Source organism: Dermochelys coriacea, chromosome 18 (assembly GCF_009764565.3).
Source record: "Dermochelys coriacea isolate rDerCor1 chromosome 18, rDerCor1.pri.v4, whole genome shotgun sequence".
Taxonomy (NCBI): domain Eukaryota; kingdom Metazoa; phylum Chordata; order Testudines; family Dermochelyidae; genus Dermochelys; species Dermochelys coriacea.
This window is the reverse complement of record NC_050085.1, coordinates 8,806,303-8,949,925: the sequence shown is the minus strand read 5'-3', so window position 1 is coordinate 8,949,925 and position 143,623 is coordinate 8,806,303. Positions and strand designations below refer to the sequence as shown.

Sequence of the window (143,623 nt, the reverse complement as noted above, 5' to 3'; positions counted from 1 at the left end):
ATTGCGATCTGCTTTACATGGAAGGTAGCTGCCTTGGGTGCAGCAGGTGCCTCTCCAGCTCCTCATCCCTTGGTCATGCTTCGTACGTACAGTACGGCGCCTGCTTGCACAGCGACCACAGCAGCAGTGGAATTAGCAGTTTGAATAACCCACATAAAAACGAGGTCAGTATGTTGTGTTGAGACAGGAAGGCTCGTCTTTGCTGGGGCCGCACACATTCCTCTCCGCCGGGCTCAAGGAATTTGGGTAAAACCAGAAGAAAGATAAACAGGTTAATTATTCAAAACTTCCAAGATTCCAAGATTCCTCTCTGCTGAGCGCTCGAATATAGCACACTCTGAAATAAATATTCATTTCCCACTAAACTAGGACATGTTAAAGTAGGCCAGTATTTTACTGCAAAATGATTTATTTATAATACAGAGGAGAAAGGAGGTAGTAACTTTATGCGAACAGTGTGCGCTCTACTAGTTGGAAAAGCAAGAGGCACTGGTTAGTGGGAGTTGTGTGGCTCAGAGGTTGGTTATCTAGCTTATCTCACTTGTATCGGAGAGCTAGCCATATAAAATCAATAGCAAAGTCCCTAGTGAGCTTTAGAGCTTTTCTTCACTAGGCGAGCAGCAGATCCAGGGATAAAAAGTTGTGTCCATCGCTACTTAGTATCCTATATGACATGAATTTGAGGGTCTTGGTCTAATTCCTCAGTTGTTAGGCAGCCCCCAGAACCACGAGATTGGCTTAAAAATTGACTTTGAAAAAAAACACCTTCTGGATCTTTTCAGCACCAGAGGACAAATAAAGCCTTTAGGATTTGTATTTTCCAGCTTTTCTCTGCAACCACAAGGGTTAGAAATTTATATATTTAAAGAACACTTAGATTCTCACAATTCCAGAAGTTGGGGCTTTAAGAAACACCAAATATTGTGAGATTCGTGATAAAGTCTCAAGAGTTGGCCACGCTGTCAGAGTATGAATCTCTGCTATTTGATTTGAGGACTCTCACCTTGCTTTGCATTTCTTCTCCAGGAAACCTGTTCAGTACAGGGGGCTGAAAAATTTCCAGTGCACAGGTTTCTATTGGAAAATGCAGTTTCATTTAAATCAATGTTTTTTAGTGAGAACAAAAAATGTAGGTAATTTGGAATTTCCTGTGGAATGGAAACTCCATTTTCTGACCATCTCTGTTGCTCAGTTGTACTTATTTATATTTATTTTGACTGTCCAATGTATATAGACATTGCTTTCTGAGATCAGGGTTATAACAGTGTGGAAAAGGATTGGTCATTGGGATCCACAAGGCCCGGTGTTGCTCAGTCTTATCAGGGACAAAACTACCTTTTTGGCGAAGAGATCCACTGAGTCCATAATAACTTGTATCTTCCTTTATTACTTGTCTCCAGGTGCTACAGTAATACTCTGATTTGGATCAGGGCTCCTTTGTAATAGGCACTGTACTAAAAAGACAGACCCTTTCCAAAATGGCTTACATTGTAGGTAGCAGGTGGACAAAACAAATAGTGGCAGGAAGCAAGGAGGAACGGAGGATGAGGTATCAGTAACATAAGCCTATTAATAGCCAACAGCATTTCCTAAGTATCACAGCAGAGGTGAGTTTTAAAAAGGGATGTGAAGGAACATTCGTTTGTATCACTGCCCTCTCATCTTTTAAACCTACCCCTATGGCTTCCTACAACTGCCCCAGAGACACTTAATGAATAAAAAATAAATGTGCTATTCCCCTCTTGAATGCAAAGTGGATACAGTTTTGGGGTCTATTTATAGGAGAGCAGAATGAAATGGAGAATGACTGCCACACATTGGGTACACTTCCACTTTGGCTACATGATGTGGAAAGAAAAGAGAAACAGCAGTCAGTCCTTCCTAACATGGAGTCCCTTTTTCCTGCTGAAGGGACAGTCGGTCAGTTGTAGGATATGCTCCTTGTCACTAGGGCAAATGAGCCACCATGCACAATGTATATGGCCTGATTCCGCTTCCATTGAAGAGTGTGGCAAAACTTTCATCAATTTCAAAGGTAGCAGGACTGAGCCCTAGTATAAATGTCATTTGCACGGTTGTTTTCCCTAGTAGGGCTGCTTCATTATCTGAGAAGCAAAGTCCTTTCAGCTACTACATGGATCTATTGGCCATCCTCTGAGCAGTACGTGAGTATGTGATGACATTGCAGGAAAGCTAGTTATTGGGAGACAGTTAATTTGGAAATAACATTGTCTGAAAATGTACCTACTCTTACAAATAACAATTAAGGCCCTAGCTATTCTGTTTTTTTTTGTTTTGGGGGGTTTTTTGGGTGATGTTTTTGCACTAGTGTAATCACACAGGTGTAAACAACCAATATAATAACATCCTTATTGTTTTACAAAAAGGAAGTTACATGCAAAGTATAGAGTTAAGGGTTTTTTTAAAAGGAGGTTCTATTGTGGAAGGGGTGGGGTGGGAAGGAATGCTTACTCATAAGTCAATTTTAAAAATATTCATACTGGCAGTGTCCCTTTAAAACTGCAGTTAAAATGTTTCTGCTACAGTTGCACAGATAGCAAGAATATCTTTTTATAACAATCAGTCTAAAATCCTTAGTGCACAGTTGGGACGGCCATCAACTGCTTGGGCTGATTTGCTGAAATTTTAATTTGCAATGATTAACCCAAGATAAAGTATGTGTGAAATAAATGTGACACATTCCATATTCTGTACTGTATTGCTGTCTTTTTGGACAGACTTGTGAGAATATATAAAAGGCAACCTTTCAAAGGGCTTCTTTTAAAAAAAATCTGGAATTCTATGTTTGTTTGTTTTTCTTTTCCCTTTGCTTCTTTCTGCTGTACAAAAAGAGCCTGATAGGTGAGTAGTTTTGTTTTCTCATGTTTATTATGATGAAATATCTGGAATACGAATTCTGGTTTTGTTGGAAGATTTGCGGTGTCTGTGGGTGTCCGTGTAGGATATATGGTGTTAGTTCTCACCTTAATTGAGGGGAGGGGAAGGTAGATGAATCTTTGACAATGGCTTCCTTTCTCCAAAATGTTAATTGTTGAAGTTAATAAAACGTTAACAGAAAGAAAAGCTTTAAGCAGACTGACTAAATCCCCCCTCCTCCACATATTCACCTCACTTACTAAACTTTCTCTTTGCTGTTAAGACACTGTCATTTCCCTAGCCCTTCTACAGTCTTCCAGGCTAGACAGGACCTAAAGATCTTGTGCAAAAAACAGACATGAATCCCCCTTTTCCTGACACGTAGTAAAGGAAGGCATGGGACAGGTTGGCCTTCAGAACCCCACACATCACAGCATTTCTCATGCTTTCACTTAAACATTCATTTGCTAACCTTCCCACCCCCATTTCACAGATGGAGAAACAGAGATCAAGTGATTTGTCTCAGGCCACAGTGGGGAGTAAGTGGCCAAGATTAGAACTCAGGAGTCTACAGATTCCAGTCCCTTGCTCAGTCTACTAGGGAACACTGCCTATTATAGATGAACACTCATTATAAAAAGACATTGGTTATGGTCTCTCACCCTCGTTACTGGCCACTGGCCACCTTTTCCCACTACACCTCACTGTGGCTACCTCTTCCAGACCAAAGTTCACTCTCTTCCCTTCCTCCATAGGGTGGGGAGATGGGAGAGATGCAGGGTGGCTGACCTGCACAAGTGAACATATCAGGAGAAACAGTCCTATTCTTGAATCCAGTCTCTCTTAGTTGAGTCCAATCCCATCACACTATGAGGAGGGGACATTGGGTCCAGGGGTGAATGGAGAAAAATACTTGGAGCTGTGGAGAGAGATCAGAAGTGAAATGTGAAAGAGACTGTGAGGAATGGAAAGAGGTTAGAGGTTTTTATGGTCAGGCTTGACAAAGCTCTGGCTGGGATGATTTAGTAGGGGATTAGTCCCACTTTGCACTAGATGACCTCCTGAGGTCCCTTCCAACCTGATATTCTATGAGACCAACAGTGATGGGGAAAGGATACTGGAACCAATAGACAGCAATCAGGAGTGAATAGAGGGGAAATATTGGAAGCTGTGGAGATGAATGGAGAGATTCAGAATGGGAGAAATAGGGAGAGATTAGGAAGAAGGAACAATGCTGAGTGGGCACTGAAGAGGAGAGAATGCTAGTAAGATTGGGAGTGACGAGGGTTGAAGGAAGGGTGTGGTTAAGGATCCTGGACAATTGGGAAGAAATCCTCTGGCTACTGTGAGCAGGACACAGTACAGTTCATAAAGGCAATTCTCTCTAGTGGGTTTTGATTATATCTGTTTCCTCTGGATGGAATTTCTTTGTGATGATCGGTAATTGTAGGCTGCTGAGCGTGCTAATAGGCTCTGATGTGTAATGCCCAGTGGGTTGAATGATGATGTCCTGATATTGATAAATACTGTGAAACAAGACAAAAGCTTTTAGTGAAATGGAATTCTCTCTCTCTTACAACTGGACATGTTCACAACCAGGAATATTTTGGTTTGAAAACCAGGCAGATAGGAATCATTCATGAAGGGCAGTGACAAATTTGTATGGGCTCAAGGGAATCTAGCAGAGTCTTTGTGAAGCTCAGACTTACGTTAAGACTTGCATACTATCATGTTCCCCCAAACAAAAAATAGGTTATAATGAAAAGGCCGTAAATAACACCCATTTGAGTGTCATCCATTCACATTGCTGAACACCCAAAATATACTCAACTCCATATGTGCACCATGAACTCGCTTGGACTTCTAGCATAGAAACAGCAATAAGACACACAACCAATCACTAAGGCCAGTAGCACGGCAATCAAAAGCGGGAAGACTGTGGGAGAAGCTGTGGGAAGGCAGGAAACATTTACATAATGGGGGGGAGTCTGGGGGATAGGGTGTCCTGCCCCCAAGTTTTGAAATACCAGATGGAATTTCCCATAGTTTAGAGGATTTCAGGCCAAGATTTAGGCAAAATGAAACAGGAAGCCTACGGAACTATAATACTACAAAATGACCTTTCAAGGCCAAGTTCCATCCTATTAAAACACCAACTATGCACTAAAACCCTAAGCCCCAAACTAACAGATGGGACTCAGATGTTTGGACTCCCATGCCCCCAGTTCCTCTCCTTACCTGTCTGTTTCTGCCTCAGATGACTGAAGGAACATTATACCCCTCTAAGTTGTCCCTGACCTTTTAAGAACTGGCATGACATTAGCTTTTTTCCAGTCTTCTGGAACTTCCCCAGTGCTCCAAGACTTCTTGAAAATCAATACTAGTAGTACAGTGAGCTCCTCAGCCGCTCTTTTCAAACCCTTGGATGCAAGTTCTCTGGACCTGCTGATTTTAAAATGTCTAACTTTAGTAGCTGCTGTTTAACACCATCCAGAGATATTAGGAAAGGAGTGTTATCACCATATGATGAGACTATGTCATCTGTGTTTCCTCAAATACAAAACAGAAATATTTATTGAATGCTTCTACCTTATTATTGTTAATTCTACCATTTCCATCTAGTAATGAACCAATATCATTCTCAGGATTGTTTTTGTTCCTAATATATGTATAGATTTCTACTTGTGTCCTTTTGCTTCTCCTATCAGTTTTCTTCAATTCCTAACTTATGATTTATATTCATTACTATCAGTGTCCCCATTCTTCCATTCGTTATACATTATTTTTTACAGCTGCCTTCACTTCCCCTCTAAACCAGGTTAGTTTTTTAACCAGCGCAGTCTTCTTTCTTTATTGAGTGATTGTGGCTTGTTGAGCATCTAGTAAGTTCTTAAACAATTCCCAATTATCATTCACATTTTTTTCTGATTAAATTCTTCCTCCAAGGTGATTTGGCTCATAATTGTTTTCAGCTTTGTGAAATTGGCTCTTTTAAAGCACCAAGTATATATATATTTATTCGGCTTGCACATTATAAATGTGATCAAGTCACAATCATTTGTACCTAAGCTAGCATTCCTTTTTAGTTCTGTGACCAGTTTCTCTTTATCTGTTAGAACAAGGTCTAACATAGAATTGCCCCAGGTTGGCTACCGCATTTTTTGTGTTAGGAAATTGTCATCTATAATGTTTAGAAATTCCAAGGATGTTTTAGTACTGGCAACATTTGACTTCCAGCATGTCACTCAAATTTAAGTCCCCCATAGTCACATTGCTTTTTTCCCCCTTGCACATTATCGATAGGTATATAAGGAGCCAGTCATCCTGTTCCCTAATGTGATTTGGTGGTCTGTAGACTCCCAACTATCTGGTGCTTTATCTGTTAGGACATTGATCCAGAAGTGTTCAAGATAATTTTCTTCTGAGTTATCAGTGATTCTGAAAAGGGTGTGGCCATTTTTGACAGAGTTCCCCTCCCCCATGCCCTTTTGCCCACTCGATCCTTCCTAAATAGGTTATAACCATTGATTTTAACATTCCGATTGGGCGAATCATCCCATCAGGCTCCAGTAATACCAACTAGATCGAATTTTATGCACGGAAATGAGCTATTCCAATTCCTCTTGTTTATAACTCTTGTTTATAACCCAGGCTCCTAGACTTGGGGTGTAGGCAACTACAAAAATATAGTCTCTGCATGTCCTTTGGTTCTTTGATGAACTTTTTTCTTGACATCTTGATTTTGTGTTGACTGAGTGCTTATATCTTCCCTATTTTTATTCTCCCCTTTTGCTATCAGTTTAACCCCATCCTAACTATTCTAGCCAGCCTGGCTTTGTGGAGATTGGCGCCCTCCTCTACTGAGGTGGGACAGACTTACTGAGGTCATCCTGGTTCTCCTGTATCTTACTTTGTGCTCTAAATGGATTCAAACAAACCCTGGATCTTAATTCTTGTGTTAGGGTTGGGTTGGAAATATAAAGCTAGAAATGCTTTCTTATCCCAGGGCATTTTTTGCAGGTGTGTCAGCCCTTGTATCCTGGCCAACTTCCAATGTGGGTAATTACAATCTGCCTTCCTCAATTCTGTGCCTACATGCTCTGCTGATAGGTGCTCTCTAAACTCCCACAATGGGTAGAAAAAATTCTCTTTGTTGCACGAATTGTATACAGTATTTGTATTTCTGATAAAATAAGATGTCTTCCCACAAAATATCACCTGCATTTAGAAACAAATTCTCACTGAAGCCTTTAGCACCTGATACATTCTGATAACTTTATTAATTGACTTTTTTATTTTTGTTTTTGCTGTCTGCCTTTATACAAGTGCATTTTGTCGAGATGGGCACCCATGAAATGCCACAAGGAAAACTTTTCATGTTAGGGATTCCAGTTCTGGTCCCACCTAGATCTACAAAGTAGAACAAGGAAGGCAGAGTCTGGGCAAAGTTAGTTCAGTGTTTCTGGCTGGCTTTACAAATAGGACTAGAATCAGAAGTGCCAGATCTCTCACGAGAGAGCCTTAATCTCTTGAGACTTCTGCCCCGGTTTGGCAGACACTAGAGCCTTGGATAGTTCAGTGAAGCAACTGGATTATAGACTGCCCCCTGGAATCAAAGCTGAACCCTATAACTAGGCACAACCTTGTTCTAATCTGGTCAAGGCAGCAGCTGCAAGAGGTGAAAATCTCCTGTCCTGAGTCACTTACAGGGCTCATCCACACCGCAGCTGGGAGGCGTAGTTCCTATCTTGGGAAGATGTATGTATACATGTTAGGATTAGGATTAGGGTTAGGGTTAGCAGTGTGGCCATGGTGACATGGGCGTCACTCGGGCTAGGCACCCAAGTATGTACCTAGGATGTCCGATAGATACGGTTGTACTCAGGCAACTAGCCTGTGCTACTGTGGTCACATCACTAATTCTAGTGCACTAGTTCGATCTGAATTAACACGTGTACATCTACCTGAGCTGGGGATGACCACTCCCAGCTGCTGTATGGACATCACCATCGAATCTTCTGTCCCGACTCCAGCTCCAGCTTTACCAAGCTGTGATGAGTAAGGGGGCGTTTTGAGCTCACACTGAAATGCCACCTGCCTTTACAGCACTGCAGTCATCAACATATAACATTCCTGAAACGTGGGGGGTGGGGCGGTGGGAGGCTGGGCAGTCAGTCAGCACAGACTGGACACACCGTGCTCACTGTTCAGTGGCGAATGAATGGAGGAAGGGCTTATTCAGCTGGCACGCAGGGTTACAGTGAACTGGCACCTATTTCACGCTGTCGCCTTATTCTCCAGAATCTAAGTTTTTATTGAAAAAACACCCCCGACGTCTCTAGCTATCGTGGTGCTGAAAACGCCTTGAAAACATCCTACCTGTCCGCTGCTTCTGCAGACTGCAAGGATAGCTCTCAGTCTAGGTGTGAGCGGCCCCATTCATCTTACGAGGGGCTCACACAGATACAGTGATGACACTGTTGACATTTAAGCTATTAACTATTTCACTGCTCAAAGCCGGTAGAAAGAGGGATGAGGATGATATGAAATCGACAGTAAGATGTGTCATTTTGGAACCACAAGTGAGTGGGCTTGGGAAAGCCAATGTTCCACACTCCCAAATTGCGGAGCTTGGCAGAGCCCAACGGGGCATCTGAAGGGCCCAAAAGAGGAGCCAATCTCAAGAAGCCCAGTGGGGCATATCAGTCTCACCAAGGAGCAGCCAAACCCAAGGAGCCTAGACAGCATGTGCACTGTCTACTGTAAGTGACATCTCATGCAGGTGGAGCTTACTTTGTGGGCGGAGCTTATAAGAGTACCACGACCTTTCTTTTTCCAATCTGATCCCTTAAGAGAGGTGAACCCAGGCCAAATTCATCCTTGTTGTAACTCCCCTGACTACAGAGGAGTCTCCAGCACTCACCAATAAATGCTACTGCCACCATTAAACAAGAAACCAAAATTGCCCATCTTCATTGCGCTGTGGACTTTCTCCTTATCCCATCCCAAGGGCAGGGGGTGTGTTCTGTGGCAGGATCTGCTGCAGCCCGCCGGATTTTCTGGATAACGAGAATTAAACAAATCTGGAGGGTCTGAATGGAAATGCAGTGATTGTGACCTTTCCCTGTGCCGCCTATCCTATCCCCTGACCCCTTGACTCCAGAGCTGAGCCACCTGATTGAGGGCTTCTCTTTTCCAACATCTTTGCAGTGGGCTGGAGCCTTCACCCTCCTTGTCTTGGCTCTTTATTCTACAGCCACTAGAGGCCACTGAGGTTCTGTGATCCCAGCTTGATTTATTTTTACAGGACACTTATTTTCTGCACTCTAACCGGTACTGATTGTTACAACCTGGAACTGCGGTCCGCTGCTGGATCTCTGCCCCATGTTTGTTCCAGCTGCTTGGAGGAACAGGATTTAGTACTTGGTACACCTGAAACGTTTATAGCAAGGTGCTGCATGGATCTGAAAGTCTGGTGTCTCCTGCTGTTCATCAGTTTTCTGCCTTTTTTTTTTTAATGAGTTGAGAAAAACAGACCAGAAAGAGCTGCCACACAACCTGGACTTGCATGTTTGTAAGAAGTTTCCAAACACCCTTGCTCTCCAGCGGCGTTGTCCATAAACAGAACCCAAATCACTGCCCTGGCACAGAGCGGGAGCTGGAGATGAGACTGGGTCAGCTGTGCATATCTGCCAGGTGTTTGCAGTTCCAGAGTGATGAACGAATTGCACTCGGGTGTCTGGCCAAGTCTCAGTGACACTCAGCCTTAGTTTAGAGTAGACTCATATCAATATTGGCCCCTAGCACTCCTGACCACCCCCTCAAAAAGAAAAAGCTGAAAAATCACTCATTACAGCAATGTCAGTGCACACCCTGAGCCCCCAGCTGTACGCAAACTCCACCCTTGCACCATGAACTGCTCCCTTGGTCTTCCAGCATAGAAACTGCCCCAACGCACACAGCCAGTCACTCAAGCCTGTAGCTGGGCAATCAAAATCTGTGGGGAAGCAGGACATATTTACATGAGGATGAGAGCCCTGGAGAAGGGGAGGAGAGGATCTCCACTCCCACCCCCAAATTTTGAAATACCAGTTGTAATTTCCTGCCTTTTAGAGGATTTTCAGACCAACACGGAGGCAAAACAAACCAGAGAGCCTCTGTGCAGTTTATCTGGAACTATAATAAAATTCCTCCAAAAGCTACATTAAAAGAACATTATTAACATTTAAAGTCAAGCCCTCAAACATTAGGAAATACCAGCATTACAATAGCCTGTACAACCTCACTTCAGCCCCCTTGTGCATATGCATTAGGGTAATCTTTAATGACATGATCATATTATTTCTTTCCTACCGGACCCTTGCCTCATTCACTACACAGAGTGCATGGTGCTCAACAATAGAACAATTCAATATTTTATTTTATCCTTGTTCAGTGTGTGGTCCCAGGCTTTATTTACTGTACACTATTGAAACTCAGTGCTGAAGACAGAAATATTAATTTCCCCATGGGCTCGTCCATGGTGTTCATCACAACGGTGTCTGAGTGCTTCACCAGCATTAATTAATGTTAGCAGCATGCCTGTCAGGTGAGGGGCTATTCTTATACCCATTTTACAGATGGAGAGCTATGGCACAGAGAGATTAAAGTCAAAAGTATCCATTAATTTTGGATGCCCAATTTGAGAGGCCTAGCACCCGACTCTCCAAAGTATTTAGAGTTATGTAGTACTTTATATGTCCAAAGCACAGCACTCATTGACTTCATTTGCATGTGCTCAGCACTTCTGCAGATCTGACTCCAGGGTCTCAAGTGCAGAAAAGGAGGAACATCCAATTACTGGCCACCTTTGAAAATCTTGGCTTAAGTGATTTGCCCAGCATCACACAGGATCTCTATGGCAGAGGCAGAATAGAACCCAATTCTCTTAAAGCATTTGACTGCCTTAACTGTGAAACCATCCTTTCTTTTCCTGCAATTCCCTGCCTTGTTCATATGTACCTTCCAATTTTGCAAGAAATGAGGCAGGAGTCCTGCAGACAACTCTACTCCACCCCCAAAGGCGCTCCCTCCTGTGGAGTGCACAGAGCAGCAGCCATTGCTACACCCTCTAACATGGTGCAGCAAATGCTTTCTCCCCCCATCCCCTTGGCACTCGCTCTCTGTGCCCCAGATGAGGTGCCCAGGACTCGTGCATGAAAATCTCTTTTGTGCACGGGGAGTATGACAACTTGGTGTTTGCAGTGCGGCTGGGTCCTGCTCAGATGATCTTCCTTCCTCCCGCCCTTCGCTGTGCACCCACCAGAATAAGGTCAGCCCCTCTACCCCAAGCTGAACGAGTCCCAGACTTGGAAGCGCATCCCTGGCCAGAGATGGCCTGCTTCCTCGGCGTGTCTGCTGTTTAGAGTCTGACTGCAAGAGAGGCCCTGGAGCATCAGGCCTAGGTGAAGCAAGTCCTCACATGCTGCTGGCTCTCCGTGGTAGAGCGTTGTTAATAGAAGAGGAGACTGTACAAAGATCTGTCTGCTAGGGACACTTCTCCTCATCTGCAGTAGATCATTCTCCACTGACCAAAATCTCCTTGTTAACTTCTTCTAAGCTAAGGTTGTTATGAAACCAACTTTGGAGGGTGGGTGTGTTACAGTTTAAAAAAAAGCTTGACTGTCTAAAAGACTGGAAACCGTGCAGTTCAGGTTCAAACCCGAACCATAACTCAGCCCCCATCTCCCTGCCAACCAGCTGCCTAATGGGGATGCAGGCATACTGCCAATAGAGCAGAGCCCCTGCAAAACAGCCTCCTAGGGCTGGCTGGCTAGAAAGAGTGTCTGTTTTCTGTGGGGATTTTCCTCTTTGACACACAAGTTCTAGCACAAGGGGGATCCCAGGGAGGCTTCACCCCAGGCGAGAGTAGGTGGTATAACAGCAGCTTCCCTCCCCCACCCCTTTGGGTGTTTATGCTGGAGGGAGGGGCAGCTTTAGCTAACAACCAGGGCGCCACAGGATCCATATTGGGAAGCGTTTGGTCTCCCATGTCCCAAACCAGTGCCTAGCCCCATGTATGCCCCTTTTTTCCCGACTCAAAAAGTGCAGGCTTTGGTCCCAGAACGGATGTTTTGACACCATTCCATTTTTGTGACCATGTTCAAAAAGCTTTGATTTTTTGGACTGAAAACAAATTTTGAAATCTCAAAAGTGGCTTTGAAATGGGCGTGTCCTCTAGTCAGTGCCACTTGTTTCCTCCCATTATTTTCTTGACACCCCCCCACCCCCCTCTCAGCACTTCCCAGCTCTGGCTAGGACTAACGCCATAGGTGCCAGACTGCTCTGAGACAGCCTGTTCTCAAGGTAGTTCACTGGAAGCAGGCAGTACTAAAAAGAGAGGTGGTTTCAATAATTTGTCCAGCCCACTTGCCTAATCAGTGTGAACTCTTACTAGTGGGTGAAGGACTGCTATGTGCAAATGTTCCCAATGACTGCACACTGCACTTGGCTATAAAAATTTATGGGTTGGACTCTAGTTTTATAGACTCACCAAGTGTGACCAGCTGAAGTAAATACTCAGAGTTGGGAGTGCTTATGCAAACTCTACAGTTGCTGAGGCTAATCTGTCACTAATCAATTTATGTTCTGCTTTGGAGAGTGCATTTCCTATGTTTCTTGGGTTTCATGACTTCCAGATTAGAACCCAAAAAAACTTGGATTTAAGAGTCCTTTGATATAAGTCATGCAAATGTTGTGCAAGACCTTAGATTTTGTAAACAGTTATTAAAATGACTGATAGGTCTGGGACAAAGTAAGGATGAGGAAAAAGTGAGTAATAATAACAATTATAAAATCAAGACAGTCCATAAATTAAAAAGCTGCAAAGGGAGGGAGTAGTATTCCATGAAGAAACTCCATTTAAACACACACAAGTATACATTTCTCACTGCTTTGTGGAAAGCCCAAGAATGATAGATATATCTTGGTTTTACTGTATGCAGCTGCATAGTCCTGGAATGTTGGATTCCAATCAACCCAGAGTCCAAGAGAAACGCAGCTGCAATCACCGAATGTTGCATAATTTCTACAAAAAATCATAACTGGACCTCAGTCTATTTAAAGCTCCTCTCTCAGGCTTGCTGGAGTTCTGCCCTGGAGCCCGGTGAACAGTCTCATTAAACTTAGCAACCTTTTGGGGGAAGAACCTTGTTTTTTCTGAGTTTGGGGTATGTGAGGAAACCTGAAGCCAGGTGAGTTTCTTTGCATTTCTTGCATGTGCTGAACATGGTTATGACATTCCTGGGTGCAATCCAGATCAGTGAGGGGCTGTATCACCCTTGCCCTGCAGAGCTTCACAATGCTTTGCTGCTGTAGCTCCTGCCTGGGTTGCTCCAAGCAGCCTTCCAGCATGCAGGTAACACCTTGAGTGTCTGTGTAGAGCTACAGGCTACCAGCCCCACATCAGTCACACGACTCCTTCCCCCAGCCTCGGTTATCACTTGAAGGGTAACCGTAGCACACTCCAGGCCCGGATTTTCTCCCAAAACGTGTGGTCTGAACTGCCCAGCCCTCTCCTGGACGGTCCAGATAGATTAGGTCCATTGCCTAATATACGCTTTCTAGTGCTTATCCTGAATGCTGGAGGGTGCTGCTGGGGAATAGAGATTGGTGTATGGTGCTGCTGGAACTCTTGAGTTTGAACAATTTTCTTACTGATCAGTGGCCCGGGACAACTGCTAGGGAAATTTAACTGGTCCTGAAACCCTTTATGCCTTGTCATAGCAACCTTTTCCGCCCCAACAAGTTATGAAATATACTTTTTAAAAAGATGCAATTAACTTGAATTTTTTTCTTTAAAGAGAGAAATCTTTAAACAAATCACAGTTCTGACAAAGCCCCTGTTACAAAATCTGGGTTAAATTTTTATTGTACTACTTACTACTTTTTCATATTTAATGTGTTCTGCTCCCTTGTTTTGTAAGGGCCTTCCAGCAAGGCAGCAAATAACTACCTGAATATATAGGGAATCAGTGAAACTGACTACACACAAAGTTCTTGTCACATGCCAAAAGTACTTCAGCTGAGCTTGGAAACAAAAGTCTTTACCAAATTCTTTTAGTGGTAGAGATTTTGGGTGCTACATCTAACTATAGTAGATCCAAAATTTACATAGAATCATAGAAGATTAGGGTAGGAAGAGAGCTCAGGAGGTCATCTAGTCCAACCCCCTACTCAAAGCAGGATAAATCCCCAACTAAATCATCCCAGCCAGGGCTTTGTCAAACCAGGCCTTAAAAATCTCTAAGGATGGAGATTCCACCATCTCCCTAGTGTTTCCAGTGTTTCACCACCCTCCTAGTGAAATAGTTTTTCCTAATATCCAACCTATATCTCCCCCACTGCAATTTGAGACCATTGCTCCTTGTTCTGTCATCAGCCACCACTGAGAACAGCCTAGCTCCATCCTCTATGGAACCCCCTTCAGGTAGTTGAAGGCTGCTATCAAATCCCCCCTCACTCCTCTCTTCTGCAGACTATATAAGACCAGTTCCCTCAGCCTTTCCTCATAAGTCATGTTTCCCAGTACCCTAATCATTTTTGTTGCCCTCCACTGGACTCTCTCCAATTTGTCCACATCCTTTCTGTAGTGGGGGGCCCAAACCTGGATGCAATACTCCAGATGTGGCCTCACCAGTGCTGAATAGAGGGGAATAATCACTTCCCTCGATCTGCTGGCAGTGCTCCTACTAATACAGCCCAATATGCCATTGGCCTTCTTGGCAACAAGGGCACACTGCTGGCTCATATCCAGCATCTCATCCACTGTAATCCCTAGGTCCTTTTCTGCAGAGCTGCCACTTAGCCAGTCAGTCCCCAGCCTGTAGCAGTGCATGGGATTCTTCCGTCCTGAGTGCAGGACTCTGCACTTGTCCTTGTTGAACCTCATCAGATTTCTTTTGGCCCAATATGTCTAGGTCACTCTGGACCCTATCCCTACCCTCCAGCATCTCTACCACTCCCCCCAGCTTAGTGTCATCCATGAACTTGCTGAGGGTGCAATCCATCACATCATCCAGATCATTAATGAAGATGTTGAACAAAACCGGCCCAATGACTGAATCCTAGGGCACTCCGCTTGATACTGGCTACCAACCAGACATTGAGCCTTTGATCACTACCCATTGAGCCTGACAATCTAGCCAGTTTTCTATCCACCTTATTGTCCTTTCATCCAATCCATACTTCTTTAACTTGCTGGCAACAGTACTGTGGGAGACCATACCAACAGCTTTGCTAAAGTCAAGGTATGATCTTACCCCACCAAGTCTCTGTTATTCCAATCATATCACAGTTCCTTGACTGTGCCAGGACTTCCAATTCTTCCTGCTTGTTTCCCAGGCTTCTTGCGTTCATGTACAGGCATCTAAGATAACTAGCCGATTGCAGTACTTTCTGAGTATGAATCAGGAGGCCTCCCCTATTGCACCCTCCTCCTTGTGTTTCCTCCTGGTATCCCACTTCTTCACATACCTCAGGGCTTAGGTCTCCATCCCCTGGCAAACCTAGTTTAAAGCCCTCCTCACTAGGTTAACAAGCCTGCCTGGGAAGATGTTCTTCCCCCTCTTTGTTAGGTGGATCCCATCTCTTCCTAGCAATCCTTCTTCCTGGAACAACATTGCATGGTCAAAGAATCTAAAGCCCTCTCTCCAACACCACCTGTGCAACCATGCATTTAATTCCATAATTCAATAATCCCTATCTGGGCCTTTTTCTTCAACAGGGAGGATGGATGAGAACACGACTTGCGCCTCAAACTCCTTTTTCATTCTTCCCAGAGCCACATAATTTTCAGTGACCTGCTCAAGGTCATTCTTGGCAGTATCATTGATGCCCACATTGAGAAGTTGGAAGGGGCTTGATCTGTCTTGGAAGACACTCTGTCACATCCTGAATTCTAATTCCAGGCAAACAGCACATGTCTCGAGTTTCCCGGTTTGGATGGCAGATGGATGATTCCATCCCCCTTATGAGCGTTGGTGTTTGAGGATTCCCTCCTAAGGTGGTTTTCACACAGATGTAATTCTTTACAAGCTGATGGTGTCCCTCTAAAGTCAGCATATCACCTAAATTGTTAATGGTAGATGAAAAAAATTGAAGAAAAATTAAACACGGAAAACTTCAATAAACACTCATATTTTCTCCTCAGATGTGATTCCATCTCCCAGCAAAGTCTGAATGGCCATTTGAATCCCATGTGTCTGCCACTTGTATCTGAAATGGCTCCTACACCCACATTCAAAATGCGTTACAAAAGCTCCATGAAGTTAACTGAATATCTTCTCCACTTAACTTCACTGAGCAGCTGTAGCTCCTCTTATTACAGCTGACTTAAGCATTTGCATATTATTGGAAATTGCCTGTTAGTGTTATTGCATATAGTCTTGCAAGTTCAGTTTAGCTGATTGTATGGGCAGTTGCATCTTGGAGAAATGCTTGTTAGTTGTGGTGCAGTTTGTTGGAAGATGAGTGTATATGAGTAAGTTTGTTCACTGTATCATTCACTCTGACTGGAATAATTTCTCACCTGTAGACCTACTGCCTGTAAGATATACCTATGCAAGAAAATATTACAACAGCAACAGTGTGGACCTCAAATAGAACAAATTAGGTAGCATCTTCTGTTAAATCAGGCTATCTTGCTTTTTTCCTCCTCTTAATTCCTCTGTGATTTTTAGCAGCCTGCACTCTTGCAAACTTCTAGAACTGAAATGCAATTCTTCATAGGATTTGATTTGTAAAATCTTTTACCATTTGAAATCTGAAGATGACTATGAAATTCAGGTCTGAAATGAGAGATGTAAGAGAAGAGAGATATAATCAGAATAGTGATTTCTCCCACACCCTATCTGCTCCTTCCTCTCAGGGATGGGTACCTATCCACCAAGGCTAGACAAGATTCCCAGTTTTCTATTAGTCCATTGTATTAGTTGGTTCCCTCGGTACCTTTTAAGATGACCAATGGTTCATTAGAAAAAGCAAAAAGACAGATCAATTTACCAGTCAGATCAATGTGGTCTCAGCAGGCCAAGCACCCAGCTTCATCCCAGCCCTGATCCTTACCATGGAATCAGTTTTGGCCCCAGAAATATTAGGCTGGGCCATCATTGAATAAGTCAGAAAAATACAAGCGGGCAGATTAGAGGAGACAGCTTCTATTTATATAAAAATACCTCTAGTAATCATCAGTGATGGGAAGGGAAAATACAAAAGAAATATGTGTCTGTTTAGCAAGATTTTGATAAAATATTATACAATACATTGCATTTGTATGTATTAGAGTCTTAGAGCCACAGACCACACCGAAAATAAAGGTTTCTAGGTGAGAGCTGAAGAGAAAATGTACGGGATGGGGGACTCTATCCTGAGAAGCAGTGACTGAAAAAGATGTGAGGGTTGTGGCCGAACATTAACTCCCAGTGTGACCCTGTGACCAAAAGAGCTAATGTGATCCTGGGGTGCATAAGCAGGGGAATCTCGAGTAGGAGTCAAGAGATTATTTTACTTCTGTGTTTTGCACTGGTGCGACTGCGGCTGGATACTGTCTCCAGTTCTGGTGCCCACAATTCAAGAAGGATGTTGATAAATGGGAGAGGGTTCAGAGAAGAGCCCTGAGAATGATTAAAGGATTAGAAAACCTGCCTTCTAGTGCTAGACTCAAAGAGTGCAATCTATTTCACTTAGCAAAGAGAACGCTAAGGGGTGTCTTGATTACAGTCTATAAGTAGCTACATGCAGAACAAATATTTAATGGGCTCTTCAGAGAAAGGCATATCGTGATCCAAAGGCTGGAAGTTGAAGGTAGACGAATTTAGACAGGACGTAAGATGTAAATTTTTGACACTGAGGGTAATTTATTGGAACAATTTACCAAGAGTTGTGGTGGATTCTCCATCAGTAATAACTTTCAAATCAATTGGGTGTTTTTCTAAAAGACCTGCTCTAGGAATTATTGTGGGGGAGTTCTCTGGCCTGGGTTATACAGGAGGTCAGACTAGATGATCACAATGGTCCTTTCTGGCCTGTGACTCAACATGTTAGAAGGAGAGAGAGATTTCCAGACAGAGGGAGAAGCACTCATGAGAAATGCACCAATCATGGTGTATCATAGGGAGGGAATAGAGAGCAAGCCAAGGTTCTGGGAGATCCTGCTTGATCTCACTACCCTGAGGAGCCCTATTGACTCCAGTGGCATTAATTGCATGAGCAAGACTGCTCCTGTGACGGAGGTTTTGCAGGATTGAGACCCCACACGGGAGCAGTGAAGTGATGCATGTAATAATGTGACCAGTCATTGAAAGCCTTTAAAGGAGTCCACTGTGAGTGCAGTAGAAACTGTTGGAAGGCGACCCAGAGGACAAATTGGCATGAGAGACTGCAGTGACCCATATGCAGCTCCTCCTAGTCCATGGTGTGAAAGTGGTTCCAGCATCCACCTAGACCTGTGTAAGGAAGTATGGACACTGAGGGGAGAGAACAGCACCTGCGAACAACCTTCTCTTGAGACTTGGGCCTCCCGGTAAAGTCAGTGGGATTTGCAGATGTGCAGCACCTCCATGGAAGAAAGCAGCTGAAAAGCCTCAAAAGGCCCTGGAGGGAATGTCATTTGTCTGACCCATCCATCCTTACTCTTGTCTCCTCATGTGATGTGCTGAATGCATAGATACCAAGGAGGTGGTTGCTATAGCAACAGTAACTAGGAACTGGATCCGCTCATGGAACTTACCCTGAGCTGTGTGACATTTTAGTAAGTTAAGAATTGCAATTTGTACCCAAGTGCCTCATCCAAAGATACACCTGCCAATGGACTCAGCTGTGTGGACAAACTTCTCCTGTTTTCCATCTCTTCCCCACACCTCTGCCCTGCCCAGTCTGTATAGTGACTTCAGCTTATACCAATAGATCTTGGGAGACTATATTATGCAGTTGATTTTTTAGTCAAGCTTCCCATTGACTTGAATGGAGATTTCTGTTTTAGAAAAAATTAATGTACAGCATGACCATAGGTCTCGCAGACTTCCTGTTCCATTAGGGCTGGATGATCAGTCTCTTCTTTGATCACAAGCCCAGAAGGACTGAGCGCATTTTATTGTTGTCACTCTTTTCTTTGACACCATTTATCTGCCAAGTACAATTTTCACTCATGTCACTGGGTGATGTTTTTTTGACAGTTAGCACCGAAATGTACCATTGTCGGTCCTCAGCCCCATGGCCCCACTCAGCTTCCAATCTCCTGCAGCCATCAGCCCTCTGCGCCGACATTCTTGATGTCCCTGTGATGGATTTAGGCCCTTTGGGGTGTCAACTGATGTGCTGGGGTACCACTGAGTCAGCCTATTCTGCCAACCTGGGTCCACTTTACCTGGCCTTGCTGGGGTAGGCTCACAAGCCTCTTCCAGCCAAGCATACAGGCAGAGCTGCACAGAGAGATGGAGATCCGGTCTGGAAAGATTCACCCTTATGGCCTCACCCCAGCACTCTGATGCCCACTCCCTTTAAGGGGTACAAACCCAAAGCTTTTATGAAATTCACCCCCTCCCTCAATGTGGAGGAAGATATGCACAACTTCTTGCCTCACCCCCCAGTTAGAAATTACATAAACTGGATTATATTATAAACAAGAAATAAGTTTATTAATTACAAAAGGGTGAATTTTAAGTGAATATAAGCAATAACAGATAGAACAAAGCAGACTGCTGAGCAAATAAAACAAAGTACGCAAACTAAGTTCAATATACTTGAGAAACAGGTTACAAAATGACAGGTTTCAGAGTAGCAGCCGTGTTAGTCTGTATTCGCAAAAAGAAAAGGAGTACTTGTGGCACCCTAGAGACTAACAAATTTATTAGAGCATAAGCATCCGATGAAGTGAGCTGTAGCTCACGAAAGCTTATGCTCTAATAAATTTGTTAGTCTCTAAGGTGCCACAAGTACTCCTTTTCTTTTTGAGGTTACAAAATGTAATTTCTTACCCTAAATGTCATTTTAGGCAGGTTGCAAAGTTTCTGTCGTTCAGAGTTCCAGTTATATTTCTTTTCAGACTGGACCCCTGTATCAGTCTGGACTCCCTCTCCCCCCCCCCCCCCCGCCTTCCCTTCAGGTGGCTTTAGCAGTCTTTCTTTTTCGGCAGACAGGCCATGGAGAGGAGGAGTCCTGTTTGCCTTCCTCCCCACCCTTAAATAGGATTTACATAAGATGGGAATCCTTTGTTTCCCAAACTCCACCCCCCCTTCCAGTGGAAAGTTACAAGAAGTCCCAGGTAATGTTTAGTATCAGGTGGTGACCAGACCACCTGACCTAGTAGTGTCACAGTTATGTCCCCGGACGCCTCCTAGGAGGGAGAGAGATTAGTATCTTCTTGGTCTTGTTCTTCCTTCCTCAGGGCTCATCAAATTTGATGGCCTGTCATCTGGTGGGTGTCTTCCCAATACACACCCAGTTGTAATTGTTACCTAGTCCCTGTTTCTAACTTTAGATACAGAAATGATACATGCTGAATTGGATAATCACATTCAGTAAATCAGAACCTTTCCAATGGTCTCTTACAAGACCCATCTTGCATAGAGTATATCTCAGTTATGTCATTGATAAGAATTGCAATCTTTTCATCTTCCTTAGACGTATTGTGGTAGGAGTTATTCTGCAAACTGTAATGGGTAATCAATTGCAATGATGCACTTACAGAATTCTATCCCTTTTTCTGGCACAGACTTTATTTTCATAAAGAATATGGAGTGAAATGTCACAGCCCCATCCCTCTGCACCCATCTTCTCATCATTGCAGCCCCATCCATCAATCCCATGCTACACCCAATCTCCTCACCATTGTCCAGCGGTTCCATGCTCCTCCCAGTTCGTGAACCCTTCTGTTAGCCATGTTGTTGCTCCCAGTCCCCATCACTCTATGCATCGATCCCAAGCATTTCACAGTCTATATGTGCACCAGGAAGCTGATGTCTAGAGGAGTAGGCCATTCTCTTAGGGCTTTGGTGGCTCAAGATACCTGCGTGGACGAGGAGCCCTTTAGAAATTCCCCATTAACAATTGTCTTTCAATTTTCTTTTCAAAATCTATCAAAGCACAGTCCAAGCTGCTTTCAAATGAGAATGATCTGGCTCTCTGTGGAGCCTGTCTTCCATTTGCTTTCAGGATTAATCGGTAGCGTGTTCAATGAAGCCAGGGGGCTGTAGCACGTTGATGTGGTATTTTTTTCAAAAGGCCAAATGCTTCTTACAAACATGTTCCTTTTTGGTAAAATGGGAAAGGATTTAGTGAGGTTTCACTCACCCAGCAGCTTTGCTCTGCAAGTCTTAATCTTAGTGCTGTTCCTCTCCAGCGATCTATTAGTTTAACACTCACCAGGGAATTGTGGCTGGAATTTTAGCCCTTTAAGCACCCTCTTTTTCTGCTAATTGATCTTTTCTGATCTTGAATCTAATTACTTAAGAGCAGCTCAATGACCGAGAATCCTTCAGCACCCACTGTGGGCTTGCCTCTTGGGATCTCAGCTCTCAGCAAAAGGGTAGAGAGCAAGCCTGGGCTTGCCGTTACCACCTCTCCATCCAGACAAGCATAGGGTCGGAACCAGCTAGTCCTCAGAGCCTTTGTTCACACCTGATAGCCTATAAATTCATTTTGGGGGTGGAGTTGTTGAATTTCACTCTTTTTAAGGTGACTGTATGCCTGGTGCTGCACTGGCCGCCCTGCATGCTGTTCCATCCACCTCTCTTAGGGGTTTGTATGCCACCCATCGCTGGTGTATCTGAACACCTTCCATATTTAAATGGCAATAACAAAGCCCCTAGTGCACTTCAGGAGTCTCTGGCTCTTCTCCTACGTTGTGTTCTAGAAAATGTTGGTGTCTTGTCTTTATCAACAACGTGGGCAGAGGCAATGCAAATGGAACCGACGAGTCAGTGTGTGATGTGTCTTCTCCTTCCCCGCCTTCCGAGCCTGACCTCCAGAGGCTGAGTTGGTAACAATCTCTGAGATAAAGCTCCACCCTACCTAGCTAAACCACAGCAAGTGAGGGCTTAGCCCTTCCTTCATCCCGACATGGGAAAGGTCAGTGGCTTCAAGTCTTCAGCCTCCAGAGAGTCCAACATCTCCAAACTGTTCCTATTCACATGATTTCCATGACTCCCAAAGAGACCTTCTAAGGAAATGCAGGCACAGCACCCCCCATTCCTGCCTGTGGCATATACGGTGAAGCAAATAGTGGTGCCTTGAGAAGACTGCTTCTGGAAGAAACAGTGCAGGGTTGTAGGGAATCCCAGTCCACATCCAACCTCATCCAGAGATGGTGCTTTGGGAGCTGGAGACTTGGGGGCAAGTTCAACCCAGAGGTCAGTGGAGTTGCACCCACTTATCCCAGGGTTGAGTTTGGCTCTGTCTCTTTCTTTTGGCCCCACTTTCATTAGTTAGTCTTTAAGGTGTCACAAGTACTCCTTTTCTTTTTGCGGATACAGACTAACACGGCTGCTACTCTGAAACCTGTCATTAGTTAACCTAGTTACTTTCATTCACCATTAAACTGCTGCCCATGAGTTAGCACTGTATCCAGCCCCTTGGTCTTCTCTGAGCTGGAGTGTAGTGCAGTGGCCAGAAATTAGTTCCAAGAAGCTACTCTCCCTAAATGCTGGTAGATGAGTGGGAAGCTGCTCAGGTTCCCAAGCCAAGCAATTCCCTACTCAGGATCTCCCGAGTGTTACTCATCTCAGGTTTGCAGATAGTGGTTACAACTGCCTCTGTGCTCTTCCTGCTACAGCCTCTTCCCTTAGTCTGCACTGAGACCATGGTAGAGGAATGTGCAATTAATCTTCACTTTGTCTAACATGTCAAGTGACTGATTTTCTCAATAATAACCGACAGTTTCTTTTCTTTACCTTTAAGTGATTTGGAAGGGAATTGTTGGTCGTTTACATCAAGGGGCTGCAGGTTGTCCCTTGTATTTTTAATGCCAGTCATCTTAGGGTGGGAGCTGCTGATTCCAAGTGTGATCAAATATTTTCCTTTTAAGTAGAGCTCTGGGTGTCTTGTCCAAGCAGAGGGTTGAATCGGAAGGAATTGTGTAAATCTCCTCCCTTATACTGTGCCCATCACCATGGCATCTGAGAACAGTAAAAGAACCTGAACAGGAGGGAGCCAGGAGCTGTTCTGCTAAACTATGTAAAGGGGCCTGCAACCAGATTGAGTGTGTCATAGGCGCAGGAGCTGTCGGTTGTGTGTGCCAGCTGAGCCAGGCACACCCTGGGCATAGCTTATATATGCCAAATCGGCCCCTAGAAAAGTGTCTCCATTGTGCACCCAAACATATTTTACATCTTCCACGATCCATACGCTACACATGTAAAATGGGCCATGGACACTAGAAACTTCAGAGATGAAAGCAACCCAGATTGGAGGTGTCTGGGCTATCTCTCTAACACCTTTCCCCACTCCTAGGATTCTGGCATCCTCCCTCTTGGGAGTAGACCTCAAAGCTCAAATGGGCAGGCTAGCCTCCTGTTCCAGTTCCCAGGAACTGCAGCAGTGCTGTTTCAGTCACCGGCATGCGAATCATAAGGATTAGGATAGGAAAATAAAGGGAATGTTACAATTAATGAATGCTCTCATGGCTCACATCAGCTGTCCCTGCCCCATGGTCCCCAGACACAGCTGGCATCTCTCTTCCTTTCTCATGACAGTAAGCTACACTCTGCCCTCAGTTCCATGTGTGCCAGCACATCCCGCTGCAGTCCAGGGATTCACGACTGTATGCGAGGACACAGCTGAACCCACTGGTTTCAATGTGAACAGAGACTGCCCGGTGGGAAAACTGATTTTTTCCAATGATTGGCAAGGCCACCTTCCCCAGAAAAAAACATATACAACAGCTACATCTAAGCATGGTATCAACACCTCCGCCCCTCCGCTGCGCCCCCCCCCCCCCCCGAGTGGAGAGCTACCCATACAAGTATACATGAGACTTGTACTCAACTTCTAGCTCTGCACACTTTGACAAATGTAGCCAGGGAAGGCTGGTCAAGTGCAAAAGTGTGCTGGCCCCGAGAGAGATTCTTAAAGAGGCAACAGCGTCAGTGCTGTATGGTCCCAGCTCTGAGGAGCTTTACCTGCCGCTAAGACAAGATGCACTGGGAGACTTGAAGGAAATGGGCTGCGTTACAACCTGGCCCCATACCTAGCTGGTTGCAAGTGAACCTGATCGCTGGGTCCCTCGTACATCAAAACCAACTGGACATCCAGCTCTGGGACTCTAGGGGCTATGCCCAGGCTCAGACCTCTTGTCTGACGCCCTCCTTAGGGACGCGGGACACTGCTGCCCTCGACCCTAAACCAATGTCTGAGCTCTCCCGAGCTCCCCAGTCACTTACACGTGCTGCCCCAGAGCTTCACCTTTGCTATGGGCCCTCTGGGCTTCAGCACACTTTTCAGGGAACACATGGCAGGACAGTAAGGAACACAGGCATAGCAAAGGGCTTTCTTAACCACAGCGACTGGACTCTTAAAAGCATTTGATAGTTTCAGAACTCTGACAACAAAAAAAGTCCTGAGATGCCCCTTCCCCTCCCCTTCTGCAAGTCTGAAGTAGGTCAGCAGCTCCAGCTGGGCAGAGTCCTTCCTGTGCTCTCTCTCCTACAAGACCTTGCGCTTGCCGCTGCCCGGCCCTCCTGCACCGAGCAGATTCCTGCTCTTAAGTAGAGTCCGTCTCTTTGCCATGTGCTCCAGCGGGATGCTCCCGTCCCCTCCCCCGCATCATGCATGCCCCTGTGTAGAAAGCCCATTGTTCCATGGGGCTGGGCCAGTAGTAGGGTCATTCAAAGTCAAGGGTTGATTGGATTCAAGAGGTTTTCTCAGTGCTAGTCCTTCGGCGAGGTGTCAGGCCCTTTTCCTGGGCAAGGTGTTGTCTGGAATACAATACAGCATGCTGCCCTCAGGCCTGTGTGGGTTCAACACACGCAAAGTGGAGTTCCTAGACAGGTCCCCCTCTGTCACGGGGTGCAGAGAGCAGTTGGCTGGTGTGAGCTGGGGGCTTTGTGAAAAAAGCAGGCCAATAGGCAGGTGGAAGGGGGCATGGGCCTGGCAGACTGTGATCAGGAGGTGCAGAGGGAGTGGCCTGGGAGAAGCCGAGAGTGGGGGCAGCCAGGCTGGCATCATTGCTACAGGGAAGATGTGGAGGGGAGCGAGGAACAAGCCGAGACATAGAGCAGGACCGCGTTGTTTGTTCAGGGCCCATTGACAGCAGCAGGAAAATTCTGTATCGTAGGTGATTGCAAGCAGGTTCGCTACTTGGGGCATCAGAGCTGAACCCCCCACATGCTGTACATGAGGGCACACAGCATGCACACACAAACAGATGCTTGCTAAGACACAGTGCAGATTGCCTCTGGTTGTCTCTAGGGCTGGAAGTACTCATGAAAAGGGAGGGGGGTATTCCACCCCAGTGAGAGGGTGGCAGTGGGGATGCATAGCCAAAGGAACGTCCCCATCCCTTAGATTTCAGAATAGCAGCCATGTTAGTCTGTATTCGCAAAAAAGAAAAGGAGTACTTGTGGCACCTTAGAGACTAACACATTTATTTGAGCATAAGCTTTCGGGAGCTACGGCTCACTTTATCAGATGCATTCGGTGGAAAATACAGTATTTTCCACCGAATGCATCTGATGAAGTGAGCCGTAGCTCACAAAAGCTTATGCTCAAATAAATTTGTTAGTCTCTAAGGTGCCACAAGTACTCCTTTTCTTTTTTATCCCTTAGATTAAATCCCAACCCAGGTATTTCCCTTATTACCCAGAGCTGTAGCTCCCAGCCTTGTGAATGCTAGAGTAATGCAAAATGCATGAGAGAGAATTTCCACTTCCCACACTCTTCTCTACTTAATTAAAAGTCATTAACAATGATTTGTACTTGGGACGATCCCCCCTAGGGCTCCATTACTGAAGGGAAACAGGCAGTTGAATCCCAGACACTTAGCATTGGTAAGTTACAGGCGATTCACCAGCCTCGCTCATCCCCTTCCAGTGCACGGAGCTGCTTTTGGTTTTAACCCTGGTTTATCTGAAAGGTCCCTACACACACAGCCCCTGGGGCTCAGAGCCTGCTCTGGAGCGAGCTCTGCAGGCTGGGTTCCTGCTTGACTAGGGCGATTCTCTTCCTTTCCCTCCAAGGGGAGAGTGACTTATGCAGGAACCTGCTTACAAGCCTGGCCCATCTATTAGAGCCTAGATTTCCAAGGGGCATTGACTTCTCTGAGACTAGAGCTGCCAAGGAAACTCCTCACCCCTCTTGTGCCCTTGCCACCAGCTCCCTACCCTCCACTTTCTTCCCAGGCCCCGCAGTTGCTTCTCCTACAGCCCCTGCGGGAGCTAAGCTGCCCTCCTTTCTGGCTGGCTGGAAAGCATCTAGCTCCATTCCAGCCTGTTCTTCCACCCAGAATCATGTATGAGCTCGAGGGCAGGGAGTCCCCACTCCTGGCACCCTCTGTCTCTCTCAGCCTCTTGTCCCACTGAGATCACTGGGCTTCCATTGGTGTCACTGTGGACAGAATTTGGCCCTTTGTTCGCTCTGGACTCTCTCAGTGCTGTTTTGATTGACACCCTGTGTAATCCTATTGACTTTCCTGGGTATAAATCTATGCAGAATTTGGCCTAGACTGATCGATCTAGAATCAAACCCACTTAATAGTTAACGCACCTCCCCCCCCCCCAACACACACGCATTACACATCTCTTCTGTGTTTGCCACCAGTTTTCTGAAACGTGGATTCCTGCTGGATGAGCTCCAGATTGGAAACACAGACCCTGATACCTTTTACATTGAAACCGGGTGGCTCAGCACGGTCCCTGAGACGAGCGCGGCCTGGGGAGGGAGGGGATTTGAGGAGAGAGCAGCTATAATGCATTAGACATATATTACCTTTGTCATTCTAACTCAGCAGATGGTGGGCTGGCTGGGCAAGGGATGCAACCGTACATGAGGCGTGTGCCTGGAGATTTGCAGTCACAGCGGTGGATCCTTGTCTTGTCTGAAGCCTGCCCCTGCACATGGAGGTCTCTCTGTTTCACTTGCAATCCCAGGGCACATAGATGCACGGATTGTACCTGTTGCCCTAAAGTGGGCCTGTAGTCTCAGCAGTGCTTTCAGCTTCATTGGAAACCATGGCTGATTGGGCCACTGCATGGCAAAGAGGAATTCTCTGGGTTCCCCCACTCGTTGTTCTGTTTATTTCTATCTACTTGTTTGACAGGACTCCACTTGCAGGGAAGGATGGGGCTGCAGGTCAGAGTCCTGGGAAACATAGTGTATGGAACCTCAGTGGGCTTCTTGATTTGTTGGCATTCCCTCCTAGCATGTACCTACAGTCTATCCCACCTGCTGGGTACGGGGATCCCTTCTGGACATGGTGGACGTGGTCGCCTGGGTCCACCGAGACAGTGGTCACTGGCAACCCAGTGTTGACACACAGAGGGGCCGGTGTAGCAAAGCTGTGATGAGGCAGAGAAATGGAGGGTGTTGATGTTCAGGTCTCGGGTAGGATAGCTGGACACTGTCCATCCACAGGCCTTCATAAAGCTCACCAGCAAAGGACTGGGGGGAGAGAGGCCAAGGATGCTCTCCCTTCAGAAGCAGTTGGGAGAATCTAGCTAGCCAGAAGACCGTTTCTTTCCTCTTGCACCGGAGACATGGAAAAGTCACCGGCCACAGTTCCACTCATGTTAACATCTCCAGTACTCTATGGTACTCCACTCAGTACTCCACACACTCCAGTACTCTGTAATACTTGTCCAAGTCACTGCAGTTACTGATGGGGTGGTTGCTGCAGGATTTGTTTGCTGTAGAATACTCCAGTATGTTTGTTTTTTCATCACTAGCTGGCACTAAATTCTCCCCGGCTCCCTAAGGATGCCAGATGGTTTCTGCTTCTATTAACTCATAACCAGAACCTTACCAGACATGTGTGCTGTGCCCAGAGGGCAATTAGATCTCCAGGCTGGCTTGCCAAGAGCCTGAGCAATGGTAATGACTCGATTTCCATGCATTTTCAATTAGCGGGATATATTCTCTCCATGCTGCCTGCATCCTGCGTCCCCTCACCGTGAATGCACCACTCCTAGCAGGTTATGTAATCTGTAGGAGAGTTACATAATAATGCAGCAGCAGAGCCAGCAAATTGTTGCCAGAGTGTGGGAGGCGCACCAACTGCCACCCGCCTGGGATGCAAATACCACAGAAGAGAAGCAGACGGGCGCCCACTTCTACCACAGTGCGGGTGCACAGTCGGTCCAGCAGCGATTCCTTCTTTGGAATGGTTCTGTCAGGGAGGTGCTTGGGCTGCAGAAACCCGCAGGCTGCTCTACTCCCTGGGCCAGTCTGGTTCACGTTGTTAAAATGACTGGGATTATTTCTCTTGATTGGTTGTTGTCTTTTTGTGATGCACCATGGTCTAGTGGTACAGCAGGGGACTGAAAATCAAGACTCCTGGGTTCTCCTCCAGACCCTGCCACTGACTTGTTGTGGGACCTTGGCCAAGACTCTTCCCCTCTTTTTGCCCTCAGTTTCCCCATCTGTAAAGTGAGAGTGATACTGACCCCTTTGTAAGGTGCTTAGTGATCTCTGGATGAAAGCGTTTGCTATTATTTCTAATTGTCATGGCGGCCCTTTCCTGAGACTTGTGAGAGTTAACCCACAATCCTTACAAAATGTAGCTGTCCAATCAGGATACTGTACTTTCCTTCCGGACTAGCACTGTAATTTAAACTGGTCTGGTAACATTACTATCCATCAAATTTGCCACTTGAAAGAAAAACAAATGGCATATATGACCATATTCATGTAGACCTCACAGAGCAAGTGGGCCAGTTCTGCTCTCCCTTGCACAGAAGCAGCACCCATGGCAATAAGAGCAGATTTTTGCCCTCTAGTGACTTTAGAACAGGAGGAAATGTGTAGGGAGTTTGGAAATTTTGTCCCATTTTCCATGAGGATGGGACACACCAGGGCCAACATGTTCAGTTTTGGGTATCTCCATTTTTGGGTGCCCAACTTGACACACTTCGGACCTCTTTTTTCAGAGGTGCCAAATATCTGCAGCTGCAATCAAAGTCAAGGGGCAGCTCATCGCCTCAACAAAAGCAGGCCCATAGTATCTCAATCAAAATCAGAGGCCGCTTTTGAGAATTTGGCTGTAGACTGTGAACGTTAATTCCTGGAACCTTCTTTTCTTCAAGAAACACATTTGGAACAAACATTGCAATGAACTGCATTTCTTGCTGGACAGTTTGGGGGTTTTAATTATGGGCTTGGCCATCCTGGAGATTTCCAGAGATTTAGTCTAGGCCATTAAATAAAGCAGGAAAAGAGAAGACTTCCCTCCAGCCCCTGGGTCCAAGTAAACACTATTCCCACTGAGTTAGTGTCTCTGGGGCTGGAAGGGGGCAGGCTGCTAATCACTGCGATCCTTGGAAGCCCAATTCTTCCCTCAGTCAATGGGCCAGATCCCCAGCACAGCACCTCTGAAGTCAGTGGAATTAAGCTGATTTACACCAGCTGGGGAGCTGGCCAAGTGAGTTAGCACAGGTGTAACCAAGGGCCAAATTTGGCCCAGTTAGTTTCATCACAAGGTCAATTCACGGCACAAAGTGAGCTGAAGGAGGTGCTAAAGCGTGTCGTTACCCGCAGGCACTGGTGCTCTGCTTTGAACCCTGCCGTCTCCAGGGCCCCTTTCTGGGGCTGGATGGCAAAAGAATTCTCATCCGCTTCTGAGGTCTGGTTAGGGACCATGTAACTAAAGTACAGCGGAGGGCAAAGCACTGCTGGAGGTGTTGTCCTTCCAAAAGGACACAGAGCCCCCCCAGGCACTCGTCATTAAACCCTCAGTCCTTCTGGCAACCACGGGGGTGTTTAAGTCTCACACCCGAGTCATATGCTAACTTAGGTCATTACATTCTGCATCCCTCACTTTGCTTTGCTGCTCCAAGTAGGTAGAACAGATATTATTCACCCCATGGCCTGTTGGCTGTTCAGCGGCTGCTGCTTTCCACCGCAGATGCGTCTGCATATTGCTAGTGTGTGAAATGATTCTTGTGTATGTTTTGGAGCTCGTCCGGCTGCAACGGAAAGTTCAGCCCACAGGACCAGGCCCATCATTTATAATGGGCATGGGAGGGCGCTGCGTACGTGTAAGACTATGAATTAGTATTCGATTATTAGCAATAACAGCTGGCATCTCAATCCCCTTCCATCCTAGCCGGACTAATAGATGTCAGCAAAGCTTGCTGCTTTCACTCCCCATTATTTGTTCACTGTGGAGCACTGCTTGGGGTAAGGCTCCTGAGGACAGAGGAGGGAAGAAATGAGACAGCGCCCACCGCTAGGAATTGAGATCAGGAGCAGTTTGGATCAATGCCCTCTGAGCACAGAGTGGGAGGAGGAGGAGGCAGTACTGCCACACCTTATTATGCCAAAACACGGCAAGGTGCATGACAGAAAACATATGACAGGTAGAGTTTGCAGTCCCGAGCTAATGGCTGACAGCAAAGGACGTGGGAGTTTTTAGATTCTGTTTAAAGATAGATGAAGAGGCAGAGGCCCTGGTCTGCAGAGGTATTTAGATTCCTAACCACCATTGATTTCAGTGGGAGTCAGGCACCTACATACCTTTGAGGATCTGGGCCAGAGTCCTCTCATGTTCAAGAGAGAAGATGGTGGCTCAGTGCCCAAATCAGTGGCCACCGAGTGCTGTATCTTTAGGTCCAAGTGATAAAAATTGGGCAAATTGGAGAGAGTCCAGCGGAGGGCAATGAAAATGCTCAGGGGGCTGGGGCACATGACTTACGAGGAGAGGCTGAGGAAACTGTAGTTATTTAGTCTACAGAAAAGGGGGGGATTTGATAGCAGCCTTCAACTACCTGAAGAGGGGTTTCAAAGAGGATGGAGCTCAGCTGTTCTCAGTGGTGGCAGATGACAGAACAAAGAGCAATGGTCTCAAGTTGCAGTGGGGGAGGTCTAGGCTGTATATTGGGAAAAACTATTTCACTAGAAGGGTGTTGAAGCACTGAATGGGTTACCTAGGGAGGTGGTGGAATCTCCATCCTTAGAGGTTTTTAAGGCCCAGCTTGACAAAGCCCTGGCTGGGATGATTTAGTTGGGGTTGGTCCTGCTTTGAGCAGGGGATTGGACTAGATCACCTCCTGAGTCTCTTCCAACCCTGCACTTCTATAATTCTATTCTATGATTCTAAAAGCTGACAAGCATCAGATGATCTTCAAGTCTAAGGAGCGATCAAACGAGAAAGAGAGTTCCCAACAGAATGACCATTCCTTTGAACGGGGCGTGAGGATAAACCAAGCACATGTGGTGGAGGAGCATATATATAGCCACGCCATGCACTTGGATTAGCATCAGACACCTTAACTGGGATAGCCCTTATCTGAAAATGGGTCAAATGGATTGCTCGCCCCACCAACTGCACTGACTCCAGCCCTGTTCTCCTTTTACAAATATTCTTCCAAAGCAACCAAAGTCTACCCCGGCTGCATCAGAGATTCCAATAACATGGCCATAGTTCCACCAGCACCTAACTAGAAATATAGGATTTTGAGTCAGCTCTCACCTTAAATTCCAGGTTTCAGAGTAGCAGCCGTGTTAGTCCGTATTCACAAAAAGAAAAGGAGTACTTGTGGCACCTTAGAGTGCAGAGTCTGCCTGGTCAGCCAGTGTGACACTGTCCATTAGGGCAGTGCAGAGCTTTTCATTGCAACCTATCAGTTGGACGCATTGTACAAATAGAAAATAACACTACTATCTGGGTGCCATATTCCATAGTGGACTCTCAGTGTGCTCGCTCCCTGGTGCCTGGGTGTATCAGAAGTAGAAATATCTGAATTTCTCAGCTCAGTCTCTTGCATAACTCCTAACAGGGAGTTTTAGTGCTTAGAGCAGGGCACAGGGTCCATGGAGTCCTGGATTCTCATTCCCATTTTGCCAATGGCTCACAGCATCACCTTGGGCAACAGACTTCGGTCAACGTTTTCAGAATCGGCCTCTGATTTCAGGTGTCCAGTCTGAGGCACGCTGGACCTAATTTTTTCCAGAGGTTCCAAAGTCAGTGGGAGCAGTGTCTGTGAAGTCAGGCACTCAAAATCAGAAGCCACTTGAACCACTCTGTGCCTCAGTTTCCCCTCTGTAATGGGGGACCGAGGATACCTGCCTTTTGCACAGCACCTTGGCTCCCTTGATGAAAGGCAAAGTATTATTTTTACTAAAGAGCATCATTTTGCTGCACGACCAGGTGCGGACACAGCCCAAAGATTCCATCTATTTATGCCTCCTTGATGTTTCATTTCTAGCCCTTTATTCAGTTCTTCCTCCCCCCGCCCCCAACTGCCTTTCATCCTCATCCCCGAGGCGGCCTGCAGCCAATTTGGCACTGAACCCGTCGCTATGGAAACCAGTGAGGATTATGAAGCTGCCATAGATCTAATCACACTCCCTCCAAGACTTTAAGGAACAATTCACTTTCTGGATTTCGTTAACCTGCATTACAATGACAACGCTTTAAACGGCGCGACCAAAATGTGGAATTAACTTAACCAACAGAATCACTGAAGGCTAAGCCCTGTGCTCCGTTCTGCCCCCTGTAGCCTTATTCGCCTCAGCTGAATGGGTATAAATGAGGGCAGGCTTTGGCAAACAGGAATGTGAAATGGCAACATCTTGCCAATCCCCCGGGGGGGCCTGCAGGGTTGCTCCCGACGGTGGATAGTGAGTGGCTTGTCTAGTTCAGTTTTAACTAACCCAAGTGATGAGGTTTTCACCACTTCCCCTGGGAGCCTATTCCACTTTCTAACAGGTCTCATGATGAGGAAATTCATTCTGCTCTTCAATTTCCCTTCTCAGTTACAACCCAGCTATTCCCAACTAGCTTCCTCTTGCTGTTCTCTCCTGACCTGGTTTAAAGCTCACCTAATGAGCCCTGCCACTTTTGAATGTGGAAGGTTGGCTGCTTTAGTGCAAACCATTTCAAACCAGCCACCCAGTATTCCCGGAGATTTGTCAGTGCTTTGTGAATCGCAGACCTTCCTCTCTGCACCTCCAGTTCAGCCAGCGGTTGGTCTCCAGCATGTCTTCTCATTCCCACTTGGTGAAGGAAGGGCCCAGGGAGAAGGTCATCCACATTGACCTCTGTCTCCAGTTATCTTTCCCAGGTTTGATGTTGTTCCTGATTCCTCCAACTGTACCATCACTCAGATTTTTTGTTCCCATGTGAACAGCAATAAACAGAAATTCTTCAGGACAGAATAATAATAATAAACAATCGTTTCCAGTCACCTAGGGCTTTTCATCCAGGGATCTCAGATGTGGGCAATCATTACTAGCCCCATTTCACAGATGAGGAAACAGCCATACAGACAAGCTCTGACCAACATTTTCAAAAGTGGCCACTAATTTTTGGGTGGCTTTGCCTTCCACTCTTTCCACACAAGTCAAAGGCATCTGTGGATGCTCAGCACCTCTATAAAATTAGACACTGGGTGTTCCAAGTGGGGCTCCCAAAAACGGAGATGCACAAAAATTTCTATCTCGGAGATTTTTCAATGACCTAAACCACAATTCCCAGCCCAGTCCACTCACTGTCTGCAGCTTTTCATTTCACTAGCCCCTTCTTTCCATAATATGAGTTCATCTGCCTGCCGATGTCAATGTCTTGGATGGTCCTGATAAGCTCTGGTAATGTCAGAAAATTCATTCTCCCATCTCTATCCTGTCCATGTGATGAAGAGAGGATTGTTCTTCCTTTAATTAATAAATGTCCCATAAAACGGTTGGGTTTCATTCCTAGCCATTGACTCATCCCGCTGCTGCCTGGCTTAGGGATTCCTATTCTAGAACATAAACATTTCGCTTCCATGGAGTTTTGTTGTGAAACGTATGAGTCACCTGAGGAGTCTTGTCTTGCATCTCTCCATCGGGAGAGAGTGGTGTTCCCCAGACAAAGGAAGGGGAAATAAAAGAAAGACCAGAGTAAAGGCAGAGATGTCTTCCCCTGCACTCACCCAAAGTGTTATCATCCCCTTAAGAGATGGTGTTAGTCACGCTTTTATATTTATTCTGAGATAATAGACTGAGAAACATACGAGGTCAGCACTGCAGCTTCTTCCCCTGCAGGCTTTTGTGGAAATAAAATTATGAAAAGATCATTACAGGCTCATTTCCAGTATTTGCTGGCAACAGAGGAGGGAAGCGAAGGAGCGTTTGTAGATGAAATAACTTCAAATGCATCTAGCGCCCCGCTCTGAACTCAGAACTCAAGAGCGCTCATTGAATCTGATTGTTCTGGGACAGGCTTGCTGGCTTCAGTATCTTTTTTTTTTTTTTTTTTGGAAGGGATGGGGGTGGGTTGCAGTAGTGGCTTGTCATTGTCAGATCTGCCTTTCTTACTGTTCTCAGTACTGCTGGAGGCAGATACCTCAGCCAGATGGTGGTTGGGTGGATAGGGAGCTAGCCTGTGCTGTGGGAGACCTGGGTTTAATTCTTTGCTTGGCCACAGACAGCCTGTGTGACTTTGGTCAAGTCACTGAGACCCAGATCCACACAGGTATTTAGGCTCTTAATTTCTATTGATTTCAGTTGAAGTTAGGAGTCTAAATAACTTTGTGGAGCTGGGCCCGAGGCTCTCTGTTTCCCCTCTGTAAAGTGGGAATAACACCTTTGCCTACCACAGCAGGGTGTTGTGAAAGTAGGGTTGCCAACTTTCTAATCGCACAAACTAGAACACCCTCTCCCTGCCCCCATCCCACCCCTTCCCTGAGGCCCCGGCCCCACTCACTCAATCCCCCTTGCTCTCCCAACCCTCACTCACTTTCACTGGGCTGGGGCAGGGGGTTGGGAAGCGGGAGGGGGTGAGGGCTCCCCTCGGGCTGGGGGTGTGGGCTTTGGGGTGGGCTGGGGATAAGGGGTTTGGGATTCAGGAGGGGGCTCTGGGCTGGGGTGGGAGTTTGGGGTGCAGATTGCTGGAGGGAGTTTGGATGTGGGAGGGGGCTCAGGGCTGAGGCAGGGAGTTGGGTGTAGAAGGGGGTGAGGGGTGCAGGCTCTGGGAGGGAGTTAGGGTGTGGAGGGGCTCAGGACTGGGGCAGGGGGTTGGGGTGAGGGAGGAGGTGAGGGGTGTGGGCTCTGACAAGGTGGTGCTTACCTTGAGGGGCTCCCAGAAGCAACCTGCATGCCCCTCCAGCTCCTAGGCTCAGGGGCAGCCAGGTGGCTCCATGCACTGCCCCGCTGCAGGCACTGCCCCCACAGCGCCCATTGGCCATGGTTTATGGCCAATGGGAGCTGCAGAGAAGGTGCTTGGGGCAGGGGTGGTGCGCAAAGACCCCCTGGACACCCCTGCACCTAGGAACCAGATATGCCGGCCGCTTCCGGAAGCCATATGGAGCCAGGGCAGGTAGGGAGCCTGCCTTAAGCCCGCTGAGCCACCGATCAGACTTTTAGCAGCCTATTCAAATCTCCCGGATTGCTTTCAGTAGTCCCTCAGAGATCTATGACAATTCCGGTAGACTCCCGACCAATCCGGGAGGGTTGGCAACTTGGTGAAAGTAAAATGTTAAAGACTGCGAGGCACTTAGATACCAGGTAATAGGGGCCACATAAGCACCCAAGATATCTAGATAAAGGTTTGTCATGTAGCCCAACTATGTGCTACTATCCTGGTCTGAAATATCAGAGCAGGGGGTGCAAACCGTCCAAAGAATATGATTACATCATGCCAGCAAGTAGCACTCCGCTCCAATTAGATCTCCAAGACAGCAAAAGCCTTTAGGCTTTATTGTGCCTGGTTTGATGCCATTCAATAAGACTTTAGTGGTGTGACAAGCTTTGCCAAAGTATATGAAAAAAGTCAGGCCCCTGAGTCAGGGCCACACAGGACCGATCCATTTGTCATTACTCTCCATGCGTGATCGGGAGCTAAGAAGCTACCTAATGCAATGCCATCGCGTGGGTATGTGTGCACGCAAGAGGAAGGGGCCAGGAGTCTGTCCCTTAAAGTTCAGTTGCTCTCCTGAGCCCAGGGACTGCTCTTTGTTAGCTGCCCCAAGGTACAAGCTTCCCCACTTTTGGAACTACCTTGCCCCTTTCAGCTCCGGTCAAGCCAGGGCAGCTCCAGAGGGGAGCGTATGCTGCACCCTCCGCAGGGGTTATGTAGTGGGTGCTCTTCCCCGATGCGGCAGGGGGAAGAGGCTCTGGGGTCTCCTCACAATCCCCACAGCAGTCTGCCTCTGTCTGTCATCTTTGCCCCTAGATGGCTCTCTTCAGCCAACTCCTTTGGATTGAACTGACAATTTTATTACAAGGCAGTGAGGCTCAGACCATCTTTTCCCAGCCAAAAATGTCGCTTTTTGTAGCCGGGGAACTCCCTCTTCTGAGGAGAAAATGGGGGCTGGCTCCCGGAAGTAGTTAGTTTTTTTCGGGAGGAGTGAGACAGAGGGAGGGAGGCAGTCTGTGGTCACACATTTAATGTGACAGCACACTCGAAGGCGATTGACTAGGACCTTTAGAATACATTTAATGTGCGTGCAGTGTGTTTTTTCAAAAATCACTGCTTCTTGGGCTGGGGCTGGGAGCCCGAGGGCAGCAGGCCATGGGTCTCTGGAAGGGCCCCAGCAGGTGGTGGAACTGACCTGGCAGGAAGCAGCTGTTAATGCTCTGGCTGCAGATCAGTGGGCACCTGGAACAAGAGAGTCTCATGTTGCTCTCAAGCCACCTCCCCTCCTGATGCCAAATGAACCCCAGGGGGAGCTGTGGCGACCTGCCTCCCCCCACCCCCAGATAGAGGGAGAGGAGGAGGAACAAAGGAGACTATGGGGGTATCCTGGAAGATTCTTCCACCCCCTCATGTCCCATAGCACAGTGGGATTTGCTGCAATGAAATCTAGCTGACCACTAACTGTGAAATGAGAGTGGAGACCACAGAGCATATGGCACGTGGCTGGGGGGTGGATGTGCATGGTAGGTGTTTTTTGTGGTACCTACACAAAGTCTTTAAGGTTTCTCAGCCACAGAATGCTGCACAACCCCATCTCCTTTTGTCTTGAGCTGCCCTCCTGGTGTCATGGCCAGGAGCCCCATGATGACAGGAGCGTTCCCAGTTTGTTCTATTCAACCGCATCCTGCCATGCAGCTGAGCACATGGCTGGGGGGAGGGATAGGGAGACAACAGACAGGTATAATGAGGCTGGAGGTGGGGGGGGTGTCAGGGGATTAACTGAGCAGACCAGGCCAATTAGCACCAATGTTAATTAGCAGTTTAGGTCAGAGCCTCCCACGGTAACCATTTATGAGGAAGTGCAGCTTATTAAGCTCAAAGATCCATCCAACTGCTTTGAGATCATCTATGGGCTCCCCCAGGCAGCAGCTGCTGGAAGCCAAGAATAAATGAGGAAACTCTCTGTCTAAATGATCAAAAGGAGAAAGAGAAAAAAAACACCATTCAAACCTATCAAAATACAATTTATTTTAAATCAAACATATCCGTGTTACAAACAAATCAGCCCTCCAAGACAGCCGTTCACTGAAAGGAAGGTCTGATTATCCCCCCTTCCTTCTCCTGCTTATTCTTGTTTTGCAAACGTGAGTGGAATGGCAAGCTGTCTGGTAATTGAAATCTCAGCAATGTTCTGTTCTAGCAAAGGAAGAAAGGTTGGGATTGTATCCAAAACAAACTCTCTTCCTCACTGGGTGAGTCACTCCAGAAAGGATGCATAGCTTTCCTTGCTCTGGATTCATGACCTGCTCTGAGGCCCTTTCTACAGCAGGGATCCTCACCCAAGAGGCCCTTCTACTGCTAAACTTTCAACCCGAGGCCCCCTGTAAGCACTAATCCCCACCCAAGAGGTCCCCTCTCAAGTGCACATTTTGCTGGGTTGGGGCACATTTTGCTGGGTTGGATAGGACCAAATCATGTGAGAACCTTGCTGTAAGCATGTCCATCCCTGCAGATTTCAGAGTGGCAGCCTTGTTAGTCTGTATCAGCAAAAACAATGAGGAGTCCTTGTGGCACCTTAGAGACCAACAAATTCGTTTGGGCATAAGCTTTTGTGGGCTAGAACCCACTTCATCAGATGCATGGAGTGGAAAATACAGTAGCAGGTATAAATACACAGCTCATGAAAAGATGGGAGTTGCCTTACCAAGTGGGAGGTCAGTCTAACGAGACAATTCAATTAACAGTAGGATATCAAGGGAGGAAAAATCACTTTTGTGGTGGTAATGAGAGTGGCCCATTTTAAACAGTTGACAAGAAGGTCTGAGTAACAGTAGGGGGAAATTAGTATGGGGGAAATTAGATTTTGTAATGACACATCCACTCCCAGTCTTTATTCAGGCCTAATTTGATGGTGTCCAGTTTGCAAATTAATTCCAGTTCTGCAATTTCTCATTGGAGTCTGTTTTTGAAGCTTTTTGTTGAAGAATTGCCACTTTTAGGTCTGTTATTGAGTGACCAGGGAGACTGAAGTGTTCTCCTACTGGTTTTTGAATGTTATAATTCCTGATGTCAGATTTGTGTCCATTTATTCTTTTGCATAGAGACTGTCCGGTTTGGCCAATGTACAGGGCAGAGGGGCATTGCTGGCACATGATGGCATATATCACACTGGTAGATGTGCAGGTGAACAAGCCCCTGATGGTGTGGCTGATATGATTAGGTCCTATGATGGTGTCCCTTGAATAGATATTGGACAGAGTTGGCACCGGGGTTTGTTGCAGGGTTTGGTTCCTGGGTTGGTGTTTTTGTTGTGTGGTGTGTAGTTTCTGGTGAGTATTTGCTTCAGGTTGGGGGACTGTCTGTAAGCAAGGACTGGCCTGTCTCCCAAGGTCTGTGAGAGTGAGGGATCATCCTTTAGAATAGGTTGTAGATCCTTGAAGATGCACTGGAAAGGCAAATGAGCTGTAACATCATACCACAACACAGTGGCACTTGTGCTCTAGTCTGGTGCTGGCTAAAGGAAGGCACACAGCCTTGTAACAGTTTTCACTGAGCTGCATATTATACCCTGAAGACCCCGGGTGGTGCACCCAGACAGCTGGGAAGCTTGCAGAGTGAGAGACCAGAGTATTCACCAGTAGCAACATAATAGGGACCCTCCTCTGATATAGATTCTGAAAGAAAGGACCTCGGGAAATATATTACTGTAGATTCCGTTGGGAGGTCATGAAGGATTTCCATCCCCAGCGAGAGCAGACTGGAGCGAACACAATGTTTGCAAGCCAGCATCCTAACAGTCTGCTAGTGCTCTGTATCGCTATCTCCCTCCCACTCTTTGCCTGCCCTCTCTATTAGGGCAGGGACCATTTCTGTGCTGCACCTAGCACAACAGGGTCCCGATCTCAATTGGAGCCTTTTGTCACTCCTGTAATACAAATAATAATTAGTGAGTTTAATGGCCTAAACTGAGCATCTTGGACCCCCAGGAACTATCTGGTTCTAATCCTGGCTCTGACACTACCTCCTCTGTATGGCCAGAGACAAACCACTTAACCTGGCTGTGACTGGCTTCTACGGCGATTCGCACCAGCTGAAGAGCTGATGCTGTATGTGACAGAGGCAAAGCCACCATAACAGATCACTTTCCCGAGCAGGTTCAGCAGATGGAGGGATCAGCAAGAAGAGCTACCTTATTGAGGTCAGAATATGTAGGGATAAAGTGAGAAAGGCCAAAAGCCTTGCAAAGGGAATTAAAACAAATAGTAAAAGGTTCTATAGCCACATAAATAAGAAGAAAACAAAGAAAGAAGAAGTGGGACCGCTAAACACTGAGGATGGAGTGGAGGTTAAGGATAATTTAGGCATGACCCAATATCTAAACAAATACTTTGCCTCAGTCTTTAATGAGGCTAATGAAGAGCTTAGGGATAATGGTAGGATGACAAATGGGAATGAGGATATGGAGGTAGATATTACCACATCCGAGGTAGAAGCCAGACTCGAACAGCTTAATGGGACTACATTGGGGGGCCCAGATAATCTTCATCCAAGAATATTAAAGGAACTGGCACATGAAATTGCAAGTCCATTAGCAAGAATTTTTAATGAATCTGTAAACTCAGGGGTTGTACTGTATGACCGGAGAATTGCTAACATAGTTCCTGTTTTTAAGAAAGGGGGAAAAAAGTGATCCAGGTAACTACAGGCCTGTTAGTTTGACATCTGTAGTATGCAAGGTCTTGGAAAATTTTTTGAAGGAGAAAGTAGTTAAGGACATTGAGGTCAATAGTAATTAGGACAAAATACAACATGGTTTTACAAAAGGTAGATCATACCAAACCAACCTGATTTCCTCCTTTGAGAAAGTAATAGATTTTTTAGACAAAGGAAACGCAGTGGATCTAATTTACCTTGATTTCAGTAAGACATTTGATACGGTTCTTCCACATGGGGAATTATTAGCTCAATTGGAAAAGATGGGGATCAATATGAAAATTGAAAGGCATATAAGGAACTGGTTAAAGGGGAGACTTTCATACTGAAAGGTGAACTGTCAGGCTAGAAAGAGGTTACCAGTGGAGTTCCTCAGGGATCAGTTTTGGGACCAGTCTTATTTAATCTTTTTATTACTGAGCTTGGCACAAAAAGTGGGAACATGCTAATAAAGTTTGCAGATGACACAAAGCTGGGAGGTATTGCTAATACAGAGAGGGACCAGGATATCCTACAGGAAGATCTGGATGACCTTGTAAACTGGAGTAATAGTAATAGGATGAAATTTAATAGTGAAAAGTGCAAGGTCATGCATTTAGGAATTAATAACAAGAATTTTTATTATAAGCTGGGGACGCATCACTTGGAAGTAACAGAGGAGGAGAAGGACCTCAGAGTATTGGTTGATCACAGGATGACTATGAGCTGTCAATGTGATATGGCCGTGAAAAAAGCTAATGCGGCCTTGGGATGCATCAGGCGAGGTATTTCCAGTAGAGATAAGGAGGTGTTAGTACCATTATACAAGGCACTGGTGAGACCTGTTCGGGAATACTGTGTGCAGTTCTGGTCTCCCATGTTTAAGAAAATTGAATTCAAACTGGAACAGGTACAGAGAAGGGCTACTAAGATGATCCAAGGAATGGAAAACCTGTCTTATGAAAGGAGACTCAAGGAGCTTGGCTTGTTTAGCCTAAGTAAAAGAAGGTTGAGGGGAGATATGATTGCTCTATATAAATATATCAGAGGGATAAATACCAGAGAGGGAGAGGAATTATTTAAGCTCAGTACCAATGTGGACACAAGAACAAATGGTTATAAACTGGCCATTGGGAAGTTTAGACTTGAAAGTAGATGAAGGTTTCTAACCATCAGAGGAGTGAACTTCTGGAGCAGCCTTCCAAGGGAAGCAGTGGAGGCAAAAGACATATCTGGCTTCAAGACTAAGCTTGATAAGTTTATGGAGGGGATGGTATGATGGGATAGCCTAATTTTGGCAATTAATTGATCTTTGACTATTAGCTGTAAATATGCCTAATGGCTTGTGATCGGACACTAGATAGGGTGGGATCTGAGTTACTACAGAGAATTCTTCCTGGGTGTCTGGCTGGTGAGTCTTGCCCACATGCTCAGAGTTTAGCTGATCACCATATTTGGGGTCAGGAAGGAATTTTCCTCCAGGGCAGATTGGAGAGGCCCTGGGGTTTTTTGCCTTCCTCTGTAGCATGGGGCACAGGTCAGTTGCTGGAGGATTCTCTGCGCCTTAAAGTCTTTAAACCGTGATTTGAGGACTTCAGTAGCTCAGACATAGGTTAGGGGTTTGTTACAGGAGTGGGTGGGTGAGATTCTGTGGCCTGCGTTGCGCAGGAGGTCAGACTAGATGATCATAATGGTCCCTTCTGACCTTAAAGTCTATGAGTCTATGAGACAGGATCTGCTTTCCGTGCAGCTCACACCCTCAAGGTCCCAAGTCACTTCGTGAGACTTGGTGTATTTGTTTTTATTTTTATGAGTTTAGCACAGAAATGGAAAACATAGAGCTGTGGGGGGGACAACACAGCTCCCTCCAGCTAACACAGATCACCAGGCTGAGTCAGAGACAGCAGCAGATTCTAAATCCAGACCTGGATCAGAATTAGTTGTGCATATGGTGCCATGACTAATCGCACGTTGTTTTCAGGTGTTAGATCATGTGGTCCAGGTTTGTTTATTTATTTATTTTTATCTGCCCAGATTGCCGTGGGTGGTAGCTATGGCAACAGAAATAAGGTGAAACTCATCCATGTACTGAGCATTCACTGGGAACGCTTCCCTGCTACTTAGGGGGTTGGGACTGCCACGTGCATGTTCCTGAAAATAGTGATGGAAGAACCTCAGCGGATTTGTGGCTCAGTTCAGAGAAGCACTCAGATGGTTAGAGTCTCAGCCAGAGCTTACTGGAAATAACCATAGCTCTTCCGACTTCAAAACTGGGGCTGGAAGCCTTGTGGTAACGTGTTTGCTCACAAGACTCCTGGGCTCGTGGGCCAGAAATACCATGCTAAGAGCATGCCTGGAAGTATTTTGACCCTTCTGCTTTTGGTTCTGGGTGGAAGCAGGAGATAGTCACACAAGGAAAAACAGCTGGGAACATTAAGGGAACTTTTTCAAACCTCAGAACCTCCTGGGAGTGACACATTGAACCCCCAATGCCCTCCTGAACTGAAAACTCCTAGCCCAGGTCATCCAGTACACTGCACCTTCCCCCCTCCCCTGCTAAATGATCTGTCACAGGGTGGCTGGCCCCTTTCAATGAAGCAGATCCAGCGCCCATATGCTAGAACAGATGCTCCCAGTTTTGCCATTTAAGGGGCGGGGCAGCAATGTCCTGGAAAGAACCCAATTGCCCGTAAGGGGAAACAGAAACAGCAAGGAGCATCTGGGGGGAAAGGCTGATAAAATCCTGTGGCGAGGCGAGGCAGTGAGGGAACTATGGGAGAAGGGTTTTTAGGGAGAAAGCTCTGAGAGCTGGTGCTCAGTTAAAAGAGCAAGGAAGAATCCTGCAATAGGCCCTGAAGCAGGAGGACAGAGAGTCAAAGGGAAACATCCCCTGAGAGCTGTAGCCCAGGGTGCTCTGAGGGACTCTGTTGGTTTTGCCTCTGTTTGGAAAATAAGCGAGTCTGACTGCAACCAGGTGTCCTTCACGGGCTGGGGACAAGCCATGACCTGACCTGGCTCTTTCTCCCAGTCCTGTTCAATAAACCTGACAAGTGAGCACTGGGATTGAGCAGCCTAGCACTGTGCAGTGGGTGAAAAGCCACCCCGGCTGCTGCATCATTAGCAATTGTAGCTCAGCTGTTACTCCATTATTATGCTTCAGGAGGAGAGTGACACACACACAGCCAGCGGCAGAAGGAGAAGGAAGGGTGGATTGTTGTGAAATGAGCTGCTCTCCCAGGCTCAGATTTAATTAAGATGTGGGGGTGATTTCACTGGAGCAAGGGAAGAAAATGAAAAGTTTGTTATTAAAAAACTTTTCAAATCACAGGAGAGGACAGAGGCCTTTATAGTAAGCATAGCAGGTGGTTGTGTGCACACATGGTACCAGCTCTGCCTATAATCTGTCTATCGGAATTATTACAAAATGTGAAAGGGCAGAAGAGATTCTTATGGAAAAAATAAAATCTCTCAAGCAGGTATTTTATGAGCCAAGCTTTAGCCCAGTGAAACGTTTAACTCCATCATTAAAATATTATTGCCCTTCATCACTTGTAACATCAATTAACAGGACACTGAACTTCCCCACGTAACTAATTCCCTTGTGTATCCAGTTTATGGGGTTCCAAAAATAGCCACTGTTGGGGATCGGGATATTGAGCCTCAACAACCTTAACTGTGGCCCAAATGTTACTGCTTCTGATGTCCTTTTTCTTTGGACCTCTACCCATGTTGGGGAGAATCAACAGATAGTACGAGCCAGTGAGAAGAATCACTCAGGCGCATTAGTAGCATATGCAGAGTGGGAGGGGGTGTAATATTCCCAGATAACTTAACTGCTATAAAAAACTTATTCAGCCCTCTCCCCAGCCCTTACGGGCTCTTGCTAGACATATTTTACCACTGTTAATAGCATCATTATTGGCACCGAGGCGACAGCAGGAGGCGGAGCAGAAACTGCTAACAGAATTACCAAGTGTGGTTTGAGGTGTTTTTTTCTCTTTGGGATCTGGAGGCAGTTGAATTGTAATCCTGGCTCACTGCCCACACAAAAGCCTCAGTGAGTAATTCAGAGCCCCCAACACAGGGCAGGTTGTTGGAGCTGTGGGGTGAGGTTGGGAAAAAGCACTGGTCAGCAAGATGCTCCTTCTCCCTCCGGCTCCCTTCCCCCACCTCTTTCCTTCTCTCTGGGTAAAATCCTGACCCCGTTGAGGTCAATGGCAAAACTCCCATTTCAACTAAGATTTCATCGGTGCCTTTTTCATCCTCCTCCTCCCCTCTTTTTTTCTCCCTCCCTCCATATCTGCTTTCTTTCCTTTTGTATTCCAGCGTTCTTCTCTCCATCTCTCTGCACAGGGGCCCAGACCGGCACTGCGAACCTCTTTTAAGAGCAATGTCTCACTTGCCCTGATAAGCATCTTTTGAAACCAGCTGTACTGCCTGGTAGCTTAGTTCACACCCAAGGCACATCTAAACTGTAATCAGAGGTGTGACTTCAGCACTCATAGGCATACGGGGCCTAGTTTCGATCTAGCTAGTTCCAATAACAAGAGCCGTGAAACCACAACAGCACAAGCTAGTCGCTCAAGTATGTACCCAGGATCCTGGGTGGGTTGGTACAGCCCCTGCTGCTATTGTGATTGGAGCTAGCTAGATCAAAGCTAGCTTGGATCTGTCTACACCTGCTGCAGTCACACCTCTGATTGCAGTATAGACACTCCCTCCCAAGTGTTTGCATCAGAAAGAGAAATATCTCTGTAAGCCAATAGCTTCCCAGCTGTGGCCTGTAGCTCTTTGATGGTCTGTAGGAGCCTGCAGACAGGTGACATAGTACTGGTTCTTCCTCCTTATTCCCAGTTTCTAAAGTATATTCATAGGCAGGAAAAATACTGTAATGACTTTCCTACAGGTAATGGCATTGCTTGACACTGGGATGTGATAGGATCATTAATGGAAGTGGGATGGTCCACAGGAGGCATGTTTGTAGGCAATCTCTCTGAGAAAATGGGAGCTGCTGGAAAAGTTTGAGAAATCTTCACACAGTTAGAGGCAGGGGAGAAGAAGTACTTGCTGTATGTGCTAGATTTCATGCATCATGAACCACTGCAATTCATGGTGTGTGAATAGTCAGTTCAGCTGCAACCTCTCATGCATTTCCCACAGGTTATCCCTTATGGTTATCCTTGTATTTTAGGGATTGATCTCTAATGTGTAAGGTCTCAGGGCAGGGATTGTCTGTCCGTTCTGTGTGTGTACAGCCTCACACACAACAGAATCCTGGTCTGTGACTGGGTCTCCTCGGGCCTCCACTGGTACTAATAACAATGTGGTGATCCCATGCCATTGGGCTACAACTCCAGTGGTTGTTCAGAGACACTGGGTTAAACTCAAGCCACTCCTGGTTTAACCGCAAGGCCCAGTGGTTTGTACAAATGGGGCTTGAGATGGACAAACCAGTTTGGATCTGATTAGACCAGGCTCAGTCTTGATTCTGAAACTCAAAGGGCCTGAACCAAAGGCCACAGGAGCCTTCCCATTGACTTCAATGGGCTTTGGATCAAGACCAAAGTGACCACAAAATGAGCCATTTTCGTGGATTCAATTGTTTGGGTGAATGTTTGAAAATGCTGTAATTATTTTCCTTTGCTGTCTCTGTGCTTCCTCCCTCCAGAGGGGTTGGGGAGTGACAGCATCCAACCACCATGACCCTCCAGCCTAAATGCTCGCTCTGGGGAGAGTTCCAGTCAAGGTTTACAGAGCCGAGAGGTCCCGGTAGCTGGGACAGACCCCTAGCATGCATGGCACCCCTTGTAGCGGAGCCATTCATTATCTGATGGGAAGCTGTTTGGGCTGCTCAAGGTCTCTCTCATTTCCTCACATTTCAGCGCACACAGTGTTCGCCAGCCGTCAAACGCCAGAGAACAAAGCTGCATGGATGAAAAGATGAGAGCATGAGAGAAGGTGTGGGGCTTATAAAACAAGTGTGCAAGGTATTTTGCTTGAGTGGCCCTGGGGTCTGGGCTTCTGAGGCGCATCCTGCTACCCGGGAGGTGGTGTCGGATCTGGCCCTGTCACTGAAGTGATGGCAAGGAGATTGCAAAAGCCTTCCCAAAGGGACCAATTAGAAATGTAAAACTTCACTTCAGCCATCTCGGCATTGTTTTTATCATTTTCCTTTCTCTGCGTTACTAGACCATGCTGTTGGTTTGAATGTAAACAGGCACATCTGGGTTCAGCCTCATGCCAGTCGTTGGGGCCTGAGCCAGAATCATTTAACTGCACCCCTAAATATGGGATCCCAGATCCAAGTGTAACCCACACTGTGTGTGCGTGTGTGTATGTGTGTGCGTGCTTGCGCTCTACAGCCTTAGCTTGTAACTCAGGCGGTAGAGGCTCATGCACTAATCTCCAGGTTCGATCCTGCCCAACGACAACCATGATCTGTCAGCATTACACAAGCATCTTATTTTGCAAAAGCAAAATTCAGTTCAGGAGATTTTGCAAAGCAGAATCTCCCTTGATTTTCTCCTTCTCTAATCTCTCTGCCTCTGAAAGCCCATCTGGTGCATTTGGGGAATATGTTCTCAGCTGCTGCTTCTCCTACTACCTCTACAAAACATTCCAGAAGAACAGAGCTGGGTGATTACTAAGAGAAACCTGGATTGGTGAATACTGTTGAGACTAATTTACCAAGCTCAGTGCAGCATGATCTGTGGAGTTGTATTATTAGTTATTCTGCTGCTTTCTAACGATCCCTGGGCATTGCTGAAACATTCACAAATCACCAAAGTCTCATGAATTTGAGTGCAAATTATTATTGGTCTGAAAATCCAAACTAAACAGTGTCTCCATTGCCATTTGCCATTGGCTAGTCACCACTCTAATGTAAAAACTTTGTCATCCAATGAAAGGGCAGACTCAGTACCACGTGACTTAGGTAACACACCCCAAGTAGTGACTAGATGAAGTAAACACTTTGCAAAGGGCCAATAGGCTGGAAATTGTTTGTCCAAACTGGCCAGTGAATGAGCTCTTTTGGTTATGGATTATCTTTTACTCAGTTTGTGCAGGGCCTAGCACAAAGGGGGCCATATCCTGACTGGGACCTATCGGCTCTTCTGGAATACAACTACAATAATAACAATAATAATAAATTCAAAGACAAATTGGATTGAGTCACAAACAGAAAGTAGGGGGAGGAGACTGACGTCACAAGGAATGTTATTCTCAGTACATAATTCAACCCAGTCCTAATTCCACACATGACTTGTCCTCTGCATGAAGATGCTGTAGGTCACAGGAACATCTTCAAACCCCTCTCCTTTCCTGAATCTTACATTCTAAGATGTTGCCTCCATCTTTCGTTCTATGCTTAGGAATCACATACCCCTGAAACTTGTCCCCTTAGTTGCCTCTATTCTAATGCCCAGCACCTGCCTGCTGCAGGCACAGAGTTAGGTGCTGGCTTTTGGTTTCTGCGATCAGTCCCTGAATTGTTTCTTGGTCATGGTGTTGCCGTTTGGAAGGCCATTGTTCAGCCCTTTCTTTATTTCTTTCCTTTATTCCTTGTTCAATCCTCTATGTCAGCCCCTACTTCCAGGCTTTCCATTGGGTCTCTGGTCTTTTGAGTTCTCATTGCAACTAGAACCAGACATGCCAGAGGACCATGAAAGAAGCAGTTCTCATGAGCTCAGTTTTGCAGCATCACTTCTGGTTAGCTCAGATGAGTATGCAAACTTCTTGGTGTTTTTCGGACCGCAACTGAACTTCTCAGGAGTTCACCCATCACCTGCCCACTCCAAAAATTCAGTCAAGCCCATAGGATGCTTGGTTCCCATCCTGACTAGTAGCCACCTGCCGGACACTGATGGAACTGGAGATAGGACGGTAATTCATGTTTCTTGTCTCAGTGCTTACATCCAAGCACTGAGACAAGATGGTGAAGGACACAATGATGAGCTCTACTGGCCATGTTCGCACTGCATGGGTAGTCAAACAGCACTAGCTAATCTTCCAAAGTCCTGGTCCAGCATCCACTAGGCTCAGAGTAAAAGCTGGGGTGGGCTCTCTGGTTTTCCATAGTTCTGGCCCGGGAGCTGGAGAGGATGCCCCCAGGACGTTACAGAGGGCAACATAGCATTCTAGAGAGTGCACTATAGAGCCTCTCTGCTCCTTCCACATTAAGTTCAAGCGGCTGAGCCTCTGCCCTTGTCTGTGCCACTGCTCTGTTCTCCTCCTCCATCGCTGGCAGCTCCTGAGGAGCCTTTGCCCATTTCAGACTTCATGCCTTCTCTCAGGCTACCCTGTGAGCTCAGAACAGCTTCCCAATGAACAGCCACCAAAGGCCTGATTGGCTTCCCCCTGCAGGCAATGGGAGGCTTTGCACTGACGTTAGTGGGAGCTGGATGGGATTCCTCACCTGTAGCTTTAAAAAGCTAGCAAAGGCCCATTCAGGCTGCTGCATAAGACCAGACTCCAGCCTGTCTTTGATCTCCTCTGAATTGTCCCTGCTCATGCATCTGGGCTGTGAACTCTTCAGGGCAGGGACACTTACTTTTCAGCAGACCTGCCTTCTGCGCAGCACTGTGGCCGACCCTGGACACACTAAATACTGCTCTTGCTAAAGGGCATGTTTTCAGCATGCTGCTGCCTCAGGACTGGGAATGCCTGTGCTTAACCTTAGAGACTAACAAATTTATTAGAGCATATGCTTTCGTGAGCTACAGCTCACTATGCTCTAATAAATTTGTTAGTCTCTAAGGTGCCACAAGTACTCCTTTTCTTTTTGCGAATACAGACTAACACGGCTGCTACTCTGAAACCTGTGCTTAACCTGTGAGCGTACAGCGGCCTCCCCCTATGCCAGCCTGTGTTTTCTTTGACATCACTGTGCAGAGAGCTCAGCACATGTCATTGCTTTCAAGACTTCTCTGCTCTCTGTAGGTTTTTATACTCCCTCCTCCCCCCAACCCCCGGCCCTGCATTATCTGCCCACCATTCTGGCTGGCTTCCTTCAGCACTGCTCCTGGTTGTGCTTTTCATAACTGCATGTGGTTGGGTTTTATAGCCTGGGAGTCCTCGGTGTTACAGGAATGCTCTCTGTCTGTAGAGGGTTTCTTAATAGATCCACAGTAGAGGGTGCTCATGAATCTGCAGTGAAGCTGCTGATTTTGTAGGACCAAAATCTCTGGTTGTTGCAGACTGCAACTGGCTTCTTTTGTACAGCTCTTACCACTGGGCACTGTTCAGATACTGAGTTCACTAACATGTGGGAGCTGGAGGTAGAATTCCCAGCTCGAGGAGACACCTGATGGAGCTCACACACCAAATATAGAAGAGTAGCCATGGCGGTGCAGACCTAGGGTCTTGGACGGGATCGTACTGAGGGCAGCTAGCCACACACACAGCTGCGGCTATACTTCTGTCTGAGCTTGTGTGTGTCGCATTGTTTTATATTTGAGTAATCCATTGGTCTTAATAACTATTCATTGTTAGTAACTTAACAACAGTCTTCATTAGATACATAGTTAACATCTAGACAGAGCATTTTAACTCTGGTCAATCTCTGTCTACCCTAAACCCACCCACCTCCTCCCACTGTCAGCTCCCACATGCTGGAGAGTCTGATTAGCCTCTTAAAGCCACAGTAAGATCACAACGCTGTGCCTCTTTGAGCCGGAAATGACCCCTCCTGCTGCAGAGTATACATCTCTGGAGTTACACAAGGCTGAATTCAACCCATTGTATTTTGCAGCACTGCCAGTGGCTGTAAGGAGACGGAATCTGGGTGTAATGCATGTAAAGGGGATTCTTCACTGTTGCTCCTGCTGGCTCCTTAGCTCCCAGACTCACTAATGTTGCCAGAAAGGGACTCTCTAAGTCATGGATGGGACTGTTTGTGAAATCCCTTTATGTGGCTCATCCTGGAAGGCACTGCAGAGGGAACCTGTGCTGCCCCTTGCTGCCTTTCCCCCTTGGGATGCCAGCGCTGGAGAAACCATACTGTGCTTTTAACACACATAGCAGCAACTGGTGCCACTCTCCAGCCCCTCCCTAGCACAAGCTGGCTGTCCTTTTTGGGCATCCACTTTAGCGCCCTGACAGCAAGCGGCATCCCTTTGATTCAGGCAGACAGTGCAGGTTTAATTATTCTAATTTCCTTTGTCTCTTCCACACTGCATCGTTCACAGGGCAGGGATGAAAAGCCTGCAATGTGGTAATTGCTATTGCAGACACATCCCACTAAAACGCTGGGGAGAAACCTTTGCAGAAAATCTCTAGCATTAAATATTCTGCCAAGACTAATGAGACCAGTAACTAGGACAGAGAAAGACCAGCCACAGTGGGTGGGGCCCAGTGTGCTGCTCTTAAAGCACAGAGAACACAGCAATGATATTTTTCTGGCCACTGAAGGTATTAAAACACATCTCCTGCCTCTGCATTCCACTCCTTAGGATTCATTCCCTTCCCTGGGTAAATTTTTAGGCCACCCACCCACCAGCTCTGCATGGATTTAACTCCTTCCCCTTCTCCTCCTAACCCTGCATAAACCCAGGGGAAATTCCTCCCAGTCAGCCCCCTTCCTACCTGGATTGAGTTCATTTCCATCTAACCCGTTCCACCATAATCTCTGCATGAAACAGAATGAATGTTTCCCCCTAGCCCAATAGACTGGGGTGAATCCCCACCCCCAGTCCAGCTGCCTCCGTGTCTCTAAGAGAAGCTGGGAGCAGTCTGGGTCCTTGAGTTACAAATCTGAGCTGCGGGGTGAGCAATTACCATGCCCTGGCTCCCTCTCTGGACATAAAGATAACATACGCTTGTTCTCTTCTCAGTTGCACCGATCCAACCCAATTCACAGCCGGATCTGGCCCATTCCCCCACTGAAAATAAACTGGACACCTTGTGCAAACCTCACACCTCTCATTGACCAGCTCGTTCCCTCCCTTGACATTTGATAATCCAGCCGCTACGCAGAGACCTTGGGTTATGGACAACCCAGTGCAGCCAGCATTTGGCTCAGGTCCATTCATAGTCAAAGAGATGGGATGGGCTTGAAACAAAGTCTCATAGCAGAGCTGGTTGAAACATGGAATTCCCTTTTGGGGGAAATTCTGATATTTCAGATTTTTTTTCTGTTCCAGTTCCAGGCTCACTGACTCCTGAGGCTTCCAGGGACCCAAGGAGCCTGGAAACCCCAGGACCTCTGGTTGCGTGGCAGCCTCCAAATGGGCTGCTGTGGAAGTAATGGCCTGAGAAGCCTGGTGGAGCCCCCCAGGAGGGCTGCTGGGGACTTTGAGCTTTTGTTTAGATTTTCTCAGTGGAAAAATCAAAATTGTCTGGCACAACTGAAATTTTCCTGCAGAAAATGTCAATCTTGCCCAAGGTGCATTTTCTGTCGGAAAAGTCTTCTGATGGAAAATTCCCAGCCAGCTCTTCTCCACTGGCTTGGCCCAAGGAGAGCAGGAGCTCAGACAGCACAGGAGGGGGACGAAGCTTGGCCTGTTTGTTTTTCTCTCTTCAGAGATCACAAACTCAGTTTTGTGGTCTCCCACTCCCACAGCAGTGGTCTTTGGGTTTGGGAAGCCAATGAATTCCATCTCAGCTGGCAGATTCAGCTCCCTGACCAGCCTCCTTTAAGGTGTCTCAGATTGGTAATAAAATCACTAGTGACGTGGCCAGATTTTATCAGATCAAATTGCTTCTTAGTAGCAAATGTTACGATACCATTTGCAGGAGCTTAGGCACCAAATAAGGGACTTGCTTTAACACATCAGACAGGTAGTCACCCTATCCTATAGCAGTACTCAGACCCATCCCCTAGTACGATTGTTATCCAGGGCCCAGAGCAAAGGACAGTCTGCATGGTAATTACTTCTAGGTTTGTTAAGTGGCATTACCAAGTAAGCTAAAGGAACTTGTCATTTTGTGCTAGTTGCAAGGTGCCCCTTGTATCCTATCAAACATTACAGAGCCAGATCTTCAGCTACTGTAAATCGGTGCAGCTTCCTTGGCTGTGGTAGTGCTACACAGGTTTACTCCAGCTGAGAATCTGGCTCCCAGTGGTCCTGTTCCCTCCGACATTTAGCTTTACAAGGGCACATGTGAAACATTTCTTCATATGAAACCATGCTGAGAGACTGATTGAGACTTAAATCTTTTAAAGAAAAGCTGACATTTTGGAGCAAGCATTAGAATATATCAAGTTGAAGGCAAATCCACTTACACCAAGAAGTTGTTCTTATCTCAGGCCTTACTACTGTGTGTGTATGCATGTCTGTCTGTCTGTCCCACTGTCCCCTGCTGGATGGAATCAGACCTGCTCAACTGTGTGTCATCAGCCCTGTACTGCTACCAGTGGATGGAGATACTCCTTCAGCTGACATAGTAACAGTCTATGCTTTTGAAGCAGAGGATCTGGGTTCTATCATGACAGTTGCAGTGTAATTCTGAGTGGCCAAAGCAAATAGGACAAGTCTTTCCCATCTGATATTTCTTCACATTTTGGCACAAATCTGCCTTTGTATTCATGCCCCCGTTGTGTTCTCTTCCTGCCAAGATCCCCCTGATTGAGTTTTCATGCATGAATGTTCACAGAGATGGATTTTAAGCTCTGATACTCGTGGAAAGCAAATTTTAAATTAGCTTTCCACAAGCATTTGCACTGGGAATGTGATCATAAGAGTTACACAAACCCATTTGGGGCCCAAACACAGTGAGTGCTCTGTGTCCTCTGCAGCCATGCACTAGGAATGCGATCATAAGAGTTAGATTGGTCCAGTGGGATGCACAAGCCGTACCCCATGACAATATCTCTGGCCATTCACCACTGAACAGAAGAATGCAAATTCTAAATATTAAAACAAAAAATTCCAGTAAACTGGATTGATTTGAAAACAAATGTGGTTGGGGAAATCCATCAAACCAGTTATTTGTTACCTATTATTTGTTCAGCTCCAGTGACAAGCTAGAAGTCATAGATTCATTACACCCTGTTTGCTAATTACCAAAGCTCCATGGGCTTCCTCCCTCCCAGCCCAGTCTCCCTTCCCCCCACATGCTCCAGTCTTTATTTATTTATTAAGCACACAGCTGGTGCTTAATAAATACATTAATAAATAAGGACATAAATTGGGAAATAATAGCTTGTGCCCCTGCAGCGAGGTCATTAACAAGCTGACTCCATTTCATCCCAGCCCCTTCCCTAGCAGGACAGGTGGTGGGTTCTAAACTGAGGATTACAACTTCTCTGCAGGAAGGAGCAGCCCGGAGAGTTGAGCTGGGGATGTGGAAACCGACATTAAAACGACTCTGCCATCATTGCCAAGTATGTACTGGGAAAATATCGACCCTCTGCATTTTGCAGGGGAGGGGGAAGAAGAAACGATCCTTCAGCTTGAGCTTGCTGCAGTCAGCATGAAAATCCCTCTCTAAAGAAGATAACAGGTAACATTTTCAAAAGCACCTAAATGACTGTGCTATAGTGGCACAGCCAAAAGGGGTTTTCTGGGCAATGTAGTTAATCCTTCTCTCCGAGAGGCGGAAGCTAGGGCAACAGACAAATTCCCCCATTGACCTAGCTGCATCTATAGGGGTTAGATCAACCAAACTACAGCACTCAGAGTGCCAAATTTTTCTCATCCCTGAGCAAGGTAGCTCAGTTGATCTAATTTTTAAGTGTAGACCAGGCCTAAGTCCCATTTACAAAGTGACTTAGGGCCAGATCCTCAAAGATATTTAGGCATCTGTAGGTGGGATTTTAAAAAGAACCTAAACCGCTTTGGAAAATCCCACTCAGTGCCTATCTGCCTCTTTAGGCACCTAAATACCTTTGAAAATCTCCCTCTTAGGAGCCTAAGACCTGGTCCATAATTAAAATTTAGCTCGATATAGCTACATCACTCAGGGATGTGAAAAATCCACACCATAACCCCATAGTTAAGTCAACCTAACCCGCAGCTTAGATGCAGCTACGTCATCAGAAGTAATTCTTCCATTGACCTAGCTACTGCTGCTCAGGGTTTTGTTTTAACTATCTTGATGGAAAACCCCCTTCCATCACTGTAGCAAGGGTCTACACGGCAGTGCTACAGTGCTATCACTGCAGGGCTGTAGCTGTAGCATCTGTAGTATAGACATGGCCTTAGTCTCATTGAGATACAGTGGGACTTGGCCCCCTAAGAGCCTAAATTCCTGTTGAAAATGGGATTTACGCAGGGCCAGATTTTTATATTTGGGCACCTAGTGGGATTTTTCCAGTCTAAATGCCTTTGAGAATCTGGCTCTGAAGTCACTTAGGGTATGTCTACACAGTATTTTGGAGCCTGCAGGAGTGAACCTCCCAGCCCGGGTCGACAGCACTAGCTCTCTAAAAATAGCCATATAGCCAGTGCTTTGAAGCTGTGGTTCTGGCTGGAGCTCGGGGGGTCTGCAGGCTAAGCAGGTGAACGAGCATCGGAGTCTGCAGGCCAAACAGCCATTGCGTGGGAAGGTTTGGTGATGACTATGGCCCTGAGGCAGACTGCAAGCTAGAGGTGAAAGACTCCATTGGCATCCAATCCCCTATTACATCAGTCACAGCGCGCCCCCAGGATTCCCTCCATCCTAAATCTGTAGTTCCTTGCTCAGAGAAATCAGGATTGGTTTGTTTTGCTTCAGTCTCAGTTGTTTGTTGGCCTCCAAATAAACTACACAGGATAAGAATCCGGAAAACAAGTCTGAACCTTCTTGTCTCTGATGGGCTGATCCTGCATGGTGCTGAGAGCCCTCCTTCCTCACTGACTTCAGTGGGATCCCTCCACCCCATGCAAAGATTGTCTCTCTCTCTCCGTGCAGACAATAGACGGTAATATTTATTTACACAGTGTGAATAGGTTATTTATTAAGATACGCCTGACAACTGGATCCAAACTAATTTTTCTTAATAAAGGCACTTGTGGTCTCCATGGCAACAGCATTGTAGTTTCCATGTTAATGTGATTTCTCATCTGAAAACAAATTAACCACCCCAAAAATCCCCTCTGGCGCAGGGAGAATAGAGATGGAGCAAGCCCCTCGTACGCAGCTGTCTGTACCAGGCTGACAGCATCATGGCCTCCAAAAAGGCTGTAGACGGACAGGACAGGCAGACGGTTCACCCGCCCCGTTACTGGGAGACACACGTCCCCCACACAGTCTCATCGAGATGCATTTCATCGTCCTCTAGACAGCTTGATCACAGGTTTGTAGCTGCGGGAAAGGCTTAATTGGCAGGACTCAAGTAGCAGGTGAATGTGGCTGAGGATTTGTGAGGATGAAAGGAAGGCAGGGAGCTGGGGAGAAAAAGAAAGACGGTGCTTGCAATCTGTCTGCACTGATACCAAAGACGCGGAAAGCACCAGAGTGGCAATGCATGGCAGCCCGTCCTGTGAGAGGCTGAACCCACTTCCCCGGGAGTCCCACGGACAACAGGGTCCAGCATCTGGCACTCCACTAACGGGTCCCTTTATTGCAAGACACACATGATAACCCTGTGCCCTACATTCCCCTGCTCCCTGGGAGGGGGAATCCCCCCAAAGATCTGCTGAGTGGGCAGGCTCAGCACAAAGCAGGAGGGGCTGGGGCCACAGCCTCCAGGATGCTCGCTGGGCTGACATGGAGACCCTGCAGCTCTCAGCCCAACCAGGGAATGCCCCTCCCTTGACTTCACCGTGCTTCCCAGTCTTCTTTGCAGCCCCAAGCCAACTGCCTGGATCCCTCCTATAACCTGCACAGGGGGCTGGGCTGGAGTCTGGTGAGTTACTTGGTTATTAGGCATGAAGGTCAGGTATTAAATCAGCTGGTAGAGCAACATGCTGCCTAGTGGTTAGAGCAGCATATCCACCCCTGAGAACACCCCACCCCCTCAGCACGGGCTCTATTAAATGCACAGCAGGAACACGCCCTCGGGCTGACACCATCTCTGCTGAGTTGCTGAACGATTAATGGGATCCCAGGAGCCCTCATGTAACAGGGCAGCCTGCCCCTTTAAAGGCCAGGAGGCTTGGGCTAGCCAGCCCTGGTCAGTTAGCCCCATCAGTGCCAGAATTAGTTGCCTCAGCCTGAAGAGGTGGGAGGAGTGGGGGCAGAGGTCAGTATGGTGAACAACACCCAGGCCTCAGATAAAGGCTTGAGGGAGAGGAAGCTGTGGTCAAGGTTGTAGAGAGTAGGATCTAGGCCCAGTCTAGCTGTGGGAGGCCTTGAGGTGAGGGCTGTGGTTGGTAGGAGCTTGGAAGAAGTCACCTATGGAGGCAGCAGCTAGGGGTCTGGTAGAGCAAACTATTGCTGCTTGTTATCGGGTCCCCGCACTGGAACCCTGTGAGGTGGGAACACCTGGGTTCCCTGACCACCCACTGGGAAGCTGGTACCAAGCCCCCGAGGAGGAGCTTAGGACAGTTGAAAGCCCTGAGAGGAAGCGTGTGAGGACCATAGGCAGAAGACTGGATGTCAGGATTGGGACTATTATTAGTTGGCCTTTTGTTACCCCAGCAGGGGATAGAGCTTGGCCAGTGACCTGGCTGGAAGGCTGAGCCCCGGAAACGCAGGTCACAGCAGAAGCAGATTGTCAGAGGTGCTAGAGTGGGAGAACCCCAGCTGGGCTATATCCTGGAGTGAGCGGATGCTCTGGCGGTGAGTGCTCCCCCACACCCACTCCATTATACAGCCCCTTGGCAAGACCAGGACCTCCACCTTGGTCAGAACATGGCCTCCATCCACCGGTCCTGAGCTGCCCAAGGCCTCTGCCCACCTCAAAACCCACTCACACTATCGCAGCCTGCAGAGCTACAGGTGCTCGGCGGCACCAATGTTACAGTGCCCTCCGTATGGTTTTTCTGGGGGGAACCTGCAAGGATGTCTTTCCTGACAGGTGCATGTCTGAAGCCCCCTCTCCCCCATCTCTGGGTCAGGGTCATGATCACAGCCTCCCTGTGGCCCCATTAGTTCATTGGTTGCTGCTCTTTGTAAATGGGCAGCCACCCCCTCACCCAGCTGGTGAGAAGACACAAAGCAGCCACCAGGAGCTACCCTAGTCGGTGCTATAAAAGCCTCTCCAGTCACCTGATAGAGGAGAAGATCTGGGTCAGCTGCACTTCAGAGGTTCCTGGATAAAGGCAGGAAGGGCGGAGTGGGATTTGTCCAGGGAGAACTAGGGAATGGGATGGGGGGGGGACTGGTCTGGCTGGTGCTCCCCCAGCCCCTCTGGCTACCACTCTGCTAGAAAGGCGGTGTTCTTGTTCCAGTGGCAAAGGCCCCAGTTTATCATTTCCCTGTGGTCCTTGGGTGCCAGCTGTGTGTATGTTGGCGGGTTCAGATGGATCCTATGGCCGGGTGCACACCCCACTCTACCAGCTCAATGCTGCCTCTGCAGTATGCCCCACACACACACAGACACTGAATGCCTTGTGGGGCTGGCTGGAGCCCAGGTGTGTGGGCTGGAAGGGGAGGGGAGGAGATTGGGGCAGGTCTGCCCCGTGATGATCCTACACCCCCGTGGAGCCCCAGAGGGCTCGATGAAGCAGATAAGGTAGGACAGCCCTCCAAGCAGCTGTATGCTGCACCAGCCCTGGCAAGCCCCGAAGAGCAGAGGCACACACTGCATCCCCTCTGTCCCTGCCTGCACTGGGGGCTGTGCCAGAGCAGGGGTGAACCTGGCCCAGGTGTCTCTCTGTTATACCACTGCACCTCCATTGACATCAGTGGGGTTGCTGAGAGTAGAGTGTAGTCCCCACAGAGCGAGGTCTCCTGCCCTCGCTCAGGGCTAAAAGCCAACGGTGGCAGCCTCCGGGAGTGGTTTGCAGCCAGGCCACTTCACCCGGCCTCAGCCTCCGTGTGCAGATTCTCTGGTTCCTGACACACAGCTGGCTAGGCCCTTTGGGTCTGAAATCATTCCCGGTCCAGGGAGGAAGAACAACCACAAAAAGGAACAGAAGGAAAGTCCCTTGTCGGGCTGGGCATGTGGGTGTGGCTCACCGCATGGCTAAGCCCCAAGAATCTGGCTGCTTCTCCTGCTCCCTCTGCAGATTGTAGTCTGAAAGTGTGCCCTCCCCCCAGGTCGTTCTTGCTTGGCCCCAGTACACGCAGGGTTTGGCACCAGTTCTTAACAGACAGAGCCAGTTCTAATGTTATCCAAATTGATTGTCCCTTCCCTGCCCCAAAGCGCCTATAACTCGCCTCTATTCCCCACGGTGGTGTATACGCAAATCACCCCGACAGCAATCGCCAGAGGGGAAATCACTGTGATCAGCAAGGGCAAAGCAATGTAAAGCCACATGGGAGAGGCATGTCTGTATGTGTACAAATACACACACCCCTACATAAACACACAGTTGCCTCTTGTCAACCAATTACCAGGAACTGTTTTTTACACCTGCTGCTAAGTTGCACTCTTGACCCTGACCCAATTAACTGCAGCTGGCCTGGGTGCCCCTTCCCCTCAGTCAGCAAATGCTCCCCGCTGCTAGCACACATCTGTGCTGTACCTGCTCCCTTCTCCCCTCTACCCCCAGGGCTTTATGTACCTGCCCTGCTGCCCCTGAGCCAGCTCCCCTCCCCAGTCCAAGGCTTCTGCCCCTGCAGCCAGTCTCACACCCTGCCTCGCCATCGACTTTCTCCCTCTGCTCCTCAGTCCCAGGGCTTTCCAGCCTTCCCTTGAACACTCCCTCTTGCCAATTCTCATCTGCTCCAGCCTCAGCTCTTTCAGGGCTCTCTGGGCTCACCGCTAGCTGCCCATTAGCAGGGTCCCATCACTCCTCTCCAGGCCTGTTCTTTTAGCTCCTTCTCTGCAGCCTCAGAGCACCCTCTCCATCCCACTCAGCACCCTGTCTGCCCCAGAGGCCTTCCCTGCCACTCCTTGCACTCCTGTCTCTGCTCCCCAAGCCCCTGGCAGCAAGTGTTCACCCTGGACTGTTTCGTAGGGATGATGGCGGGTGGCTTGTCCCTGTTTAGTTGTGGTGAAAGGAGACCTACGCAGAGCTGAGCTTTGCTGGGAGCAAAGTCCAATGTGGGGTGTGTAAAATGGAAGAGCAGATCGTAGCTTTGTTCTGGTCCATGGGTCCCAGCTGAGGATCTGGTCTCAGCTACTTTCAGCATCCCATTGCAGAACTGATTTTTTGTATCCTCTCAGAGCCAGGGCTTGGACAAGTTGACATGCACCCCTGGTTGCATTGGCATTGCTTGTTGCATCCTGCTGCTTGGTTCATGGCCCTGGGCATGACAGGAATGGTGGGAGAAGCCAGGTCCCTCACTTGTCTGATTCTTTTTGCCCCTCTGCAAAAATACGGAGCACCCTGGGCCATGTGGGAAACTGCCTCAGGGCAGGAGCACTGGTGAGAATGTGGGTGTCAGCTGAACTCAGGGATTTACACTGTGGGGCTTGGATTTGGAACCAGGTTTGAATCAGCTTGATAATGCAGCTCTCGTGGTCAGCTCTGAACTTTCTCCCAGGAAACGGGCAGCTCAGAAAACATCAGGTTTAGCTCTTGTCGCCCATCTGCGAGCCAGCCCCAGATTGGCGCACACCGAGGGTCTGGGGGGAGGAGAGCAGCCCCTCCTTGCTGAGAAGACACTCATTATAGCAGTGGCTATCAAGGGCCACTTAAAAAAAAAATTGCCACTCTTTCCCGATGGCTCTTGTCACCCTAGAGACAAACAACTTATGATTAGCCCTGGCTGATGATTGCTGCAGCTTAGACTAGCAGCAGAGCACCCCCTGGTGACTTGTTTGGGGATGGAGAGCATAGACTGGGCTCCTGATAGGACAGGATAGCTGATCTCTCACAGCCTCAGCCACTGCTGTTTGCCCAGCAGCTCTGTGCTGATCCTAGCTATGCTCAGGCTAGAGCCTGGCCCTGTGGCATGGGCCCATCGCTCTCTGTTATCCCCTTGGTGCACCTGTGTGGCTCCTGGTGGGGAGAGAGGAAATCAGTAATAAAATTCAGACAGGGGCACTAAACAAAGTAGTTCCTTAAAAGGGATCATCCCTCCCTGCTCCTGCTCCTGCCCCCCAGCTGGGGTTGCTGCCAGGGGTAGTGCTGGGACCATGCCTCTCATGCCCCTGAGACAGGCTGAAGGAGAAGGTGTCTCCCAAGCTCCCAGTGGAAGTTTTCCCCATCACAAGGAGCTGTTAAAAGTGGAGTGGCGCAGGAGGTGTGCTGCAGAGGGCTGACGCCCCCTGAGATGAAGGAAGCCGTGTTGTCTCGGTGGGACAGGGCATTGCCAAGCATGTATCTGAGTTGTGTTGCAACTGGGAGTATCAAAAATCAGATGAGGTTCATGACAGGCAGGTGCTGCAGATGTGTAAATCCCAGTGCCACGTGGCAACACTCAGCCTGATTCTCCTCTCAGCAGCACTGGTGTAAATCGGCAGTGAAGTTGGTGATGTTACGCCAGCATAACCTGGTGCAAGTGAGAGGGGAATCGGGCCTCCTGACTGGCTTGGTGAAGACCTCTGGAAAATAAGTCAGAATACTCCATTCCTACCTAGTGATTGGAGTTTTCAAAGCACTTTGCAAACATTAACAGGCACCATGGAGATGGGTGCTTTATAAATACCTATAATAATTGCCAGGCTAAGAAAAGAAGGAAAGTGTAGGCTGAAGGCAGATCTCCAGCATGCTTCGAAAGCTGACAGCTAGAACTGGGGCAAACTTTGCTGGGTAGTTCTAAGCATTGAGGTGCTGGAGCTGGCAATGGGTGAATCTCTAAAGGCTCAAATCCACTCCCCAAAGTTCAGGGGCTGATCCCTGCTGCAGTTAGAACTCCAGTCCTTTGGGGCTTGCAAACTAGACCAGGGTCTAGTTCAGTGGGAGCTCAGCACCTCTGCAAATCGGCTCATTGTTTTTCATTAGGTAACTGTGCATTTAGGAGCTTAATTATAGGTCCTTGGCCTCAGTTGATAATGCTTGGGATGAAAGGTCCCATGCTCATAGAGTCAGGAAGTGAGGAGCACTGGGTGAGGGGAGCTACAGTTTCCCCTCCCTGACCTGCTGTAAACTCACTTAGTGGATTCTCTGAAATGGTGCTTTCAGCCATTAGCAGAGAGCAGCGGGAGCTGCTAGAGGAGGCGGGAGGTCTATTTACACCTGGCGCAGGGAGGCCGAGGTGAACCTGAACTTTTAAAGGAGACTGCAGCATTTCAAACTGCAAGTGAAACAATCAAAACTGTTTGACTCCAATTTCAGAGAGGTAAAAAAGCAGCCTCAGAACAGGCTGCTCTGAAGCTAACTGCAAGCCTTGGCAAATGACACCTGGACTAAGCAAACCGGGCATTAAGCAGAGTCCAAAACTACCCGGCTCCACATCCCAGTCTCTTCTGAAATGCTTCGATCACAGGCCTCCTCTGACCCAACCTTGAAGATGGCCCATATTTATTGGGTCCCACTGGCTCTGCCTGATGGGTCTGAGCTTTCTGGCCACAAGCAGCCATGGTAGGAATATGCAGTGTGGGAGATGGAATCCGATAGGGTCCGAAAGCTGTTCAGGTGGCCCACGAGGGGAAGGCGCTCTGCACGCCAGCAGCTTTGCTTTCAAACGAAAGGTGACTGCTGTTTCTCCGTTAAAGCACCCAAGCACGTGGTGGAAGGGCACACCCTCTGCAGTCCACCCCTGCATTTTCTGGCTGAGCAAATTAATTCATTTGGGGCCTGACCCAAAGCCCATTGGAGCCCACTCATTTCAGCAGGCTCTGGATCCCCTAGCAAAGCACCTGGACCTCAGTTCAGCAACATGCTTAGACAAGTGCTTAATTTTTAAGCTTGTGCTCAAGTCCCATCAACATTAAGTTAAGCCATGTGCTTGAAGGCTTTGGTGAGCAGCAGCCAGGGAGCTCCAGGAGGACCCTCCATTCTCGCATCACAATCACATCCCTTTTCAGGGAGGAGGGAGAGGGGCTGGGGATTGCAGCCGCTCCTCTGAGCATTTTTCAGAGTAGCAGCCGTGTTAGTCTGTATTCGCAAAAAGAAAAGGAGTACTTGTGGCACCTTAGAGACTAACACATTTATTTGAGCATAAGCTTTCGTGAGCTACAGCTCACTTCATCAGATGCATTTGGTGGAAAAAACAGAGGAGAGATTTATATATACACACACAGAGAGAACATGAAACGTGATATATGCCATCATGTGCCAGCAATGCCCCTCTGCCATGTACATTGGCCAAACTGGACAATCTCTACGTAAAAGAATGAATGGACACAAATCAGACGTCAAGAATTATAACATTCAAAAACCAGTTGGAGAACACTTCAATCTCTCTGGTCACTCGATCACAGACCTGAGAGTGGCTATCCTTCAACAAAAAAGCTTCAGAAACAGACTCCAACGAGAGACTGCTGAATTGGAATTAATTTGCAAACTGGATACAATTAACTTAGGCTTGAATAGAGACTGGGAATGGATGAGTCATTACACAAAGTAAAACTATTTCCCCATGTTATTTCTCCCCCCCACCCCACCCCCCACTGTTCCTCAGATATTCTTGTTAACTGCTGGAATTAGCCTACCTTGCTTGTCACCATGAAAGGTTTTCCTCCCCCCCCCTCCCCCCCCGCTGCTGGTGATCGCTTATCTTAAGATGATAAACCCATTGTTTCATGTTCTCTGTATGTGTGTATATATAAATCTCTCCTCTGTTTTTTCCACCAAATGCATCCGATGAAGTGAGCTGTAGCTCACGAAAGCTTATGCTCTAATAAATTTGTTAGTCTCTAAGGTGCCACAAGTACTCCTTTTCTTTTTCCTCTGAGCATGAATCCCTTACAGGGAGCTGACTGCACATGCACTGAGCCCTCTCTGCTGCTATAAATCACTTGATGATCACCTGTTCTGTTCATTCCCTTTGGGGCACCTGGCATTGGCCACTGTTGGAAGACAGGACACTGGGCTAGATGGACCTTTGGTCTGACCCAATAAGGCCGTTCTTCATTTCTTGCAAAGCGAGCCTGGCTGGCAGTGGGGAAGTGCTGACCCGGTGCAGGCAAAGTCTGATTTCACTTTTCAATGTGGGTTGTGTTGTAAAAAGCCCCCAGGAAGTGTCTGAATGAAATGACAAGGTTCATTTCCTTGGCAAATCCATTTTTCATTCAACCCTCCCTCCCTTTTCAATGATAACCATTCAAACAGCTCTAAATGAGAGGCTTTGGGGACAGAATGGTATCCCGTAGAACTGGGAGAGGGGGGCAAGCACAGCGAAACAAAGCACTCAGGAGGGCACTTGTCTGTTCAAACAAACCTTGATTTACTGAAATAACCATGCTTCTGTAACAGAGAATGCAACCGCCATGAGGAACCAGCCAACAGATGTTCGCTGTCTCACCCAAAGACATTTTGAACACTGCAGAACGACAGACCCAATCAATGAGATTACACCAGTGACAAACGAACTGGAACCTGAACCACAGGCCGGAAGCAGAAACACTGCATTCCCCCCCCCCCCACACACACACACACACATGAAACTCAAAGCTCACTGAACGAGGTGATGTTGCTATATATCAGGAAAGTGAGCGCAAGGTAACAGGTCTTCAATGAGCGGGACAATGTCACGGGCACGACAGTCACTTTGTATGCAAGAGCGTGAGGTCACGTCCATAGGCACTTGAGGATCCAGAGGACAATCGCCAGCCATGTCACTCGAACCACAGCAGACTGCATAAAGCCACCCAGTTAAATTGACAGCTAAATTACACCACACACTTCACCAGCAGCAATACAGCTATAGAGAACTCTGACTTGAGCACAGGTGTGGGGTCAATGCATCCCTGGCAACAGGGACTGAAGCCAAGATCAGATGACAACAGGGTGGTTGGAGAACTGCAACCTTGTCTTACAGTACATGAAGCAGTGTTTAGAGCAGGGAGGCTGGGAGTCAGGACTCCCAGATTCTATTCCTGGCTCTGCCACAGGCTTTTCAGGTGACCATAGGCAAGTCACTTAACCTCTGTGCCTCAGTTTCTCCACCTGTAAAATGGAGATCATCATCCTTACCCCTCTTACAGGGGACTGAGAGGCTGAGATAGTGTTTGTACAAGGTTCTGGTGCCCTTGGCATTGGCTAAATGTGAAGTATTTCAGCATGGTCATGGGTTTTTACACTGGATAAAAGGATTTGCAACATGGGAAGTAGAAATCAGCCAGCTAGCTGTATGCCAAGGGTCAGGTAAAAGATTCAGGGAAAGCACGAATCATCCTACTAACCCCCTGTCATCCAGAGACAGTCCATCCAGGATGATCTTTTACTGCTGAACAGATGTCAGGGTAGAGGGAGCTGGCTTATCTACAGAGCTGGGCCTTGGTGCTGCAGGGGAGAGCATGATGTATACTGCTCTAAGGTTCTGACCTGCAGAGCCGCCCAGACGCTAAGGATGAGAGTCATGCCTTTAATACTTTACCTTGTTATTAACAGCCAAATAGAAAGCGGTATCTTGGTGATTGTGAAATGAAGTCACCCTCTGGTGGCCAGCCCAGGCAACCTATATCAAAACCTGGAGGCTATGCTATGGGACTTCATGGCAGCAGTCAGTGAGGGATTAAGTGATGCAGGGTTTAAACATTCGCTTGAGCGTCCACGAGAAGTGCTATCCTTAACATACCCAACATGTACAGTCAACAGCTAGGGCCCCAGCATATCCTGTCCATGCTAAAGCTGTTGTGTTGGTACCTTGGTATGAAGGTTTGATACCAAAATTAGACATTAGATGGCCAAATTGTGAGCCTTTTGCCTTAAGGAACCTGTAAAAGGGGAACATTCAAATGTCTGCAGGTCGTTTCAAGTCACCAGAACTGAGTCTTAAAGCTGTAGGAAGCTGCATAAGGGCAGTGGTTCAAATCTCCACTGATTCAGTATCTTTTTTTCGGAGAACTGATTGGAACCGGCTTGGTTAATTGTCAATCAGTGAAGGTGAGGTCTGAGTCAAGTCCCTCATACATGGCCCAATGGTAAAGCTGATTCAAGGCTTTGCTAATATCTTTGTAGTGACAGCCCAGAAGTGGGTGTGTGGGCCGGTGTGTGTGGTGAGTGGGGGGGTTGGAAAAAAGGCAAGAGAGAGGTAGGTTTTGTGGGTAGGTTTAAAAAAAACCCACCTAATTACACCCCAAATAATATCTTATCTGAGTGCTCAATTCAAGGTCCCCTTCCCTTGGGGTTAATGACATCTGAATGATGGCATATGGATTGAAAATTGCTGAGCTGACAGTTCGAGACTGCTAGCATCTCTGAGAACAGAGCAGTGGGAGTGCCTGTGACTTTTGGCCCCACATAACTTGATGTTTATTGGCAGCCCTGATAGGATAACATCAAGTTATGTGGGGCCAAAAGTCACAGGCATGATGCATTGGTTCCCAGAACTGCTGCGAAGCAAAGCCAAGACACACTAACCACGCTTATCAAGGCTGTTCCTATGTTACTGTAAGCCACTGCTGTTACATAACATGCTCCAGAAGGTGCATGTTTCACTGTTTTGTTCTGAACAGGCCATGGTTCTTCCTACGCTGTAGCAAACACACCCTGTGCAATAGGATACGTCAGCCATGTTTCTAGCTGCCTTTAGCAAGGCTTGCATTCTCTTGGGAGATTCTGAATGCTATGTCCCAGGCCATAGTTTTGCATCAAGAGGATTCTGGTGATTGGCGAGGTTACACCTCCAAGGTTTGTATGTGCTGTGGAATTCTTGAGCTGTGTAAAATGAGCAATTAGAATGTGACTCATGTATTAAGTACCTGCAAAGTCTCTAACTGCAAAGCTGATTTAAAGGATCATGAAAAGCCCATAACCTGGAAGCATCTAAAGTGACCTGAATGCATAGAAATAAGCTCCTGCAGCATTGTAGACAGAGCTGTCATGACACCACCCAGGACCTGTGCATCAGGTCTATGCATCTCTTAAGTGTCTTTGCATTTCACATGTGCACAGCCTGTGTGGCTGTACCGCTCTGGGCCTCTAGTTTGGGCCTCAATTACCCACTAGCTTCACTAGGTCTACTGAGAGAGCCAGGTCTCCCCTATAGGACAAAGGAGACACGGTGGGGTGTTTTGCATTGATTTATGCTTCTGGTATTTACAAAGCAGAGCCTTGGGGCTGCCAATGGGGAATAGGGGCATGAGGTGAGAGGACAGGACATTGCAAAAACACTTCACAAACAGGTCAGGTCATGCCACCTACCAAAAGACATTCAGACTCATCTCACATGGCCTGGAACCGGGCCCTTGCACACTGATACCACATCACAGGGCCAGATGGTTAAGGAACAGGCTAACACTTACACATACAGCTAAGCTTCAGTTCACTGTCTTCCATGATATGGTATTTGAGACAAGATGAGCAGCTGACCTGCCTGGAAGGGAATGTGACACTCCCATTTGATGAAGTAGGAACATCACCCAATGTCACAGCAGTGGTTGCTGTAATGCTTGGGCTGGTGGTACCCTTCTCATCATGCGTGGAATTCCAGCAGGTTCAAAGACTTGTTTGAAACATGACTAGGAAAGATCCTGGAAAGGTTTGGAACTGGAACACACTCCCACTGCCTGAGTGGACAAGACATAATTGTCCTGGATTTGACAGCAACAGGGATGGGGAGTTTCTTGTAACCTGCTCTAGTGACAAAAGCATCTTAAACCCCCTGCAAGCTGTTCTCACAAGAGCTGGTCAGAAACCAGCAGCTTTCTTGCAACAAATGCCCACTGAGTATGTCTGGGTTGAAAAATGTCCATTTTCCATGGGAAATTTCCAAATGAAAGGTTTGATTTCAACAGGAAGTGGGGGAAAGCCCCACTTTCTGCTTTCTAATTATTTCCAGCTGCAAAACAAACCATTTTCTCACATTCTTTTTACCTCTTCTGCCTTCTTCCAATGGGAAAAAAGGGGGAGGGATAAAAATAGGGGGGGGGGGGGCAGAAAAACTAAAAACTGAAAAGGGAAAGCGAAATTGGTCAGTTTCCTGGGACCAAAAACAAAACAAAATTTGAAGCTGAAACAAAATAAATTTTTAGAATTTTCCTGTCAGGAAAAAAAAAAAAATCACCCAAATTCATTGAAATCAACATTTTCCCTCCAAAATGTCAACTTCAACTAAACCAGGTTTTCCAGCGGAAAGTGTTTGGGTTGACAAATTTTGACCAGTTCCATTCCTCTCCTATCAGCCTCAAATCTTTAGCTTTCTTTCACCCAAGACCTCCAACTCTCTGTAGCCAGGGAGCAGCTAATTGCTATGGGCCAGATATAGAGAAGTAGGTGCTTATGTTCTGTTGACTTCAGTGGGACCTAAACACATGCTTAAGCGTTGTCCTGAATAGGGATGTTTTCCTGAATGGCAGCCTAAAATTTGAATGCAGGAGACGCCCTGATGTTAGGGCATCACCCGCTTCCCTGAATGGGAATGAGGATGCATTCACCATCTGTCCCCACCGATGAGACAGCCACAGTTGTTTGCACATTTATTAGGACAAGCTAGTTGCGCTGATTGGTTTGTCATGGAAGGGTCACATTCTGCCCTTGGATATGTGTGTCCAAACGCCTATTGATTTCAGTGAGTCGTATCGCTGGGCCTGCAGACAGAATCCGGTCTTTAATTTTCAATCTATTCTGAACTAAGGAGGTTGTAATGCATTTCATTTAATTAATATGCTTCTGACAATTGTCAACCAAAGTGCCATTAACAGGAGTTAATGGGACCGGTTCTGGTGACGCTGCTGAGAACTGAAGTCTCTGGATTAAAGTTGCCTTCCACTATGAATAACTGATTCGGAACGGTTCCTGCTGAGTAATTACTCTCAAAAAAGGGTCTGTCAATACAATTTGCTATCAGCTGTCACAGATGCTGCCTGTCATATGCTGTGCTGGGGTATGGCAGTCAAGTCAAAACACAGCACTGTGAGAATGGAAACAAATTCAGCAGCAAGGCTCAAGGAAGGAGGATGGAATCCAAGCAGTTCAAAAGACAGGCAAGAGACGAATGCTGGGCAGCGCTTAGCTTTGCCCATACGCTCAAGAGGGGCGTTGTGAGAGGGGAGCTATGATGAAAGGTCATGCAACAAGTCTGCAGTGGGCACAAGAAAGTGGTACTCGGCCTGCCTGGGAAAGGGGGGGAAAAAAGTCAACGGCAAGTGAACTCCACCAAACCCCTGAGCCACAAGCATGGCTAGCAGACACTTTCAGTGGGACAGCAGACTGTTTTGCATGAGGGTCAGAAAAATCTAAGTGTAAGAACACAAGCTTCAAAACCACTGGGCAAAGGGGCACGGGTTTGAAAACGTAGATATAACGCAGTTCCGTTGGCCAGACCTTCTGGTTCAGATCAAATGCAATAGTCTAAAAAGCTGATACAGCCTCTCCCTCTAGAAGGACACCCTCCTGGAAATAGAAAAGGAGTACTTGTGGCACCTTAGAGACTAACAAATTTATTAGAGCATAAGCTTTCGTGAGCTACAGCTCACTTCATCGGATGCATATAAATTTGTTAGTCTCTACGGTGCCACAAGTACTCCTTTTCTTTTTGCGAATACAGACTAACACGGCTGCTACTCTGAAACCTCCTGGAAATGTACTCCATGCACTGATGGGGACTGAAAAGCTTTAACTGCTCTAATCCAAGGTGCATTCTACTAGCTCTGCTACACTGGGCCTGAAAGTGCCTGGGGAATAGATTAGCTTTAATCCATCTCCTGCATTCCTCCAGCTGCTCGCTGGCTGTGCAGTCTGGCCCCGGCCTACCCCTGCTCTGCATGCAAAAGATTCTAGGGCACATTGTCAGCTGTGAACCAACCTGTAAGACTGTCCTGGAACCAAGGCCAGAATATCCAAAGATGCCTAAGGGAGGTATACACCCACTTGGGATTACAATAGGATCTGGATGTTTATATCCTGTAGGCTCCTTTTGAAAATCCCAGTCCAAATCCACAGCTGTAGAGAATGAGTGATCTGGGAGGACCTGGCAATTCATTTCATTGTTTTTCCCCATCCCCAGTGTTGCTGTTCCATCTTAAGCTGCTTGGCCGCAGTCTGGATTTCCAATAACCTTGACCCATGAGGCAGAGTGGCTGCTCGAACACGAATTCCTGAGACAAGAGACACATGTTAATCTTCACGATAACGCAGTCTAGATGGAGGCTGGGGAACGATGAATCACAGCTGGAAATACTTGTGTGAAAAGATGTAGGATTGATGGTGACTGGGAGAAAGGTGAATGGCTTGGCTGGATGGTGAAGCGTGGGACGGTTGAATGAAGATTTGGGATTCTCTTTCTGGAACTGGTGCTGGGGATCAGATGAAGCCCAGCCTGAAGGGAAGGTGCCCAGTATCTTGTGTAACTGGAGATGCTATTCCTAGTCACAGAATTGAATAATCCTTTCGTTTAGACATTGGCCTTAATAACATCCTGCAGCAGTGAGTGCTACAGGTGAATCAGACCCTGCTTATACAAGAATGATTGTTTAGTGCTGGGGTTTGAATGACCTTGGTTATTTTCTGGCCTGCAGAAAGGCTTGTTCTAATAAAGGTACATAGTATGGCACTGTAGTGGTAGAGCTTAGCCATTAGACTGTGTTTCTTTAAGGACCAGTCCCTGTACCCCAGAGGCTCTCTCAGACGACTGCCTGACTCCCCCCTTTCACACTCCCCCTTCCTACACGTTGTTGGGGTTGTAGCACAACAAGTTGAACTCAAGGTTCTCGTCCCAGTGCCTGAGCAAAACAAACAGCTGCCGGGCTGCGGCCTTGACGGTCCCCGGGCTACGGCCCTCCGGGAACTCCTGCTCATTCAGCCACATGCTGGCCTTGGCAGCCACCAGCTCCCACTCGATGAAATAGGAGGCTGAGCTGTGCTCCAGCCAGGCCAGGGCGACCGCTGTGGCCCAGAGCATCCCCTCTGGCTCAGCCCACTGATGCAGCTCAATGTCAAAGAGCAGGGACTGCAACTCAGAGCTGTCCGACTCGGAGCCTCTGCCGCTGTCGCTCTGCGGCTCCCGAGGGGACTGGGTGCTCTCAGGGGAGGAGAAGCGGCGGATGGTGATGGCAGGGGGTGAGAGTTCGTTCTCAGCTTTCAGGGCCTTTGACAGGCTTTCCACTGCGCTGCCAGAGAAGTGGCGAGGCCGGCCTGCGTCTCCCGTACTCTCGCCATAGCCGTTCAGTGCTGCACCGGGAGTGAAGTCTCTGTCTGAGAAGCTCTCTTTGGGAACGTCATTCGGTGCCAGCCGCTGCCAGCTACCTCCAGGGCTCTTGGGTTCTCGAGGCGGGCCTGACTTCTTAGCGTTGTAGGAGCTGGCGGAGGGGCTCAGAGCCATCCGGTGGCAGGTGAATGGAGACGTCCACTTCAGCTTCTCCATGGGAATGCTGATCGCGTGGCAGAACGCTGGGTTCAGCAGGAAGGCACCGCAGGCCAACTGCAGAGACACCTGTGGAGAGGGATAACAACACTTCCTTAGGGAGGCGCTGAGGTAAGGCCCTGGGGAAGAGCGCCTTCTCTGTGCACAGCCAGGGCATTGGAGTGACCTGCCCACCAAGAATCCACCCCATGTGCACCCAGGGCTCCAGGTTGACAGGAGAGGCACCACCTGGGCCCTCGTGCCCCCAAAGTTGGGGGGGGTTCCTCTCCACAGTTCGGGATCCAAAAGATTGCTGGGTGAGGGAGAGGTGGCCCCAGCTGGGCCACATTTTACCCCTTTCTACCCAGTGCAGTGGTCTCTGCTTTGGCCTCTTCTGCCCCTACCAGTTTTGGGAAGTTTTCCAGCTTGACCAACTGGGGGATTTGGGGATGAGAGTTGGGTGCCTGCTGATCAGAACTCAAGCTAACCCATGTGTGTGGGGTGTGTGGGTGTGCATGGTGATATGCCAGAAGAGAGAAGAGCTTGAGCAAATGCTTTCAGAGCCCCCGCCACCTCCCGTCATCCCAGTTATATGAGCCCAAGGTCTGGTTTGGTTGCTTACCAGGGGTAGGTAGTCAATGTTTTCATTGCTGCTGTCAGAGCTGGGTTCATTCACCCGACTTGGGGATTTACTCATGAAACCTTTAGCTGCTCGAGTCAGCAGTCTTGTTTTATGAAGGGTTAATCTGCGTCAGGACAAACGTAACAAAGAAGGCATTTACATACTTGCCTCAGACTCATTGCCTCCCACTAACCAATCTTTCAGCATTCCGAGTAACTGACACACAGCACCCTACACCAAGGCATGTGGTAACGCAGCTGTCAGATGTATATGCTCGGTCTGGCTGCGAGACATCAATTCAACTGGCTTCCCATACAATAGACACAACCACCTCTCCCCTTTCTCTTCTGCACTAGACTGTCAGGCAGCCTGGCCTCTGGTATTGGAAATTCTCCCCACTCCTCACAGATAAGTCTCCTCAAGCTAGCATATGCCCATAGGAATGCAAATTCCATCCAGGAACATCTCCTGTTAGACTATCCAAAAGATCAGACTGGGAGGGGACGTTCTGAGGACCATCATTTCTGAGTGGCCCAGAAGCTAATGCTTCAGCTTGTCAAACACATGGGAACCCTGAGTCCTGATCCTTTTCTTGTCACTTTCCGGATGACCCATGTGACTCAGGGACTCTGACGGGTTTCCAAGGCCCAGAGTCAAGGAGGTAGCCAGAAGAGAGTGTGAGGAGTCTGTAGGTAGGTGGGGAAGGAAGGGGGTATTTTGCCTTGAGCCCTCTTGAAGTCATTAGAAGAGGGAAAAAATTAGAAGGACGGGGGGGTCAAAAATGCCTAAGTGACTTAGGAGCCTCTGTCCCCTTGGATTTCAATAGGCCTAGACTTGCACAATTTCTCCATACCAGATGATGTGGCGCTATACCCACCTTCCCCTCCCTGGATGGCTAAGGGGCATGTTAGTAGTCTAGAGTCTTATCACTAAGTCCCTGGTCCAAATCCAGCCTAGCTAAACAGCGACTGCAAAATGTTCCTATCTTTTGGCTGGTCACGGGCCAATATGACATGAATTTGGGGATCTATGGGCAGGTGTCCACCCCACGCTTGGCACTACTCACCCCTCTCAGCAGAGAGACCCAGGCCACTGACCAAGCCTGAACTCCCCTCGCTGGTGGTCCTTCCAAGTCAGATGTAGGGAGCCCTGGTGGGGCAATCTGAAGAAGCTAGTCTTGCTGCTGCCATGTGATGGCAGTGTCTAGACTAGAACCTACACAGACCAAATCCTCCTCGCGGTGACACCACTGATTTCAAAAGGCTGAATCGGTGGCACAGAGAGACTCTGGCCCAGCACTTCCCTTTAAAAGCACCAAATTTGCACAATACATTTAAAATAAAGAATAAAAAAGAGGCAGTTTGGTTGGCTGTTTGCTGATCATCAGGCTCAATGTGTTGGCTGATTGTCACTAAGCCTGGCTCACAAGCTGTCTGCCTGGACCAGTACACCAGCCAACGAGTGTCATGGTATCAAAGCAAGAGTGGGCTGCAGAGCAAAATTCCCATTACCAAACCCCCTTTCTACAGTGTAACCAGCTGCCCATCTGCCTGATGTGGACACACCCCCAAACAGCCTATAGGCTTTCCCTCGTGTGGGCCCCTTTTGTCAAACCCACAGCCAGGAGAAAACACTGAGCAGTGGAATTCTCCACCCTGGAGTCAGGAGGGCTCATTGAGTCAGAGAATGCTCTGCTGCACCTTACCTGGCAGAAAAAAGGGTATCGATGGACTTCTGGGAGTGAGTAGAGGAAGCAGACGGACTCTGCAGTGAAGCTGGGGAGAAATACAGAGCCAAGGTTGAAGTGAGGAAACATCTGGCATCAAGGAAGAGTTAATCAGAGAGTTCAGGGACCACTGGCTGGAGGCTGGGCTCCTGGCTTGGATACTAAATTGCTTTGTGACCTTGGACAAGTTACTTCATCTCTCTCTGCCTCTATGTCCCCACGTGTCTAATGCAGATAATGATACTTATCCACCATTCCAAAAAGGCTGTTTGGGAGATGCTGAGTGCTTAGCACCTCTAGAAACCAGAGTACTGATTTAGCTGCCTAAATATGGCTTTAGGTCTCTAATTTTAGGCACCAGTGTTTAAAAAATATGTTGGCCAAAGTACTTCTAAATAATTCAGTTAAGAGCCCAAATCACCAGCCAAAGTCATGGGCAGGCATCAGATTTACCAGCTAATACATTTTAAAACACAATAGCTGAAAATCGTTTCCTCAGGCACGGAGCTGCCCACACCTGAGCTCTCTCTAACAACTGGAGGTTCACAGCCCCGGCTCAGCACAGAAAGAGGTTGCCCTGCCATTGGCTGTGACCAGCTGTGGCAGGAGAAGCACAGAACCCTGAACTCAGATCCGACAGGTTTAAAAACTTTTCAGCTCAACTTGAAACCTCAGTCGGAGGAAGCGGGTGCCCTGGCGACCTGAGAAATCTGTGCATGTCTTGCTCTTACCTTCCGGGACACTGTAGCGCTCCCAGCCGGAAGAGGCAGGTGTGCTGCCGGGAGACAGGCTGTTCTCATCTGCAACAGAAGAAGCACAATGGCCACATCACCCTTCTCCACATCATTACCATGTGTCAGCATCACCCTGGCCTCAGAGTGAGGGTCACAACCGGCCCCCTCGCCCTAGGCGTGACCATCCTCCTCCATAACCGCCAGCACTGCCTGTCTGCTAGCTTGTTTGTCACCCTGGGCACCACGACACACTGTACCATCTCCCTCCTCCTCCTGGTTGCCATGGCTTGGCCAGACCTTCCGCTGGCATACACTGGGTAGCTGCATTGGTTTCACCAGTCTCCAAATCAAAACCAGCGCCATGGCTACACTGAGCTTTGGAGAGGGAAAGCGCCATGTCAGAATTACACAGTGTGACCATTCTATTGACCAGTGTAATGGTTCCACCATGGCACCTCCTGCTGGTTGTTCTGGAAATTAGCTCAGTCTTTTCGCAGCGCGCTCTCCTCCGGTGGTGTCTCACCTGCCGTCGCTTCTGCTCTGGACCTATGTCGCCTCAAGATCAGGACACAGCCCTCCAGCTGTGCCCCATTCCTTCTGGGGGAGCAGCAGTCCTCTGTCTAGCCACTCGCCTCTGTGGCCAGCTGCAGCCCAAGATTCTAGTCACTCCCCTCAGTGGCAAACTGCAGCCCTTCACTGGCCACTCTCAGTAGCAAGTGTGGGGGGGGAGACCTGAGCCCACCCATTACTCCGGGTCCTGACCCAGGGACCCTCTAAGCTGCAGCCACGCTCTGTCCGTTTCCCTGGGCCACTTCCTCATAGCCCTAGCACTTTCTCTGCCCCCGTATCCAGGCTTCAGGCTTTCAGCAAGTCAGGCTGGAGCTCCCTCTCGCTTGGCTTGCCCGTGCCGTGCCGTGCCGTGCCGTGCCGTGCCGTGCCGTGCCGTGCCGTGCCGTGCCGTGCCGTGCCGTGCCGATTCCCTCAGCTCTTCAGATGAGTTCTTTTTCCCTGGGCTCCCAGAGGGAACTGACTCCTCTGCCCTGCAGCTCTCTTTATATTTGGGCCTGCTCTGCCCTGATTGGCTGCTTCTTGAAGCCCCTCATTGATTGGCTGTCTTCTGCGCAGCTTCCCCAGGGCTGCGCTTAACCCTTTCTCCACCAGTTTGGGGCAGACGCATCCTTGGGCCCCTCGTCCGCCTTTACCAAACCCTAATCCTGAACAGAGATCACTGCTTCCCAACCCATCAACCCCGCAACCTCCAGCTCATCCATTACCACTGCGTCGCCATCACTATTTGTTTCATCATCCACGGTCCTTCTGCACCTCCGCCACATCTACTTTCTCTTCATGACACCTGATGGGTTCCTTCAATTGACCTCAGCTCTGCTTAGGACAACCAGAGCTCTAGAGGTGAAGGGGAGAAAATTCCAACCCCAGAAGGTGCATTCTAACGTGTCTCGGTGGAGCTGGCTGTACCGTCTTACTGAACTGAAAGGTGTGAGCACTTGAGGCTATTTAGCCTTTTAAAAGGGGTCTCCTGAAGGGTCAGACATTGTTGTGTCCCTCTGCAGATCTGAATCCATCAATCAGGCTCTCGTGACCTTTATTCTAGTCTACTCTAATCCAGGAAGAGAGTGTGGCCTAGAACCTGGAGCAGAGCAGGAGTCATTCCTACTCCCATATCTACCAATGAGTCACTATTTGACCTTGGGCAAGTCATAAACATCAGTTTCCTCTTCTGTAAAATGGGGACAATCCCATTTTCCAGAATGCTGTGTGGTTTAAGGTTTGGAAACTGCTCAGGAATGCTGGAATGGAAGGTGCTACAGGAATGTGCATTCCAAGACAGTCTGTATTTTATTCATTCCAGGAAAAAATCTAGAATTTATAAGCCTCAAACTCTGAAATAAAGCCAGTGGGTTTTGAGAAATGTGATTTATCTGTGCACGTAAAGAAAACGGGAAGCAAGTTACAGCATCATCAGACATATTATTGGCTGCACCTGGTTGACTTTTTTAATTTCCTTTAACGGCGTTTTTCTCTCTTTTAGCCAGAGATTTCTCCTCTCTCTCTTGCTCTCGGTGATGGAAAACTTTCAGTGTCTCAGAAGTGTTTAGTAGCCACGCTGTTGTGCTCATCCTCCCAGTGCAACCTGTATCTCCCCTATGCTGCCAGGGAACCTGAAGTACACACTGGGAAAGCACTAATGATCAAGTGCTGATCACTGAGTTTTTCAGGTCAAATTACCCCTGAGAAGCTGGGTAGCTTGGAAAGAAGCTGTCATGCCCACTGGATTATTTAGCAAGTCTGACAATATGAGTGGTGCCAAGGTCTAATCTTTAGGGAGTGCAGGGGGCATGGAGCTGAACCTAGAGCAAACAAGGGCTGGTGTGGCAGATTTCTGAAGCCTTTATGGAGGGGCCAAAACCTGGTCAAATGACAACTCTGAACACTGGGCATACTTGGATACTGAGGCATCCAGTCTCAAGGCACTGGGCAAGGGGATAGGCCGGACTCAGCTACAGTCATTATGAAAGGGTCTTTCACTGATAAGGTGTGGGGATGCGAGCTAGGAAAGGTGACAACACAATTTTAAAGACCATCGACCTCAGACAGTGGAACTCACTACCACAGGAAATTGTGGAACCAAATACGGCAGTAACATTCAGCAAGAATTAGGGGTTTAATTGTACAATTCCGAACAGCATCTATGGGTCCCTCTAGCTAGGGCAAAAATGACTAGAGATGACAATCCTCACAGTTCAGAGAATAAATAGATCATTAGTAGGTGTCAGGGAGAATCCATCTCCTCCACAGTGGTAGAGGATTGCACAATTTGGTGCATTGTGGGGAGGTTTTACCCTCTTCTGGACCATCTGGTACTACCCAGGGGCACAGAGAGGATACAGGATTAGATGGACCATTGGTCTGTTCCAGCTTGGCAGATCCAACGTACCTGTGTATACACGTGTAAATCAGTGGAGTGTAATTGATGCGAATAACTTGAACTGTTTTCTCCATTGACTTCAATAAAGCTAAGCCTGTTTCCACAGCTAAGAATCCAGCCTGCCTGTTGTTTGTATTTATTGTTATGTTTCAATACATATAAGAGAAGCTGGCAAATGGCCACTCTTCCCTTTCAGGGGCTGATTATAGAAACACCTGCATTACAGTATAACAACAGCTGGATGTATAGCTAGTTCAAAACACTACTGTACGACCCCCTGGACAAGCCCTCTGCAGAGACCTAGTTCAGCTGATTCTAGATGTATTCTGAGAGATAAAACGTATTTTTCAGCACAGTTACTTTCCATACAACCATGAATTCCAGCTCTCTCCTTGTCCCTGAATGAGAAGATCATTTTAATTCAGCAGCAGTCATGACTGCATGAGACAAAGTCCAACCTAACTTATCTTCATTAGTAGGAGATTTACAGAGACAGTCAAGTATCTGAAGTCCCCTAGTCTCTAATTACAACAGGCTCAGACCCTCGTGTCCCCTGTGTTGTGGCTGCCAGTTAACCTCAGAGCATCAGCAAGAGTTACTTCTTATGATCTGAGAGTTTCAGAATAAGTTATTTTCTAGTTATTTTCTGTTTCAAGAGAGAGATTCCAGCCAGAAACATGGTTAGCTGTCCAGACCACATGTTTTGTTCCTCATCAGACCTTTCATATGACAGTAGCTGAGTATATTCCTCTCCAAAGAGCGGTCATCTTGGCCATAGGAAAGACAGAGACAATTCTATAGCAGGCGGGGTTTAGCCTAGATGGACTGCCTTCATCTACTCTGGAGCTAGCCAGGGCATCGTAATTCACGATTTGTGTTGGTCTGGTGCTGCTCTGATTACAGATTCCTGGGGTGAAATCTTGGCCCAATTGCAGTAAATGGCAAAACTCCCACTGGCTTCACTAGGGCAGGATTTCATCCTGAAAATGCAGTCATTGCTTACAGGAGTTAAACTCTCTGCTGCTACTGCCCTTCAAGAAACAGGCATCAGTTCTAAAGAAAGGGCCAGAAGAAGAAAACTGACCAGAGGCAAAAAATGGAGAGGGCTGATAGCATGTGTCAGTGGCCATCCTATATAAGATCAGACCCACGGGTTCTACTCAATGATTACAGTACTGTGCCCCAGAAGGGCTGCAATCTTACGCATGCTGTAAAATCCATCGTCTGCTCCATCCTGGCCACAAGTTGACTGGGTGCGTCCGAGTCCGACGGAGAAGACTCGGTGCCTTCTGCTTCCTGAGCCTGAGCTCCTCTGGCCACCTTGTTTGGACGCTGGCCCTTGACATGAACAAAGGGAATTCCCAGCATTACCGTTCCCAAGGGACAGACAAACACAATGACAATAAAGCGAATTGGGTAATCAGTCACTTCATGGCATCCAGGCCTAGCAATGGCACCCTCCTTCGCCCTGGGACTGGCTGCTGTACTCCTCTCTGGCCTAGGAACTCCTTCCTCATCAGTAGGCCGCTTCTGTGGCACTCACTCTGTGGTTAAGAGCCTGGAGCCCTCTGAGAGCCCACCACTCCCCTAACTGGCCACAGGCTCTCAAGAGAAGTACATTCGTCACACTCCTGCTCATAGGGTAACCAGATGTCCCGATATTTGGGGCTTTATCTTAAATAGGTCCCTATTATCCCCCACCCCCTGTGCCGATTTTTCACGGTTGCTGTCTGGTCACCCTACCTGCTCACCAACCAAGCACACCCCCTTTCCAGCTGCAAGGACCCCTTTGTCATAGGCTGTGGGCCTTCAGAACAGCCCAGGCTGAGAGACCCTTTCACCTCCAGGCCCCAAGCTGGCTGTGGTCAGTCAGGACTGCGTGGTGGAGAGGAAAGCCCCTGGCCTCCAAGTTGGGCAGACATACGCTTGGGCTCCAATGCTGGAGAGCTCAACCATAGCCCAAGACTAAGAACCTCTTGGTTCTACGGACACATGAAGACCATGGAGACCTGCACTGAAGGAGTAGCTGGAGATCCAGGGCCCAGCTGCCCTGAACCTCACAGAAGAGAATGGATTTGTTGTTGTTACCTACATTGGCAGGCCTGATTTTTTTTCCCCTGCCCAAGCTCTGAGGTGCTGTCTGAACCACGTTTCCCATGTGACACCCCCAGGCTGGCCCCTCACAATCCTATGCAATGGGAAATTAGCAGGGAGTGTGGGATGCATGCCAGCCCCAGCCTAGTAACTATGCTATGTTGGTGTCCTGTTACCTGCATTGACATATTCAACCACGGTTGGCAGGTAGCCACTGGTGCTCAGGTCCACCGGGATAAAGGCCGTGTACTTGCTGATGACATTGCAGACTTTGCTGGTTTGGACAGCGTTTATCTGGTACCGCCTCCCAGACCCTGTTGGGTGAGAGATGTCAGGTTACGATTCATGAGTTTTGTGGGCTTAGTCCCTCTCCCAGGGCCTAGATCACAAAAGCCACCTACACTCCTTGACCTCCTCACTGGCACTCTCAGCAAAGAGACCCAGGACTGAACTGACCGTGGGGACTAGCATATCCCTTTGCCTAGAGCTGTGGTCTCTCTGGAGCAGGATCAAGGCACAGTGGCATGGGGAAGCATGGGGAAATTTCTGTGGCTGCTGCAAGCCATAGTCCTATTCGATGGCTGACTAGATAGTGTCATTCTCCAGGGCCAGACGCTGCATACTCCAGGGCCATTATCCAGCCCCCAAGCGCTGAAGTCAAGCAAAAAAGAAAGTAAGCCCAATATTACAGCCCAGAGAGAAGCACTCCAGGTACTCGGCCAGTTTGGGGCTTCCTCCCGGGTGGGACAGAGCTGAGAACAGGGCAATGGCCTAGGGAAAGAAGGAGAGAGATTGCTTCGGTGCGAGGGGCCATCCATTAGATTCCCTTACGCTGTTCATTCTCCCTCCTTCCTCTGGTTTAGTGTCCTAGAAAGCTCTTCTCACTGTATGCCCTCAAAAACCCCATCCCAGCTTGTATTCAAGAAGCAGGGCAGGCTGTCTGGGAATGCTGAGTCAGCTTTAGGGGGACAGCCAGCTCTGACCGATGTGCTCAATCAAGCTGCCAGCTCTGCTGTACCTTAATGTTGAGCCGTTGCATCTTAACTCAAGGATCCCAGTGATCTGAGGCACTGGGACCCTTTGGATTGCCCGATGTTTCTTTGCCACCATAGCACAGATGGGATCACAGTCAGCGCTTGCTGGGGCTGGCACCAGTTGGTACCAGTGCCTTTCGAAAGCCCTTGAATGTTTTCATATCCATCCGTACCACACCACTGGAAAGTGATGTGCCACAATGCATTGCCGTAAAACACCTCTCAGCCCACCAACAAACCAAGCCACCGTGAAACAAACCATCCCCACTTGAATCAACAGGTCAAGCCTCAAGATGTCGAGCCTCACATGCTTCCAATTAGCAGCCCAACCCAGCTTCAGCTCTGTTCCTCTTATGGGGTGTGTACCCCACACAGGCAATGAAAAGGTTAATGTGGATCTGAGAGGCTAATACGCTACCTGGATGCAGTGGAGGGAAAGGGATGGCCCAGGCTTAATTAAAGATGAAGCCCAGCTGGGGAAGGAGCTGGGTGGTGACTATAAAGAAGGGAAGTTAAGCTTAGAAGGGGGCTGCAGGGAGGAACTCTGCAATCACTCTTTGGGACTAGAGCAGCAATACTCAGACCATGGCGGGTTCAGGAGTCAAATTAGTGATGAGCCCAAAAGAGCCCCAGTCATGTGAGTTCATTGTTTCATTTACTATACGTTCTAGTCAGATTTAAACAGTATGACGGGAAATATTTTGCTTTTTATATACATGTATATTATTCTCACAGCAAATAAGTTAATAACTTAGTGCAAGTTGATAACTTAATTGCTTAATAACATAGTAAAAGCACCCGGTGTTTTAATATCATGTGCTGCAAAGAGCCACAGGAGACACATTAAAGAGCGGTGTGTGGCCTGCAAGCCGCCATCTTGAGTATCACTGGACTAGACCATGGAGAGGCTGGGAGGGTCAAGGAGGAAGCCCGGGGGGAGTTGACACTGGGATCCTCTTGTGAGTAGACAAGTCTGGCAGGAAGCCAGGAGAGAGCAGGAGCAAGCTCTGGTGATGAGTCTTGATACCAGGGCAGGATCTGGATGTCTAGGAAGAGAGCCCTGGGAGGCATTTAACTGAGGAGGGGTGGAAGGTTAAGCCCAAGGATAACAGAAGTTGGGTTAAGTTGTACTTTTGGTTTGGGATTTCTGGGGGGATTCCAGGGGACAGCTGTGTGACTCCTGGCCCTGAAAGAAGGGTGAACTTCGGGGGGCAATGGGAGAGACCAGCTGCAGTCAGTACAAGCCTAGGGAGGCAGCAGCATGGTGTCTGACAGAGCAGCCTTTGACAGCTGATTATAGGGTCCCTGGACTGGAACCCAGTGTAATGGGGGGGGGGTCTGGGTTCCCCTACTCATCACTGGGAAGGTGGTGTGCAGCCCTGGATGACACAGGATAAGGCGTTTTGAGACAAAAACGGGTTTGAGGACCACCGGGCCTCCAGTCGAGGCAGAAAATCTTTTGTAAGCACCCTGAAGTTTTATTTGTTGGACTTTCTGATACCCAGCAGGGATGGGACTAAAGTATGACCTGGTTGGGGGATGGAGTCACGAAAGGAGGCAGAGCATCACGGGACCAAAGTGGCCAACAATAGGGGGTGCTAGAGAGAGAGGAGCGACTATGCCACCCCCCGCCGCAACCCAGCGCACCCGCAGAGAATCAACTCTGCAGTAGCTGCCCATGTATACCCAGCTTCCATCTAAATAATAGCATCTTGTCCTCCTTTCCTCGTCAGCATATGTGTCCCTTTCAAGGCTGGCTAGTAATTCTCTCTTTGTTTCTTAATGCATGCCTTTGATTTTACTTCTCCATGACATTTTCATCCCTGGGTTACTTCAAGAAAGGGATGAAGAGCGGAGAGATGCTACCAGCCTGCAGTAGAGGACATTGCTAGCTGGCAGAGCTCAGTATTGTAAACTGGCTCCTAATCCTGTGTCCCCCCCGGCCCTCTCTCCCATCTCACTGTCTCTTGTTCCGCAGTGCCAAAGGCCACCTCCTTATTAACTCCTGAGGGCTAAATTCATCTCTGGTGTGAGTCCTTTGAAATCACTGGAAGTTACCCCAGTGATGCCTTTTTGATTCATATCTTTGGGAGAGTGTGTTTTCAGACCAATTCTGTGCTGAGTTACCGCCCATGCACGTCTCCAGAGTTCAATGGGTTTGAATTGGAGCAGAATTTGGCTCTCTAACTCCCACCGATGAATAGGCAAAGAAAAAATAATCCTCCCCAGCCACTGAAGCAACATCCGAAAATCAATCCGCAGCCAAACAGGCTCAAACCTGTCCGTTTCCTTTCCCAGCTCAGTTTTCCTTTCCCAGCCCATTCTTTTTCATGTCAGAGGCCTTTGCACTTCTGGGCCAGGACTGGAGGCAGAAGCAATGGCATTCAAAGAGGGGAACAAACAGTTCTCTGCACTTCTGTCTGTGCCAGAACTGGGAAATAGCAGAAATATCACAAGGGGACTTGTGATCAAGAGATCCCCAGCCCAGGAGGTTTGGCTAATTCACAGACTTGTTCAGAGACGTGTCCAAACAGCTCCGCTAGGAGTGATAATCAGGGCTAGATTTCCTAGTAGAGTCTAAACTTCTGGATCCTTTTTTGAACAGAACCGTTTGATGTTCCATTCAAAGCCAGGCCCTGAGAATTGGGACTCTATGGCGGAGGGGGCTGAACAGCAGGTGTTATGTTATGGTTCTCAAAAGGCCTAAAAAGCGTTTGATTTGGGCTCACGACTCAACGTGACTAACCCTCTAAAAATATAACTAGCAGCCCTATGTGGGAAGTAGGGGAGTGTGCGAGACGGTGAGAGGGAGAGGAGAAGGAGTGTGCTAACATGCAGCAGGGATATTTAATGAGCAATTAGGTGAGCTGGAAAAAAGCACAGAGGGCATGAGGCCAGCTTTGGGGGACTCTCCTCAGATCATCACATGGAGCATCAACACGTGGCCACAGTGCATCTTCACCATGTGATCTTGCGTTAACATGTGATAACACTGAGGGCCACATCCCCAGCTGCCGTAAATTGACATGGTATAATTGAGGCTACTGCAGCTGTAATGGTTTACACCAGCTCTGGGAATCTGGCCCTCCATTCTCACTGAGGCTGGCTGGCAAGGATGCCGGCATTACCGTGTTCAATTTCACATTCCTTCTCGGCCAGCTGCTCGAAATCCCGGATGATGGACTTGGCCGCCAAGTGGTGGAAGGTCTCATTCCACAGATCCCCTTTGCCGTTCTCACAGCTCTCTCTGTCTTGGATCAGGGGCCGGATGTCAAAGGTGATTTCCCACTGGACAGGCTCATTACTCCTTAACCCCTTCACCACCGCCTTGCAGATGGCCCTGGGGGAGCGCGGGGACCCCATGGCGGAGCTGAGAGCAAGCTCTTGGGGATCGCAGTCTGAAGAAGTCTCTGTTTCAAAGGCAAAGGAAGGGTGGTGGGCAGATTCTGCAAGCAAGCAATGGGCACATAATGAATTAGCATCACAGTGAAGGGCAAGGCGACCTCCCATCCTCTGCTGTCACTGGTGTGCCAAGGAGCTTCCCAAATGAGGGCTGCTTTGACAACATGCCAAAGTAGGAGTTAGAACCCAGGATTGACTGTCAGGACACTTTGGGTCAAATTCTGCTCCCAGTTACACCACTGATGTCAGTGGGTTCCTGTATTCTGTATCTGACAGCAAATGACTCACAATGTGACATTGAGCAAGTGACCTAACTGCTTGGTGCCTCAGTTTCCCCCATGTTAAATGGGGATTATACCAATTTCCTGGGTCTTTATGAGTCTTCATTCGTGTTTGTAAAGCACTTTGTGATCCTTGGATGAAAGACACAATAGCAGTGCAAATAGGGTTGCCAGGTGTCCGGTTTTTGACCAGCACGCCCGGTAGAAAATGGACTCTGGTGGCTACAGTCAGCACCACTGACTGTGCCATTAAAAGTTCGGTCGTGCTACACCCCGGAAGCAGCCAGCAGGTCCGGCTCCTAGGCGGGAGGGTTGAGGGGCTCCACACACTGCCCCCGTCCCAAGCACCAGCTCTGCACTCCCATTGGCCGGGAACCCCGGCCAGTGGGAGCTGGGGGGGGGATGCAGTGCCTGCAGGCAAAAGCAGCGCGCAGAGCCTCCTGGGTCCCCCGCCTAGGAGCCGGATTTGCTGCTGGCCACTTCCGTGGCGCAGCGCGGTGCTATGACAGGCAGGGAGCCTGCCTTACTCCTGTATCGCTACTGACCGGGAGCCACCTGAGGTAAGCCCGCGCCCTGACCCCGAGCCCCAACACCCTGCCCCAGCACTGAGCCCCCCCAACCCGGAGCCTCCTCCTGCACCCAAAACCATGCATGCCCACACCCCCAGCCCAGAGCCCGTACCTCCTCCTGCACCCAAACCCCCTGCCTCAATCTGCAGCCCCCTTCCGCACTCCGAATCCCTCAGTCCCACCCCCCAGCCTGGAGCCCCCTCTTGCACCCCAAACCCCTCATCCTGCACCCCAAACCCCCAGCCTCAATCTGCAGCCCCCTTCCACACTCCGAATCCCTCAGTCCCACCCCCCAGCCTGGAGCCCCCTCTTGCACTCCAAACCCCTCATCCAGAGCCCTCACCCCCTCCTGCACCCCAAACCTCTGCCCCCACCCAGTAAAAGTGAGGGACGGTGCGGGAGAGCGAGCCACCAAGGGAGGGGGAACATAGTGAGTGGGGGGCAGGGACTCATGGAAGGGGTGGGGCGAGGGTGTTTGGTTTTGTGCTGTTAGAAAGTTGGCCACCCTAAGTGCAAAATAATAAGTAATAATTAACAACATGAAGGAGGGGGATGTCTCTCCTGGAAACTACCTATCCCAGCATGCAATGGTCCATCTTCATACAAGTGACCGGGCGTCTTTGCAGACTGCAGAAGAGGGGAGTGGTTGAGGGTTGCAGTGTACAGCCCTACGGGGCTGCATCAGGCCAAGTGCAGTCATAGGCCTGGCCGTTCATGGGGGAGTATTAGCTGCTTTGCAATGCATGCTGGGATACTTGGAGCTGCAGAAAGGGGCCAGAACATTGCCAAGGGTGATTGACGCTCGTCGGGTGCTTTAAAATAAACTTCTGTTCCGGGAGAACAAATGTAAAAGGCATCACCAACCTTTCATGGGAAACAGTGACACACCTTTCATCCACTTCCCTGGTGTCAGAGTTGCCAGTTTTGGTTGGACATATTCCTGGAGCTTTCATCGCACAACAGGATCTTTAATTAAAGATTACTCCCATTCCTGGAGCCTCCCCAGGACAACCCTACCCTGGAGATCACTGCCAACAAACACATCCTGGGAGTCTACGACACCCCTGATAGAATGGCCACGCCACGGACGGCCTCCCACGCTGTCATCCCCTTTCTCGGGCCATCTCTCTGGAACCTACACAATGCTGGGCTCCCAAGAACAGGGTCACAACGGGAATGGGTGGGCTGGCTGGGGTACATTGGCATGGCTCCATCAATGGTCAGTAGAATTAGGCTGATTTATTACAGCTGCGGATCTGGTCCATTGAATGAAACAATGTTTGGTTTACCCCACACATGCTGTGAAAGGGGTAATATGGGCTTGAGAAGCCAGTTAACCAGGCTGGAGGCACCAGGAGGAGGCGCCAGGCCTGATTAGGGATAAAGCCCAGCTGGAGGGGAGCTGGGGTTGTTTTTGTTGGGATTTCGTTTTCCCTCATAAAGCACTGGAGCCTGGGAGTGTCCAGCAAGAGAGTGGAGACCCTCTCTCGGGGAAGCAGCCTGGGGAAACAGAGCGGAGCAGCTACTCCAGGGGTGAGCTGGAAGCCTAATTGGAGACCAGGGCCTTAAGCAACTGGAACCTGCCCGAAGCCCAGAGTGAGGAAAGGAGTTTGTCAGCCCAGACAGTGGGGTTGTTGAATGCCCAGGAGCCTGGACAAGGCATAGGGGCAAACGAGAGAGGATGAGACGTACTTGTGAAGAGGAGAAGGCCAGCTGAGCCGAGCCGGGCTGAAGGTTTGTTTTGTTTACATTTCTGCTGGACTTTAGTCAAGGATACTATGGTCCCAAAAGGGGCGAGACTCTGTAAAGTGGTCTGGCTGAAGGGCTGGGACCCTCTTCTGGTTGGAATAGGCCAAAACAAAGGGAGGGGGAACTGAGGCAAGAAGTGGTGCAATTCCATATTCAGCCAGGAGGGGGCGTGTTGGGGCAGTTTTGCCACTGGCTTCTTTACGATTTGCCTAATTTACCGATACAGGCTGCAAGGTGCCATGGTGGGAGGTGCACAGACAGACTGGTTAGAGTGCTCTTCATAGCAACCTGCTGGATGTCACTTACCCTGATCCCCAGGGCTCCGGCTGCCCGAGGAGGATCTCAGGACAGAGCTGGTCTCCGGCTGACCCAGGCACCTTCCTGGAGCCATGTGCTGGAGGCCATCCTGTGGCTGGGGAGCGTCCACATCCTGACAAAACGACATGCAGCTCTGCTGCAGCAGAGAGGGCCTCCTGGCGCCAGTGCCTCGTATCTGTGTGGTGGCGACGTAGGGGCTGGCGGTGAAAGGCTGTGAACAGGGAAAGGTCAGAGTGGGATAGATGGGCATGGGTGGGAGGAAAGACACAGGCACAACAACTGTTAGAGGGGTGTGTATGGCGAAGGACCGCTGGAAAGAAGAGGTTTGTGTAGGAAATGGATGAATCGATAGGAAGGCGAGATCCTACCACCTACCAACCTGTGTTTGACCCATTCCCTTCCTGACCCAGCTATCTTATTGGTTTGTCAGACATGCAAAATCCTGACATGGGAAACGGCATCTTTTACTGAACACAAGTGTTTCACCACCAGCCCGCAAAGTTCCCCTGACAACCGACTGGGATTTATTTCTCAGTGCATGCCCCAGATGCATTCCCTTTGAGGCTGGAATGAGTCATCGAGGGAGCACCTTCCCCTGACCAGGGGAAGGATCAATGTGAATTTGCGCAGTCCGGCTCTTTTAATGACTTCCATGGAAACTAAGAGAAGGACAAAATAGGCAGGCTGGGGCCCAGCTACTTAGTTACAAAGGGAAAACTGAGCAGCGTGTTCCTCCTCCTTAAAATAGTCCCTTGGGGGTGGGCAGAAAGGAGCAAAACAGATCCCTGTGTCGGCACTTCAGTGTAGACTCTACCTACGCAGATGGGAGGGGTTCTCCTCCCAGGGTAGATGCTCCACCTCCCCGAGAGGCAGTAGCTAGGTAGGCAGAAGAATTCTTCATTCGACCTAGCACTGTCTACGCTGGGGGGTTAGGTCGGTTTAACTATGCCCCTCCCGGGGGAGGGGGATTTTTCACGCCTCTGAGCAACATGGGTAAGCTGATTTAATTTTCTAATAATTCTAAGACCAGGCTTAGACAGCAGCATTCATACCTTTGTCCAGCATCTCTAAGGCTGGTCTCTGTACAGACACTCTGTCCCTGGGAGCAGGAGAGACACAGAAATCCTAGCGTTGCAGAAAGATGCCCTGAAGTCCGATATCCTCTGATTACTCACAGACCAAGCTCAGCACGGCAGTGGCAAGCTTTGCCCTGGCCGCTGGTGCAAATACCTCTGTCCTGACCTGGCGAGACCCTCTCTAGGGGTTGGGTGGGGCATTCAGTTTCCATAACCCATTCAACCCTTGGCCTTTCTTCTAAAACTGCCCACAAGAATGGAGGGGAGTGAGGGCAGAGCATTTTGGAGGGTGGATTTTGGATGATCGGCCTGTCTCCTGTGGATTGGATGCAGATCACCAAACTCATTTCCAGCTCCCCACCGCTCCTCGATTGTCCAGAGCCCACTCTGTCTGGGTTGGAGGGAATTCCCTTTCCCCCACACTGGGCGTCCTGAGTCCCTGCCCACTACTTGCTTCTTTCCCATAAATATCCCACTAGTACTGCCCCAGCCCTTGGAGGAGGGCTCACTGACTTGTCTAAGCCATGCCAGCCCCATGTAGGGAGACCTGCGATGAAGGGACACCCTTCCCCCTTGTTCTCAGCTGAGTTTGGCGTCTCTTGATCCCTGAAAATGCCCCTAAGGTGGTAGAGCCTAAGCAAGGAGGCATCTGAGGTGAGCTCAGTGGAAAGTCTCTCTGTGGAAGCTACTGCCGGCACATTTCTGCATCCCCAGGCCCATGTTTCCGCTCGCTCTTTCCCCTCCTGAGCCTTTCTCCTTGGAGATCAGGGAAGCGTCTGGGAGTTTAAACCATCCATCCTGGCGCACTGACCTTTCCTTTCCAGTTGTGGCATGGGTATGGGCAGGAGGGGGGAAGAGCTCTGCGTCCACGTCTCTGAAAATGTCAAGCTTCCCCCCACCACCCGCCCCCCCATGTCCAATCTGCAGCCCTAGGCGGCTCTCACAGTGCGAGAGATGCCACAGAACAGGCAGCAATTTAAACCAAGCAGAACACACATGTCTAACCCCCGGCTGTGTTCTGACGAGGGCTGGTTTCTCCTGGTCGTCTTCTAAACACCATCATCCCCCACAATGCACAGAGACTGGGGCCTGGCCGACCCTAACGGTGCAGACACCGAATGGGGGAAGGACACAAATTCCTCTCCAGCCCTGCAGCACAGAAGGAATGAAGCATCCACCCTGGCATGTCTGTAATTAACCATCCCTTAGAAACCCCTGGACTTTGTGATGTTCCACAACCCAGCACCCAACATCTCCCCCTACCCCTGAGGGATTAATTCCTCTCCCCTGTGTTCTACTCGTCTGTTCCCTCCACTCTCTTATTGTCTCTCTTTCACAGCCTCCATCACCCCGTTTTTCCTTCCCCGCTCCCTTCCCTGCCAATCTCTGTAACCTGTGGCAGATAAGAAACACATCGAAGACCTCGGATACCCCGTTCAAGGTTGTCATGGAAACGGTGATGCAGCAGCAGCAGCTGTTCTTGTTCTGGTCTGCCCAGGCTTGCGGCAGACACTGATCTCGAAGGAGACCATCTCAGTCATGTCAAACAGCAGAGTAAGCCATTCCAGCCCTTTGCCTGAAAATCACCATGCTGATATCAGGTTCAAAGGGGGCTGAATGCCTCTGATTCACCGCAAACCACGGAAATCACCCTGTCAGCTAACCTCACCTTTTCATTTCAGTTTATAATGACCTCAGAAGGGAAGCGAGCAGCTTTCTTGTGGGCTGAATTTTGGAATCTTCCCACTCAGCATTCCCAGCATATTCCTGGTCTTCTCTTGTAAAAAGTCACTATCCCTGGAGCATGGGTGGCCCTAGGGCCCACAAGCACTAGGAAGCTGTTCCAGCTGGCACAAGTTAGAGCAGCTTGGAGGCTGCTCTAGCTTGCACCAGGGGCTGAATTATCTTCTAGCTGTCTCTGGGATGGTGGGGGAGCAAAAATTTGACAAAGCCAGCTCTGTCCCCTGCCTCAGGTGCAGTGGGTAGAGTTCAGGCACGCCTGAATCTCTCTGGCCCAATGAAGTACCACCAGGGAATGAATTGGACTCATGGTTCTTAAGGTGTGGGAGTGGTCAGAATTACTGGGACATTCTGGGAATAATGTTGCCTGTTGTGTCTATGTGAAAAGAAAGAGCTGTGAATTAAAGCAAAATCTCTCTGGAAACTTGCTTGGGCAGACTTTCCTCTCCAGCTCCTTTTGTACCCTATCTTTCATTTCCTTGGACCCGGTGTTGTATTAACAGGGGGTTTGCATCAAGATTAACTTTGTGTTCTGCTGTGAGGCACGCAGGCACTGCTACAGAGCTGAAGGGTTTAGATCATTTGGCCAAACTCTAGTGAAATATGAACCCAAGAAGAATTCAAAGGTATAACTAGGATCAAACAAACAACAGAACAAAGTTCAGGCCCCTCTGATGAAGGAGACAGTAGAGATGCCGACACAACATGTGAGCCCAGGCTATGAAAAGAAGTGGTGGACCAATCGTGCGCCCCCGCTGGAAATCTGGACAGGCTTTTTCTACCTGCTGGCCTTTATTTCTGGCGGAAAAGTTTTCTCCTTGGCACCACGGTGCAGCACAAAATGCGCATGCGCGCACAAGCGCGCCTCAGGTTTGAGCCCCTAGAACCTGGGAGCTTTACCTGCCACCGCAAGGCTGCCCCTGCACCTGATTTTATGGGCATAGTCACCTGAGTGTGTTTTTTAAGGGGGGCAGGAGACCATTGTGTGACTATAGGGTTGGTTTGGAGACCAGGCCTTGGGAGAGGAGGCATTGGACATGGGGCACTGAAGAGCATCCTACACCCCAGAGGTTGCACTGGGGCCTTAGAGCAATGTTGGAAGCCCTGGCTCTGGAGTGGTGTGTCATAAATATAAAGGGAAAGGTAACCACCTTTCTGTATACAGAGCTATAAAATCCCTCCCGGCCAAAGGCAAAACCCTTTCACCTGTAAAGGGTTAAGAAGCTAAGGTAACCTCGCTGGCACCTGACCCAAAATGACCAATGAGGGGACAAGATACTTTCAGATCTGGAGGGGGGGGGAGAACAAGGGTTCTGTCTGTCTGTGTGTTGCTTTTGCCGGGAACAGATCAGAAATGCAAGCCTTCCAACTCCTGTTAAATTAGTAAGTAATCTAGATAGAAAATGCGTTAGATTTTCTTTTGTTTAATGGCTGGTAAAATAAGCTCTGCTGGAGGGAATGTATATTCCTGTTTTTGTGTCTTTTTGTAACTTAAGGTTTTGCCTAGAGGGATTCTCTATGTTTTGAATCTGATTACCCTGTAAGGTATTTACCATCCTGATTTTACAGAGGTGATTCTTTTACCTTTTCTTTAATTAAAATGCTTCTTTTAAGAACCTGATTGATTTTTTCATTGTTCTTAAGATCCAAGGGTTTGGGTCTGTGTTCACCTGTACCAATTGGTGAGGATTATTATCAAGCCTTCCCCAGGAAAGGGGATGTAGGGCTTGGGGGGATATTTTGGGGGAAAACGTCTCCAAGTGGTCTCTTTACCTGTTCTTTGATTAAAACGCTTGGTGGTGGCAGCATACAGTTCAAGGACAAGGCAAAGTTTGTACCTTGGGGAAGTTTTTAATCTAAGCTGGTAAGAATAAGTTTAGGGGGTCTTTCATGCAGGTCCCCACATCTGTACCCTAGAGTTCAGAGGGGGGAAGGAACCTTGACATGTCATGCAGGAGAGGGAGGAGGAGACGGCGAAGCTGTTGCATTGGAAAGGCAGGAGAGCACCCTGCAAACCAGCCACTGGGGTCTGGAAGCAACACTGGAATCCTCCACCATGGGCCAGATTTTCAGAAGAGCCCAGGGCCAGATGTTTAGTTGCTCAGCACTTGCACCTGGCACCAGATTTTCAGGAGAGCTCTGCTCCTTCCACTCACCATGTGCCCAGCACGCTGAGATCATTCAAAAATCGGGCTACTGGTTCCCAGCCGATCTGAGTGCATTTGAAAACCTGGCCCTATGTGGCCACAGTACAGGGAGGCCAGAGTGTCCAAGGGAATTGAGGTGGCCCTGAAACTGCTCCGCTAGGTCCAGGGGGGAGAAGAGTAGGAAAGGCTCTTACCCTGCAGCTTCTGTGCTGGAGACTGGGGATGGGGAGTCACATTGTAACTCCTGGATCTCCAGGCTCCGGTGCAAGAAAATGGCACATCAGGCAGGAGTTACGCCATGTAACAGGACCTGCGAGCAGTGACGCTGCCATGTGCTCCTGAAAGATCTTCTCCGAGCTAGAAAGCGAGGCCCTCGCTGCGCTGGCATAAGGGGCAGCAGTGCGAGGATACCCTGGTGAGGCCCCTGCTGGTATATCCCACCGTCGAGGCCCAGCACCGGCCCTTACCTGGAAATCCGCTAACCATGGCTGTGGCTCTGGGCTGAGCTGGCGCAGATCCTGTATGTGGGCTTTGCGAAGGGGATTCTTCCCCAGGGCTGCACTCGGATCGCTGGCTGTGGGGACCCTCTTGAAAGGCTCGTGGCTGGCAATCTGATTGGTGCTGTACACCCTTCGCCTGGAGGAGGATTTAGGGTCCAGCCCTGTTCGAAGGAAGAGCTGATCAGCAGCAGGACCAGCCAATGCCAGTGAGGTCTTTAACATCACTTGTCTTGGGCAGCAGAGAGTGGGAGGCCCCTTCCTCTAGAAGGCAGAGAGCCCCGCTCAATCACTCTTACCGACTCCACAGAGAATCGCCCTGACTCTGCTGGGAAGATGGACTTTGGATGGGAGAGAGATAAACCAGGCAGGGGGAAGGACAATGAGAGACTTGTGCTTGAGAGCCCCCAGGGAAAAGAACCCTCCACACTGCTCATACGCAGGGGTAGCCCAGGCATGAAGGGGCCAAGCTTTGGAATACAGTACATGGACTTACGTTCATAGAGTGGCTTTCGTCCTGAAGGATCCCTATTTAAATCAGGGATCCCTGCACCCAGGACTGACATGCAGCCCTTCCTGGGATGGAACACAGCTGTGACACTGTTGGAATTTGACTGAGCCAACAGGATTAATACCCTTAGCCTTGAGAAAAGTGCCAGGGACTTGTTAATGTCCAAGAGGTCAGGACCTGGGGTTTACATCTGCCCCAGACTCCTCTCTCCTCACTGAGTGTGATTTTGATACTTGGTAAGTGCTGGGACTGTTTTGCAAGTCTGAGGAATGTCTAGCCAAAGACTTGAACACCTCTGTCCTCTCCCATGTTTGGCAGGTAGGTAATCATTCGCCCCATTCTGCTGATGGGGAACGTGAGGCAGGGAAAGGCAAAGTGACTTGGCACGATATCTCCAGCAGAGTCAGTGGCAGATCCAGGAATAGAGAACCAAAGAGTCCTGATTCCCAGTCCCCTAATCTAACCCCTCTCTCTCCTTTTGTGGAAGCAACAGGGCGTGGCATGTCCCCAGAGGAATACACTATTCAGGCTGCCTAGTAGTGGGGTGGGATTCAGTAAGATCCTACATCTGGAATTGGAATTTGGCCTGATCCAAACCTTGCAGAGGGTTACCAAGAGCCCGGGAAGCCATTCAGTGCAGATGGTTTTGACTATGAGAGGGAGCGTAAACATTGCAATAATAATCCCAGGGCCAAAGCCCAGGATGTGTTGCAAATCTCGGGGGATGCCTATCCTCAGTGGGTTCCCACTTCGATTCCCAGACGTCTTTGAATAAAGCAGCCAAGCCAAGTGGAGTCTCTGAGCTTTGTGTGATTTGTTGCCACTTCTCCAGAAACCCCTGTCACTTCAGAGATACAGCTGAAGGGATGTTATCTGAAAGCGACAAACCAGTGGCTAAAGGCAACGATCAGGAAGAGGAGTGGGTGATGCTAGTGGGTTTACAACAAGGAGAAACTGACCAGTATCTGGGTCAGATTCTCTCCTCGGTTCTTCGCCAACCACCAAGAAATCAGGGGTCCGCTCTGAAGGGAGCCCCCCCGCAGAGTCCTTGGGATAGCTCCAGCTCTCCGAGCCAGCTCCCTCTTCCTGGGAGTGAAAGAAAACGGAACTGCCTGACTCCTGGGAATGCATCATGCTGTAACGCCGTCTCTTGTCCTGGGAAAGAAAGGGAAAGAGAGGAATTGGGCTGAAATGCTGCATCCACTCTGGCCTGCTGGGTCTGGAAAGGGCTCAGGATGTGCATGGAATTGATAGTCTTAGCAATTCGTACATTACCCCCACCCCTCTTGATGAAGTTCTGGGATACCCTATGTCTAAGTGCCCCTTCTCCCTATATCCTGTTGACCCCTACCCCTTTTCCCCTCCCCCGCTGTCCCTGATCATAGAACTGGAAGGGACCTCAAGAGGTCATCTAGTCCAGTCCACTGCATTCAAGGCAGGACTAATTATCTAGACCATCCCTGACAGGTGTTTGTCCCACCTGCTCTTAAAAATCCCCAATGATGGAGATTCCACAACCTCCCTAGGCGATTTACTCCAGTGCTTAACCATCCTGACAGTTAGGACGCTTTTCCTAATGTCCAACCTAAACTGCCCTTGCTGCAATTTAAGCCCGTTGCTCCTTGTCCTAGCCTCCGAGGTTAAGAAGAACAATCCTTCTCCCTCCTCCTTGTAGCAACCTTTTATGTACTTGAAAACTATTATCATGTCCCCTCTCAGTCTTCTCTTTTCCAGATTAAACAAACCCAATTTTTTCAATCTTCTCTCAGAGGTCATGTTTTCTAGACCTTTAATCATTTTTGTTGCTCTTCTCTGGACTTTCTCCAATTTGTCCACATCCTTCCTGAAATGTGGCACCCAGAACTGGATACAATGCTCCAGTTGAGGCCTAATCAGCGCGGAGTAGAGTGGAAGAATTACTTCTCGTGTCTTGCTTGCAACACTCCTGCCTCATCCCTTCACATCCTTATGCCTCAGGCAATTACAGCTGGTGCTTTTCAAGATTGTTGGCTCTTCTGTTGGCTTGTGTTATGTTTGGGAAGGAGAGGAAAAGAACAAAGCACAGTGGGATCAAACAACTGCCCCACCTTCCTCCTGCACCTCAGTGGTGCACAGTTGATCCATGAATGGAAGTGGGGCAAGCCACTCAGCAAGACACCCTGTCTGGTGGCAAAGTTTTCTGTGCATGTGACGAGCATAATATCCAAAGAAAGATTCAAGTTAGGGCCATCGTGGCCTTGGTAGAGCAGCCCTGCAACAGTATGTGGCTACCAAGCTAGGAACTCCTGCTGATCGAACTCTCCGCCATGGTTCCCTCTTCCCCATACAGCCACATTCACATGCATGACTCATATCTGAGAGATAAGTCTCCATGCCAGGGAGGAGTGAGAGAGTGTGTAACTGGCTCCCCCACCACACCCGCATACACGCACGCCATGCACACCCCCACACTTCATGCACACATACACATGGATTCACACACACCATGCACATGCACACCCAAACACATATGAATACACAAACATACACAGGCATATGCATACCCACCTAGGGTGCATGCACACTGCCCATGGGGCTGGGAAATGTGGTATAGGTTACTTACAGCTCTGGGGTTGGAGATGTACAGAGACGTGTCACAGACAATGCTGTACCCAACCAGCCGGTCACCAGGGAAGAGGCAGCTGGCACTGACTGGGGAGATCAAGACCTCAGTGGTTTCAGGAAAGACCCACTCCACGGTTACATCACTCAGGACAGGTGCCATAGCTTTCTTCAGAGACTTGATCATCTGGCAGGACAGAGCACAAACCCACATGGTCTGTCAAACGGCAGAGGGGAGGGTGTTGTGAACGAGTGTGCGGGCATGTCTTGTGAGCATGGGCATGCATAGATGCCTGAGTGTGTCGGCATGCACCTGTGGGTGAGTATGTGAGTGTGTGAACATGCCAGCGTGTCTCAGTGTGTTGCACAGTGAAGATAAACAGACCTGCCGACCTGGCCTTCAGAGTCGCCGATTGTCCTCTCCAGAGCCCATCACAATGTCATGTCTTGAGTCCAGCTGATAGAACAGGCTGAGCTCACAGGGCGAGGCTGATAGCCCAGCTGCTCTTGTCTCCTGCCTGCATCTTACACATGATGCTTCAGGGGAAGGTGGAAAAAATCCACCCTGTACACATCTGGCCGATTGGGCAAACTGACCTGCCCCATGGGAGTGAGAGACACCAGCATGGAGTGAGAGGGCCCTGTGATCCCTGGGAACTCACCTGCTACATGCCACCTGTCTCCAGTATTCCAACCCCCTCAGCGGAGCATGCAGGTGGTTTATGCCACCTGATCCTTCAGCTGCCAGCTACCAGTCTGGTCCAAGAAAGCAACTTAGAGCATCCCTGAGGCTGCTCCAAATTGTGCCATCTACCACCAGCCCTCTGCACTCCAGCCAATTTCCTTTTTGCCCTGCCAAGCCCCCTGCATCAGGGGCAACGAAACCAACCATGGGTGCATTTCAGAAAATCCTCAGTATGAATTTCAGCAGATGCCTTTGCTGCAGGATAATACTCTGGTACCTTGGATGGCAGGCAGGTCCCTGCTCTGCATAGGCATTAATCACACACACAGTGTCGAGAGGGCTCTAACTCTGCGCCATTCCTTCCCAGCCACGAGACACGCTTGCCTTTCTGTAGAGAATTCCCTGGGGCTTTCCAAACAAGCCTCCAGTGCAGACTCCGAGAGATCTCTGCGCTCTGAATCAACGTGACTCCGCATCCTCGCAAGGACAGCGAGCCCTTCTCGCAAGCGCACAAAGAGGCTACTGGAAGCTCAGCACTGGGCCAGCTGGGGTCAATTGGCAACACTCTAGTAAATCAACGTAGTCCCACTGACCTCTATGGAGTTATGCCAGTTTACGCTAGCTGGAGATCTAGGCCAATATCAATGTATATATTACAGGCAAATCCATTGGTCACTGCTTTCCCACTAGGGACTGTTTTCCAGAGTGCAGAGAGAAGTTAAAAAGAGATTTACCTACAGGGCATTTTAAACTTTCTATATGGTTCAATGTCCACAATACAGGATCTGTAAGACACACCAGGATGTGTTTGATGGGGCCATTAATTGATGCCTCAGATGGCTGAACCCCATCTGTATAACAAGTGAAGCCTGTATTAACAGCCCTGTAAAAACGCCCTTTCCTGTCTTGGGGCTTAATTTATAACACAGACGCTTGTGCTTCTCTATCTCTGAAAGTGCTTCCTGGGCTATAGGGGGAACAGGATCGAGCCTTTTCCGTGAAACAGTCATTACAGCTGGCATTTCCGACGCTGGTGCTAGGCTGGACTGAACCAATGGGAGCCTGTCAAGTTAATGCACAAAGAAGGGTGAATCTCAGCCTCCCACTGAAGTCAGTAAATCATATGAACCCAATGACTGTTGCTGGGGAGAGATGAGCGTTCTATCCCAGAGGGGCCAGGTGGGGAAATGCATAAGGTTTAGGGTATGTCTACACTGCAGTCATGGCTAGACGGACCTGAGCTAGCTTTAATCTAGCTAGCTCAGGTACCAGAGCAGCGAAGCTGCAGCAGCATGGCCTACAGCATGCCCTAGTCTCCCAAGTAATTGCACAGCCCTCCTGGGCTTCATGGCTTGATCCAAGCTAGTTCAGGTGTGTTTAAACTAGCAGCAATCACCGCCCATGATTTCAGTGTAGACAAACCCCTAGAGAACGGAAATGGAAGTGGAGGGGAGGCAGATGATAAAGGAACCATAACTCCAAGTTTGGAGTATAAATGCTGTAGAAGAGAGACGGGTGTAGAGTCTCAAACATTGCCAGTGAGACAGGATGTAACCAGGAGAGGTGGGAATAGTGAGGCTGTGAATAATGAACCTTGCAATGCAACTCTGAGGAGTGAAAGTGACAGGTGCAGGGAGCCCCGTTATTTATGGCATTGGCAGCATGGGAGCCAGACATCAAAACCTCAAAACTGCTTCCCAATCTGCATTAAAGTCAGTTTAACCAGCAAAACTACTGCACGGTTATTTCTCTTCCGTGTCCCCCATGAACCTCCAGGTGGCTGAGCTCAGCAAAACGGGGGATTTTGACTTCACTTCACAGCTATTAGCTGCCTGGATGCCAAGCCCTCTGTTTTGGTCTGTGTCTACCATTGCAGCTATGTTTGCAACCAGGAGCGTGTCACGCCTGCCGCTTCCATTCCTCCCTGCGCACAAGCTCTGCCTCTCCAATGAGTCTGACATGAAGGCTCTTTTTCATCCAGCTCTTCCCACCCACACGCTGTGTAGGAGTTGGCGAGCCAGTCCCAGAGCAGCTTGTGACCACCCCCATCCGCAATGAGATGAGAAGTTCACTAAAACACAACATGTCTGTTCCCCTGGGAAACTGTTGTTGTTTGAGTCCAGAGAGGCCTACAGGAATTTCAGCTCAGGAGAGGAAGAGGTTGGGGGGGTGGTAATTCGGTCCAACACCACTGTGCTGGTGTGTTCAGGATCATCCTGATCCTGCTTCCCATGAGCCACGTTTGTGGGATGTTAACTGGTCCTGCCGTCAAAGTCAGGGCCTGAGAAACATCCCTGCAAGGCAGTTCTTGGTCACAGTGATCCCCCAGCTTCGGGGAGTGGTGTCTGGGCCTGCGAAATCCACACCGGGCTTGCTGCCCTGCAATGGAATTGGGGGTGTGTGTGAAAATCAGGCTTTGCACTGGCAGTTCATTCTGTGAGTGCAAAAATGGTGGTACAAAATAGCAGGCGGGGCCTCTGGTTTTTAGGAACCGTCCCGTCAGTTCGATGTGAGCCCATTGCGCTGCAGTGTTGCCATGCCATGGCGCACTGATGGACAGCAACATGGAGACACCCAGCTTTGTCCTGTTGGATAAACCTGGGAAAGTGGCAATTCTAAATTCCCCTCCTAGGATTCACCTAGTCAGCCAAAACCTCTCCAATGGGGAGCAGGGCCTGGCATCGCTGGTCTCATACTGGGACATATATCAGCAGGCTGGAGATGCCCTCAGCCACACAGGGCAGCTCTCCTCTGGCATATCCTAACAGCCCACTGTGGTGTAAAACTCTAGTGCTAAACCCAGTGGATTGGAGTCCTTTCTCCTTCAAATTCACCATCTAAAATCCTGGTAAAAATGATCCATCCCTCAGCACGAAAAAACACCCATCACACCTCCGCCCCTTCCCTCCCGGTGCGCTGCCCTGACCCATTATACAGAAAGAGGGCAGGGTGCCTGGGGCTGGATTGGAAGGTCCCTGGCTAGCTGGGGAACAAATCTCTGGTCTCACCAGCCCAGCCCCTTTGCAGGACGGACTTCGATGGGGCAGCTACTCCCTTGCCCCAGCCCAGCTTTGTCGGGGTGCCGAGAAGCCTCCAGTCTTCGGGGCAGCTATCCAGACCTACCTAAGCTCTGAGTCCTGCCTGGTTTGCCCCCCCCCCAAGGAAAAGCCAGCGATGAGAAGAGGGGAGGGATCCTGAGTAGCAGTACCTTTGGCTGCAGCCTCTCACCCTCCGCCAGGAATTCTGCACTCCCCTTGGACACGGCAGCCAGCCCACGCACCAACCTCCTGCAGGCATTCTGCCCAATGCCAAAGCTATAGCACCTGGGGAAAAATGGAAATTCAGGATATAGGTCGGAGCGAGGAGCGGGGGCCATTAGAGCAGGAGGCCGGATGTAGAATCAGTCTCCTACCCCCCCACTAATGCTGGGCAATGTAATAGCATTGAACAGTCCTGGCTCCCCTTGATTTCAATGGGAGCTGCAGGCGGTCACCCCTCTGAAATCAGCCTCCAGTGAGGTACCTAAGCATGCAGCAAGTCAGCCAGATGTTTAGCCTCCACTGCTCAGCCCTGGTCAAAAGGGGATGAAATGATAGAGGGGGATGCCTCCCTGGTGGCACCCGAGGGGATGCAGGCTTGCTGGGACTGGCCATGGGGCACTTTCCGCCCCCACCTCCGCTTGCCAGCTTTTGCAGCAGCTTGCTCCCTCTCTGAATACAAACAGCCTGCTTTGGTACAGGGTCAGCTGTTTTCCCCAGCTGAGTCCTGCGGTCGATACCATTAAAGACCTGCTGATTATCTCTGCTCAGGATTCAAATAAACTTTCTCAAGGAAAGAGCAGCCAAGTGCTTTCTTGACCTTCCCAGCCCTTCTGTTAAAGTAACCTTTTTGTTGTTACTGCTTCTGGCTGAAGCCCACAATCAAGAATTGGCATCAGGCAGGAAAAACCATAGGTGTGTACAAGCCCCTCTGCAGGCAGGGGCTTGGGCCTAGCTGGCTAGTGAAGGGCAGGCAAGCACTGATCTCACTTCATAGACTAAGGGATCAGCTCTGCTCCCACTGATGACCGTGGGAACTGTGCCACTGAGCACAGGGAAATGACCAGCTGTTATAAGGGAGGGAGGGACGGACAGAATTCAATGGAAGTTGCAGGTGCTCAACACCTTTCAGGATTCATCCCTGTCTCTTTAAGATACACTCCTGCCTTGGAGCAGGGGTTTCCACCTCCCCTAGGAAAGGACTGTCTAAGGACTGGTGAAGAGGAAACACAAACACCTCGTTCCTCTCTGCTTTTCTCCAGCCCTGCCTGTCTGGAACACCCTGAGCAATTACCTCTCTGGGCCTGAGAGCCTGGCAACTAGGGCTGCTGCTGCTAGTCTGAGCAGAACCTTCCTCCCTCAGTGAGGGGTCTGGAGGTCCCGATGGCCCCACAGAAGCGGAGAGCGGTGGGGTGGGGGGGTGATGGACACAAGAAGGGAAGGAGAATCTTCAAGGATGAGAGGGAAACTTATCATTTGTTTTTTCTGTTCTGTTTCTCTGGTTTCTGAAACTGTGTAGCAGCCTGTCCAGTGGGAAAGGTATGCAGCCTGGTGCTCCAGCTAATCTGGGATCCTGTCTCTGATGGGGGCCAGGACCAGCTGTTTCAGGGGAAAGCACAAACCCCTCCAGAACACACCTGACTTTGCCATATGGGACCCTGTAGGGTGGGGAATTCCTTCCCTGCTCCCAGCTGATGCCCCTCATCTCATGGAAAGGCCTCGTGGTTTCATTCTGTGGACAGAACTGCAGATCCTGTTATTCATGCCCCTTCCGAATGGATTTAGGGCTTGTCTATACTTGGAAGTTAATTGGGATTAAGGTAGGGTGTGATTTTTAAAATGCAGTTGCTATTCCCCTGATAACTTTACATGTGGACAAGACCTTAGTAAATTTATAGGGAAAGTTGCTTGATTGCATTTCCCATCAATGCAAGGAAATCACCAGGAAAGGCAACATTAACATTCGGTGCCTGCTCAGTTCACATCTTACTCCTCACACACCACATCCCTCAAATGCTCACTGGCCCAGGAGCAAGTGTGGGAAGTTGGGTGCTGATACTTATGCTTTTTCATGCATACAAGAGGGACTCAATCCCCACAATAGCTGCAAATCTCAACACAGCCCCCCCTTAATAAATGTCTGATCTTTTTCTAAAACTATCTCAGGACATGGGACTCAATGATTTATTGTGGCAATGAGTTCCACAAGTTCTCTTTATGTCACATAAATACCATGCATTTCCTTTAAGCTGCTTTTCGCGTTTGCTTTTCAGAATATTTGATTTTTATGCTGCCCCGCACTGGACCCAGCTGGGACTTAGAACCAGATATATTAAAAGACTGCAAGGAAGACTGTTCTCTGGTCAATCCTGCAAGCAGAAGACATCAGTGAAGAGGCTGCTCTAGTGAAACTGCCAGTCCAATTTCCCTGGCTCAGATTGTCTGGATGACCTTCCAGAAAAGCACCTGAACTTCTGGGATTCATTCCAAACCCTGGTACTACAAGCTACCATCCTGCCTTTCATTCTGAGTGTAGGATGACTGTGAAATGTAAGATGGAGTCCTGCTCCTGGCATTGCACTCCGAGTCCCCTACATGCTGGATTTTTTGCCCATATGCCAGAGGATCCCAGAGTTATCCATACCTGGTGGAGAAAGAGTGGTTCCGCAGCAGCTCAATGACCTTCCCGGTGTTGCTAACAGCTCCGTCGGTCAGCAGGAAGAGCAGGCGCGGGTGGCCCCTGTGGATGGGCTGCCGGATGATCCACTTCAAAGGGGATAAGATGTTGGTGCCGCCCATATCCGCCCGGATCTTCTTGATGCTCTCACACGCAATAGCCAGACTCTCCTGCAAAGGGAGCAGAAGCGCCCACTAGCTAGAGTCATTGTGGTAAATATTGTGATTGATGCTGAGCGCTGATATAACACTTTTTGTCTGGGGATCCCGAAGCACATTATGACATTGCTACCCCCCCTTTTAGTGGATGGGGGAAACAGGGGCCTGGTGAGGAGAAGTGACTTGCTGTGGGTCAGACAGCAAGTCAGTGGGAGAGCTGGGAATGCAACCCACATCTTCTCAACTTTTGGTCACCTGCTCTAACCACCAAGCCACGCTGCCTCTGTAAAAGGCACGCACCCAATGCATCTGCAGCTATTTTCTGTAGGAGAAATTCGTGGAGGGCAGCACAAGGCATATGCAACACAGAAATCCCACTTAATCTTGATTCTTTAGGGCTTAAACAGGGCTAGTGCCCGGGCAGGGTGCCATTGCTGTCCCTCTGCAAGGGAGTAATTTCACTCTGTGTGCAAGGGCAGTTGCGATTGTGTAGACCTGTGTGTTTGTCCTTAGACAGTGAGCTCTCTTGAGCAAGGTCTCTGCTTCTTCCGTGCTTGGAAGGTGCTTCCGTAAATAAACAATAGCACATAGCAGGTGCTTCTGTAAATAAACAATAATAGTGATGAAGACAATTGCAGGGTACATACATGACAGCGGTACATGTGAGTACATGGACCCAGCAGTGAAGGTCCTGCACTGTATGTATGAATGGGAGAAAAGTGGAAGTCAGTGCATGGGATCTTTTGTGATAGCAGGGCACATGTCTAGGGCTGCACAAAGTATACACAGAACTTTGTGTGCATTTTTGTGTGGCTGGCTATCCAGTGCCTGTTAATCCACACCCTAAGGAACTCTTCGCGCTGTTCAGCCCAAAGCTATGGATTTGTTTTAGGTGAGGGTGATCTGTGCCATCGACCCAGACATCAGGAGGTAATAGCCTCATGCCTGTAACATTCTAGGCATGAATGACTGGCACATACAGTAGCCTTTTTATGGAAAGGCTAGATCCCATTTGTCAATGTCTGATGCTATGTGGGGTGCAAACCCCGACCCTGCAGTATGCTGGGCTGCAAGAGGACATGTGGGTCTTTTCTAGTGACATGGTGATGGCTCAGAGGCATAAAGGCCTGGCCCCTGCTGGAGAAGGGGGCTGGGTTGATGAAATCTGCAGGGTTAGCTCTTTTCTGTTTCAGGAGGTTTCTGATCATTCTGGCTCTTGCTCATTAGCTCATTCAGGAAGAGCTCAGCATGGCCAGTGCAGAGAGAGTCCAGGAAAGGTGGGTTCCTAAAAGCCATGTGATGGAAAGTCAGAACCTCCAAACCTAGGTCGCTATCTTGGCCACAACGAAAGGGGTTCTGGTGTCTCAGAGGTTCTGTCCTCTCAGAAAAAGTCCCTGGAATTCATGTACCCAGTGTGGAAGATCTGGGATATTAGCACCCCTCTGTTAATACCTTTCAACGGGAGCATACCAGCCCAAGTGAAGAAACCTGGACTCCAGAACAAGAGGATTGTGGCTAATGGTGTGTACAGCTGCTTCACACAGAGAGGCAGAGCCCTGAGTGAGCTACACAACCAGCTCCCTGGACCTGATGACCCCAGGGCAGGGCAGGGCAGGGCACGGGGTTGGTATCAGCTGCAGCACGTTCCCTGCTACCATCTTGCAAAGGCAGCATGTGCCAGTCCCCGCAGCAGTGTCTGAGCTGCAAGGCCCTTGACCTCTTCCGTGAAGGCCAAGGAGTTCAGAAATGTCTTCACCCACCTCACAGTAAGCGTGACTGGAAGGAAAGAGGGTCTTAAAGGTCGACCCAAATCCGATGACGTTGAAGAGGCATGCCGGTGCCAGGCTCTTGAGTATGACCAGCAGGGCATCCTGTGAGGGTGAAGGAAATAAAAGTGAACACATGTCAGGAAGCCTGATATTTGATTGGTTTCAGAGTAGCAGCCGTGTTAGTCTGTATTCGCAAAAAGAAAAGGAGTACTCGTGGCACCTTAGAGACTAACAAATTTATTAGAGCATAAGCTTTCGTGAGCTACAGCTCACTTCATCGGATGCATTCCGATGAATGCATCCGATGAAGTGAGCTGTAGCTCACGAAAGCTTATGCTCTAATAAATTTGTTAGTCTCTAAGGTGCCACGGGTACTCCTTTTCTTTTTGATATTTGATTGGAAGCCTTGGCTTTACCAGCAACATTACCCTCCTGGTTTTCCTTCTCCACGTTAACTTCACCACTACTCTGCATTTGGCTGCATGCAGTTCAATAACACAACAGAATAACACTGCTTGTTTCACAGAATCATAGAAATGCAGGGCAGGAAGGGACCTCAAAAGGTCATCAAATCCAGCCTGCAGCACTGAGGCATGGCCAAGTAAATCTAGACTGTCCCTGAAAGCTGTTTGTCCAGCCTGTTCATAAAAACCTCCAGTGATGTGAATTCCACACCCGCCCTTGGAAGCCTGTTCCAGAACTTAGCTACCCTTAGAGTTAGAAAGTTTTTCCTAATCGCTAACCTAAATCTCCCTTGCTACAGATTAAGTGCATAACTTCTTGTCCTACCTTCAGTGGACATGGAGAACAATTGATCATCGTCCTTTTTGTGACAGCCCTTAACATATTGGAAGACTGTTAACAGGTCCCACCTCAGTCTTCTTTTCTCAAGTTTGGGTTTTTTTAACCTTTCCTCATCGGTCAGGTTCTTTAACCCGCTTATCATTTTTGTTGTTCTCCTCTGGATTCTCCTAATTTGTCCACATTTTTCCTAAAGTGTGGCACCCAGAATTGGACAGAGAACTCCAGCTGAGGCCTCACCAGTGCTGAGTAGAGTGGGACAATTAGCTCATGAACTTAAATACAACATTCCTGCTAATACACCCCAGAATGATATCAGCCTCGTTCACAACTGCATCACATTGTTGACTCACCTTCAATTTGTGATCCACTATCACCCCCAGATCCTTTTCAGCCATACTACCACCTAGCTAGTTACTCCCCATTATGTAGTCATGTATTTGAGTTTTCCTTCCCAAGTGAAGTACTTTGCACTTATCTTTGTTAAATTTCATTTTGTTGATTTCAGATCATTTTTCTAATTTGTCAAGGTTATTTCAAATTCTAATCTAATTCTATTCTTCAAAGTGCTAGCCTCCCCTCCCAACTTGGTGTCATCCTCAAATTTTATACGCATACTCTCCATTCCATTATCCAAATAATTAAGGAAAATATTGACTAGTACCAGACCCAGGACTGAGCCCTGCAGGACCTCACTACAGATGCCCTCCCAGTTGGACAGCGAACCATTGATAACGACTTTTTGAGTATGGTCTTTCAGCCAGATGCACACCCACCTCATAGTAATTTCATCTAGACCACAATTTCCTAGTTTGCTTTTAAGTGATTCACACATTAAGAAAACACTGCATGCATTTGATTGATATTCTCCACCAATAAAGCTCCTCGGGACAGAGATGGGTAGTATGCACCCCAAAATGTAAGATTTTGGGGGATGGGTTTTAATAAGAGGCTTTACAGAACTTTAATAGAATTGTTTTCATGAACTTAAAAAAAATCAATGTAAATAATTTTTGGATAGAAATCTTCTTTGTGAATGTAGCCATGTGTATTGTGAGAGAAACTGTCTGCTGTGTTTTTTTCTTGACCAAAGTGCACAAAACAAACAAAACAGCATAAATACCGAAAAAAAATCAACTTTTTTAAACAAATTTTAAACTGCTTTCTCTCCGAATGAATGATTTTTCACCTGAAAAATTCTCTGTAACTTTCCCTTCTGAATTGGTTCTTTTTATTAGAGAAAAGAAATGTAATCGATCTCACATCATGCATGGTGGGAATGGAATGCTCCAGGATGAAGGGTGCTGCTCGTTTTGACAACGAACAGGAGACCGTGGATATGGAGTTCGCTTGTGAAGAAGAGGATGGTTAAAGGCCAAGTGCAGGTCAGTGATTTGTGTTGTTCCAGAGTGGTTTAGTGTTGTGTGTTTACATGAGGATGAGATCAAACAGTTGTCAGTTTGCCTTGGGCAGGAGAAACCCAAGAGCCAGCCCTGAGAGAATAGCTGCTAAGGTCAAAGGAAGTGGGAGAGCCTCCTTACTTTCTCATTGATAGAGGCATGGATTAGGTGACCCAAAAAGCCAGGAAGTTAAAAATATACCATTTCCAATTGAAGGGGAATTTTAGATTATCAGACTGTAACTTCCCAGTTGGAACTTGGCCATAGCACCAGAGCTAAACACTTCAGCTCTTAGGGCTTGTTCCAAAGCCCAGTGAAGTTCATGGAAAAATGCCATGAGGCTTTGGATCAGATCCTTAAAGTCTTATAGAAACTTTATTGGCACAAGTTGATAGCACCTCTCTAGCTTCATGGCCACCCCAAATTCATTCCTACAAACAGTGCATCACATCTGCAAAGCATCCAGGTCTGGAGCTCCCAGTGACTTCAGTGGGGGGGGGTTATGCCTGAGCCCTGTACCGTTTTACACACACACACACACACACACACACACACACACACACACACACACACACACACACACACACACCCTGGCTCATGACTGGCTGAAAACAGTCATGTGACAAGTCCGTAAGTTTGTATTGGAGACTCTCTGAGAGGTAAACAATACAGAGATCTGGAGCAATGTTAACCGATATACATGTATGTGTTTTGACTGGCTGCAGATGAGTTAGGGAAAACTGAGTTAGTGAGAGAACATATTCATATTGCTGCTTCCTGAAAGGTTCAGCAGAGGTGATTTTTCCCCCCCCAGGATCTTGAAGTTGGTATTTTTAGAAGTAGTTTTCAAAAACAGATTTCCAGATATTTCTAATGAAGCAATTCAAATGTATGTTACGAATACGGACTTCACATTTCAGTGAGCAGGAAGATTTATCACTCCTTAAGGTAAATATTGATCTCAGTTCTGCTGCACTCGATATTTATCTCACAGATCCATAAACCTAGATGGTCACCTCAAGAGAAGTCAATATCTGCTTCTTATTCCCTGTTTGCTAATATATATGCTTGATACAGTCACACTTACCACCCTGTATATAGTGGTTTTGAAATGGTGAGCTGCATTAGAGCAGGATTGTCAGAATGAAATCAGCCGCAGGAAATTAAAAGCATTAAACTTTCCCCCTTAACATTTTAGTCTTGGATTCCCTTCCCCCTCCCCTTCCCCCCCCCCCCCGATTACACACACACAGAAAACAAGCACCAAATTACTTCCTATCTATTCATTTTAGATTCATTTTAATCTACAGATAGCACTGTTGTCACATAGCACAGTTTTCATACCACACAGCTCCATTTCCTCCTTCTAACATATCCAAGTTCATCCTATGCAATTTATAGTCCAAGCTGATGACTATGCAAATGTTATTCAATCAAGTTCAATCCATCCAAAATACATTAAAAGCAGCAACTGCATTCAGACTTTTACAAATGACAGAAGCCAGGAGAAAACAGGAGAGTGGTTTTTTTTTTCATCTCAAGATACATTGCCTTGAAAGGTGGACTCTCCTTTTCCTTAGAAGTAGAAGCGAAAGGGTGGGCTGGCAAGCATCCTTCTTCCATTCAGGATGGCCACACAACTGGAAATCTTCAAGCACATTTCTTACCATACTAGTTAAACTGCCAGGCAGAACCCAAAGCCTTCCTGAGCAGTTCCATTTCAGTACCAGAGACAGTTCCCTCTGTGCTGCCAGGGTGAATTTCACCCCCAGAAAGTAGCTATTGTAGGCTAGGATTTTCAAAGGAGTTTAAGGGAGTTAGGTACATAAAGCCAGGGTGCCTAATTCCCTTCAGTCCCTTTAAAAATCCCAGCCATAAAGAATAATGAGTTAAATTCAGCATTGATGTAACTGGTAGGGTAGGGTTACACATACAGGGTGCACTGTATGTCAGAAAATAGGTGAAAGTGACAAAATAGTGTAAGTTCCACAGACCTGGCACTCACTGGGTTTGTAACAGGAGTGTAATTTACACAGCTTCCTGCATCAGCCTGAAATTATTTTTGATGTCTCCCATGCAAATAATGACCAGGCTTGACCTGCTTAGCTTGTAAGAATTAATGAACCCATAGCTCAAGGTTATACATTAAATAACATTACACAGCACTAATCCCTGATAAAGCACATCTCATCCATAGATCTTGCCATGCTACACAAAGATGAGCACAGATTATTTTAGTTACTAAATAACAATAATCTTTCATATTTATCTAGGGCAGTGGTTCTCAAGGGTAAGGATCAGGACCTGGTCTCAGGCAATAATAGGTATGTCCTTAGGTGAGTCACTGAATCACTCTGTGTTTCAGTTCCCCAACTGTAAGATGGGGATAATAGCCCTTCCTTTCTCCAACCCTTTGTCTGTCCTGCCTATTTAGATTGTAAGCTCTTTGTGTACCAGCACCTGGCACAATGGGGCCCTGAATTCAGTTGGAGATTCTAGGTGCTACTCTCCAAAATGTAAAATAAATTATAACAACTAACTTTGCCTAAAACACCCCTGTGAAGAAGATATCATCCCCCTTTGCAAGTGGGTAAACTGAGGCCCAGGGAGATAAGTGACTTGCCCTAGTCCACGCAGTGAATCAGTAGCCGAGCTAGGAATAGAATCTAGATTTTCTGACCCTCGATACTGCTCCTCTGAGTGGGAAGGAATGCACACAAAGAAGAACAGAAGCTCCTAATGACTATCAGGTTGTAAAATGTGGGGGGGAGGAGCAGTGTTTCCTTGCACATCAGTGAAGTAATCTTTCATCTCCAGTGGCTTTGACATCTCAGTGTAGCCCTTTGGCGATACCATCACAGGGACCAGTAAGCTCTGCAGTCAGCTCTGTTCCATAAGTGGCCCGCGGGTCTCACACTTGCAAGGGTAAGAGAAGTGGGATCTGAGTTACTATAGAAAATTCTTTCCTGGGGATCTGGCTGCTGAATCTTGCCCATATGCTCAGGGTTTAGCTGATTGCCATATTTGGGGTCGGGAAGGAATTTTCCTCCAGGGCAGATTGGAGAGGCCCTGGAGGTTTTTCGCCTTCCTCTGTAGCATGGGGCATGGTTGACTTGAGGGAGGCTTCTCTGCTCCTTGAAGTCTTTGAACCATGATTTAAGGACTTCAATAGCTCAGACATGGGTGAGGTTTTTCATAGGAGTGGGTGGGTGAGATTCTGTGGCCTGCGCTGTGCAGGAGGTCGGACTAGATGATCAGAATGGTCCCTTCTGCCCTTAGTATCTATGAATCTATGAATCTATAAGTGCTTTTGCCTGGCAAGACGGGACTGCATGCTTTTCAAAGAATGATAAAGGGGATTTTGAATGCGGTGATACTTAAATCTATTTCTTTTAAATTCACGTGTGCACACACAAACATGCATGTATGCACCCAGGCACGCACACAAACATACGTGTGCATACATAAGATTTAGGATACTAGGCTTTAGTGGCCCCCAGGCAGGCTCTGGGTCTCTGCAGGTGGCCTGTACAAACTAGCCCTTCCAGAACTCTGCCAACAGCCAGCACACAGCAGGCAGTGCTCTCGTTCTCTGCTGGTGGGGGCCTTCCGAATCCTGTTCCCATGGAAACAAGAGCCAGCTTGGCAATGATAAGACTTTGAACAGGGCTCCTGCTGGAGGGCCTCCGGTGCAAGTCCCAGAGGCAGAGACTATGCCCAGAAGGGGATGCACCAATGCCCAGGGGTGAGCTCCTGCAGCAGTAGGGGTTCTCCATCCACCTAGCTCAGCCCCAGACATGGGTGGCACTGTGAGAAGAGAGGGTGTGACTGCACACCTGGGACTGAGCTAATTCAATGGCTCTCCCAGGTATTTGCTGCCTGTAGGGCATTCACCTGCAACTTAGAGCTGCCCTTTCCTGGCAGAAATTCCAGGGGAAGGGTGGCTTTACAAACCCCACCTGTCCTCCCCAGGGCTAGGGGTTGTAACAGCCCCTACTGGCTCAGGAAAATGTAAAATGCAGGGGTGAACTAAACCCTGAGAGTCCAGAAGGAAATCTTTTCAGGGCTGCCCCTCCCCAAACTGCAGCTGCTTACTGAGACCTGCCAGGGCCAGCTGGCAAACAAAGACCTGGCCTGTGAAGTGCAATAGGCATAGACAAGAATCATTAAATAGTGACTAGAGAGATTTCTCCGTCGATGGCTGTAGGAGTTTCAAGGAGGGAAATTTGGCTAAGTCCAGGCCTGTACAGTTATACCAGGCAGTGGTGCACAGCCAGACTCTGTCCTGATTTACATCCTTTTCAGGGTATGTCTGCATTGCAGCTAGGGTGGGTGAATGGCAGTTTGTGCGGACATACCCGTACTAGCTGTACTCCAGCTAGCTTGCTAAAGATAGAAACCTCAGGCTTCAGCGTGGGCTGTACCAACCATCTGACCCCCCCAACCCTCACCCCCAGGTCTGTACTTGCTTGTACAGCTGGTGCTGAAACCTGCAGTGTGGCATTCTCACTTCTATTGTTATCAATTAACTAGAGTACATCTAGCACAGGTTTGTCTATCCAAACTGCCATTCCCACAGGGTAGATGTCCCTGAAGTCACTGGGGGAAGCTGACACTGAATCCATCCCACAGGAAGAATATTTGCCAGCCATACCCAAGCCCCCTGTCTTACTGCCCATCTTCTATTATTTCACTCCTGAGTGGGTCATCTCTAAGACCCCCATTCAGCAAAGCACTTAATGGGACCTCCAAGAACTAAATAGTCACCTTGGCTCTCATAGGGCCCAATCCTGTGAGCTGTATTCATATAAATAGCCCCACTGAACTCACTGAGTCTCCTCATGTGAGTAAGGTTTGCAGGACTGAGCCTATAGGACTGATCCAAAACGCACCGAAAACAATGGAAAGGCTCCCACTGACTTCTAGGGGCCTTGGCCAAAGCCCAGTTACCATAATGTCATCAAAACAATATGACATGTTTATATAGGGTTATAGTTCATATGTAGGGCCCTACCAAATTCACAGCCATGAAAAACTCATCACAGACCATGAAATCTGGTCTCCCCCCATGAAATCTGGTCATTTGTATGCTTTTATCCTATACTATATAGATTTCAAGAGGGAGAACCGCATTCTCAAATTGGGGGTCCTGGCTCAGAAGGGAGTTGCAGGGGGGGTCGCAAGGTTATTTTGGGGGGGGTGCAGTATTGCCACCCTTACTTCTCCACTGCCTTCAGAGCGGAGAGCGCCCCACCAGCAGCACTGCAGAAGTAAGGGTGGCAATACCAGACTGTGCCACCCTTACTCTGTGCTGCTGCTGGCAATGGCCCTGCCTTCAGAGCTGGGCTCCCGGCCAGCAGCCGCCACTCTCCAGCTGCCCAGCGCTGAAGGCAGCGACACCACCATCAGCAGTGCAGAAATAAGGGTAGCAGTACCGTAACCCGCCCCCTACAATAACCTTGCAACACCCCCCCAACTCCTTTTTGGGTCAGGACTCCTACAATTACAACACCGTGACATTTCAGATTTAAATAGCTGAAATCATGACATTTCTGATTTTTAAAATCCTGTGACAGTGAAATTGACCAAAATGGACTGTGTATTTGGTAAGCCCCTATTCCTTTGTACCTACGGATTATAGCGCATACGGCACATCCTCTGGCATATGCACTTATACCTATCTACCTCGACAGCTCAATGTCACCCACTGCTGATATAGTCATTGTGCAATGCAGCAGCTCTTTAACACTGCACAGCAAAACCACAAGACAGTTTAGCACAGGCCACAAAGAATTCCTTTACCAGTCAAAGCTGCAAAGGAAATTTAAACAGGTACATTATTGACTATTATTTATAATGGCACCTTCTATCCAAAGAGCTCAACGTCCTTCACACATTCCACAGAGGTAGGTAAATGTTATTATTTTGCTTTTACAACTAGGAAAACAGAGGCACTGACTGGTGAAATAACTTGCCCAGGGTCACAGAGCAGGTCAGTGGCAGAATGCCACCTACAGAGTGACTGGCACCAACCACTTCCTGCGGTGTTTTGAGTTTCTTTGGGGGTCTTCCATCAAAGTACTGACCTGTCCCAACCCTCTGTCTAGGCTGTGAAATTTGACCAGACAAAGGTTAGAATGACTTAAGAACACATTATATGCAAACCAGTGAGATGCTGAAAACAAAACTGCTTTGGATTTGTTCCATCCACAGAAAGAACACCCCATGACCCCCAAAGAGCCGAGAAAGATGGGCAGAGATGCTTCATCAACACTTAAAGAAACTTTTTTGCTAGCTAATATTTAACCAGAGTTTAATGTTCAGCCAATTCTCCGCAACTGCAGATCCCTAGGAGTCGCGTTTTACCCTCTGTGGTACCTTGACGCGGTTGATGTTTGTGCCGCTCATGCTTCCACTGCGGTCTATCAGAAATATAAACTCTCCCTGGGTTTCCCTGAGGTCTGGCTGGCTGGTTCTCAGGTCAGGGCAGAAGTTCAGCATGATCACGGGGTGGTGAGGGATGTCCTTGTTCAGGCGTTTCCTGATGATTTCCGTCTGCAACAAGCAAGAAATGAACTTGAGAGGAAGAGCACCAGTGTGGCTGCTTATCTGTAAAACCCCTCCATGTATTGTCCCTTTCCCCCCACCCCACCTTTTAACTCTAGGCATGAATCAGAGCAGTGTAAAAAACACAGTGGTAAAAACACCTGAGCCCTGTCTATGCTACAGCTTCCCCATTCCTACCCCCTGTGGAGTGGCTCCAGTGCTCAATTACATGTCTGATTTTAGGGAAGATGCATTCTGGAGGGCAAATGCTGCATGAGACCCCCAATCCGAGAATATCTACATATTGACTGCCTGCATGAATGCACAGTGAGAACACAACCAATCTACATCTTGGGATAACCGCCTTATGGCAGAGGATCTTCAAATGCTTTATTAAATTAGCCTCTCTGTATGAAGTCGGTACATATTATTAGCATGTGCATTTTACTTATGGGGAAACTGAGGCCCCATGCCATTAAGTGACTTGCTCAAGGTCATACAGGAATTAAATGGCAGAGCTAGGAACAGAACACATGACAGCCTCAAGCTTTGTTCCACATCTAAATGGGGCACAATGTCCGGCTCTGTTATTTCCTGCTGATTCTGATTTTTTCTACATGTTCTTTTTATCATATTTTATCACATACATTAAAATACCGGGCCTACCACTCCAGATATAATTGCAGTAGAAAACTGCATGATACATAGTTTCTTCACTACACATCAGACCTCCGACCTATTGGCTTTTTGCATTTTTGCATTTTACTCTACGTATCAATCGTCATTTTAAAAAATCAATAACATTGAACTTTAAAAAAAAAAAGAGGGCCCATGATGCTTTTAGACTCCTCTTTGTTATGTGTATTAGGATTATTTATTTATATTACCATAACGCCCAGAGCCCCATTCATGGACTTATACCCCACAGTGTTAGGCGCTGTACAATAACAGAACAAAAAGCCGACAAAGCCTAAGCTGACGTGAATCAACAGAGCTCCATTGACATATGGAGCAACACCGATTTATACCAGCTGCACATCTGGCCCCTTGTCCCAGCTCAGCAGTACTGAAACACACTCTTAAGTCAACAATTTGTCTGAAAAAAAGAAAAAAAAAACCCAAAGCTGCCGATTCTCTCTGATTTCATGGGAAGTTTACAAACCTTCTGCCTGAATGATTGGTCTTATTTTATACAGCCAGTGAGGCTTCCATCCCCAGAGCCCTCTATAACATCATTACAAACCCTTCCTTTTCTGTATTGGTCTGAACATACCGCTGATCTCTCCCCAGCTCAGCCCCATTGGGTTGATCTGCACACAGAGGCTTTATTTGTCAGCAACACAGCCAGAATTTCTCTTCCCCCTGCCCCCTGTGGAAATGTATATCACATTTATAGGAATAAGTACAGAACCCTGTAGTTACATTAGCCTGGCTACAAATGACAAGGACTATCGACTCGCATGCTTCAGCATCTAAATTGCTCACCAGTTGCAGGGGTTGGGAAGTCATTTCGCTCCCCCCTCCCCATATAACGTCACATTGTTTCACCCCTTCCTCAGAAGCATTCAGCATTGGCCTCTGTCAGAAAGCAGATTAAAGGGGCCATTGGTGTCTTCCAGCATCGTAATTACTATTCAGCTGTATACAGACTGTAATAACACCTTTGGATTCACAAGGGAAGCCTGGTGTCAGCCAAGAGATGGAGACAGCTTGCTGCCTGGATGAGTCCCCTGTGGATGGGATGACCTGCCCTAGGAAAATTGAATAGAAGGACGGGCTGCATGAAGACAAGCCCTGAGCAGAAGGGTGGGGCCTGCTGAAGATGTTTTTGAGTTCATTGTATGCATAGAACCATAGGCTTAAATGGGACTGCAAGGGTCATCTTGCCTAACCCCTCCTAAGATGCAAGATTTGTTGTGGCTGAATCCATTCATGACAGATTCCCTTGTCTTTGGACTTTAATACCCTGAAAGGGGTGGGACTGAGGGGGCCAGAGAGCTAAAGCACCACTGCACTGGACCCACAACCAAGCGTCCCAGACTCCAGGACAGGGTGAGTAGTGCCCCGTTGGGCCACTGTAAAAGCAGATCCTGTCACACTTCTCTTCACAGCACCCTGTTCCATACGCAAGCATCACTCCTATTCTGCAGATGGGGAAATCAGGCAGGGGGTAGGGTAAGTGACTTGCCCATGGTCACATAAAAGCCTAGGTTTGAATGGGGGGACTGAACCAGGGTCCCCTGAGTCTAAATCCAGTGCCTGGTGCACTAGGCTGTTCTGCAGGTGAGGATGCTAGGAGGCATTCAGAACCTCACAAAGTTAAAGGAGCCTCAGCCGAGCAGAGCCCAATCCTGGCAGCCCAATAAGCATGGGACTCCCAATGACTTCAGAGGGAGTTTTGCAAGGAAAGTCTTGGTAAACAGGACACTGAGAGTAGATCTACATTTCAATGCAAGGCCAGGGTTAATGGCACTCGAGACAGCAGACGCTGGGTTTGAGACCCCAGGGCTTGAGCATATAAACTGATTGCCAACCCCAGGTAAAGAATATTTTAACGTGGGCCCAAACTCGGGGTTCTGGGGCCTACACTGCAGTAGGCAGACCCGAGTCCTACCAATTGTATCCCAGATTTCCTAGCACCCTCCCAAAATGTGACCACTATCACTCTTTGTGGGTGGCACAGTGTGGGAAAGCTTGACTGCCAACGGTGCATGTTACAGGAAGTTTGAGCTGTCCGCCAAGACAGCCTGCCGAGCCGTCGTTTTGGTCTGTGCACTTCTGGCAGCCAGAGCCAGCAACATGGAGAAGGTGCTATTTCAAGCACTTCTCTTGCTTGGGCTTTCACTCCCATTTCACGATGCAGGCAGAGCTTCCATGAGACACTGGTGGGCATTTCGGCAGCGTTTTCTGACCCACGGAAGCCACCGGACAGATCTAATGATGGAGCAGGAGCGGAAGGATGCAGACATGTCAGACTTGAACTTGCTGATGCTGGTCACTTGGTACAGCCATTCACGCCCCCTATGTAGACCGGCGCTTCTGGAGCAGGGCCGTAAGAACAGGCTGATGGGATCACATCATCCTGCAGACCTGCAGTGACCAGCTGTGGGTCCAGAACTATTGCCTGAAGAAAGCTGTATTTCTGCAGCTCTGTGAACAGATCCAACCCTCCAGCATAAAGACACTCACATGAGGGTGGCCTGGCTGGTCCAGAAGGGTGTTGCTATCACCATCTGGAAGCTGGCTATCCCACGCTGCTACAGGTCCATTGCCAACCAGTTTGAGCTTGAAAAGTCGATGGTGGGTAAAATGGTGGCAGAGATTTCTGAGGCAGTTAGGGGTGTGGTTGACTCCAAGATGGCAGGCATAAAAGATACTCTTGAAGTAATTGCTGGCTTGTTTCCAGACTGCGCCGGGGCCATTGATGGGATCCAAGTGCCCATACTTTTCCCTTCTCAAGGAGCACAAGTACAGAAACCACAAACGGTGCTTCTCCATTGTTATGCAAGCCCTCGTGGACAACAGAGGGCGATTTATGAATGTAAGGGTTGGCTGCACTGGAAAAGTTCATGATGCCAGGGTTTGGGGGTATTTTGGCAATTGGGAGTCTACATTCATGGACACACTGAGCCATGATTCCTGCCACGTGACATTGTCATAAACAGCGTCACTGTCCCCACTGCTATTCTGGAGGACCCCATGTGCCCCCTTCTGTGTTGGCTTTTGAAACCAGCCCCTGATCTCGGAGGCAAAAGAGGGTTTAATTCCACTCCCAGCAGATGGAGAATGGTGGTTGAATGAGTTTGGCAGGCTGAAATCTCGTTGGAGATGTCTACGGAACCATTTGGATTCCGGTCACACCAGTGCTGTCCGCCTCACTGTGGCTTGTTTTGCTCGTCACAGTCTTTGTGAAGCCAGAGGTGAACCATTTCCCCCTGAATGGGCCTATGGCAGCGAGGGGCCACTGACCCATTACACTCAGCCAGAAAGTGCACCTGCCACAGCTGCAGCTGGATGCACCCAGGAAACAGAAGTCAGGGATGCTTTGTGCTCCCACCTTATGGACTTGCATGGGCCAATGGAAGAGAGAGAACAGTACCTTTATGAATGTGCTTGTGGCGGGGAGTGGGGGGGGTGTTGATTGCTTGTGTAGGCTGTGGGGTGAGACAGGGTGTACCAAGCCTTCTTGGCTCCCCGCTGGAGGCGCAATGCTCCTACTACACCCCATCCCAGGAAGGAGCAGTGGAGGTGGGCCCTCCAGGTCTGCCTAGAAAGGCTGCATGGAAGCAGCCAATCAGAGCCCAGCAGGCTCAGCTAAAAGGAGCTGCAGGGCCTTCGGGGGTCAGTTCTTGGCTGAGACCAGAGGGAGGAAGGAAAGAAGGGGGCTCCCCTCTGGCCACAGACACGCAACTGGCTGTTATTGGACCTGGGAGAGCGAGTGCCTAAGAACTCTAACCCAAAGATAGCAGGTGGAGGTCAAGGGAGCAGGCGGGAAGAGGTCCAGGGAATGCAGCAGCATCTAACTGAAGGGCGCCATACGTTGCTGCTGTTTATAGGGTCCCAAGGTTGGAACCCGGAGTAGTGGGCGGGACAAGGCGTTAGAAGCCAGAATGAACGGCTGGATTTAAAGGACCCAGACATGGGGCTGAAGACCCTGCTGAGGGCAGGCAGCCAGTTTGTTGACTCATCGATAGCTGGGAAGGGGTTCATTTTTGAGTGTGTGACTTGGCCAGAGGACTGAGTCACTGAAGACCCGCCTAGCAAGGTCAGCCACCTACAAGGGGTGTCAGGAGTGGGGGAAAGGATCACAGTACTTCTCCCAGCCACTAGGAGGCACTCAGGAGATGAGTGTCACCTGTTACAGGGGGGTTGATTGTCATGCATTATATTCTTAAATGACGTGACCACTCATGAAAGGGGATGGGGGGACAGTATGGATTGATGTAAATAACCGATGTAAGGATTGATGTACATAGCTGGATTGAGACATGGGTTTTGCATGCCACTTCCCTGTTGTCCCTGATCATGTGTTTGTCTTTATTATTTGAAATACACATTACATGCTGGGTTGCAGTGGTGGCAATAAGATTTCTTTATGAAATCAAAACTTTTATTTTGACACATTTATTGGACAAGTACAATATGAAACCGTTGCGGGGCAGGCCAGTTGCCCTTAACACCCCAAAGCAACAGCAACACCCAAACCTTTAAAAGTTACCAAGAATAAAGTGCATAAACACATGCAAACAATGCAACTAGGTACAAGACAACCCCACCTGCTACTGCAGCTCCCGAGAGCCTCCTATTCTCCTTTCCCTGTTTGCCATGCAGTGGGGGAAGCATCCACAGGAGAGGGGTTCAGCAGTGAGGACTGCATGGGGCACATTTGCCCTATTCAGCCACTCATAGGGCCCTACTGCGTGGGCCACCTAGCCATGGAGTTGTCCAAGCTGCTCCTGGAGTGCAGGGCAGGGTACCACAGAGGGGATGCAGCCCATGGTATAGGCACAGCAGTAGCTGGCAACCTTGAAGCCATTAGAGACAGTAGCTGCTCAAACAATTCTCTCTGTCCAGAACTCCAACCATAAATTAATCCCGGAAAAGCTTCCTCTTGGAACAATCCGCGAAGGTCCAGTGAGCCAGGCTTCTGCATGGGGGCGAGCTGTGGAGATATTGCAAGCTGGAGATGACAAGGAGCCTAGAATAAGACAAGACACACGCGGTTATTGTCCTGAATAGCTCTGTGCAGGAGCAGAGAAAAAAATCAGTTTGGAATTTCCAGAACAGAAAATGATACTTTTTGAGACTGAACTTCATTACCTTGGCAGAGGGCTGCTCAGACCACAAAAGCTTCCAGCACCCAGCCGGATTCATTGCAGTGAAAGCAGTGCTGAGAGAATGGGAAATTCGAAACCACAATTTTTAAAAAAAAATGGAATTTGGGGGAGATTGGTGACAGCGCTTCTCTAACATTTCAGATATTACATATTTTGGAGGACAGAACAGTCCTTGTGGTGCCCGACTGGCAAAGTCAGATGTTCTTCAAAGCTGATGGTGGAACACTGAGCACAGATGCCACTGAAATAGTCACACACAGGGTGAATGAACTGCACAGCTATGAGTGGAGTGGGCCAGTGAGCTACCAAGGCGACCCTGAAAAATACATCCATGAAATGGGACTGCTTCTCTGGAGTCCTGCTTTGGGAAAAGTTTGCGGCTATCAGCATCCCGGACTGGGTCAGAATTCACGGGGGAATCAACAGGATGCTGCATTTGTATCCACATGGTTTAGTGCTTCCCCACAACCTCCAGTGCAGCCTGATAGAACTGCGTGCAAACACACAGACAGCTCTTCTGCCATCCCCTTTCCACTTGGCTGAATTCCACCCCCCCCCCGCCCTCCGCAGGCAGATTTGGAACGAATGGTTTTGTCACCCAGGGACTGCATGGACTCCATTTTATAGAACTGGACTACATTTGAACCTCTGCCCATCCCCCTCGCCACTTGTTCAGTTCCCTCTCTTCAGGTGGCTCGTCATCTCGTGGGTTGGGCCAAGCGGCGTACATACAGGGGAGGTAATACAAGGTTCTTATTTTAACAAACCAGAATGAACTAGCAAAAATGTGCACCTTCCCAGGAAAACATCACTTCTATGTGCTTGTTTTACTGTTTGCATTTCCCGGTCTCCAGTTTGAATTCCATGTAGCGGTGGGGGCGGGAGGGGAAGGATGCCAGGGCACTGGCATGCAATCCAACATTAGTGGATGCACGTTGCTACCCCGGGGCGTATAATGTCTTTTGCATTGGTTCACAGAAGGGAAATCCCTCCCATTCCTATATTAGTAAACACAAAAATGGAGCCAGAAACTTACCAGACTCTGGGGCAGTTTCTCGCTCTCTCCCATTTGGGCTGCCGGTTCTGCGGCGGGCTGTTCCTCTCGGGGGGGAGGGGGGGCAGGTATGACAAAGCTCCACTGAGAATGGCCCCGGGATGTGCTGCAGCTGCTCCTGTGGCAAAGCCTCCTCTGGGATCAGTTTCATCAGCAGAGTCACTTCATTTGCCTCATTCAACACCTGCTGCTGGCGCCCATCAATTTCCATGCTGACTTCTGGGGCTCGCAGGTGCCATCCCAACTGACCAGGTGATCATGCCCCACCAGTGGCTTTGGTGCTCGACGCAGTCCACAGCATTTGGTCAAACTCATCACAAAACAGGCACAGGGTCAGCGAGCTGCCAGAGGTGCAGTTGTGGTCCCTGGTTTTCAGGTACTTCGTCTTCAGCCAGTTACTCCATTCCCTGCACTGGTCACTGATCCAGTAAATTTCCAGCCTTGTCAGCTTCTTCGCTCTTTGGGGGTATGAACGGTCATTCCTGGTATTTTGACTAAAATCAGTTGTTTTGCTGGCCTCACTCCAGAGACTAACCGAAATCTGGCGGTGTTCCCGCGACAACGGGTGCAGTGCGCTTTGTGAAGGACTTCTGGTCGGGATCCATTGCAAATGCCCAAGGATCTCCTAAGGTGTGTTTGCAGCTCAGAGGTCAGAATAAAATGGAAGGGTTAAATGCCGAGCTGCTGTACTAGAGCAAGGGTGGGGAGCTTCCATTTCCCTGGAGTTGACTGGCAAGTCATGGGACAGAGAGGACAAAGGAAGTCGGCCCACTGAATTGTGGGATACTTTTGGCAGACTCCAGGGACCCGAGCCTAGAGGGGGGACTGTATCTACACTGCAAAACAATAGGGCTTGAAACCTGGATCCCACCTTGACTTGACTCAAACCTTCCACCCTTGAGGGGTCATAGGACCCTGGGTCTGAGCCCAAGTCCAAGAGATTTGTGTGTAGACAGAAGGGGGGTTAGGACTTGAGCCTGAGACAGAGCCCAGGTTTACGTTGCAGTATAGACACCCCCTCAGTCAGAGTTGCTCTGCCTCAGCTGGGGAAGATATTTCATCTGTCCCATACCTTCTCCCCACTCCCTTCACCCTTATCCAATTACAATAAACTCATCAGATCTCCTCAGCTGCCAGTTAATTCCAGAGCAGTTGTCTCATAATCCTGCTAGCTAATGAGCATTCAAACCATTTGCATAACAAAATGAAGAAGGGAAATTAATTACCATTTACTGCTGAAGTATCCATGTTAATTCATTTAAGCAAAGAGGTGCTCAAAGTCATGCTCTCAGGAGCGGCAAGTCTAGCCTGTAATCTACCAGGACACTCGACTCAATGGCTCCTCTGTTAGAGTCATGTATACAGGGGATGGAAAGCCCTGTGTAGCCATAATTTTGCCATGGCACCATCCATACTTAGCTGCTCTGTTCCCAGTGTGATCACGCCTCCAGTCCCCCCAGGCATGCAGGTGGGATTCATATTGGAAAATGGTTCTGGAGTCAGACACCCGCCGGATAATTTGACAAGCTTAAGACACAGAATAATCAGGCAGGCATCTGAGCAGCAGCATGGGAAGTTCGTATCTTTCCACTTGCCGCACTCAGAACGGAATTACAGGAGAAGCCTGCAGCGTAACACAGACAAGGCTCTAATCATTGCATCTAATTGCACAGGAAAGAAAAGAACTACAAGAAAACTGTCAACATGTCTCACCTGTAATGAACAATCACAACAACAACCCAGAAACCTGTCGTTGTGACAGCCTGAGGAGACACAGGGCACGTGGAACTGGGCGCTAGGATAGATTACATCGCTAGTGCTGATAGTGTCTCCCTGTGTGACCTTGGGCTGCAATTTTTAAAAGTGGCCACTGGATTTTTGAACGCCTCCGAGTTAGGTGTCTGACTTGAGGCACCTGGAAGCTGATTTTCAGAAGCACTGAGTACCCCCAGTTCCAATGGACACCCCCTGCACAGCTCCATTGCATGTCAATGTGCCACCACTGTGTATGCAAATCAAGTAATTGCATTAAGTAGCCCTTTGTGCATGCTGTTACCCATTCTGCATGAGTCCGCACTGGAACCGACCACCTATGCAGATACAGTGAATATTTATTTAGCAATCTAAGGTGTTTGTCATATAACTAAATTGTTATGATAATTATTGTAAGTAATGGAATTAATACTATAATAATATAACACTAACTATAATATATTATAATACTATACTAATGATTAAAAACACTAATTCTGTGACTGAGTTTTACCCCATGTTCAGTTAAGCAGCAATACTACAGAACTTTTCTGCCTTCATCAGCCTTAAGCCCCTGTTAGGATATGTCTTCACAACAGAGTTAAACCAAGCACTTACCTGGTTTTTATCCCGGGCGAAAGCTCTCTACAGTCCAAACACAAAAAGCTTCTACCCAGGTTAGGAGGTGCTTTAACCCCTGGCTAGCTGATCTGGCTTGAGAGTCCTCCGGTGCCTTCCCACAGTTCCCCCCACGAAGGGTAAAGTTCCCCGCAATTGACACAACTGTCTGGGAAAAAATCCTAGAGCATCTCAGCACAAGGCGCCATGGGCTCTGTCCCCAGACATGCATGCTGAGTGCAGAAACTGGGAGAACATAGTCACTTGGGCAGGGCTTTACTGTGGGGCTGCTCACACCCGGGCTAGGCTAACCCAGACACTGAGACCCACTGGGCTAACTCTGCACCCTCGGAGGCAGGTTACTGGACTGCAGGGATTGCTGATCCCATGTGATATGTGTTGGGATGAACATATGTAAGCAGAGCTCTGTGGTCCATTCCCAGAGGAACCCCATGCTGCTGCTGTCTCTTCTAACCCCACATGGCAAGGTCCCCTCCAGTCCTGGATAAAACCGCAGCTACTGGCAAACCCCTTTTCCTTCTCACCTTTTTCTCGGCACTCGGGTCCTTCTTGGTCCCTTTAATGAAATCATTTCTCCCCTTCAGGTGTTGCTCATACGCTGTAGGGGTCATGTCGCCCTCTTCCATCAAGACGTGAGGCATATGGGGCTCTGGAAGATCAGAAGGACAAGCAGAGAACAGCCTTAGAGTGCTTGCAAGAGACGCCGAGGGGCAGAAGTGGGAGACTGCAGCATTCGAGCTGGTGTAACGCCGACAGACCACAGTGGGCAGCAGGCGGGATCAAATCTGGGGCCTTTGGAGCTTAGTGCATGAGCCTTTACTGCATGAGCTAAAAGCCACATGGCTGCTAGCTAAGGCTGTAGAACAAACTCATTAATCTCTCTCTCTAAGTGGTCTTGGTGCCACTAGATGGGACAGAACACCACACCCAGGAGGTGTGTGGGTTACACTGGCACCTGGGGACTCTGGGACAGCAACATGCACGTCCCAGTACGTTCAGAGATTTAGTTCACATAGCTGGCCCAACATTTACCACACAAAAGGGATATTTACCTCCAACATGCAAAGACAGAGCTAATGGCACCTGCTGCCCAGACAACGGAATGGGAGGGACCCCCAGAAAGGGGGCGAATGGCAGACAGAAAGCACAGGCCACCTACCGCTTGGATGGATTAATATTTCCACCGGTCTGTCAAAAGTGTGTTTGTTGGCCAGCGTGATCATGATGCTCTTGGCGGAGCGGGCAGAGGGGTCAGCGTCAGCTCGGATCTCGTGTGTGGGGCTTTCCACTCCTGAGCAGGAAAGAGAGATGCGACGCGGGTATGTGGTGGGTGGAGAAGCTGTTCAGTGAAGCTGGAATTCGGGGGGGAGCTGGGGCTCAGAGGGCCAGAGGGGGAAAGCAGAAACAGTTGCTGTGCGGAGATGGGGGAGGGGGTACGGCATAAAGGAACCGGGAAGGTTGAATAAGGATGCGTGTGTGTCTATGTGTCTGGTCTCCTGTCTACACTCAGGTGCCCAGTGTACCACGTGACAGTGCAGGGTGCTGAAGCATCATTTGCAGAAGTGCAGCCCCAGGAAGAAATAGCAATCAGTGCCGGAAGGGAGATGGTATCACCCGCTCATCAGCGTTGCAGCTGGCAGAAAAACAGCTGGTGCCATGGCAGGGTTAACATGCTGAAACTGACTCTGTCTGGGGGGCTGTTGTCAATGTTTAGAGGGGGTTGTCAAGCGGACTCGGCTTCAAGGGGCAGCCCTGGTGCTCTCACCTGCAAGTACGCAGGGCCCCCGGATCTCCAGGTGGAAGCTGAACTCGTATTCGGTGGGGTTGGTGGCCTCCCTCTCCAGCAGCTGGGCCAGACAGAACTTGTTAGCTGGATCCAGGCTCCCAGCTCCACAGGAATGTCGATCTCTGCTGAGGAGACAACACCAAGTCAAAGCTGCAAACTCTGGGCCTGCCCCGTGCCCTGCACTGCAAACACAGCCCCATGGCTGGGGGTAAAGCAACTGGCAGCTTCCCTGCCTCCCGCAGCAGCTCCCAATGCAGCCAACAGCTCGTTTCTGCAGGGTTGTGGGCTCCTCTCCTCTCCTCTCCTCTCCAGCTCAACCCCAGCAGCTCATACATCTCAGCCCCTTGGACTCAGCCCCAGGAGCATGTTGGGTGAGCAGGAGGCTGGGGCAGGATGCACCAGCGGGGCACAAAGCAAGAGAGCAAGGCAGATCAGATGAAGATGAGAGTTGGGAAAGGAGAGACAGACAGGGAGATGGCTAAAGAGTGGCAGCTGGGGCACAAGAGGGGAGCTGAGAGCAGAACTGGGGAGCTGCGGTGTGCCAATCAGCCAGTCTGTTGCAAGGGAGGCTGCTGATAAGAAATGGTGGGTCCCACTGAGCTGGGGAAATGGGCTTTCATAGAAACGTTCCAATGGCACGTGGCCTGACCTTCAGCTCCTCATAATCTAGCAGGAATTCAAGCCCAACCCTCCAGCCATGCAGCCCCCTGCAGATATAGGAGGGGCCAGGGCTACTCCAGAGAAGGCTGCTGGAGGGATGGGGACAAAAGCAAACCCGTTCGGAGACTCTGGCTCCCCCTTACACTCGGAGCTGGTATCCAGAGAGGTTGGTGCTTTCCATGCCACACTGGGGCACCTTGGGGACGCACACGGCTGGGAGAAGGACCCTCACGGCACCGCTCGGAAGAGTCTGCAGCTCCGAGGAGGTGCTGATGAAGACGGACACGCTTTCCAGTGGAGGGATCACACCCAGGTTAGCCACAAAAACGATTCGCTCCAAATCCTCATCCAGCGCAATCCTTCCTGCACAGAGAGGTCACACGGGAGAGATGCTCCTCTCTGAGGCCATGTCACTGTCCAGGTCTCCCTCCTCCTGCACCAGCCCCTGGTATTTGTTAATCAAATACTAGACAACCCACAGCAACATCCCAGTATCATCAGGTGCATTAGAAGGGCTTCCGCAGCCATCCTGCTCTGGGCTGAGATCAGGGAAGGAGACTTGCTTGTCTGTTTGTCGCGACTCAGAAAGGGCCTGATCCAAACCCCCCTGAAGTTAATGAGTCTTTCTAGACTCATATGCTGGTGCTTCCAGAACTAATGGAGCCTTTAAAAGCAATTAGAACCAGCTCTGATTTTCAGATCTTTTGCTGCCAGTGGTATGTGCATGCAATGACTTTTCCTGTCCCCAAAGGGACCATGCCACTTCTGTTCAATACGCGTGCTCCTGACACCACATCACAAGCCTGCATAACGGACAGCCTCTCTGAGATTCCTCTTCCCCTGCCCACTCCTCCCCTGGACCATTCAAACCACAAAGGACTCCTTACCACTGCCATCCTGAGCTCTTCCATTGGGGAGGCTGCTGCAGTCCAAGTAACAGTCGTCTAGTTTGGCTTTGTCTTTGACCTGCACGGTCACAGCCCGCCTGGAAACGACAGCTTCGAACCCAACCACGGTGGTGTACTCATCCAGTGGGTAGACAAAGAGACCTGCCAAAGGGAAGGCTCTTAGAACAGCCACCCTAGGGGTGAGGTTTCCAACCACTCCCCACCAATGGTCCCGTGCTCTGGTGTGGTGGCCAAGAGGAGACACACCCTGTTAAAGGTTCCCTCCTCTGGCACCACCAGCCGCAGGAGCAAACACTGGGAGAGGCAAGAAGCCTGGAACTGTAAGAGAAAAACACTAGGGGCCCAATCCTCTCCCACCTCCAGCACCTTTGCTGTTCAAAGAGGCCCAAATTTGGCCACAGCAACTCTGCTGAGCTGTCGTGGAGGAGAGCTCAGCTGCCTCCTACCCCAAGCATGCCTCATGCACTTTGGCCCATGTCAGAGGAGGGCTGGGATGTGGGCTGGGAAAGGGGCAGGCTGGAGTGCAGCTCTGCTTCACACATTCTCAGCAGGCACAGGGTCCCTTAGGGACCATAGCCAGCAGTTGTAAGTTAGAAGAGCCTTTAGGCTGCTCTAACCTATGCCAGGGCTGGGGCCGGGGCTGGAGCTGCCATGTCTTGAGAATCAGGTGGCGGTAACTGATTCCCCAATGCCCCCCACTATGCCAAGCGGTTCTCAATTCAGGAGAGAATCTGGCCCTATGATTGCACCAGTAGCAAGTATTGTACCCTGTCCGTAAAGGGGAGGCTGCCGAGCCGGACTCAAGAGGCTGCCATTAACACCAGCAGTGACCAGTCTCCCATACTGACCCCTGAGCCCCATCCATGCTGCCTGCGCCCCAAGGAACAGAGCCCTACCTTCAAAAGGATGGGCCTCTGGGTTGCCGTAGGTCAGGGAGGCAGTCATCCCAAAGGCATAGCCGCTGACACAAGAGGTGACCTCGGAGGCTGTGAGGGGGAGGGGGGAACTGCTTGTCCAGTTAATGAGCCCTGGCATCCTGCTTATGGGCTCTGGAGTAGCTTGGGTGTCAGGACCTGCAGCAGCCTGGAGAGAGGGGGGAGGACATGAGACACCTTAAAGAGCCCTGACTGCTGGAGCCCAAAACACTCCCAGCGCCTCAGACAGCCTCGGGGACAGATAGCAGAGCTGCAGCTCGGATACAGGCCCTTGGCAGCATTAACAATCTGGGGCCTCCCACTCCCAGCAGTGTCTGCAACCTCAAGGGCTCTGCAGGTACATGACTGTCCCAGAAGCCAACGTGCAGGGCAGCCTGCACCTTCCCCAGCAGGACCTTCCTCCGGGGGCCTGTACAGAGTTGATAGCAAAAGGTGGAACTGAAGAAGCCTCGGGGCTGATGACAGGAATCCAGGCAACAAACACCACTGGTTCCTAATTGCATTCTGCTGAGCTTCCCTCTCTTCCCTTTGCACAGTGAGGATGGGCCACAGCAGCGCCAAGTGGGACGGGTGCTAGTAAAATGCCCCCCATGGGACCCTTCTGCCCTAAGCTGCACCTGTAACGTTATCTTTTCTAATGGGAGAGGAAGGCTTGTAGGGATAACTCTGGGTAGAGGATGGTCCTGGATTTGGCACTGATGCTGTGCCAACAGTGGCATGCATCTCGTGGATCTGGTGGGGGTAGAAAATGGTGATGGTTCTTCACCTGTACACTTGGGTACTAGAGAACAACTTTGTTCCCGCTTGATAATGTGGAATTCATTTCCTAACCGGTGAGGGTGAATGACCAAGTCAGCCCATGGCATGGAGATGAGTAAACCATTCCCAGCATGATGGAAAAGACACCCATTCCTGGACATGCACTACAATACCTGGGAACATTGTAAAGTTAAATCTGCATGGACTGTACCAAGGACATGCTGATATTTCAGGGGCAGGATCAAACCTCCTTCCAGCTGCTGTGCTTCTGCTTATAGCTTTATATTGTGCAGAACTGGGTAACTTTCTCACACACACCCACTCTGGTTTTTGTTTTCTTTTAAAGTGTAAAGTGTCTCCGTGATAACAAACTACAACCATGAAAATTCTCATGAAAGAAAGAAATGTATGGAGATAGACAGATATTCTTTTTGGCCTATCATTTCTTTGCCCATTACCAGACAGCAACACAATGCTGGCTATATTAATTCACCTTTTTCCCCTGCATTTCAGGGCAAATGCAATGACTCCTCTTCCCCACTCCCCAGGTCTCCACCTCACTCCTGCAAAGTGTGACTCAGTTCATTGCCTCCTTAGCAGAGCTGTTCATACGTAAAGTTGTTGCCTCTAATGCTTCTGTTAATTAAATTTTCCTTGCAACTGTTCTTGCTGCCAGCCCAATCTCCGCTTTAGCTAATCTTCTCCCAGTATGTCTGTCAGCCTGAGGAATTCAGATAAGGATCTTGCGGGTACCTTTCCGTCCAGAACTCACCACACTCGCTCTCTGTCAAGAATTCCCAGGGACAGCTGCAGCCTGACTGCTCCTTGGCTGGCTCTGGATGCTTTATGCAACCCTCTGTGTGACCAAGGGGGAGCCAGCCGCAGTGAAAGACATCGATTTACCTCTCATTTCCTGGCCAATTCTGTGTTATTAAATGCACCTTTTGATGCAAATGTCCCGAAAGGCAAACACAACAAGCCATTAGGACCAGGAGCTCACCCGTGCCTTTCAGTGGAAACGCAGCAGAGCTAAGCTGGGCCAACTAGGGTGGGACATAGAGGACTAACCGGGAGTGACTGAGATGAGGATATGGGACTTTAAGTACTAGCGAGGGCTAACCAAGATGGGGTACAGAACAAATGAGGCCAGCAAGATGGAGCTATGGGAACCATGGGGTTAATAAGGACTTTGCCAGGATGGGGCTACTTAATAAGAACATAAGAACAGCCATTCTGGGTCAGACCAAAGGTCCATCTAGCCCAGTATCCTGTCTTCCGACAGTTGCCAATGCCAGGTGCCCCAGAGGGAATAAACAGAACAGGAATCATCAAGGGATCCATCCCCTGTTGCCCAATCCCAGCTTCTGGCAAACAGAGGCTAGGGACACCATCCCTGCGCATCCTGGCTAATAGCCATTGATGGACCTAGCCTCCATGAATGTATCTAGTTCTTTTTTGAAATGAGGACTGTTAAGGGACAGCAAGACTCTGAAAATATAATGAGAAATTAATAGTAACAATAAGGGCACCTCCCATTTGAGGATCTCAAACTCAGACTGTAGTATGCCTCAGAACCTTGCTGGGATGCAGGTTCTATTATCCCCGGGCGACAGAGGTTCAGAGACTTACCCAAGTAGTCCGTGTCACACCTGGAACTAAAACCCAGTTTTGATTGCCAGGGCCCTGCTGTACCCACTATCTCCCACTTTCCATGGAAAATTTGTATTGGGAAGCATAGGTGCTCCCCTGGTGCCTAACCTGCCAGAGAAGCTGCAGATCGATGTCTCTGCTTGGAAAGAAAACTTTGCTTGTGCCTGCGTGTGTGAGAGAGCGAACCAGAGACTGGAAAGTCAGTGGCATTGGTGCAAAGGAGCCTCCAGTCACCAGGTGCTGGGTGCTCAATAGGACCATGATTATTCCAGCCTGGCTGCTCCCTAATGCACAGTTCAGCCATCTGGGTTGTTTGTTTTCCTTCTCAGCACCAATGCATGTCATGGTAGTCATGGTGCCCCAAGCCAGACCCTCTGGTGGATGTCTGCACAATCTAGCTAGCTCATGAAGCTGTGGCAGCATGGGCTAGCCATCTGAGTCATTTCCCAGGGTTCTGGATCTGTTTGTACAGCCCATACTGAAGCATGCACTACCATGGCTTCACTGCGACCAGTACCCCAGCTAGTCAGATTACAGCTAGCTTGGGTGTGTCTACATGGGCTGCAATCACACCCCGGACTTCAGTGAGAATATACCCTAAGAAACCCAGGAGCCTGCTGTGCGCAAGGATCCTGCTGGATGCTGTAAAGCCAGCAGTGTGGCAGGGGGAAAAGCCAGAATAGTTGTGCTAGGATACTGAAGATAATCTAGCTACCCAGACACACCATCTCCAGATAGCAAAGGCCAGTCAGGACATTGGGGAAGTGAGATCTGCCAGTTCGGGGAGGCAGAAGGCTGAATCACCTGCCGTAAGGGAGGAAAATGGAGGAAAGAACTGAGTGAAAAAGAAAAATGGAAGGAGACAGGTTAGAAAGGACAGAGGAGTAAGCCAGGCCTGGCTGACGGGATTTCTCTGCTGTACACATTGGAGAGGTGGGTTCAGTCTCCATTCCTGAGACCTGATTCCCCCATCACTTATACAAGTGCAGGTTCACTGGCTTCTGCAAAGCCACTCCTGGATTTACACTAGGCCACGTGAGGTCAGAATCAAGTGCCTGGCCTTCTTGTCTGACCAGGTGGAAGCTGGGGAGGAGCTTGCCCCTAGGAAGGAGCAGCTGTAGCATAGCCAACAGTGTTTTCTGGGCCTGCTGAACCCCCGCTAGCCCAAAGGGGCCCTGTGTGGTGAGGTGATAGGAGGCAGGACACGCTGTGTTAGAGAGTCAAGAAGACTCCGTAGCAGCCTTGTCTCCATAGCAGCCTTGTCTCTCATCCTCCCAAAGGGCCAGACAGAGGACGTGAGACAACAACAAGTGCAGGGGATTAGAAGAGGATGAGATCATTTATATTAGCTGCATCCATCACAACTTCTAGTGCCAGGGTTTGCTGATTCACAGTCCCTGAGAGCAGTAATCAATGTTCTCTGGCCAGAGTGGAGGTACATGAGGGTCTGCAAGGAACACTGTCCCCAGCTGCCTCAGAGAAGCAGGACAGTTGTGGTTCTCCTGCTGAGGGTGAAGTACAGATGGGTTCTCAAGGGCACATGTAGATTGTCAGTTCTTTGGGGCTGGGACTGTCTCTTTTGTTCTGTGTTTGCACAGCGCCTAGCGCAATGGGGCCCCGAGTCAGGACGTGGGTTCCTAGGCACTATGGTGACACAAACAATAACAATCCCATCGGGGGAGAAGACTGGTGGCTGTAATTATTATTATGTGTAGTATGGCAGGACTTAGGAGCCACATGCTGCATCAGGGCCCCATTGGGGTAGGTGCTCACAATCCATATAGACAAGCCTGGGAGAAAGAGAGGTGTGATGGGATCTATAAACCCCACCCTGCAACTGCTAATGAAGGGTTAAGAGACCTTCTCAGCTGTGGCTAATTGGCAGACCAGCAACAGCTGAGGTAAGAGCTGCAGACGGAGCACAAAGTGGTGGCCAGGGAGCCTGAAAAGGACTCTGCATCAGCTGTGAAGTGGGCAGGAAGTAGCTAGTATCCCTATCCCACTCCTCACAAAGCACTGGAAGGAGTCACTCTGGGAAATGGGCCAAGGGCTGATGAAGGTAGGAAGGGGCCTAGGAAAGCAGCAATGAATCTGAGGCAGTAGACCTGCTTAGTACAGGGTCCCTGGGCTGGAGCCCATAGGAGAGGGTGGGTCTGTGCTTGCCTCCCTGCCAGCAGGAAAATGGGTGTAAAAGCCCTCCTCTTGCAAGGGGTTATGGGCTGCTGGGTCCAGGGTGGGCCTGAAGACTTGGCATAAGGTCATTAGCCTGTCTGGTTATTGGACTCTGTGGGGGGGACTGTAAGTGACCTGGCTGGAGGGTGAGTCCTGAGAAGGGGCAAATGGCCACAGGGGTCTCTGACAGGAGGTGCCACTGTAGATGAGACTGCTGTGTCATGCTGGCCATGGGGGGGTGGACTGGCTGGTGAGCGACCCCTCCACAAGAGCAGCTCCAGTTCCTCCTCCTCCTTGCTTTATGGATGGGGAACTGAGGGGATGTCTACACTGCAGTTAGACGCGGAGGCTGGCACATGCCAGGTGACATGGGCTTACGGGGCCATTTAATGTGGGCCTAGATATGTGAGCTCGGGCTGCAGCGTGAGCTCTGGGACCCTCGAGCCCCAGTCAGCTGGCACGGGCCAGCCATGGATGTCTCAGGGCGCATCTAAACTGCGATTAGAACGCAAGTGACTCTCACACGTGGCGAGTCAGTGGCCAAGCTGAGCTCCTGCATTCCCGGCCACTGCCTTCACCACAGGGTTTCCCCCTGAAGAAAGGGGAGAAGGAGATGAGAAGTGTTTGTGGGGGCAGGGGTCCTCCTAGCTCCACCTATATTCCCCTTGCCCTCCCTGCACGCCCATTGCTGAGAGATGATGAAAGGCATGAAAAGGCTTCCAAGCTGCCTTGCTGGTTTTCCCAATCTTTCCTGGTGGCCACGGGGGCTGGTGACTCCTACTACCCTGGAGATCTAAGACCCCCGGAGCAGACACGACTCTGCCTGCCTGCAGTGGCTCTGTTCCCCGCTGTGGCTGTGGGCGGCTGAGTGCTAACGAAGTGCTCCTAGCGCTCAGTGCCATTGACACGCACTCGATGGCTCTCAGTAGAGAAGGACGTCTCATCCCCCGGGGCCCAGCAGAGCAAAACGCTCCTGGGCTCATTCGCAGTCAAGTGGGCAGCGGCGACAGCATTCCCGTAGCTGGCTTCAAACCTGTGCGCCCCATTAGTCGTTCCCAATCAGTGTCTTTCATTAGGCTTCTACTGGCTTCCCATTCCTCGGCCCATCCCCCTCCCTCCCAGGTCACACCAGTAGCTACAAGGAGCTTTGTTCTTCCAGGGGATGAGCCCTCTTTGTGGCTGTTACCAGAACTGAAACATGAACGAGTTTTACTAGCCAGGCCCGAGGGGCTTGGAACAGGCAATTCCTCAGGCCCACAACACGGGCCTCCTTTCCCCAGGCCCAGCCTGCGAGCTAGGGAACCAGAGAGAACCACAACGTCTGTCTGTGTCCAACAGCCTCACTAAAGAAACCCCTTTCTAGGCATGACAGCCAAGTCTTGCCTCTTACGAGGGGGATGCTCAAACTGCAGCCAGGTCTGAATTGTGAGCACCAGTTTGGGAGCGACAGGTGCAAGTATTCAGATTGACTTGGCACTGGGAGCCAACCTGCATTTCTTCCACCTCCCCCATGAGCCCAATGGTTCCCCCTCCCCCAGCCAAAACCCCCCTGTCTGACTCTGCACATCCCTTTTCCCCTGCAGCAACAGTCCTGGTTTGTCACTTGGAGAATCTGGTTGCTGTAAGGAAGCTGGGAACCTACTGGAGAGGTGTGGGGAGAGCTGGGGGCAATGAGAAGGTTGCAAACAGGGGGAAGAGAGTCAGGGTCCATTGGCAGAACCCTGGAGATGGCGCTCCAGAGACACCGGAACTAGCTATGGGCAGTTATTCAAACCAAGCCTCCATCCCTGCTGCATACATGGCTGTTTATGTCCACTGCCTGCAGGAAGGCGATGGCATACTAGGGCTGCAGATTACCAGCTATTTAAAGCTCTCCTTGGAAAGAGGTGCCAAATCCACCTGCAAACACATTCAAACCTTCTGTTATGTGTTCAAGGGAAGGGGCTGTTAATGCGTTTTGAATAGGTTCGGTCTGTGGCCCCTCTCCTCCCAACCCGGATGAAGCATTTAGGATCTTGGGGAAAACAAAGAGTCGTCCCTGCTGCACGGGGCAGCAGATCCCTGTGCTACCAAGCATGAACACCAGCCCTGGCCCCACCACCTCTGTGTTTGACCATTTCCCCTCCTGTCCATTGCAGCCTTGTTGTTAGAAACCCCCTGTGTGCTAGGTGCTGCACAAACTCATGGCGAGAGACAGCTCCTGCCCCAAAGAGTTCACCAGCTGAACAGACCATAGAGTGGGAAAGTGACTCCCACAAGGGCACACAGCAGAACCAGTTTTAGAACACAGGTCTCTTGATTCAGGCCAAGTCTGCACTGCAGAGCTACATGGGTCTAACAAGAAGATATCCACACCCCTGAGCTCATAGTTAGACCTCTTGGGGAGGGAGATTAACTACGCCAACAGGAGAAGCTCTCCTATCGGCGGAGTAGTATCTTCACTAGCTGCACCACTGTAGCACTGTATGTGAAGACAAGGCCTCGCAGTCTAATGCCCGATCCACTAGGCCACGCTGCCTCCGTAACCAGTCTAGGATGGGACTGGTTATTATCTGCCTCAAGCTGCCCTCATCAGACCTGCGTGAGGGGCCCCTCATCAGACCTGCGTGAGGGGCCCCTCATCAGACCTGCGTGAGGGGCCCCTCATCAGACCTGCGTGAGGGGCCCCTCATCAGACCTGCGTGAGGGCTCCAGCAGCACAAACACTGCAACGTAACCAAGGAATTGCTCCAACGACTCTTTCTGCTGCTTCACCTTCAAAGGCCCTTAAGGCAGCAAAGAGAATATGCCAAAAGCTGCTCTCTGAGGCATTGTGCAGCTGATCACATCTGAATGGAACAGCTGCAGACTGTGTCAAGCACGCCATCCAGTGTATGCACCAGAGAGGAGAAAGGGGGAGACTGGGAGGACTGAAAGAGGGAGAATTTTTATCGAGGAAAATGATGGGAAAGATGCTTCTAACCTCTGAGTCCTCAGTCAGACAGCGCTGCACGGGATTTGGTAGTGACTTGGTTAGGAGCAGTGGATGAGAAACTGCCCTCTCCACCCTGCTCTCTGCTAGCTAGAAACTCTGCTTACCATGCTTCCCACCGTGCTCTCCGCGTCTGCACTCTACTTGCTCTGCACTTTGCTATCTGAGCCCTACGATTGGTACCTTCCTGTCCTCGTCTACACTACAGACACTGAGCTGGCATGATCGCCGACCTTCCCCCAAGAGAGCAAAAGGCAGCCCAGTTCCACCCAAAAACACTGAGCTGGTTGTGTCCCTGTACGCTCCCTTTTACCGTGTTCCCCTAATTACATATCCACCAGGAGAGACAGATTCAAATATGCACTCAGCGGGCGCAGCAGGGTGCATGGAGAAGACTGAGTGTAGAGCTGGGGGAAAAGTTTCAGTCAAATTTGGTTTTGAGGGGGAGGGGGGCCAAAAATGCAGATTTCAGTCAACTGCAAAATGTTATGAATTGGGATCAAATTCACTGATTTGTTTCAGTCAAAACAAACACAATTATTTAAAAAAATCTTGTTTTGACATTTTCTAAGCAAAATTTTTCAATATGCAATATCTGTCTTGAAATTTATTTCAATTTTTTTTGTTTAAAAAGATCAGAAACATCCAAAACATTGCATTTGCCCCAAAACATTTTTTTTGTTTGCCAGAAACTTCTTCTCCCCCCCCCCCCCCGCAACTTTCCAGTTCAGCCAGTGAACTAACTGAAAGATCAGTTATTGGCACAGCTGTAACCAAACATAAAGTAGGGATGTCTGATCTGCAATGACTGTCCATTGATTAAAGCAGGGATCCTCATATCTACCTGCTACATTTTGCATAACAGAAAGTTAAGGGGAAAGCTCAATGAAGATTACAGTGCTCCAGCAGCTGGACAGGTATTCTCTATACAAGGCTGGACAGATAAACGGCTATGCCTGAGGCTGCTAGCTTAGTTTGCAGCCAGCATGCTCCATGCATCAGGCATGTTCCATGGATCTGCTTTCAAACTGATGGTGAGGAACTGCCAGTGGGGCAGTGAAGTGAATATTCAACTTGTAGTTTGTCAGTCAAACTCCTGGATGCAGTGATGTCGCTGAAGAGCATTTTCCTGTATTGTTAATGATGATCCTCTGCATACATGATGGTGAGGGAGTTTTATGGAGGCGTGAATTATTGTGCTTGTCATGTGGCAGGGTGACACTCTGGATGGTTTTATGGTGGATGGATGTTCCCCAGGTGGGGGAGTTTTATGGGAGTGTGACTTGATGGATTGATATGCGAAAAGGGCAGCAGTGATGTGCAAAGTACAGAGCCTTGTTTTCAAGAATAAACTTTATTACACACTAACAAGCTTGAAAGTAGCGTTTTACGCCCACTTTGCACTGCAGTGAGGGCTTTTTCCAGTCACTGAAGTCTTTCTAGTGACTGCAGTGAGCTTTGGGTCAGGTTCTAAGGGCCAGATTTTTAAAGGTTAGTTGCTTACAGATGCAGATGGGTGCACTTTTGAAAATCCCATCTGCATCTTTAAGCCTTTAAAAATCTGCTCCTAAATGTCTACTCTATTAAAGAGAGAGGGTAGATAAATCTCTTTAGAGCTTGTTTGCTTGCATTAAATGTCAACAGAAAGACAGACTGGATTGTGACTGCAGGTAGACAAGAGCACTTGGTCCTTGCACAAAAGAATTTAGTCTCTTTTTTGTTTCTATGTTTGTGCAAGGGTCCTAGACACTACTGCAATACAGTTGTTAATAATGATGCCTCTTAGATGCCACAGCCTAGTGAATGGGCCAATAGATACAATGCAGTGTGATACCTCAGGCAGACAATTTGGGATTGCTTGCAGGAACATTCCCTTATGCTTTTGCCATGTTGCTTTCTGAATGGCTGGTCCTGCTTGCAGGCTAAGCCAGCCACTGTGTACCCCAGTCTGGGTCCTGCCCCCCTAACTGAGGGCAGCAGCTGAAAGGAGGTGGTCGGGGAGGATCCAGAATTTAGGAATGGCAGGGAGAACTGAGTCAGGAGTTGAGGGTTGGTTGTAACTGCATCCAGGCTGACCTCTCAGCTTTGGAACGGCAGTGTTAATGGTCAGTTGATAACTTTAATATTTGCAACGGAGCTAGCATTTAAAGTGAGCCCTATTCTGCTAGTCTGAGCTCGGGATGATGGGATGGGAAGGGACTTTTTAGGCCCTAAATCAATCCCCCTTCCAAAAATGCATCCTGCTCCCTTCAGCATTTCCTCACTGCTGCCACCAGCCTTCAGCATCAGAGAGGCAAAGATGGAAAAGACCTGATAGGACAAGGGCCCTGTCTTGATGTATACTTATCCAGCACCTAGCACAATGCAGCCTGACCCTGATTGACTCCTCAGTGCTACTGTAATATAGGTAATAATAAGGTCAAAGAGTGAACACCAGGCTCTTGGCTTCCAGTAAAGAGCGGATCTGATATTAAACAGTCTCTGTGCATGAACTAAGCCACACAATGCCCCACTGGCCCCAGCCACGAGCCACTACATTGCCACGCCTCTGTGGTTTTTTTTTCTTCTTTTCTTGGACCCACACACTGCTACAGCCGCTGAGCTCTGGGAACCGGAGTTCTGCTCTCGGGATTAACTATTTCAACGGAACCCCCCAGTTGGAATTAAACAGAGAAGGATTGTGTGCCCCATCACAGAACTGCAGCCCTTTCGACAGTGGAACCCAGAAACTCTTTAACAGCACATAAAAACGCTATGCAACAGTTTAGGGCTGTCAGTGAAAAATACTGCATCCAATTGAAATGGCAAGGGAAATTTTAGCCAGGTGGAGTGTAATTACCCAGCCAGAGATAGGCCAAGATACCAAGGCTATCGCTCCTACTGTTGCAAAAAGTGCCTTGGGATGTTTAATGACCACAAGCACTCGGGACTGCCGTTGTAAATCTATTCAGAAAGATAAGCCCCACAACAGCACAGCACCTCCCTAATGCCAGGTTGGGGTACTGGATCGATACTGACTAAGGGAATAGTGGCTTCATTAACTGTACCATATGGGTTTCCTCAGAAGTCTGATGTAAGGAGATCACATCTCCAGATCTCCTCCACATTCAAGCTGCTTTGAGGAAGAGAGAGACAGGTTTTCTTCTGCTGGGTAAACATTCCTTCAGCTTCATTTGTATCAATCAACACTGACATCCAGTGGCTTGTCAGGATGATCACAAGAAATGCCCGATTGTAATCTATGAGCATCTCTCCTGGGTTCTGTTGTCTAGACTAAAGACAGAACGGACCTGATGCATTATGGCCATTCATTATTACTATCCTGTCCAAGTGAATTCAGCGGCTGTTCCCACGGGATGGAACTGGAAAAAGAAGCCCTGTTCATCTGCAGAACCAGTAAAACATAGGCAATAATTGCATAAGCTTCCCAACGCTGCCAGACCAATGCACCTCAACCCTCTTTTGGAAAGCTCACCCCCTAGGGATGAGAGAGAAGTTTAGTCTCCAAGGCCCACTCAGACCCTTGCAGCCACCAGCACGGGTGCCAAATGGTGCCTTTGCTATATAGCACAGGATGTTCCCTTCAACCATTTGGCCTTGTCAGAAGTCAGAGTTAAGCAAGGTCAGGACATCCAGTGAAAAGTGGAGCTGGAAGTCTAATTTCCAGTTCAGGTAGACACACCCATGCTTGCTCTGATCCAGCTAGCATGCTAAAAATAGCAGTGCAGCCCTGGCCATAGGGGTGGCAGGGTGAGCTAGCACCCTAGTACATACCTGGGGATTGCCCCAGGGGCGGATTGCTTGTTCTGCCATCTGTGCAGCCTCTATTCCACTGCTCTTTTTAGCACACTAGCTCAATCCGTGCTTGCTAATATCTACCTCAACTGGAAACTACATCTCCAGCTCCAATGTAGACCTACCCTTAGGGTAGGCCTGCAATGCACGGGAAGATGTGATTGCAGAAGGGTAGGTACACCCAGGCTAGCTTCAATCTTGCTAGCATGGGTAATGGTAGTGTGCAGGCACCAGCAGGGGCTCCACTCCAGCACAGGCTAGATACCAGAGCATGTCTGGCTGAGCTTGTTGTTAGCCCCTGCTGCCCTACCTTCACTACTCTTATTACCCAGCCTAGCTGGCTTAGAGCTAGCACGGATCTGCCTACTTGTGCTTGCAGTGTAGACGTAGCCATAGACTCGCCTTGTAGTTTTGGTTGGATATGGTATCTCTGTGTTGCCGTGTGCTGTTAGAAACAGCTGCTGTTTTTCACCTCCCCAGCAGCGGCTGCATCCTAGTGGTAGGTCTTGTAATAGAGTGACCTGCTGGCAAAACAGTAACACAGGGCTCCCTTAAAAGTTTTCTGGATCAGGTGGTGCTGCATGTTGTCCCCTATGGTGCTGGCTGGGCTGGCTGGCCTGGCAATGGTCCCCTGCCTGATCTGGGGAGTGGATCGCCACTGACTGAGGTCAGAAGCGGCACGTGCTTCAGGTTCTTTCCCAATACTGATTCTTCAACTTCCAAGGTGGGGTGGGGTAGACAGGCAGGCGCTTATGGGCAGAGCCAGGGCAGTGCCATGGCAGCTTGGCCCCCTCTCCTCAAGCTGCTGGACATGGTGGAAGTGACAGGGCCAGGACTCTGCGCTTTGTTTCCCATGCGCTGCAAGCCAGAGGTGATGATGGTTGGTGGAAGAGGTACTTGAAGCAGTGGATTATTTAACCCTAGGCACCTTCTCCCCTAGATCTATCCCAGGCCTTGCTTCATAGTGAAAAGCACTGCGCTCCCTGGGAAGGGTCATTGCTGGTCTGTATCTCACAGAAACATCCCTAGGAAGAGCCCAGCAGACATGATTCCTGGCTGGCTTGTGTCTCTCTTCCAGGGCAGAAGCCCCACTGCAGACATACACCCTGCTGGAAGGCTGCCCTGGGCTGAGCCAAGAGCCAGGTCTCTAATGTCACTTACAAGCTGGCAGGAGGAGGGGGGGGGCTCACACACACTTGTATACCCATAAGGCACTAGAGCCCATGCGGGTGGGGGGGTGGGGTCTGGCCCTTCATTGCCAGCCCTGCCCCAAGTGGCCTGAGACTGTAGGTGGGAAAGCGAGTCTTTGACAGCAGATTTTCAGGAGCAACCTGCAGTCTCCCCAGGAGCCCCTGCTCTCCAATCCCAATCCTCTAGCAGCCCTGCCAGGACCTAGCAGGAGGGTTCTAGGCTGCTGCCACCCGCTAGCCATCCCTGCAAGCAACCGGGCTGCAACATGCTCTCTGCGAGCACAGAGGGTGTCATTCATCTCTGTCCTGCAGGGCCAGTCTAGTGCTGGGAGCTCCTGGTTCCCAGAGCCAGGCGCCTGCCCACAATCCTGCAGGAACAAAGGTAGGTGTGTCCCTGCCCTCTGTGCAGCCAGCTCCTCGGGGATGCAAGCGGAAAGCCCCGGGCCTCAAATCCACAGGAGACTGCCCCTAAAACCATCGCTTAGCACCAAGGATGGAGCCACTCGTCCCCCCGGAGCAGAGGCCACCAACATTGGTGCTAATTGGGCCCCTGGAAGGCTAGTCTAAGCAAAGCGCTCAGGGCATGCGGCCCAGGAGATAGGCTTGTGTTCTCACACTTGTGTGTGTGTGGGGGGGGTCTTTTCAGGACAGAGGTGAGGCCCCTTAGCTAGGGGTGAGCAGCTCCATCAGCCGTTGCCTGTGGGCTGTGCCTATCCTGCCTAGGCCCTGGGTTCAGTTTTCAGGGCTGCCAAGTAAGCTTGCCACGGGGGGCGGGAATGCAGGACAGCATTCCCATGCCACGCTGGCTGGCCTCAGGGTGCTGGCACACTTGGGCAGAAGCAAGGCCCTAGCCACTGCAGAGGGAAGCCAGCTCTTGGCCCCAGCAGCAGCTGGTGGGGGAGAGGATTCCCGAGGGAGGAGGGAGCAAATCAAGCCCACCCCCTTGCAAGTAAAGCCCTTGTCCCTGGCCAGGGTGAGCCGGTGGCCAAGTGCTGCAGGAGCCAAGCCTAGCAGCTCCGTACGATGGGGCTGGGCTGCCTTCCCTCCCTTAGCCCGGCCCCGCTCCGCAGCCCTGGGCTGGCTCCCAGGGCTTGTCCCCAGCGCTGCGTAATGCAAACCCACCGCTGCGCTGCGCGATGCGCTCTGGCAAGGTCATTGCGCGCCGCGGGGAGCGCAAGCGGTGCCCTGCACAGCGCCCGGGGGCTCCCCATCTACCCCCGCACACACAGACACACACCCCGGCTGGGGCTAGTGAATGTAACTCCCCCCCCCACGGCAGGGGCTAGTGAATCTAATCCCCCCCACACGCCCCCACGGCAGGGGCTAGTGAATCTAATCCCCCCCCCCACACACACGCCCCCACGGCAGGGGCTAGTGAATCTAATCCCCCCCACACACACACACACACAGTTGGGCTTTTCCTGCCCCCTCCCGCTCTTGCCCCCCTCCGCGCCTGTTCTGCCCCCGGGCTGGGGGCACGTCGGTGCCCTGCAGCGGGGAGAGGGGAGCGGCACTTTGCCGGGGGGGGGGGGCAGCCGGGCTCGCGCGCGCAGAAATATCGCGACCGGGATTTTTAACGCGCAGCGCCTGGGAAATGCGGCCCCGCTCCCCGCGGCCCTGCGCGGCGGCCAGCGCGGTGCGGGCGCGGGCGCGGGCGGGAGCCGCGGAGAGCAGCCGGCTGCTTCGCCTACCTTGGCTGGAGGGAGGAGGGGGCGGGGAGGCCGGGATCAACTTCACACGCCCCGGCCGGCTCCTGCCCCGGCCCAAGCCCGGCCGCTGGGGCGAGCGGCTGCACCGAGAGCCCGGACAAGCCGGGAGGCGGCGGCAGGCACCGCTTCACCCTCCTTTTGCCGCTGGCAGGCCGAGACCGACAGCTCGGGAGGCAGGCGGCGGGGGGTGGGGGGGCGATCTCTGCAGGCGAAGAAACCTCAGCAACATGTGGCATTTAGCTATCCCAGCAAGCTCGCTCTCCACCCCCCCCACACCGCCCCGGGCGCACCCAGGGGGGCCCTGGCTTCATTGCTACCTTCACACCACAGGCTACGTCCTCCGGATGCCGGGGCTTCCTTACCCTGCAAGCTGCAGCAACATGTGTCCCTCTGCCAAAGCTCTACCGTTCCCCTCCCGCGCCTGGGGGCTGTCTGTGATCCTGTGAAGGCTTCTGCTTCACACAGCAGGGACCTAGCTCCGCTGCCTCCCAGCTGATTAACACACACTTTTCCATAGCTCTTTGGGTGACCATCATTAAGTGGTGCCATTTGTTTTGTCAGAGAGGTAACCATGACAATCATCCTGTACACACACCACTGTCTTTCTCAGCACCTTCCCCCCCCCTGCCCCATCTCTTCAGGGCATGGAACAAGTCTCCAGTTTGCATCGTTTCTCTCTGCTTTGTTTGGGAGCGTTTAGCTCAGCCGCTGCAAGGGACAAGTAGCTAACACTCATCTGGATGTCAAAATGGCCAGTAGAAAAGCAGTACTTGTGGCACCTTAGAGACTAACAAATTTATTAGAGCATAAGCTTTCGTGAGCTACAGCTCACTTCATCGGATGCATCCGATGAAGTGAGCTGTAGCTCTCGAAAGCTTATGCTCTAATAAATTTGTTAGTCTCTAAGGTGCCACAAGTACTGCTTTTCTTTTTGCTAATACAGACTAACACGGCTGCTACTCTGAAAAATGGCCAGTCTCTCTCTGCAGCATTCACACATCTCTGTAGCCAGAGGAGATGAGACCGACAGGTTTCAGAGTAGCAGCCGTGTTAGTCTGTATTCACAAAAAGAAAAGGAGGACTTGTGGCACCTTAGAGACTAACAAATGTATTTGAGCATAAGCTTTTCTGAGCTACAGCTGCATCCGAAGAAGTGATGCTCAAATAAATTTGTTAGTCTCTAAGGTGCCACAAGTCCTTCTTTTCTTTTTGCGGATACAGACTAACACGGCTGCTACTCTGAAACCTGTCTTTAAGGGACATGGCATTCTATTACTAATGTATAAATAAGAGGGGAAAGTTTGAGGTAGTTGGACTCTTTTGGACTCTCCCTCTGGATACATCTTGCGGTCCCCACCGGCAGACAGAAGATTTGGCCACCAGAAGACTGCCGCTGTGTCACTCAAGAGCCACACTCAGCTCTGGTAATTATCAAGGTTTGGGGGTGTAAGTGCTTGAGACTAAGTAAAGTTTAGCTTTAAGGGAAAGCCCTCTTGTGTTGTCCTGTTTGTGCCGGCCATCTATCCGTCGGATGGCCGTGTCTCCCCTGAGTTATTTCCCGGCACCACCTCGCACAGAGTAAAAGTTACCAAGAGTTTTGGGTTGAAAGAACCCCGGGTAACAGCCCCAGCTGTGCTGGGTGCTGTATAAACAGGCTGTCCCTGCCCTGAAGAGATGACAGGGCAAACCAGACAAAGGAGAGGAGGTGAAACAGACACAGAGAGGGGAAGCAACTTACCCATGATCACACAGCAGATCAGTGATACAGCGCCTAGAACCCTTTTCTCCTGATGCCCAAAATGGTGATCCATTTAATAGTCCGCCCACCTGGGAGTTAGAGGACCTGGATGCTAGTCCCAGTTCTGCCATGGCCCTGCTGTTTGATCTTAGGCAAGTCACTTCACCTCTCTGTGCTTCTATTCATAGGTGCTGGAACTAGGGGTGCTGGGGAGTGCGGCTGCACCCTTGGCTTGAAGTGGTTTCCATCTTATACAAGGTTTACAGCTTGGTTCTATGGCTCTCAGGACCCCCCACTGTATAAATTGTTCCAGTACCCCTGCTTCTATTTCCCTTCCCACCTTTTGCATGTCTTGACTATTTCGACTGCAAGCTCATCAGGGCAGGGAAGGCCTCTTACAATGTGTCTCTATAGAACCTAGGTGGAACTGTAATATCAATAAAATAGTATGGAAGTTGAAAGGAAGTTTAGTATCACTGACGATGTTACCTCAACATCCCTGTGTTTCCTTCTGGACTAAAAAGTCTCAAATGCAACAGAGATATATGAAAGGGCTGGTTTTTTTCTCTTAATACCTGTGTAAATCAGGAGTACTTCTGTTAAAATCAGGGGAGAAAAAAGTGTACGGGTCTGATCAATAGCCTGCTGACATCAATGGAAGTTGTTCCACTAACTCCAATGGGCTTCAGATCAGGCTGTAAGTGAGCCCTGGGTCAAGCCTAGATTCTCCAATCCACCTGGGGTTTCATGGGGCTATTGCTGGAGCTACCCTGGAAGGAGTAGGAACAAATGGTCAATGAGATGCTGTTCTTCAGAACTTTCAAATTTAAATGGATGCTGCTTACACTATAATGAAAACATGGATTTTCCTGATAAAATTGACCAGTTTATATCTCCTGGCATGTGACAATCCTTGCAAATAAAAACACTTTGCCACTTACTGACCATTTAACTGATTGGGCCTTTCTAGGATAGATTCTTCATGCACCATGGTGTTCTCTGTGCACACGATCATCTCTCTGGGGCGATGTCCTCATGTCTCTGTTTCTCAGCACTCCTTGTCTCTCCCTGATTCTAGGGCGCTCTCGATTTCTCCCCCTCCGTTTCCAGGTGTGTGTCTGTGCCTGTATCACAGGAAAACAGGAACTGTCATAATGGATCACAACTGTGGTGTGTCTAATCCAACATCTGGTCTCTGACAGTGGCCAGAACAATATGATTCAGAGGAAAATGCAACAAATGTTGTAGTGGGCAATTATGGAATAAACTGCCCTTAGAGGAAGTTTTCTTCTGAGCTCCCATCCATTAGAGGCTGGCTTATGCCCTGAAGCGTGAGAGTTGATGTCCCTTATTAGATAAATAAGTAATCTCCTTGAGATAGCCCAAGTCACATGTTCCAAATGCTTGCTAAATATTTGCTTACTAAGTCTTTTGGCTCAAACAGAGGAACTAACATATGTCAGAAGAAAATCACTGGGATCCATACCAACAAAGCTGACACCCGCACCATATTTATTTATAAAACAGATTGGAGTTTGATGTGGGGGCTCCCTCCTTCTTTTGCTGGGATGTTGTTGTTTGCTCTCCTCCTTCTTCTGTTACTAGAAGAACATTGTGCGTTAGCATGTGCTGGTGTCAGAGAGACAATGGAGGGGGTGCATTTCTGATGCTTGCTGCTGAACCTCCTTATGTATGAAATCCAGCTGGTAAAAGCACTTGATTCATATACCTGGAATGGGTTAAACAAATTATTTTCGGGACATTTAGCAGACATTTCATAATGAGGGATAATAATCAATCCTGATTCTTAGCACTTTGTACTTTCAAAGCTCTGGACAAACATTCATGTCCTTATTTTCAGAAGCACTGAGCATCTATTGCTCACCTGGACCTATTAGGCGCTTATTACTGCTATTGTTTATTTCTATTGCCACAGAATCCCAGTCAAGGATAAAGGCCCCCTTGTGCTAGGCACTGTACAAACAAACAACAAAGAAGACAGTCCTGTTCCAGAGAGTATATACTCTCGGTATCAGAGAGGTCACAATAGGTGGCCAAATGGGGTAGAGATGGATTGGGAGAATGAGGTAATAATACAATGGACAGAGTTTAGCATAAAAACAAAAGTCATAGGGGAGACAGTGTGGCCAAGTGGATAGTGCACTGGACTGGGACTCAGAAGAACTAACAGAGTGGATTGGCCATGGCCTGTTGGCTGACCTTGGACAAGTCACGTCACTTCTCTGTGCCTCAGTTTCCCCACCTGTGAAATGGAGATAATGATACTGACCTCCTTTGCAAAGCTCTTTGAGATCTACTGATGTAAAGCTCTAAATTAGAGATTAGGGATTATTATTATTAGTTCACCATTTGCCTTCCCCCTGCAGTTGTGAGTGTGCAGCATCTCTGAAAATCAAGCCCTGACTCTCCCCCTTGTAGAAAAGCATTTCCAGCTCCATTTTACAGACTGGGGGATGGAGATGTTACATGACTGTCTCAAGGATACACAGTGAGTCAGTGGCAGAGCCAGAATTAGAATGCAGACTTTCCTGG

At 48.9% G+C, this 143,623-nt stretch overlaps 1 protein-coding gene and 1 long non-coding RNA gene across 3 annotated transcripts; one reads left to right on the top strand and one right to left on the bottom strand.

Annotated features, from left to right (window-relative positions):
• Nucleotides 1-63,314: 63,314 nt before the first annotated feature.
• On the bottom strand, nucleotides 63,315-130,227 carry VWA5B1 (von Willebrand factor A domain containing 5B1). Of its 2 annotated transcripts, XR_006276349.1 has the most exons (23): nucleotides 130,191-130,227; nucleotides 125,048-125,234; nucleotides 124,131-124,292; nucleotides 123,387-123,606; nucleotides 122,563-122,705; nucleotides 121,957-122,088; nucleotides 121,322-121,446; nucleotides 111,348-111,524; nucleotides 102,760-102,870; nucleotides 100,809-101,011; nucleotides 98,335-98,449; nucleotides 94,443-94,628; nucleotides 92,800-92,995; nucleotides 91,300-91,493; nucleotides 85,858-86,080; nucleotides 82,679-82,996; nucleotides 78,693-78,830; nucleotides 77,626-77,760; nucleotides 73,473-73,541; nucleotides 72,721-72,790; nucleotides 71,016-71,139; nucleotides 68,625-70,483; nucleotides 63,315-68,442 (listed from the first exon to the last, which is right to left on the bottom strand). XR_006276349.1 is itself a non-coding variant. In XM_043499983.1 (22 exons), exons 1-22 carry the CDS (start codon nucleotides 130,224-130,226, stop codon nucleotides 69,716-69,718), a joined length of 4,035 nt encoding a protein of 1,344 aa, XP_043355918.1. In that variant the 5' UTR covers nucleotide 130,227; the 3' UTR covers nucleotides 63,315-69,715. The 2 variants fall into 2 exon arrangements, 1 of the variants encoding a protein (XP_043355918.1); XM_043499983.1 differs by having other exon boundaries at nucleotides 63,315-70,483; nucleotides 122,563-122,708.
• Nucleotides 90,010-111,894, top strand: LOC122457061. Its single transcript, XR_006276350.1, has 3 exons — nucleotides 90,010-90,068; nucleotides 104,808-104,954; nucleotides 111,759-111,894. It is a non-coding gene; the product is annotated as an uncharacterized LOC122457061 (long non-coding RNA).
• Nucleotides 130,228-143,623: the final 13,396 nt, after the last annotated feature.

Bases quoted from the DNA above. Each gene is read 5' to 3' on its own strand.
- VWA5B1 (XM_043499983.1), bottom strand. From the start codon at position 130,226: ATGCAGGAGCTCAGCTTGGCCACTGACTCGCCACGT. The intron at 111,525-121,321 runs GTGAGAAGGAAA...TGCTTGTTGCAG, and splicing joins ACCCGAGTGCCGAGAAAAAG to ACGGAAATCATCAGGAAACG. The intron at 72,791-73,472 runs GTAAGAGCAAGA...ATTTCTCCCCAG, and splicing joins GCGCTACAGTGTCCCGGAAG to CTTCACTGCAGAGTCCGTCT.